Source organism: Vanessa cardui, chromosome 6, assembly GCF_905220365.1.
Source record: "Vanessa cardui chromosome 6, ilVanCard2.1, whole genome shotgun sequence".
Classification (NCBI taxonomy): domain Eukaryota; kingdom Metazoa; phylum Arthropoda; class Insecta; order Lepidoptera; family Nymphalidae; genus Vanessa; species Vanessa cardui.
In genome coordinates this window covers 12482735-12615300 of record NC_061128.1, presented here as the reverse complement: position 1 = coordinate 12615300, position 132566 = coordinate 12482735, and the positions used below count along the sequence as shown (strand labels likewise).

Below are 132566 nucleotides of genomic sequence, written 5' to 3'. Positions count from 1 at the left end.
TTATATAAATTATTGTAATAGTTGTCTCAGTGGAAAGAATACTGAAGTCTTAAGTGACGATGATTTCTCAATAAATTGGATTCAAATAAGCCCTGATAATTATTGGTGTACGTTGCTAATATTTATATGAAATAAAGTCTAAAAATATCGTTGGGAAATTATGAAAAGCTAATCTAGATGACCTCAGCCAAGATCGTTACAGACTTTCACTAAATACTTTTCTTCGGCAGTATACCCCATTTGAAGCATTATACATTGTTCAAAGATTTATTGACGATAAAATAAAGTTAAAAAGGATCTATAAATTATTATTAAAGACCAAATTCCAGACCTTTAATGCGTATCGTACAAGCAATAAAACATAATATACTGTACGCATTTACATATAATTAAAAAGGCTATAAAGAAATTGTATGTCACTATTTAGAATAAATATGGATAAATTTATATACCCTTGATAAGATGCGAGTTGAAAATCTCTTTAAGTAACGCAGCTGACATTTATTGCTTGAAAGAGATGGATTGGGAAAAACATTAGGAAAGTTCTCAGACAAATAAAATATCACATTCATTCAAAAGGAATATTTCAATGAATAAAAGAAAAAAACAATGGTTTTATTTATTAGCAAGCGATTTATTGTTTGGTATAAATTTATGAATAATTCGAATCATGTGATATTTTATAAGAGAAATCATTCGGATGGCTTCGAATCTTTTATAGTCCAGTCAAAACAGACATTTCAATTAACAGTAAAATTATTCGCATAAAGCTGACAATTTATACATGTCTAAGTAGCTAATGTAAAGATTGGCTCCGATTTTTTTTACTAATGAATAACATTCAAGGTTGAAAGTATTAGTTATCTGTTTTTTTCTCGTACTCGGTAAGTGTTATCATAAAAATAAACTAAACGTAAGTTGTATATCTTGCAATTGTCTATAAAATGGTTTCAAAACGTTTTTTCAAAAATCATAATTTCTAAAATATACGAAACATTGAAAATATTAATATGAACGCCTACATACGAAGATGTATATATTATGTGGCGTTCAATACATATACACAAAATGCGTTACTTAAGTAAAAATAATACTGTCATGAATATACAAAGGTATTTAAGATATATTATCCTATGGAAATATACCGCTATGAGAAAAGTACAAAAATTGCTTCTCAAGCACTCACATTAATCGGCACTTCTATCGACTGAGGAAAAATCAAAGTTAAGTTTCAATTACCTCATAAAAGGTCGTTTAAAAAAATATATGGTATTTTAAATTGTCTTATTTTTAAGTAAAAATGCAATGTTAAATAAAACTTTTCTGTTAATGAAATAAATAAAATGTTAAATCAACATACAATACATGCTTTAAAAATAATTAGCCGCTCAGGTTCCTATATTTTTTTTTGCAACCAGATATTCTGACTCATACTCGAACGGGCTTGAGCGTCTAATCATCCTATGTATTATTTCGGAATACAAACCAGAAAATTAACAAGTAAAGAAAAGGGTCATAAGAAATAAACTTAGCACATGAAGAAATGAAGTCAGCGACATTATTTACAACAAAATTCATCCTTGCCAACCTATTATAGTAAAATGTATGGGTCCAAAAAATAGTAACGACCAGTCAGAAAACTCGACGAAATACATGCTCGAAATAAGCCCAACGAATTTATCCTTCTTCACGCAACAATAACTCAAAATGGGATAAACCTTCGATGTATTATAAATATTTTTCTCTAACAGTAAGTCAATAAAATGCTAATTTCCAAGGTACGTAGCCTGTATGAATAAAGATGGTGCTTATAGAGAATGTTGAATAATTCAATACATGGCATGTGTACTGCAAGGTTTATTGCGTTATCACTTTATTGAAAAAAAGCAACAGCCTGTAAATATCCCACAGATGGACTAAGACTTCCTCTCCTTTAAAGAAGATGATCTGGATCTTATACATATATACATATTATGGAGAAGATTTTAATTTGACAAATGAAGTTTTCGTAACGTAATATTTTCCTTCACGTCCCAGGGCGAGAGAGAGAAGAAAAAAGGAAAAGAGAAAAATTCTGTGGCTATCAATTCGAAGAAGTGTAGTGGGATAATATCTAAGACCTCAAACAGGCTGTTAATTCACAACAATATATTTCCACAATACAATAACTGATAAAATGTCCCAAAGTCTTTGAATGAATATGCTCATAACTATAAACAAGGTCAAGCTATCCGGGTGCCCAATAAATCATTCTGGCCCCGATGGCTATTGACACCGCCAAATTGCTTTCTTCCTAACTTAACTATTATACATGGAATAGGACCAATAGTTTCGATTAATACGAGGTATTCAGGCACATAAATATATTATTAGGTGTTAATTTACTTAGTTAGTTGCCATATGTATAAAGTAGTTTCCTCTTTGGATCCGTTTCATTATCTCTTACTTGTTTTGAAGGGCAATCAAGTGGAATAATGCAGTACTTATGATAGAACTGAGATGGTCTTGTGGTTAGAACGCGTGCACCTTAGCCGACGCTTTCGGGTTCAAAACCAGTCAAGCATCTCTACATATATGTTTAATTTGTGTTCATAATTCATCTCGTGCTCGGTGGTGAAGAAAAACATCGTGAGGAAACATGCATGTGTCTATTTTTTTTTTCATCGAAATTCTGCCACATGTGCATTCCATCAACCCGCATTGGAACAGCGTGATTGAATATGTTCCAAACCCTCTCCTTTGGGAGAGTACGCCTTAGCCCAGCAGTGGGAAATTTGCAGGCTGTTACTGTAAGATAGATAGAGGGTTATCACAATTGGCTTTAATCAACTGATACTTCATAAGACTTTTTATCACTACATAGTATTAAACAAAGTCGCTTCCCAACTGTCTGTCCCTGTGTATGCTTAGATTATTAAAACTAAGTTGTATTGAATAGATACAGTGATTGGAGAGGAAGGCGTGTATCATACATGCATAATATGGTAAAAAAATGGTCCTTGGTGGTAAGGCTTTGTGCAAGCCCGTCTGAGTAGGTAGGACCCACTCATCAAATATTCTACCGCCAAACAACAGTACGCAGTATTGTTGTGTTTCGGTTTTAAGGTTAATATTTCTTACAGCGTCATTGTCTATGGGTGATGGTGACCACTTACTATTAGGTGGCCCATATGCTCGTCCGCCAACCTATTCCATAAAAAAAGAAAAAAACATTAATAATTTTAAAGGTATCTAACATGATGTCGTAAATAAACACATTTGTTTGCGCTTACATTGCAAACTTTGGCTGAACGATACGAGATATATCAAAATAATGTACTACAGTATTGTACGCCTCCAAATGTTCTACATAGAAGCCCGTGATGGTATATATTCATCACTTCAGGATAGCCCACAATAATCATTTTATATTATTTACGTTTAACGATAAATAATGGGTTTTTACGAAACGATTTTAAGCAATGCAGCATAAATCCTTATCCAATTAAGTACGTTATGCATTTAATATAGATCAATTAAGTATTTCATTTAAATGAACATTTTCGAACATATTACAGATTTAAAGTGCAGGGACGTAGCGGAGTATTTAATGTTTTGTTAATTGACAAATATTGTGAACGTTGCATAAAAAGACATTCTGTACTGTACTTGTATCAGCATTGCATTCAGCAACCTATACCATAAAAAAATTTTATCAAGCTACATAATTCCCGAGTTTTATTAATAAAATTTGTATCATATATTTTCTTTATTAATAAATGAAAATTCATTGCGAAGCCGTATAAATAAGCCTGAAATAAATAAATGGAGAAGAGCGTTTTTACTTAACGTATTTTTTATACTGCTATCTTATCATTTTTGAAAACAATAATATCAGTATGCTTTGTGTGAATTGTCTTTCTCGAAAGAATTATTATTATTATTTACTAGCGACCTGCCCCGGCTTCACACGGCTGCAATACTGATACTAAATATACTACAGAATTTGTTTATTAACGACATCACATTGCAAACTTCTAAAATTATCAGTGTTTCTTTACTATAATGTTCATGTATTATATACACAAACTTTCGCCTTGAATCATACTATCTATTAAAAAAACCTTCAGCCAAGAAAACCCCATAGTATATCTATCAAAAAACAATACAATATACTTTAAGATATATGTTTTTTACAAATTACCTTTTATAAGATAATATACTCGCAAATATGCGCAAAAATGTGTCTTTTTACGACATCAAATTATAAACCTCTAAAATTATCAGTGTTTATCTACTATATTGTTCACGTATTTAATATACAAAATCATTCTCTTTAAATCACTCACTCACTCATACTATGCAGTGATAACAAATAGGTACAATATACACAGTTTTCACTCCTTAGGAAATACAAACCGCTATGTCCCTGCGTTTTAAAACTGTAATATCTTCGAAACTATTTATTTAAATTACATGCTGTAAATATTAAACGTATTTAATACGTATTGATCTGTATTGAATGCACAATTTATATAAGGTACCTAATTGGATAAGGATCAATGCTGTATTGCTTAAAATCGCTTCGAAAATAAGCCACTTTTTCTCGTTTAAATAAAAGATAAAAAAATGGTTATTGTGGGTTATCTTTAAGAGATAGACATATACCAGTGCGGACTTTTTTGTAGATATTTTTGAGATGTACAATTCTGTAGTACATTATTTTGATCTATCTAGTAAGGTTCAGCCAGCGTTTACAATGTAAGCGCAAAAAAATTAAAACATTTACGACATTACATGAGAAACTTTTAAATTATAAGTGTTACTCAACTATATTGTTTATGTATTATATATAAAAACCTTCATCTCGAATCACTCTATCTATTAAAAAAAACCGCATCAAAATCCGTTGCGTAGTTTTAAAGATTAAAGCGTACAAAGGGATATAAGGGACATAGGGACAGAAAAAGTGACTTTGTTTTATACAATGTAAAGATAAAGATTATGTATATATGTTTTTCTCAACATGAGAGCTGGTATTTTTGTAGATCATTTACGGGCATGGCCAAGTAAATGATCTTATCTGTGTATTTAATTAGGCAATACGTTCGATCAGTGGCGGCGCAAGATCAATTCTTGATGTGGGCAAGATGCAGTTTGCGAGAGGCCCTTCTTTTTTTTACAGTACTCTGATCCCAATGTTGTATGTTGTACTTTTTCAAACTTCGGGCGCGAGGCCCTTTACACGCGAGGCCGTGGGCGGTTGCCCACACCGCCCACGCCTTACGTCACTGCGTTAGATGTAGGTTCATCCTGAAGAAAACGACGGACAATACGGCATGTATTTCACGAAATCGTTGTCTTGTTACGTCGTTCTATTATTATTATTATTGTTATTAATCTTCATGTATTGGACTCGATATGTTGACTCGGATTCTTGTCTAAGATCTGGAAATCTTGGACATCAACAAATAATATAGTAGTCAGGTATCTTTAATCTGATATAAAGCGAATTGTTTTTAACACGATGACCAACGACATATGATAGGGTTTGGGAACTCAGCAATTTCTTAATCTCGGGACACGAGACAGCCTACAATCAAAGTCCCTGGAATTCCCGGAATTTCGAGGCCTTTGGGTTTTTACTTCTTTTTGTAAGAGACGATTTAAAACCGAATAGTTGCTTTATTTATTTGTTTTAATCACACCGAGATTCGCTTATGAGTTAAATCTTATAGTTTCATATTGAAATAATCTAAATATAAATAAAAACAGACTCAAATATTATAACATTACATCGACTTATAGGCTTTAAAAAAATTCTAAATCGTTGTTAAAAAAATCTGTTTATGATTTTTGTTATAATGCTACCGCACAAAAAAACACACTCGTTTCCAACAGATTTTCGTTTGGACAACAAATTCGACAATCTTGTCTGGCCTCGAGTCTCGATCAAAAGGCGAAAGTCCCGGTACGCGAGACAACTAAAAACATGAATAGTCCCGGGATCCAATCCCTACCAATCAGTGAGAGAATAATAGAATGATGATTGAGAATGATTATTTTTCTGGAAAAACCGTTTACCAATATAAACCTGGGTTCATCTGGGTAATCGGTAAAAACAAAGTCGCATACCGCTGTATGCTATATACAGAGTTATTGGTAACTCGACGTATATCCGTTAGGAGGTGATAGGGGTGACTATTTGCAAAAATTTTAACCCCCATATGCATAATCCAAAAGTGACCCATTTTTGAGTAATCATGTTTTTAATCTTTTTTCAAAATTTGTCAAAAATGCAACTTCAAAAATTTATTTAAAAAAAGTATCAATTAAAATCTATTTTTTTCTTTTGTTTTATAAAAACGATTAAACACTGACCAAGAGACCAAGTTTCATAATGATTTTTTTTAGTTTTTAAGGAGTTTTGGAGAAAAAAATCTAAAAATACTTGAAAAAAATTCATTTTTCGTCTGGCATTTTTAAATTTGGACCGGTAATTATTGTTTAAATATTGACAAATATCCAGTGTTTAATCGTTTTTATAAAACAATAGAAAAAATAGATTTTAATTGATACTTTTTTTAAATAAATTTTTGAAGTTGCATTTTTGACAAATTTTAAAAAAAGCTAAAAAACATGATAACTCAAAACTGGGTCACTTTTGGATTATGCATATGGGGGTTAAAATTATTGCAAATAGTCACCCCTGTCATCTCCTAACGGATATACGTCGAGTTACCAATAACCCTGTATATGCTCAAATCTTTAAAATCACGCAACGGATTTTGATGATTTTTTTTTATATATAGAGTGATTTGAGAGGAAGATTTGTGTGATATATAACACATGGACAATATACTGAACAAACACTGAAAATTTTAAAAGTGTCTAATGTGATGTCTTCTACTATAAATACATTTTTGTGATTGATTGGAAACTATGTTTTGTCTAATAATTGAAAAAGTGTGGAAATTCTGTAGTTTATTTAATATCAGCAGTACAACGAGTGGGTCTTTTATAAAATCGTAACCACTAAATATTAGTTATAAGTAATCCTAAGCGTATATATTTCATTTGAAAACAAAGCAACTCGTAAGCTTATACATTTACCCTTACATAACACAACTAAACATTTACAGCAACATTTCACGCGTTATTCAACTGTCAACGGTCCGCGAATAACGACCGAAAACGACCCGCTATTGCGTGCACTTTTTATTCAAAATCGAGACCGTATCCTTTTATGGACGACAATATTGTTTTTCGGGAACTAGTACATCTAAACCATTGAATTTAACGATTATTCAAATATCGAAACGAGCTTTATACATATTACAATGAATAGATTCGATTATTATTTAAATGTACATATGTACATAAGACATTCTTTCTCTGAACAAGGGTATACTCGTAACTAGAAAATAGCTAATATAAGATAATGCTAATATTTAAAAAAAAAATATTTTACAGACCAACGTGTGGTGGTTTGTCAGTGGCTATTAAGCAGTTCGTTTTGGTATACTGACCTATTTTAAATTAAATAAAAAAAAATCAATATCATGCTCGACATTGGAATTAGCCCCAAAAAGTGGCAAACGCAAAATTGCCCCAAGAATTATGGGGGCAGTCTGAGTCTTCCTGTTAAGGTGGTGTACGCCCTGAGCATGGATTTTCGAGAGAGAGGGATTTTCCAACGCAGTCGCTAATGGTACCTTAAATTCTACACAACCATTTTTTGACGGGGAAGGGGGTCATGCCTTATTATACAAGTCTTCTCCGCCATGTTGGATTGATCAACTTAGGGTCCACGCCCTTAGTCTTGTCATACATTATGTCTTGTCATATATTCGAAGACGACTGTAACTCGCATTATAATTGACATATGATAATTAGCTTAGAAGTGAAACGCGGACATGCATGTGTAAACTATTAAATCTCATTCCTATTTGATTTCCAATTCGGGATATAAATAATCGATAACAAAGAAAAATGTAGTTATTTCAAATTTAATACGATTTACATATTTAAGCGTTTACATATTCAATAGCGAAACGTGCCGCTAAGCGATGTAAAAGACGCAGGATTGATTCTGATCTCTTGGGCTATTGTCGTACCCACTCCTATCAAGTGATAAGCTTAAAAGGAAGGCTAAATAGGAATATTAATTATTCCTTAATTAATTTGGGCCATTTCTGGCAGGAGCTGGATTCGAGTAGCCGAAGAACAGTGGCGTGCAATTTGTGAGGCCTATGTCCAGCAGTGGACGAACATGGGCTGTTGATAATGATGATTGGAGCATTGCTAGAATTTATTTAAGAAAATGCGTGTGTTATCAAATATGGAGACCGAAGAAAGGGCCGACCTTCAAAGCGTCGCCCATAAATCCATGTAAATTAGGGGAATATAAGGAAAAATCCTCGAATGTATCAAAGAATATGACGATTTTCTTGCAAACTATCTCTCGGGCCTATTCGTAACACTCGCTCATTTGTCAAGGAGATTATTGAATCATTTGTATTATTTTTTTCTTATTCTTGGTATTTTTTATTCATTAAATTCTTTATTGAATTGTAAACGTTCAGTCAAAGTCAAAAATTTATAACCGGCTCGGCAATTGACACCTCGGACCTGAGCAGAACCACCGAAAACAACTCAGGAGTTTTTCTTTATAAAAAAATACTGCCGTTACTTTCACTTAATAATTGCACCCCTGCTGAACTGTTCTTGTTATATGAATTTTTAGAACCTAACAACAAGCTAATCCAATGTGTCTTATTAAGTAATTCTAGCTAACAGTTCTTTGTATATAACGTTAGTGGAATTTATATTATTAATATGTAACTCTGTCTGTGTGTCTGTTTATCTGTTGAATTCAGCGAAGCCAATGAACTGAATAAAATAAAATTATATGAAGCAAACCTGAACTCCAAGGAAAATCCAAAGTGAAGCCTCTAAAAGCCGAGTGAAGCCGCGAGCGATAACTATTTATTTAAAAAAATCAAGATAGACGTGTACAGTCAGAGTAAGAAAACCTTCGTCAGTTTTCAAATTCGTCATTCTTAAACTCCTAGTACCAATTAACATCGAATCAATGCGACGCAATATGTCATTTTCAATCGGTATAGCAGATTATCGCCCATACTGAGTATACGAAAATAGATCTAAAGGTGACGAACTTTTTCTTACCCCGGCTGTACGTAAGCCACCTGGTGATAAATGGTCATCTCCGCCCATACACAGCTCAGTAACAGGAAGAACGTTCCTATAAGTAATATAATTCCACGCGCCGTCAACGCTTCACCTATTCCTCTTTTTGTATTATATAACCACATTTGACATCAGTAAAGTAAACTATCGAAAGAAACCATATCGCATATGTCTAATTTGCGTGAAATTCTGCCACATGAGTTCCTAATCACTATTGGTGCAGCATGGTGGAATTAACTCGAAACCAAATCCTTAAAGGCATGTCCTCCTGCTAAGACCATTAGTGGCATATTTACAGGCTGTTTACTTTACAGACTTTATGGACTGTTACAATTAATATGCAATTGAAACACGTGCAAACAAACACTGTGAATTTGGATGATTCGCTGCTCCGTTCACCGATATTAGTGGGCCGTACGCAAAACTTCGTTTGTAAAGCAATGACGTCTGTCCGTACGGTCTTCATCTGTTTTTTTTTTTAGCGCCGCTATGTGGCCAGCAACATTTTTCTGCTCTCTAAAATTAATTATTTCTTAAATCATAACAATAAGCTATTTGACTAATTTTTGAAATCCATTTTATATTATTTAGGTTAATGAACCCAGTAAAAGTTGTTTTTTTTATTTCTAGTTCCTATTTGCCGAAAAATATCATATAAAAATTCCATATTTAAATAGCGCGCAAAAACGCTACTTGGACAATATGGCGCTGCAAAGGGGTCGGTGACGTCACTTTGTTGTATTTTAATCTGTGGTACATATAGTAGAAAAGCAAATTTTAAAAGAAAGTGACTTCATCATAAGCCCGGCCAATCAGGAGCGTATTGTGTCACGTGACAAACGTTTGAAAAAATGCATTTTTATTTATGGAATTTTGAATAAATTAAGTTTTATTTTCAACTTTTGTTAGTAAATAACCATTTTGAAACTCATAATACACACTGATTACAATAATTCGCAATTTATTTTTCGCATTGTCCAATAGCCTATTTAATAAAATGCCTGAATAATTTTATTTGCACATCTACGTCTGGAGTTCTTTAAAAATAGTATACAGCTATCGGTTCATAATCACTGGGATAAAAATTGGCTTACGTACATATTATGTACATAACATTTCCATTGGAAACACGTGTGACTATTTTACATTTTCATATAAAATTTTGGGCATCTTTTAAATTATTTATTATTCAGCATATTAACTAGATCTCTATCAGAATTTCTATTTAAAGAGTCAACTGTTTTTTATACATACATGATCCATGTACGAAACAAAAGGTCAAAGGACCGATCCCCAAGGGCTAGAAGGTCATTGTCGATCACATCGTAAAACGAAACGACCTAAAATATGATATAGAAAGTGTTAGAATGTTTTTATCCCTTTTTCCGTCGACAATTCTTCACATTGAGTCGATATTTTTTTTCGAACTTAATAACGTCTCAGATTTTTGCAAATGTGACAATTCTTTGAGTCGAGATGGCCCAGTGGAACGCGTCCATCTTAACCGATGATTGCGGGTTTAACCCCAGGCAAGCACCGCTGATTCATGTGCTTAATTTGTCTTTATAATTCATATCGTCCTCAGCGGTGAAGGAAAACATCGTGAGGAAACCTGCACGTGACAAATTTCATAGAAATACTGCCACATGTGTATTCCACCAACCCGCATTGGAACAGCGTGGTGGAATATGTTCCAAACCTTCTCCTCAAAGGGAGAGGAGGCCTTTAGCCCAGCAGTGGTAATTTACAGGCTGTTGTTGTTGACAATTCTTTGCAATCGGTTCAAATGTAATATATTATTAAAAAATAAGGCGACAAATTCCTCTTAAGTTAAGTGTTGCAAAACATAAAAGAAATACAATTTAGAGAACTAAAAAGCAAGTTTTACGTTTTTATATATACCTACAAAGTACTGAAATTTCACCGAAATTCCAAATTGAAAATTGTCCTAGTTCTTCTAAAAAACTTTTTTGAATTGAAAATAACTAAAAACAAAATGTTTTGTGACTATATATATAATTCATATAAATAAATTTCGAATGAGTGTTCATCTCATGCGAAAGCTAAGAAAAGTATCTTGAGCATATTTGCATATTTTGGTCAGACATTCCACATTTAAGATACAAATATTCCAACTGAAAGAAACCCTATGCCTAGCGGTAGGACATTTATAGGCAAATAATATTGATTGTTTAATAGTATTTTACGTATCTGTAGTAATTTTAATAAATATTAAACGACTAGTCCTATCAATCTGTTATTGTTGTAGGAATATAATAAATAATCTGTTATGATAGGAAGCAAATATGAGCACAGAAAAAAAAATTATAACGGTATGATCAGATAGTTATGAGTCAAACTAAGAACCTTCTTTTTTTCGAGTCAGTTAAAGCACTAAAACCTTCTGCTGCATGTAACAAATACTTTTCTGAAAACCACATCCAAATAGCTTCAGCAAAACGCGAGATAATCGCGGACAAATATACATACATATACATACTGTTAGAAATAATTCTTTATGCTAAAACATTTATATTATAATTATATATTTAATAAACTCATATTTTTTTAGTGTATCCGTTTTCGTAAGTGTAGTCGATTTTAAAACTGGTATGGCTGTATAAAATAATACAAGATGTTTTCCCGCGAAAACGAATTAAAAAAAAAAACAAGAGAAAGTCACGCATGGAACATTTTTTAGAATAATTATTGTAAAAGATTTGATTTGTAAACTTCGGGGCAATAATATAAAAATAAAACCTGAAATAAATAAATATTATACTTTCTACTGGCGTATTTAATATCAGAAGCGGGATAAATTTCGTTTCAAAAATGCCTCGTTATAAACGACCACGCTCAGGAATACGCGATGATTTTGATAAGCGAAAAAGACAATCTGTTGAAGACGATGATACTTCTCATAACAAAAGAGAAAACTCAAGAAAAAATAAAAATAACGCTAAGAAGAGACACCATGCTACAAAAAATATTAATATGCACATTAGAGGAAATAGAACTAGAACACCAAGTCCCATACAAAGAAATACAGCAAAAAAACTCGGCGACTAGACAAGATTACATGAATTTAACTGAAAACAGTTATGCGATGGGACACGAGGGCGTTACAAGAAGAAGGAGTTGTTCTGCGACCGGACGAGATATTGCGCCTTCAAGAGTTTGTTCTGCGACCGGACGAGATATTGCGCCTTCAAGGGTTTGTTCTGCGACCGGACGAGATATTGCGACTGCAAGAGAGTATTCTGCCATCAGACTAGATAGTGTGAACGGTGAAGGTGAGTTCCAGGCTGGAGATTTTCGTCCAGTTCGGGAACAAGCGATCAATGATGACACTGAGACAATTTTTTCTCCGAGATCATCGACCGTGCCAAAGCACATGCCATTTAATACATTAGGTGAGTCAGATTTAAATTCATCGAGAGCAATACTTAACTTTGGTGATTTAGCTAAATTTGTTCAAACATTAATAAGGCCTAGTTTACCGCATAATAATAATTTATTACCGGAATTTGATCCATCTGTAAAGAATCATCGTATCGATTTATGGCTCTCAAAGGTAAATGAGTGTGCAAAAATATATGGATGGAGTGAATCTCATATTGTACATTTTGCTTTACCGAAGTTGTCTGGTAATGCTAAAAAATGGTATAATAGTCAAAATACTGTTTTACATACCTGGTCAGAGTGGCAAATATTACTTCGAAAAGCTTTTCCATCCGAAACTAACTTCGGAGTCGTTTTAACAGAAATGCTTGAAAAACGAATGAGGATAGGAGATAGCTTAGATGATTATTTCTATGAGAAAAATAATTTATTAAATGCGTGTGATATATTTGGGAAAAAGGCTGTAGATTGTATTATACACGGTATAGATGATCGTACAATACGTGCAGGAGCGTCATCCGCTCGTTTTACAGAACCTGAAGATCTCTTGAAATTTCTTAAAGACGTTTGTAAAGAACATAAAGATATTTATCGTTATTCTAATTTAAATAGAAATAAGCTAAATAATCATTTATTCTGTAATAAATGTAATGAACCTGGGCATCGCACAGTACAATGTCGTGCCAAAAATTCGAAGTTAAATTTTGAACCTGATAGTTTTTCACAATTATGCTTTAATTGTAACGAAAAAGGGCATAGGGTTTACCAATGCTCTAAACCAATTTTAAAATGCGATAGGTGTAATAAATTCGGTCATATTATTGCAAACTGTTCACAAAAAACTAACAATGTATTGAACAACGAAAAACGTGTATTATTGTCAGAAAGTACGAGCGTAAAAAATTCTAAATATTATAAGCAGGCAGTAATAAATTCTTCATTTACAATTGAATGTTTTGTTGACTTGTGAAGTGATTGCACGCTTATACGACTAGAAACTACTACTGAATTTGGGTTACATATTTCAACTGATAATTTACCAATTATACGTGGGATAGCAAGTGTTGGAGTTCAACCTTTAGGGAAAACACATTTTTTATTACGTTTAGACTCTGTTGAAGCAAACATTATGGCATATGTGGTTGCTAACAATATTTTACACACGCAGATGTTAGTAGAGCAAAACTTTACTGAGTTACCTAATGTGATTATTACAAAGACAGAAAACACATTAAATATTTTGTCAAAGAATAATAATGACGATTTAACTTGCTTAGAACCAGAACCTAATCTAAAATATAGATTGTATGTGTCATTTGATTGTGAAGTAGATAAAATAAATTTAGTTAAGTGTTGTAGTAATGAAATAGTAGAGGCAACAATTTATATAAAAGGTGGTTATCGAAACGTTAATGATAAAGAATATTGTATCCAAGAGGGTTTATATACGTTAAAAGATGGTAAATGTCAAATCAGTGTAATAAATTTTTCACACTGTCCATTATACTTTACGAGCAACTTTGTTATAACCAGATTTTATTTGATAGAACAAGATAAAAATTGTAGATATTTGTCAAGTGTAAAGTGTTTTAAAATATGAGCGAATTTGACACCCATTCCTCGCGAAGAAATAACTATAAACTCTAATTTAACTCACGAACAAAAAACGAAAATATATTCACTTATAGATAGATATAGGGATTGTTTCGCTCAAGACCTCTCTGAGCTTGGTTGTACTAACGTAACAGAGTTGACCATAAAACTTACTGATGAAACTCCGGTAGTTTATCGTCCTTATCGACTGAGTCAAGCAGAAAAAGAAATAGTTAGAACGCTGGTTAGAGAGCTCGAAGAAAATGATATAATTGAAGAGTCTGATTCATCATACGCGAGTCCAATACTGCTGGTATCAAAAAAGACAGGTGGATATAGATTATGTGTGGATTATAGAGCACTGAATAGAAAAATTTTAAAGGATCACTTTCCATTGCCTAGAATAGATGACCAGATAGACCTCCTTAGTGGAAATAATTTTTATACTAGTTTAGACATGGCAAGTGGTTATTATCAGATTCCTGTTCAAAAAGACTGTAGACATCTTACAGCATTTATTACTCCTGATGGTTTATATCAATTTCGTAGAGCTCCCTTTGGATTAGTTAATTGTCCTGCAATTTTTCAACGTACAGTTAACAAAATACTTAATAAATCTCCAAATAAATGTGCAATTGCTTACATGGATGATTTATTAAGAACGGGTTTACATTTTGAAGACTGTTTTATAAAGTTACAACAAACTTTTGAACTCATTCGTGAAGCTGGGCTTACTTTAAATATTAAAAAATGTAGATTTTTTGAGACAGTAATAGATTATTTGGGATTAGAAATATCCGTTGATGGAATAAAACCTGGTAAGTCAAAAATCACAGCCGTAGAATCTTTCCCAGAACCAAAGAATGTACATGAAGTCCGTCAGTTTATAGGCTTAGCAAGTTATTTTCGAAAGTTTATCAAAAATTTTGCTATTATCGCTAAGCCATTGACAGATCTTACTAAACAAAATGTTAAATGGAAATGGGAGCAACAGCAAAAAGAATCTTTCTTAACATTAAAGCAAATGTTGGTACAACGACCAATATTAAGTATTTTCAATCCTGACTATGTTACTGAACTACATTGTGATGCATCTAAATTAGGTTTAGGTGGAATTTTATTACAAAAGGAAAATGATAATTCTAAACTCAATGTTATAGCTTATTTTAGTCGCAAGACTACAATTGACGAGGAAAAATTACATGCCTACGAGTTAGAAACCCTTGCAGTTGTTGCCTCGCTTAATCGTTTTCGTCCATACCTTATAGGTAAATCTTTTAAAATCCTTACAGACTGCAATGCCTTACGATCTACGTTCTTAAAACGAGATCTCATTCTCCGAGTTGCCCGTTGGTGGATAGCTTTTCAGGAATATGATTGCTCTATAGAGTATAGACCGGGGCATTCGATGCATCATGTTGATGCACTCAGTCGCAATCCTATTCTCAGTGAAAATGATTCACAGACTTATGATCATTTTACTAGGGTATTGCAAATCTCTCAAGATGACTGGCTTCTTAGTTTGCAATTATCAGATCCAAAAATACAACACATCAGGTCTGTTTTAGAAGATAATAGTTATAAAGACTTAGTTGATATAAAACAAAATTTTGTTATACGAAACAATCGCTTGTATCGTAAAGTAGGGGAAGATTTAAAATAGGTGGTACCCAAATGTGCAAGATGGCAAATATGCCAACGTAACCATGATGAGATAGGCCATTTTTCAGCGGAGAAAACTTTGGAAAAAATTAAACGTGATTTTTGGTTTCCACGAATGAAAAAATTTGTCTTTAAATACGTAAAGGCATGTTTACATTGCGCGTTTAGTAAGGAACCGGCGGGTCCAAAAGAGGGTTTTCTTCATAGTATTCCAAAAATTGCCATACCATTCCATACGGTCCATATAGACCATTTAGGCCCGTTTATAAAAAGTTCTAAGGGAAATCAATATCTTTTACTAATTGTAGATGGTTTTACAAAGTATTGCATTCTTAAAGCTCTTCGCAATACAAAAACAGCACCAACAGTTTTAGCACTAAAATATGTTTTTAGCTTATTTGGATACCCTGTCAGAATTATTTCTGATCGAGGTACGTGTTTTACTTCATCCGAGTTTAAAAGGTTCTGCACAGAATACGAAGTTTCTCACATACTTAACGCGGTTTCAGCTCCAAGGGCCAACGGCCAAGTGGAGCGATATAATCGGACCGTTTTAGATTCGCTTAGAACGTATAATGATGGGCTAGGAGAGAATAAGTGGGACCAAGTAGTAAATAAAATACAATGGGGATTAAATAATACGATTAATAAGGGAATAGGAAAAACTCCGGCAGAAGCACTATTTGGTAAACGTTTGTTAGGACAGGGTGAAGGTAATCTAGGTGATACAGTTTCCGATACGAGACAAAATGACAAAGGTTTAGAAACTATAACGAAGGAAATAAATAATTATATTGAAAAAGATCAAGAAAAACAAAGTTTGAGATTTAATAAGACAAGAAAGAAGGCTAAGGTTTACAAAATAGGTGATTTAGTTAAAATTTTAAAAAATAATCCATCTAATGACGGTAAAAGTAGAAAACTATTACCAAAATTTACAGGACCATTTCGTATATCAAAAGTGTTAGACCATGATCGATACGAGGTTTCTAGTATTCCAGGTTCAAATATCACTAAAGGCCGGTATAGTAATGTTTGGTCAGCTGATCGTATACAGCCTTGGATAAACATGTCTTATAATGACGATGATGATGATGATAATGAAGGTAGTTCTGGTAGTGAACTTAGTCTTAATTAAATTTATAGTTATGGCTGAACTTAATAAATATGAATTTGTATAATTTTAACGAATGTAAACTCAACACAAATTGTAACAGATTATATTTTATTTATTTGGTTTGTAAAAAATAATTTTATTTTTTTTATTTTTATATATTAATTTGAAGCGTGTAAGAACATTCATAATGTTACCGAGTTTGAAATTAATTTATATATTGAAACGACTGTAAAAAAAATTATATTTTAGAAAGATTCTAGAATATAAGGCAAAAATATATATATAAATGTATAAAAATGTTGATTAGTGAGATAATGAATTATTTGTTGTTGGGAAGTTTCACACGGTCACACAGGTGATGAGGGGTGAAGTGCTAACAACATAGAGAGAATATATTTGTTGGGAAGTTTCACACGGTCACACAGGTGATGAGGGGTGAAGTGCCAACAACATAGAGAAAATATATTTGTTGGGAAGTTTCACACGGTCACACAGGTGATGAGGGGTGAAGTTCCAACAACATAGAGAAAATATATTTGTTGGGAAGTTTCACACGGTCACACAGGTGATGAGGGGTGAAGTGCCAACTACATAGAGATAATATATTTGTTGGGAAGGTTCACACGGTCACACAGGTGATGAGGGGTGAAATGCCAACAAGATAGAAGAGAAAAGATTTTTGTTGGGAAGTCACGCACGGTTGTGACTGCGGGAGTTTGCTAGAACTGTGGTTAGGAAGTCTTACACGGTCACAATGTGTGATGAGGGGTGAGGTGCTAACCTTTGCAGTCAATACTACCGTGGTCATTAACGAGGGGCGTGGTGCCAACTTATTAGTTGAGATGAGTAAGTTTGAGGACAAACTTTATAGTCAGAATGGCCGAATGTTAGAAATAATTCTTTATGCTAAAACATTTATATTATAATTATATATTTAATAACTCATATTTTTTTAGTGTATCCGTTTTCGTAAGTGTAGTCGATTTTAAAACTGGTATGGCTGTATAAAATAATACAAGATGTTTTCCCGCGAAAACGAATTAAAAAAAAAAACAAGAGAAAGTCACGCATGGAACATTTTTTAGAATAATTATTGTAAAAGATTTGATTTGTAAACTTCGGGGCAATAATATAAAAATAAAACCTGAAATAAATAAATATTATACTTTCTACTGGCGTATTTAATAATACAAACAATCGAACTGAGAACCTCCTTTTTTGAAGTCGTTTAAAAAGTAATAATATTATGTTGACGATAAGCGTTAACATTACAACTGCTTACTGGCCTCGAATTTGTTATAATTTTCGCAATTATACACTGAGAGATTAGCTTAGCAAGAAAGAGAACGATAATAGTTTATTACACTAGCTAAACTTTTAAACGACCCACACGGTAAACCAATATCATACATGGACAATGAACAACGCTTTGATTTATACATTATTCCTGAATGCACTACAGTGATCATTTTGATACTACATTGTGTAAGCACTAGAAGTCTTAAACTTATTCAGCGAGTTTCCGACTCGGGAAGGTTAATACATCCTTCCTGGGGCAAGGTTATCGTTTCTACAATAGAATTCCGTATACACTTTTAGGTTTTAACTGCTTAATTTACAATCTTATGCAGAAATTATAAATAAATAAGATTTAACATTGTTTATAATTCTTATAACGTATAATTTTATCAAATAGTCCAAAAATGAATATTGATTTCCTAAAATTTTTCGTTTTGTAGTATATTTTTAAACCGATGATAAATTTATCTATGCTATTATTATAAGGATGTATTGTTTTATTTTGTATATTCGTTTAACCTTCGGAACTATTGACCCAATTCTAAATTATTATCACAGGTAAAAATCTACATTATTCCTGAATTTTGAAAGGTATAAATTGTGTGGTTGTAATATAATTTTATTTATGTAAATATTACACTATGACCTTATAGAGCAATTATTCAAAGTTCCCATAAAAGCCTACTAGAATTCATTATTTGTTTCATTACAAAACAAATTCTTGTTCTAAAATAACTAATTAGGTTATATATAAGTTACTGCAACCTTTTTGCTGTGAAAAAATTCATATTTTCTTTTTGTAATTCCAAAAACAATTGGTATTGTCAATTGCGTATCTTTAACGATACAAAAAAATATCTTCAAAATCATATTCAAAATGTGCGTTTAATTCAAATTTTTATTCCAACCGATAAAAAAAAATTACATAAATATGGAAACTGAATAGAATCACGTATCAATCAATGTCAGTCAATTGATAAATAAATAAATTGCAATAAAAATATAAAGATGGATAAGTTCGGTAAGAATTTTGTTTTTTAAATCTTTAATCTTATCCATCATATCATCACATCATAGTAAAAACTTCTAAACTTTATCAGTGTTTCTTTGCTAAATTGTTCATGTTTTATATATAAAAACCTTCCTCTTTAATCACTCTATCTATATATAGTAGTTTTAAGCATGCATAGGGATTTAGGGATAGAAAAAGCGACTTTATTTTATATTATGTAGTGATGACACCAGACAAAAAATCCAAAATCAATTCGACAGAGAATGCTCCAATATCTTTCCTAGGTTAAGTCCAGCAACGGGTGTGACATTTACAGATTATATTTTACGTTTAACATTACTATCTCATCTTTCAGACAAAGATCTAGATAACCTAAGTTTATCAGATACATCGTCCTCATCGAACCCTGATATTTTCGAACCCAATCAACCGTTAGTGTTAGAACTTCATGATATAATAAGAGACGAACCAAGAACGGAAACAGTACCCCAAGCTGGTAAAATTAAGAAGAAGAAGAGAAAGAGAAGTCAGCTAGATACTACTACGATAGATTCTACTTCTTCCAGTGTTCTCTCTGATTCACTACCTAGATTGACCGACACAGTTGAAAGGGATAAATTCTATGATGCTGACGAAAGTTATCACGAATTGGCAGGTTTGTTTAAAGTTGAAAGTTAATTTAATCTTATTATTCAATATTGAATTACTATACTTGCATGTAGATTGGCCAAGAATTTGACACAATCTTTAATAATATAATTTAAAATAGAACAGTAGATCTTTAAAAATTTCTTGGAGAGCATTTACGGACATAGCTTACGATAATTTATTTTTAAAAATATATTTTTGGCATAAAACCTAAATTAGATCTCGTTGAATGATGTATCATTATTAGCCTGACTTTGTCCACTACTGGACATAGGCCTCTCCAAGTGCACGCAACTGTGGTCTTTCTCTGGCTACTCGCATGATGTATATAATATGATTTAAATATTTATTTCAGATGGCGTCAGCACAGAGGCTGATATTGCCTTACCATTGGCACAAGTCCCTTCCAAACACAGTCAAGATCAAACATTACTCACAGAGCAATCCCAATCGCAGCATTCATCATCTCTTCAGGAATCGCTATCAACGCTTACGGTTAATTAACTTGATTTAAAATTACTTTAGAATTTGTCTGGAAGTTTTTAATGCCTAGGTTTACTCCCGTGAACCCTCAGGATAAATTATTTCCGTTTGTATCGGCTACCATTATCAATAATAATGATAGTAGTTAAAAGTATAGAATAGTACACTATAATTTCTCCTCTCCAGAGTCAAAAATAATCTATTATTATTCTATGTAAATATGTATAAGTCGGAAGACAAAAAGTTAGCCACTTGATGGTTAATAGTCACTACCGCCCAAAGATGGTGGCACTGTAAGAAATGACGAAAAAACGAACCCTATGTTATGGCCTGTGCATATTAAGTGTATTGTGCTCAGTTACCCTTCTAATGGAAACACGACTATACTAAGTTGCAGTTTGGTGTTAGAATATCTGATGAGAGCGTGGTACCCAACCACACAAGCTTTCACCTCACCATAGCAACTATAATTTTTTACCATAATAAAGTTAAAAACTTTTTTTTATTTTTAATAATCATTATTAGGCGAAACACATTAATCGGAAGTCAAAATACAATTAACTTGAATAAGCGCAATAAACGTACTTTTTCCTATTTTATAAATATATTTTTTTGTATTTCTTATGTAATTATTACTTATTGTTAATTCTTAAGAAACAACAATTATCCCGGACTTATATACGATTCACATAAGGCCTTGTCAATTCTACTACCATAATAACGCAGCTGAATAATCAATTGCTCCGTTTTTCATCTAATAATCAACATGAAATGGCCCTCAAATATAAAAATTAACTATTTTTGTTTTTTTTTTCAGAAACCTACCTTACCGCCCTGATAAAATAATGCAGATGATCGCTACAGAATTAATTTATACGAATAAGACTCCGAAGATTTCATAGTTTGACAAACTTTTAATAAATACAATTATTAAAAAGTAGACAGTGTACTTTTTATTTCATTAGATTACGCCTGCAGCTTTGAACAGTGTATTATGCGAGGAGGATGAGAAAAAGTGCTTATCTGTAAATCCAAGAACCCACATTGGTGCAGCGTGGTGGAATATGCTCCTAACCTTCTCCTCAAAGGGAGAGGAGGCCTTTGCCTAGCAGTGGGAAATTTACAGGCTGTTATTACTTTATATCATTATAGAAAACAGCCTTTGATAAAAATAAAACCAAAAACTATGTTTAAAAAAAAAAGTAAAATAACAGCCTGTAAATGTCCCACTGCTGGGCTAATGGCCTCTCCCATTAAGGAGAGGGCTTGGAACATATTCCATCATGCTGTTCCAATGCGCGTTGGTGGAATGCACATGTGGCAGAATTTCAATGAAATTAGACACATGCAGGTTTCCTCACGATGTTTTCCTTCACCGCCGAACACGAGATGAATTATAAACACAAAAACTATGTTTAATACTTCAAAAATAGTTCACACTTTTAGTTTCTTTTATTACAAATTTAATCCAATAAGCTACGAAGGAAGCTATTCAAAACATACTTGATATTGCTTTCAGAAATGTTAGCTGGAATTCAAATATTTCACATAGTACCGTTATTGCAATCCCCGGGTGTAAGCCTAAAGTGCTTGAGCATGTTTGAAACGCGAAGGTACAGGACAAGTGTAAAAGCCTTGCCGACTTTATTTGATCTCTAAAGCGAATTTGTCATACGTATCCGCGTATTCAGTGAAGACGTTTATAATATAATATTTGAGAATATTGTATTTCAAATTAAATTTGTCATTGGTTGAAAATATATCACACTTTTTTCGCATAGTTACTGGACAACCCTTTTCTTTTCCGACTTCGTTAAGAATCCTATACTGCTGTTAAAAAAGAGTAACTACTGAATTTCTTTCTGGTTCTTCTCGGTAGAATATACTTTCGAACCGGTGGTAGCTTCACTTGGTCGTTAAACGACGATTTATAAGTGCATGAAAAAGCCTAATTGAATAAATTTCATTTTGATTTAGAGTTTTTGATAAATAATATCCTCAAAATAAATATTTCTTTGATAATCAATATTTGATAAAAATAACTCTATCTAAGTCCACGAAGCAATATAGTGTCAATCTAGTACAATGTAAATTACTATCTTCATACAAAATCATAACAAAAATAAGACATCAACGTAACGTAGTAATTGTTAAAAAAAATCAGCAATATTAAAAGTTTTAGGATAATTTTTTTTTATTTAAAAGACAATATATTTGGCTCAACGATGTGTATTAGTATAAGAAATCGTTAAATTTATGCAAGTACTTTGGTAAGACAGAGAGAAAAACCGTTTTGTAGCAAACCATTTAAAACGCCAAAGATAACGGCTTCGTCGAAAATAAATTATCCAGGCAATCACTCGTTAAAATAAAGAATAGCAGCAAGCAGCTAAATAAATAGATATAGCAGAGACAACTATTAATTTTTATTCGATTTGGTAATGTTCCTAATGCACAAAATACTCTGCCAATATCTAATATGTTATTAAAAAATAAATTTAGAGACATTGACAACGTCATTATGATTAAAATTTGTTGTTATGGTCGTAATAACAGGAAAATTCATTAATTTTAATTATATTTAGGGAAGTCCCGTTAAGGCGGGACTTCCTGTGAAATCATTGGGGTATGTAAAACTGGAAATTTAATTAGAAATATAATCCCCACTTCGTACGTATATATAGAGATAAGATTTACAATAACGTATTTACAAGCGGAAACTTACGTTATATTATAAAACTATATTTTGTTATAGGATCAGTAGTTTGCTGACCAGACCAAACGATATATATTATATTTATATATGTATTTCGTACATTCTTTGCAAAACAAACAATGCTTGTTGTTGGTTCTGTACAAAATGGCTATTGAAAAGTAAATTTATTTGTTAATTTGGCTATTTTTACGCTCCGTTCCTAATTTGTAAAGTTTGGAATTGTCCTTAGAACTAATTACAGTTTAAAATGCTTTCAGTTTAGACCTTCTTTCTGAACACTTTCCAAATTAGTTTTGGCGACGCAACTTCTCTATAATCTAATTGAATGAAGCTTATGTTTACCTTTTTCTGTGTAGAAATATTATAATAATTAGTATTGTCTTGGATATTTCATTTTATTTTTATTATTGCCATATTCATGTAACTTTTTTGTTTAAATCTACCTAAAAGTGCCAAATTATGTGAGTGACATTTCCTCCAGTTAAGAAGAATACTAAAACAATTTTGTTTTAGTATCCTTACATATTCATACGTATTCTTACGTACATAAATGTTTAGGTAGTTTTTGTAAATTTTACTTTACGTTTTATAGTAAAATTCATCTCGTGCTCAGTAATGAAGGATAACATGAAACACATTATATTTCATTAATTACTTTACAAGTTAGATACGACTACTTTACAAGTAAGAAATGTAACAGAAATTTAGACTGAGTTAATATGTTTAGTTTTAGGGATGGAAAAATCTGCTAACTACAAATCTAAAAATAAAAAACCAGCGGCAAAACCAAAGTCTACCAAAAAAAGGAAAAGCGATGGTAAATCGTTCAATTAACTTTTAATTATTATTCTTAATCTTTACATTAAAACTGTAATTGAAATTTGGCAGTTTTTTTCATAAAATACTACGAAGTAATTGCTGTACTATTATTGTTGTTCAAATGAATGTTTATTGTGATAGCTTTTAAGATAATAATTAGTGGGTTTTAGTTAATTTCATTAAGTCTCAATAGATTGTTTCGAACAGGACCCACGTGTTCCATGTTCCTAGCTGAACTCAGAAGAAAACTTGCACATAAAGGTAAAGAAGAAGAGGAAGAAGAATCTCCAAAGAATATTATTCGTAAGTTTTTATAGAGTATAAGAATTTAGAACCAGGTTGCCTTTCTGGTGTTTTTGAGCATTCTTATTCACTAAAACCTTAGTCAATCACAAAATGGGGAACCATTGCTTATGACCGATTAAGAGAAAATATAAGACATAATAATGTTTCCCTTTATTTATAACTCGATATTAAATTATATTTGCCGAATTGTAGTTTCATCAATGATGTATCATTTTTCTCTTTTACATTTTGTTTTAGAAACAATTATCGAGAGTATCACAAATGCCTTACCAGTCAAATTCTCTAAAAAACCACCTTCGAAAAAAGATTCGCCTATGAAAATTGAAACGTTGCAAACATATGCTCCTGAACTATTACCAAATGATACCATAGAGGTTCCACACGCAGTTATTAGCAGTTCAAATATTCCTGTAATCAACGAAGATATACAACCAGCGCCACAACGTAAACAAGGCTTTAAAATTCCAAAAATGCCACTAGCTAGCAGTGATGTATTTAAAACAGCTGTGGACAAAAAACAAAACGTAGTGACAGAGGATGTAGCAGTGAACACGGGAGGTGAACACGACGTAGCAAGTGAAATAGCTAAACATGTAGGAACATTAAGAAAAATTTCATTAATAGCAGAAGAGTTTAATCAAAAAACCGGTAAGTATGTTTCTATAGTTAAAGTTAATCTTCGTATTCCTGTTTGCCTGACTTTTACCAGAACCTTGGAAATGTAGGAAATCTGTATTTTTTTTAGGACAAAAACTAAAAAGATAATTTAAACACATAACTTACTTTGATTTGGTTGGCTTGAATTTATCTTTTTTTTTGGGAAAGATACTATCAACCTTTAGTAATATCCATTTTTCGATTTGGTATTCTACTAATGTACTGACCTTAGTACTTGAAATATTTATAAATATATAAAAATAAATCAGGGTAGCAACATAGTCAATAACTTTAAGTGGTTTTCTAAGTTCTCTTAGCTGTGTTCGAAACTGTATCAATTAGGAGATGTTCTGAACTTCATACAAAATATTCCTTCAAACTAAATTTGGTTTCGTATTGTTAATAAAGTTTGCTAGCGCAGTCATTTGAGCCAATTTTAAATAACATTTACAATCAAATTAAAAAATACAACCTATTCTATTTTAGCAAAAAATTTAAAAGAAATTGTCGACAGCGTTCAAGAAGATTTACTAAAAAAGTTGGAAGAAATACAAGCTGAACAAAAAGCTTCTTCGTCAAAGTCTGAATAATATTTAAGAACTATACAATGAAAATGAAACAGACGAAAAAACTTGACAGACCTTCAATCATTTTTGACACTAAAAAATGATTACATATTTTTAAATTTTCTGTGATAAAAAATAAAATCATTTGAAATACGGAGAAAAAAATCGTTTTTGTCAGTTATTTTAATAAAGAACCACATCGTAAATAATTGCAAATAACAGTTTATAGTGACTATTAATAACAAAACAAGAGATCAGACTTCGTAGAGCAAAATTTACATTTTAGGTTTTTAAAGATACCACCATTATTGATTTCATTGTCATTTCATACATTAACACGAAAAGTTTTAAATAAATTATGAGAGATGTAACTAAATTATTTTCAATATTCCATGAAATTAAAAATCACATTTCATTTATTTTATTCATTATTTAGACAAAAAAAACATCAAAACTAATGATAAAAAACACCAAAAATCATGCAAAGTAATGTATCGTTCAAAGATGGACACTCTAGTGTATCAGGTAAATAACTAATTTAGAATATACAAAAGTTAAATGTTTGTATAAGTTGTATACTTATAATGTCGTTAGCAGAAGTAAGTAAAAAAGTTAAGAACACAAGACAAAATGAAGCTGCTCGTAAACTCAAACCATCTTTAATACCAATGCTCAAATCTAGTACACGAAAAGTACCGACCAAAGAAGTATCAAAGTCTTCAACGAAAGGTGTGTCTAAGAAATCACATTTTGAACATAATAATGTTCAAAGAGTTCAACGTTTAAATATAGATCACGGTTAGTAAATCATTCAAAACAAGCGTTCTCTACGCAATGAAGTTATCTACATAAAAAGTAACAATTAAACAGATACTTGTCCTGGGATTACGTCACCGTCAAAATTAGTAACAACAGCACGGCCGATTCCAACCTTACAACACATATACGGACAGGATTTAAGCAATGAAACATTTGCCGGTACGTGAAATTGATATTTAAATTTGAATATCCAAAACTTTATATAACATACATTCTTTATTTCTAGATTGGATGTTAGAAACAGTAAGTGAATATCAAGATGCTCCAGAACACTTAGCGGACTCAACGAGCGAGGAAGCACAAAAAGTCGTATCAGACTGTCGCATATCTATGAATAATGCTAACAATGGTAATATTTACTGCATCATTTATTCTTATTCAAAATTACCAGTTGCTTATATGTAGTTTTACATATTTTTTTTTCTTTTGTTTTCAGAAGTGAATAATTTAAGTGATAGTTTGTTTGTTGAACCAGAATTGTTAAACAATATGAGTAAACCTACAGGCAGTTTTAAAAGTACAAACGAAAATGTACAGGACTGGCTGTCTACAAAACTGGAATGCCCCACAAGAGACAACGAATGTGGTAATTTTATGTAACATATTCAATAATTTCTAACTTATTATTTTGATTTTCGTTAAGTAATTTATTTGTATTTTAGGATATCAATTTCTGAGCAGACCTAGTCAACACAATTTGTCTGTAAATTGTAAAAAATCGTGTGCCTCAAAAGTATTCGCTGACGACAAATTTTACGTATTTCATAATACATTGTTAGATTCGAATTTGAAGAAGAATATGTATAATCAAAGTAATTTTGGTAAACAGCGTTACACGCGCAAGGAGTACTATTTAATTATATTTTAATATTAAGTTTTAAATGAAGTGAAAATTGGTATTACCATCACTAAATATAATATGTCGATACTTCAAGCACTTAATTTTTTCCTCAATAATTGTGGGTTAAATGTGTTATTAAGTAAATTATTCCCTTGACTTAATTATTGAATCTTAAAAGTATCCGTCCATTTGGTAAATAGGCCAAGTTTAGCGTCTAGTACATTTTTGTTAGTTCAACTATATTTTTATTTTTTTTATAAATATGAGACAACGTCACATACATTACTCTGATCCCAATGTAAGTAGCCAAAGCACTTGTATTATTGGAAATCAGAGGTAACGACGGTACCATAAACACCCAAACCCAAGACAATGTATAAAACTAATGATAACCTACATCGACTCAGCCGGTAATCGAACCCAGGACCTCGGAGTGACGTACCCATGAAAACCGGTGTAAACACCGATCGACCACGGAGGTCGTCAAATTATTATATATAATAATATTGTATGTAGATAATACATTTGTTGTAGACGTTTTTCTTGGCGACAAACCAACAGTTGTTATTAACAGAGCTAAAGTAAAGTCTTTACCAATGAACAAAAAGAAAGCGGGGATTCCAAAATTGAATACAGAAATAAAACTCGTTACAAAACAAACAGGTAACGAAAAGATCGTGTAACTCAATAACACATTACATACTTATTTTATGAAATGATCAAAAATCATCTAATTTTCCAGATATTCAAATACCGTTTAAATATCAATCTTATTCGAATCCTTTGAGAAACATGGAATATAATGAAAGAAAAACTAGTTCGTACGTAGAGTGTCCGTCTGAAATACTTCAAAAAACCACAAATTTTGACGCTAACGGTATGCTTGATGTAAAATATACTTAGGAAATTAGTAAATTCAGGAAAACGCTGTGTTTTATGATTGACTTTAGACTTTTTTGAGAGCTGAGATGGCCCAGTGGTTAGAAGGCGTGCATCTTAACCGATGATTGCGGGTTCAAACCAAGGCAAGCACCAATATATATTATGTGCTTAATTTGTGTTTATAATTCATCTCGTGCTCGGCGGTGAAGGAAAACATCGTGAGGAAACCTGTATGTGTTTAATTTAATCGATTTTTAATGTTTGTTTATGTTTACCCAATAGTCAGGGGCCATCTGAAAATCATTGTGTGCATTAGCACAGCTTATACTGAAATGAACCCCTTGCTACCTACATTGTATTCTTTAAATTTAATTATTTTCTTCTGTATAATCTATGTAATGTATGTGTGTAGCAAAATAAATGGTTTAAATTCTGCCACATGTGCATTCCACCAACCCACATTGGAACAGCGTAGTGGAATATGTTCCAACCCTCTCCTTGATGGAAGAGGAGGCCTTATCTCAGCAGTGGGAAATGTATAGGCTGTTATTTTACTTAAACTTTAAGTCTCTAAGTCTTCCTATTTACTTGCGAGTTTAGCTACAAGTTAGGACTGACTTGTAGACCACTTGTAAGTAGGCTTCACTAACATGGACTCTAGCGTTATAAGAAGTGTTAACCATTTATTAAAACGCCATTACACCGCCAAATCCAACAGTAGACTATATAGTGGTGGTAGTCAAAAGTAATACACATATCGGCACAAACCCTACAAATGCATATTGTATAATTTACATATAATTCAATTTTTAGTCACGGATAGTTTTATCGACTGGTCGAGATTGCAAAAGTCACATGAGAATACTACAAATGGAAAATCTTCGAAAACATCACTTCTTACAAGTGAACGTTGGCAACTAAGTTTCTCTGATAATAAAGATGAGCAATATTCCATCAAATCCCCAGGTAGAAAATCTCATAATATATTAAGGAACATGTTTTTAATTGACATTAATTATAATGCTATTATTACATTGCTTGGGAAGCGAGTGCAAACGTTATGTTATTTTATAATAATTCTCATATTGTTTCAATTAGTTTAAAATCCAGTAGTAAAAGCTAACCAGACAAACATCTTCCATCCATCCATACTAAAAGTGGCTACCTTCCGTCCATTCACCTTCCCAACTACACAATTGTATAGTGAATGGAACGTCCTTAATATACGACAGAATTTTATACTGCAGACAATTCTATTACAGCACCGCCAAACCCCCTACAAAAAAATAAACATACGGCGAAAAGACAAGGTCTGTGTCGTACGTCCACGAGCACGTACTACCTTTAGTAAAAGGTTTTTCCATTACCTAGGGCCATCCCTTTACAATAGGATCAATAAGGATTGTCCAATACACGACTTATCCTACCATAATTGCAAGAAAAGTGCACGTACATTTCTTTCACACATGACCTATAACGAAACTGAGAAATACCTAACCAAGTATAATTAAAGGAAAAAGCATCCACACCAAGACCTAGACACACACACACACACCCACCCACACACACACACACTCACACACACACACACAAACACTTAAATAAATAACTGTAGAACATATAATATTGTTAATTTTTCTCTTTATTTTTTTATTTTTTTTGTAAATCTTTATAACGTGTATAATTTTATACTTTATAAATGTGTTTGCATGTTGTACAAAATGTTTATGAAACACCCAAAGAAGGGAAAGGGACTGTTACTCCTTAATACAGATTATTTTATAACCTAGCGAGGAGTACAGTACTACACCCAACTGATTGAAATTAGATACAATTGTACAAATCAATTATAAAACTATAAACCACTCTGTTCAATCTATTTTTAATGAATAAAGATTTATTATATTATTATTATCTTCCATTAGTTAACCATCATTCATTATAATCCTCCTGCCCTTATCCCAATTTACTGGGGTTTGGCGCAGTATGTCTTCTACTTTCATACTTCCCTATCCAACGTCACACAAGTAACATTCTTTCCAGCCATATCATCTTTCACACCATCCATGAATCGTTTTATTGGTCGTCCTCTTCATCTTTATCCATCCACATCCATGCCTTCCTCACAATTTGTTCCTCATTATTAGTACGAAATAAAAAAATAAAATAAATAGTAGAATTATAAAGGAATTATAAAGAATTACGAAGGAAAAAACCCTTATCGATTTTTGAGAGATATAATGTTCTATAATGAACCAAATTTATTTTGCGTTTTAAAATACAATTTCAGATAAGAACAGTTATCATGATTATTATCACCATTACTGCTGGAGAAAAGAAGTGGCAAAGAAGAGAAAAGCTATTCAAGACCTTTGGGACTGGAAAGGAAGATGTACGAAATGCCAGAGACACAGGATATCTCCGTATCAGAAGAAAAGTGAGCTATTTTATGTATCATCAACATATAAAAATACTCATTTCTAGTTCTTGCATTTCGTCAAACAAATATAAAAAGTTTTTTTATCATTGTTATTATCACAAGACAATGACTCAAGTATCATTATAATAATAAATATGAGACAATATCACATACATTACTCCGATCCCAATGTAATTAGTTAAAGCACTTGTGTTATGAAAAATCAGAAGTAACGGCGGTACCACAAACACCCAGACCCAAGACACATAGAAAACTAATGATAATCTACATTGACTCGGCCGGGAATCGAACCCGGGACCTCAGAGTGGCGTATCCATGAAAACCGGTGTATACACCACTCGACCACGGAGATCGTCATTATATATGGGTTTTAATTGAGTAAGCAATGGTTACTATTTGCATAGAATTAATTACTTGAATTCGTGTGTAATGTATAGTTTGTGATGTTAGGCGGACCCACAAATATCACCACCTGATGTAACGTAGCTACCACCGTCCATAGACATTGTAGTTCCTTTGAATATTGACCATTCCTTACAACGATAATGCGCCAACATTGGGAATGAAAATGTTAAGATCCTTGTGTCTGCTCTGGCTCTCTCATCCTTCAAACAAACAACAATGGTCTTCCTGTCTTGAGGAATAATACCTGAGCGAGTACCTTGTATCAAGTACATTAATAAATAGTTAGTCATTCGTAATATTTCCTGTAGACAGATGACTCATTCACACGTCTATGTTTTTTTGACTTTAAAGTAATATTAATAATGTAAGAAATTAAAAATATGCCCAAGTTTAATCCATGCTAAAAGAAGTACCACAAAATTGAGAAAAACAGCTGAAAAACGAGTCGATTGCATTTTTGTAGGATTATAAGAAATATCGTGTACTTAACTATATGCAAATTTGCATTTGCAGTAGCCGACACTAACGTCCAACTCATAATTCTAAGAAGTTTTACGATTTCTTCAGTGCCACGTTCGTTGAAAAATTTAAAAAGGCGTATGTCGATCGGCCGTATCGTTAGACGGCGTTGGAATTGCGTGTGGAAGAAAACTGCGGAAAGATGGTCTAACTGGTCCAAACCGCCGTATAAATTCAGAAAATGTAAGTTATGACTTCGTTTTTAAATTCAGCTATCTAATTCCCCGTATCGTTAATGTTGCAGAGATTAGAGCTTAGTCTAACCTCCAACCCATTGATATGAGCGCTATGTTGTAGTGCAAATAAATACTGGTCATTAAAATTTTTTTTTTCTTCTTAATTTACGTCTGGAGATTCGACAGCTATATTATATAAATACAATTTCTACAGCTCCTTGTAATGGCTCAAAATAATTTCATACATACGGCATGATTTTAAAAGAAACAAATACATATATTCATATATAACTAACTTTATAATAGTTAGTTAGTTCTATCATAAAATCAGATGGAAAAAGCCTTTGATTCAGAATTTGCAATATAAGGTGTCGCCTACAAAAAATAAATTCGTGAAAGCGAAATAAAATTTTCTTTTCAATTGGACCGTAAACGGGTGATTTCATTTACGTCTGAAGGACGAAAAATCAACAAAAACTTACTCGTACTTGATACAATGTTCGACCTTATTGAATTAAGGCTCTTTCTTAAACGTATACAAATTCCTTACACGTGTCATTATAAAAATATTAGATTACAACGCCGTTCTAGACTAGCTAACAAAAGTGTGCAGATCTTAAGATCTTAAACGCCAAATTGGACAAAGAAAAAATGTACTCACCTGGTTCTTTTGTTTTACTGTCCAACTTATTTGTAGCTCAAGTTCTAGAAGTAGATTGGGTTCACATATGCCTCATAAAGCAAGAAGTTCTTGCTTCAGAACTCTTGTATCTTCTTCCTAGTCGTTTCCTCACTATCGAGGGTCGACCCCTGTACACTTTGGCTCTCCTGTTCACTATGCTTTGACGATAATTCTGAATAGTCAGGTCGAATTCCCTTCCCAACATTTTATGCTTGGGCACATAGTTGTGCCCTAATTTGGCCTGATTAGTTTAATAGTCGCCCAAAAGAAAGGCTGCCATGAAAAAAAATTAAGGAAGACATTGTTATCCTCATGAATAGTGACGCTAAAGTGTTTGTCAATTTTCAAGTACGTTAATCTCATCTGATTAAGAAAACTTTTTGTTTTAAATACTCAACTGAGGAAGTTTGTGCTTTATTAAGTCACAGGCTAAGTAATAACATTTTACGCAGATTAAACAGCTAGTATTTAGTATATATTATTTGAGTATCTTTGCCTGTCTGTTTGTTATGCTTTGATGGCTTAACCGCTATACTCATTTTGATCATATCTAAAGCAAGGTGGTACCTTTCGTACCCCCGTCGAAAGTGTGCATTGCTGATTTAAGATATGGTTGATATTTCTCACAGCGACATTATAAATGTACTAAAAATATTTTACAATATTACTAATTTTAATTTCAGTCCGGTCGGTAAACTTAAAAAAAAATAGCAAATGGGACGACGCAGTACAAACGGCAATATTCGTCTACAACGAAACAGGTACTTTTAAACTTATTTTTTGTCCTTACAACTTAGCCAAAGTTGCGATTGAAGATACAGGTACAAAATGGACCAAGAGCCATAAATTTGCATCTCTTCTTTCTTCCGTCTCTGAAAAAGGATGATTTGTCCAGTCATTGCACATTTATGGAAACTGACAAAAAGGTCACACGATGATAAGTGGTCAATACTGCCCTATTCCTTATATCCACTATACGCCAGCAATCTTGGACACTAAGAAGTAATACGTCTTGTGTCTGTAATTCTTGTACACTCAAAACCAAAATAAACTTTATTCAAGTAGCCTGTTACAAGCACTTATGAATCGTAATTTGACTAAATATGTTATGTGAAGCTACCACCGGTTTGGAATGTAGATTCCACCGAGAAGAACTGGCAAGAAACTCCTTATTTACGCTTTTTCAACATTAAATTCAAATTAATGTTATTTAAATACAATTATATATGTATGTAATATGTCGTGCCTGGAAGTCAGCTAGTATTAGTTCCACGCTTTTTATCATCTATATCATCTATAGACTTCTAGGCGACTTTCTTTAAACCGGAACACAACAATACTAAGAGCTATTTAGTGTTGAATATGTGATAAATAGGAAATATAAATGGGCTACCACTTAACACAGCATCGGATACACTTCCAAAAAGCGGAAAGCAAATTTCGTCATGACATTTTTTTACATGCCATTTGACTATCTAAGAGCCCCCTTAAAAGGATACTTTGTGACTCGACAATTTTACGAGAAATTGTCATTTTCACGCACTGCTTGTTCCTGCGTATATCTGTGACAACGATACTATATCAATATACACCGCCTTGCGTCTATTGGATTTCATGATGACTCGATTTCAGCTATTTAGAAGTTTATCCCTACCACCAAGTCGAATCCTTAAAAATATTTGCAAATTCAAGTCTTTTTAAATTATTTTATGCAATAAACCTCTATGCTTTTATTGATTGTAAAATTAAATACTAGCACCGGTATGGAAAAATCTTACCCCGACCCGAAAAGAACCGGCGAAAGAAAATTAGCGGGATTTTTTGTCTATTTGTGATCATTCACATTCTTGCTATATATTCTTACTAAATCATTATTAATTTTCCTTTCATACATAAAGTCGCAACCAACTGATTAAATTAGCCTTCTAGATAACTTCTTTTTAGTAAATGCATATACAATGGGCATATACTAAAATACATCCATTTTTGTCTGTTTATCAGTTTGTTCCGGCTAATCTCAGGAACGGTAGGACCAATTTTGACGGTACTTTAACTGGCAGGAAGCTAATGTTATAAGGAGTACCTTAGGCAATACAATAACTTTGTTAAATTCAAAAACGCAAATGTCCCGGGCACAGTTAGTATTGTATAAATCTGAAAAATAACTTACACAATTAATTGCGTTATTAACTCACTTTCTGGTACTTTTTCTTTTTCATGTCTGGCACTCAGTAGAAGATAAATAATGTCATTTGTAAGCAATACGAGCGTCCTAACAGAATTGGACCTTTTAAAATTACATGAAAACTTCGTAGGCCGTCTAATGGTTTCTATACGTCACAAGACTTAATAAAATTGTAAGAAAGTATACTTATAAAATCGTTTGTACTCGCTGACTGTTAACGCACAGTCATAATTACTGAGTCTGGAAAGCTGAAATTTGTTACGAAGTTTATTTTATAATGTGAACATACCCTACGAAAGGATTTAAAGAAATTTCAAGTTTAAGGGAGTCTACCTAATTAATTTAGAGGGGTATCTTCGTATGAATTTTCGCTAGCTAGCTAGCTACTTATATAATTATCTTGTATATTAAGAATTAAATTTCATCAGTGAACATAAGAAGCCGTGAATAAACACTACACATAATATAGGGCACGGAGATAGTTCACTTGTTTACAGAACCCGTTATTAATACGCACCCGATAAGCTTTCTCAGTAACGAAAGAAAATATATAAAGACTGAACAGATAGATTTTTCTCTATAGATTTGTAAAAGTAAAGGTGTACCTTTCTTTATACAGGCTGTAGCCTGTGAATGCCTTACTGCTGGCTTCGGCCTCCTCTATCTTTCAAGATAAAGTCTTGGGCTTATATCAGTAGGTTGCTCCGATCTAGTTGGGTGCATACACGTATAGAAATTTATTCTGAAAATAGACACAATATTTTACTGCACCGTCAAGCCAGATGAATTATAAACACAAATTATAAATACCCGCAATCATCGGTTAAGATTCACAAGTTCTAACCACTTGGCCATATTGGCTCTCGCGGATTGATAAATACATATATGGGACAACATCACATATATTACTCTGATCCCAATGTAAGTAGCTAAGGCACATATTATGGAAAATCAGAAGTATCGACGGTACCACAAACACCCAGACCCAAGACAACAAAAATAATGATAATATACATTGATTCGGCCGGGACTCGAACCCGGGGCCTCGGGGTGGAGTACTCATGAAAACCGATGTACACACCACTCGACCACGGAGGTCGTATTGATAATATTCTTAAGTTTTACTAATACTTTTTTTTAGGATTGACTACAACCATCAGTTTTGCCTAAAAAAATATTATTATATACTGATGTAAACAGTTCTTAAGTTAAGTCTCGTAATACTAGGACTAAGTACACTTCAGATTCTGGATTCGAACCGTACTTTGAAATGAGAATCAACAGGTCCAGCTGTAAAAGAAAAATGCGTTTTTCTATCAAAACATATATTTGCAACACGTTATTTTATATTATTTTATAAGTTACGATCATATGTGGGTATGATAGACGGACCTGTGCCTCAGAAGGCATATAACATCGACTCTTATTATTTTGTCTTTTTCACCCTATTAGATGATGAGAGGGAGGGACAGAGGGGGCATCTTTGTAGTGACTGTAAAATATATCTTGAGATTGACAGCCGCGGTAGGTACACAACCTTGCGGAGTGTTTTTATATCAAGTACTATAGATATATCCAGAGTCTGGAACAGGGAAAAATCTAGTCATAATATACGAAAACATACATAAGCATATAAAATCTTTTAGATTTCCATTAAATCGGAAAACGTCAAGGCCGAGAATTAATTTGTGTTATTAATAAGAATATTAAACAGAAACATGAATAATAAATTTGTTGTTTCAAGTTTAAGATTGTTAATCGTGATATTAAATATGAAATGGAATTATTTCACGTCCATGAACATTAAAGGGTAATAAAGGGTTATTTAATTAAATCTTAAGCATTAACCCCAAATAAATATTTTCGCTTGATTTAACATCGCTTAGAAACACTAGCAAGTTGTTCTATATCTGTGATTGTATATTTTTAATCTTTGTTTTTAATTACCGCTACAAAATGAGATGAGATATTTTATTTTTTAAATGGCAACTTTTTAAATATGATATCTGCAAAATGTATTAAATTGTTTGTTATGCCTTTTAAAGCGTCTTTTGTTAGCATTAAATTATTCTAGGGATGTATTAGATTGAAATTTGTTTTTATAAGCTTTGATTAAAAGACTATTTAAAACTGTTTTTATTGTATCGTTTTTTGCGTGGTTATATGTTGCCTAGTATATACATATAGAGAATTAATGATAAAACACATATACTATAAAAAAACGTGGAATTAATACTTGTTGACATATATATAAGTAATTAATTAACATGACTGTTTTTTACGTGTTGAAAAGGAGTAACTACTGAGTTTCTTGCCTTTTCTTCTTGGTAGAATCTACTGCCCGAACAGGTGGTAGCTTCACTTAATATAAAAAATTTTGTTAAATGACGATTCAAAAGTGCTTGTAAAAGCCTACTTGAATAAAGTATACTTTGATTTTGATTTTGACTAGTTTTGTTTATCTATGTAAAGTTTTACATTAAAAAATCTATTTTAAACATAAATAATAGCATATTTATAAACTGTAATTTATCCTCCTAATATTGAAATATTACTTTAATTTGATAACATTCTTTTAACATACCTATTGTCCTTCTACAAGAGTTGTTATATTTGTACAATTTGATATAGACTCGTCTATGCCATACACGAAAATCTTATGGAATTTGTGGGTCAATGAAGTGTTGAATTGGTCATTTTTTCATCCAGGTTCTTCAGTGAGATCAACGTCATTTGACAAATCGTATTTGAGGCACGCAAACGTAGGTCCGTCGATGTTCAGATTCCAACAACCTTGTAAGTGTCAACTGCTAAAAGCATTCGATTTACGGATTACCCCCGAACAACGTTATAACTTGAATGTATTGCCAGACTTAAATCCATATTAGTGCTATAAAAGCTAGTCATACTCGTATATTCAGTTGTGTTCCCACGGAGACAGGTGTAGATGAATTTTCATATTCCTACCGAATGAGTTCCGTGCAAATGAAATTCGAAGTAGATTTGTATAGTTAGTGACTTAAAATTATAATTATATTAGAAAAAATAAATTAAATCTTAATATTATATTTGAGTCTTTTTAATTACGTCGGGTTGCGTGTTCAATACCAAGGGTGGATATAGATTTGTATGGGTACCTAATAATTTGTCTTCTTAATCCGAAGTTTAAATTACTGATGATCGAAAGTGAGCGAAAAACCACTGTATCATAGCCTATAACGGCGATTTATTAGTCATGGTAATACCTCGAATGTTGCCACTCCGATTATTAATAATTAATTTATTAAAAAAAACTTTAAATTTACAATTTCCATATTTTTTGTTTACAGCTAAGTTTGCTGGATATGCCCCAAGCCAATCCAAAGCGACATCATACAAGTCCATGCGAAGTTATTGCTATTCTTTTGATACCAAATCGAATGAGTGCACTTTCCCTTATAGAATACCAGGTGATGAAATCAAAGGAGGTTTTATTAAAATATATTTTTATATATGTATAATATTTCAGTTATTTTCCTCTATATATCTAAGATGTATTAAGAAATGGAATGGAATTCGATTATAGGAATGTCGATGAATATTTAATTTTAATAAGAGTATATTTTTATGTATTACAAATTGTTTATTATTCATATTTTAGTGTATAATTCTATTTCTATAGTATACATAATATATATTACAATTGTTCCGGTGAAGTATATGTGTTACGTTATAGGTTTATTTCGATAGGCATAGTTACGATTTTTATACGTATTATTACGGTTTTGTAAGCCTTCTTTTACAAAGAAGGTAACCAATAAAACACTATTGCCAATTTATAAAAATATTAATAATAAGCTACTTAATTAAATACCATGTAGGTATACTTTGGATATAAAAGATAAATAATAATTAAAGTTAATGAAGTGAAGATTACCCGTTACAGATAAATTTAAAAATGTTGAAAGTAAGAACTTGAGTGCTATTGTCGAACCAAGCTTAATAAAGTCAGTCGATGAAGAACCAAAGGATGCGTATACGCAGATGTTAATCACTTGTAACAATGCAGGTGAATACATTAAAAATATATAATTAAAAAAAAAAAAAAAAAAAAAAAAAAAAACAGATAAAAAACAAAATAGATGGTATCGCATTAATATACCTGTATGGTTAGAATTTCTCAGTAAGTATGTAATAAATGGTATACTACTTAACATAAAACTACTGATGATGTCGACCTATTTTATTTATTTTTTTTTATTTAATGGTATAGGTTGGCGGACGAGCATAAGGGCCACCTGATGGTTAGTGGTCTCCATCACCCATAGACAATGAAGCTGTAAGAAATATGAACTATTCCTTACATCGACAGTGTGCCACCAACCTTGGGAACTAAGATGTTATGTCCCTTGTGCCTGTAGTTACACTGGCTCACTCACCCTTCAAACCGGAACACAACAATACTGAGTACTGTTTTGGCGGTAGAATAACTGATGGGTACCTACCCAGACGGGCTTGCACAAAGCCCTACCACCAAGTAAACCTCACCGATTTCGGCCTTTACATGAGGAAGAATAGCCGACCACTAATATCCTGTACTAGACGTGTGTGAGTAAGCAGAGGTGATCTCTCTATTCACGCACTCTCAAAATCCCGACCAGAAAAGTTCACGCACAGGAAAAAGTCAAGAAGAGACCAAGAGACAGTCAAACTCCCAACAATAATACAAAAAGCACTAAGATTCAGTTTCTATAGATCCAGAAGAAAATCTGTGTGAAAAATTTAGCCACCAATGTCGAAATGCATTAAGCACCTCCACCTGATAGAACAAATCTTATCTATTCGAAAAATAATTATAAATGTCGTTTTTGAATTGGTTCATTTTTACCTTACAGAGACTAATGTCAAGCTGACTTCAGATATGGTTAGAGATCTTTTTAAGGTGGAGACATGTGATGACTTCGTCAGTTCGTCTGGTGTTGACGAAGGTATGGTTATTATTGTCATAACAAATAACTACAAAAACCAATATAATATATTATTTTCAGTCAGTTAGAAGTCACAATTATTTACGACGTTCTCACCAGTGATTGTGAGTTCGTGAGTTCCATTATAAGCCGAAATCTCGAAGTTCTGACCTTTGGTTTTGAGCTTCCTATTAACACAAAACAAATTAACGATTCTTATTTTAAATAATAGATATGAAGTTTCTTAATATTAATAATATCCTGTGATTATTGTAAAATATTGCTTGACAATTTTAGAAACCATTTCATGTGTAACAATTCATTTTTTTTCATCATTTAATCTTAATATGGTCTTAAAATTTCGCGATTATTACACATTGAAATAAAACTAGTTAATAACGGATTTGAATCGCGTATATTCATTATTTTTTTTTTTTAAATCCCGACGTTTCGAGCACTTTACAGCGTTCTGACCGTGACCACGAATCTTGTTTTTCTGTAAATGACACGACTTGCCTTCCATGTAGGTACAATAAATGACAGTACCTCTAGAAACATTTATAAAAGTGCCAACAATGACTGTAAATAACTTAACCACCGGATGAATAATGCGTGACCTCATGGTGCACAAACGAAAACAAGCGTTATTTATTTATACATATTCGTTATAAGGAAAACTAATATATGGTTCGCTTACAGGAATACAAACATTGATATCAAGTAAATCACAGCGATCCATTAAGACAATGACTTCTATGAATGATCTTCAAAGATTTCTACATAAAGGTAATAAAATTACAAGAAAAAAACAACATAAAACTTTATTCAAAAACATTCTAGGAATTACGAAACACGTCACATTTTTTATTTATTTAATTTTATTGTAAACTGCCAGTCGTTCATCTTGTCGCCAAATGATGAAACCTTTTTTAATTAAATTTAATATTAGTTACTTTAGTTCAGTAACAATTGGAGTTTATTGATATCAATTTCCTTCAATTTTGTTTACATTTTTCATTTTTTTTTATCATACACTGTTAAATAGTTTTACTAGTTTTATAACCGGCCAGTAACTTTTTCCGATCTCGAATGTTAAATTTTTAATCGCAACAATTCACTGAATTTCGATCAAGATTCCTCTTTATTTTTCTGCACATATATGACTGGAATTCTTCAAAATGAGTCCATAACTAATTTACTATCGCTGAATGAAGACATTTAAACATAGACAATTTTCTACTTTTTCTGATTGTTTTATTCCTTATAATAACATTTAATAAGATGCCTCAACTATATCAAAAATCAGACAATTATTTCGTGAAATTTATTTTAAGTATCTACTGTTCATGTTATCAGAGATTCAGGCGTCTCCAGTTCCATCTATCAGAAAAGTATCCACGTTTTTTGGAGACGACGAACAACTAGAAGATGCCAAGTCGAGTGTCGTCACTGGTAAGATTTAAATGAATACATTAAAATGGTACTTTAGCTTAGGTTTTTACTTCATAGCACAGACGCAGATTTTTTTTTACGATATATGTTGGCGGACGAGCAAATGGGCTACCGGTCGATAAGTGGTCACCCTGGAAATGTTAACCTATCCTTACATCGTCAAAACACTACCAACCCTATGAGCAAAGCCGTCCCTTAACTAACCTGTACTTACATTGTCATACCCATCAAACCGGAATACAATAAAATTTAGTATTGTATACGGTTTGGCGGTAAAATATAATCTCTATGAAGAATAATATGTGCTTTTTATGTTTTAGATACAAGTTTACCTTATAGAAGATTGAACAATAAGATATTGACGGCCAAAGGAACTATTTTGACTTGCACAGGTAATTAATTTTATCTATAAATATATTTGTCTGTATATTACGACTTTGAATTAATTTTGGTTTTTTATACCCCACACGTCCACGAACTTCTAAAACGCGAGCGAAGCCGCTGGCGATAACCAGTATTTAAAAAAATATTTTTATTTTTATTTCGAATATCAACAATTTTTTTTTCTTTTTAGGTACAAAGATCACATCCGTTTCATCCGTTCATATTCAAACTGCGTCAGTCATATCCAGAACCCCCAAAATTACAATGAGTACAGGTAAGAAAACTATTAGTGTTCTTATTTTAAATACAATTTTTTTTATACTTATATTTTTTACTTATTGTTTTTTTTTTTAATAATGTTTTGATCTTTTTTCAGCTGTATCAACTCATTTGAGTACAGAAAACAGAGATTGCTGGACGGCTCCATCTTTCCATTTGAGTAATGTAGAAGATGTCTCGATGGGTATTTATTAAAACTTATATTATCTGTGTCATTTTATATTCATTTCTTTTTAAAGTAAAGTTTAAAAAAAGATACCTACGATAATTCTAAATTTACTTGCATATAATACACAAACAGCGAATTGACTTACCAATTTTGTGATACTATAAATAATTATTTCTTTTACTGATTATTTTAATATTTTAATCTTTTTTCCTAGTTTGAAATATACTAAGTTTGTGCTCTGCCGTGCCCAGAAAAGCACGTAAAGTCTTTAGTCCGAATTATTTCCGTTCTGAGAATTATAGCACAGGAATAGATAGTGCACCTATATTTGCGCAACGACGCACCTATATACCCTGGATAGTTGGCTGGAATGCTTTAACATCGGCTTCTGTGGTAGAATACTTAATTTTGCTTTTTTTGCATTATCAGGCACGGATGATCCTGAAGTTAACAGAAGTGAAAAATCAACTTCATACGCCCAATTTACAGATTATATAAATGCCGGTAATTATTTTTTTAATGTAACTTTAAAATCGTGCCAGTATCTTCAACAAAAGCAAATAGTAATACTTTTTTATTTTGTTATTATTAACGGGTAAAAGGGCCACTGTAAGGCAATCAGGGTAAAGTGTCACTACCAAGATAGACATTATTGCTTTGAGAAATATTAACTATTATTAATATTCCTTCCATGCCCAATTCTCCATTGACTTTGAGAGTACAGATATAAGGCCCCTTGTTCCCTAGTTACACTGACTCACTCAAAACTTAAGCTGGAATACTATAACAGGTACTAAGTGTTGCTGTTTGCCAGAATTTCTGATAACTAGATTCTACCTTCCCAAATGGGCATGCTCACAGCAAATTTTATAAGCAAGATTGTTCAGAGCAAACTTAGTTGGCACGGTAGGATTTGAAGCAAGGGACTTTAATTGATGTTTCTTAGGATTTATTAATAGGATACTTGCATGTGGTTACCATGTAGGATGGTAAAAAATAGTTTCCTTTTCGTTAAGGGGAGCGAAGACATTCAGCAGTAGGTATTTATATATATTCAAAGTCAAAGTCAAAAACCTTTATTCAAAATGGAAGTGTTTATACTTTCTTATTGATTGTCGAAAATCTACCACCGGTTCGGAATATAATACCTCAGACCTGAGAAGAACCGGCGAAAGAAACGCAGCGGGATCATTTTTTTTATAATGTCAATTTACAGTATACAATAATAAACATATTTTGTTATTTGAAACAGCCTAGAGGCGATCATCTCATTCCCAAGGTGTGCAGTCAACTAGAAAGTCTTTAGTGCTGTAATATCATTTAGCACAAAAACGCTCTTTAACAACTCTTTTGAATGTTATAATTGAGTATTGTTTTCTGGGATCCTGTTGTAAAAACGTATACATTGCCCCAAAAAAGAGTTACTAAACTTGTGTAATCGGGTACTAGGCGTAACAAGTTTATTCTTGTTCCTAGTATTAATGGCATGTACGTCACAATTTTTGGGAAAATCATTTGTGTTTTGTCATTATTTTAATTTCTTTAAATTTACATCTTAACGAATCTTTATTAAAGCGCTACTGTAATTCCAGGTATATCTACATCGAATCTAGTGCAACGAATCTCCTTCAACGATGGACCTCATTATACGCAAGACAATTTTGAAGCAGGTAAGGAAAAATTGCTAGCAAATGAAATTTTCGTCATCTTCATCTTTCTAGTAAAAATATGCTTATTATTGAAATTGATTAATATTGAGATAAATCTAATAAAAAAAAGTGTACGCCCCTCTAAATAAATTTTATATTTATATTTATTTATTTATTGCAAAAGTTACTTACACATAGGCTACCATGTATAATGATTTTATATAATTTGATTGTAATATAACGATACATATAAAGAATCATTGCGAAGCCGGGGCGTGTCGCTAGTATAAATAAGAAAGCAACGTTTAAATATGTTTACAATATAACAGACATGTGAGGAATCCCTTTAATTCCACACAGGTAGCTTTTTCAGATTACAATGTCCACGAAATATATCCCTTCGTACATTTTGTTTATAAGAAAAAAAACAAAAAAAAGGAACATTTTTTAATTAACTAACAAATCTATCTCCGTCTGAAATGAATTAAATCTCTCGGATTTATTTTAACTTGTATCTTAATCGTATCAGCTATCTAACGTAGAGAGGATAAATTTGTCTTGTCCGACTAAATAACTTTATTTTCTTTTACTTACGTAGCCGAGTAACAAGATAATATATTTAATGGTTGAATTTATTTCCTATATAAATATGGTTTTATCTTGTTTCGAATTTAGTGTGAGCGTTTTAATTGTACGGACAATTTTTATATTAACAGAATTGAATTGGTCTTAGTCTGTTATTTGTCAGATTTTGTATGTAAGCTTAAATCTTTAAAATTACACAACGAATTTTGATGCGGTTTTCTTCAATAGGTAGAGCAATTCAAGAGGAAACATTACATCACATACGTAAAATACATGCACAATATAGAAAAGAAATACTAATAGTTTTAAAGTACTCTTTTTAACGGATAACTAACAATCGTTTACAATGATTTGATAGATAATTACAAACAAAAAAAACTAACAGCCTGTGAATTACCCACTGCTGGGCTCAGGCCTCCTCTCCCAATAAGGAGATGATTTGGAACATATTCCACCACGCTGTTCCAATGCGGATTAGTGGAATGCACATGTGATAGAATGTCAATGAAATTTGACAGATGCAGGTTTCCTCACGATGTTTTCCTTCACCGCCGAGCACGAGATGAATTATAAACACAAATTAAGCACATATATATATATATAGTGGTGCTCTCCACGCGTTATAACCACTGGGCCATCTCAGCTCTAGATAATTACAACGCTGTATATTATTGTGATGATTATCTAAAGGTACATATATGTAGAAACCAAACATTAGAAACTACATGAAGTAGCTCGGTATTACCTCCATACCAAGCTTAGGAAGAGATGAAACATTGCTCTGTATGAGCTCATAAATACCATACCAGCGATGGGCTATCAGCTGATACTGGCACCGGTTCATATGTAGATATACTCTAAGAGACAGATGCGGGAACCTTGTCGTACGCCTTCACCTTACTACTGAAAAAAATATAACTCAATAAATAGTGTATCCTTATTTTATGTTTATTCATCAGAAGCCTATCCAGAGTGTTCTTCGATATGTGTCAATACGGATGTAGAAACAAAACCAATGTCAATAGAAACGGGAAGTTCTCTTGAATTCACAAATGGAACAAGCAAAATCGACCGTTATTCTCAATATAGTGAGAGGAGCTCGAATAGAAGTAACCGTTAGTGTTTTTTTATTTTTTTATTTGATTTGAAGTAAAACTCCTTGGTGAAAATTAAATGCATAATTTCAGGGTCGTACTTGTTTCCTTGGTTATATTATATGCCAGTCTTAGTACATTCAGAACCGTTTAAAAAGTGAAGTGAAGATCAGAAATTCTTGTTCAAAATTTTTATGAACAAAGTATAATTTTATTTCTTTACGACCTGCTTGCTATTCTGAGTCGTACAAAGATATCTATCTATCTTATCTTTGAAGATAGATAGATATCTTTGTATATTTATGAATCAATTTATATTTCACTTATATAAGTAATTTTTCGAAGTCAAGACTATGAATTGGAATAAAAAATATGGTTGACTAAATTTAAGGCGAGTATTATATCCGTCTCTGTTAATACAAATCGCGCATGTGTGTGTTTGTATGTGTTGGTGTGTGTAGGTCATAATAAACCCGTATTTAATACAATGTTATATTTTTTTAGAATCCTCAAACAGTTCAGCAAATTCGGCTCGCATCGGTCAAAGTCGGCTGTTGTCGGTGCGAAATTTTGGCGAATCACTCTACATCCCACCTCAGCAGACAGTGTGCTCGTCGCTTGACAAAAGTATGTTCACTTAAAGCTATCAGTATTTTATATACTATCTTTTATTGACTTGAATGCTCCGGTGGTCTAGTTTAAGAGTCAGTAAATAAACAACAACCACAGCCCCTAAATTCTCCACTACTGGTCTACATGCTCCTCTCTCTTTGATGAGAAGGCTTTTAACATATTCCACCACGTTGTTCGAATGAGGGCTAGTGGAATACAAATGTGGCAGAATTTCTATGAAATTAAATACATGCAGGTTTCCTCACGATGTTTACCTTCACCGCCTAGCTCGAGGTTAATTATAAACACAAATTAAGCACATGAATATTCAGTGGTGCTTGCCTGGGTTTGGACCCGCAATCATCAGTTAGATGCACGCGTTCGCACAACTGGGTCATCTTGGCTCACTGGGTCATCTCGGCTCTGATCACTCGCAAGTGATTCCTATCAAGTATTGGCACTCAGAATTGTTGTGTTCTGGCGCGAGTAAACGATTGTCACTGTAGGCACAAGGAACATAACATCTAAGCTCCCAGTGGTGGTTGGCTGTCTAAATTGAATGGTTTATGTTTATTGCAATGCCGATTTCACGGTCTTTATAATTTCACGGTAATATAATATATAATCCATCTACGATTGGCGCTCGTGTGAGAAAGACGTAATAAATTTTGTCCTCCCTTTTTTGCTGATTATTAGTACTGTAGTTCATTAATTTCGGTTTTTTACAATTAAAACTGTGCGGACGAGATTGAAAGTTATAGTAAAGACTTAAATAGTGCTGAAAAACCATAATTTATAGTGAAATTAAAACAAATTTCTCAATTATAGTTTCTGTGTTCATTACTTCTACCTTCAAATATAATTAGTGAACGTGTTGTGCTTAGTGGAAAGACAAAAGACAACTGTATATAACTACTCTACGTATGATATAATACACAGAACGTTATAATACATACCGCAAATTCGATTTATTAGACAGTAACCTGTTGGTGCAGAAATTTTGCGCTTGTATTGAGCCGCATACTTAAAGTGACCAGGGTTCAAGCCCCGCTCGGATCAGAACATAAAAATTTAAAATTTATATTTATTTCCAAGATTATAATTTAATCTAAACTCAAAGATACAAAATGTCAACAGAAAACAACACCTTAAATACTTCCGACAAACTATTGTGGGGTTGCTGCATTGCCACGCTAGATGGCGAAGATTACATACGTTGTGTGACATGCAAATTAGCTTTTCACTATAATTGTTTGAACATAGACATAAACAAAGAATTAGATAATAACTGGAAGTGTCCTGCGTGTATTCGCATTAAACCCAAACGCAACAAAGATGATGATACTCCTTTAAGTTTATCAGGACGTCCCGGCGCGAATACATTGAAACAAGGTTTAGCAAAACGTTCAACTAAAAGGCAGGCCGTTTCATCACCCCCAGATCCAGCATCACTCAATACCATTACTATTGAAAGTCTACGTGAATTAATCTCTGATACAATAAATATTGAAATGCGTCAATTATCAAACGATTTCAACAATAAATTATCCTGTGTTCTAAATAAAGAGCTGAAGGTTGTACAGGATGAACTAAAAGAGGTAAAAGAGTCCATGAATTTTATGAGTTCTCAGTATGAGGATATTATTAAAAGATTTTCTGCTTGCACAGAAACTGTTAAGGAACTACAGAAGCAGAACGATAATCTCTCGTCAACAGTCAAAATTCTCACGAATAAAATAAATACTCTTGAGCAGCAAGCTAGGTCCAATAATGTACAAATCCAATGTATGCCCGAAAACAAGAATGAAAATCTTAACACGTTGATAACTAATTTGTTTAAAACTGTCAACTGTACTCTAAAAGAGGAGAATATTTTGCATTGTACGAGAATATCTAAAATAGACACTGCTAGTTCTCGTCCCCGATCGATAGTTGTGCAGTTATGTTCTCCCAAAGCTCGGGATTATTTACTATCCTCGGTGATAAAATTTAATAAAAGTAACCCAGATAATAAACTTAATACGTCGCATATCGGTCTGAGTGGAGATAAAAGTCGTAGTAACTATGATATAATCGTTTTAACAGAAACATGGCTTAATGAAAGTGTTTTCGATACGGAGCTTTTTGACAATAGATATGTGGTTTTTAGAAGAGACAGAGCATTGTCCAGAGTTCAAGGTAAAAGAGAAGGAGGAGGAGTTCTAATTGCCGTGTCTAAAAATATTGAATGTCAGCGTATGCAAGAATGGGAGAGTGTATGTGAGGATTTATGGATTACGGTAGACGTAGGTAACCCTTGTATCGCAAAGTTTGCTTTATGTGCTGTTTATCTGCCTCCTCCTGTCAATAAAAATATCCTAAATAATTTTATTGATAACTGTAATAAGATTTCAGAATTTCATAACAATAATACATGCATCGTAGGTGATTTGAATTTGGGTTGTATTGATTGGAACTTACTTAATAACTGTGCTGAATCTCCAAACTATCGCATCTCAAACTTAGGACATACACTTCTCGATTTTTGTAACCTCAATGAATTACGACAGTGCAATAACGTGTTGAATAGCATGAATAGGATTCTAGATGTTTTTCTTACAAATATTGAAAACTGTTCAGTAATGGCATCTATGCAATCATTATGTAGGGTAGATAAGTTTCACCCACCTATCATTGCATACTTTTGTGATATAAAAACAAAGGCCTTAAATAATAATTTTAATAAGATAAGATATAATTTCATTAAGGGTGATTATTTAGAAATGAACACTTATTTAAATAATATAAAATGGCATGAGTTGTTCTGTGACGATGATGACATTGATAAAATGGTTGATGTTTTCTATGAAGTTCTTAATGTAGGTATCTCAAAGTTTATTCCAACATATAAAGTAAAGAGTACTAAATATCCGCCATGGTTCACTTATAAGCTTATTAAATTAATCCGGGAAAGTAATAAGTTACATAATAGATATAAAAAGGACAAAAACCCCATGGATGAAATATCGTTGTCAATTTTGGAAGAACGTTGTGAAAATTTTGCCAATGAAAATTACTTTTCATATATTAATTATATAGAACATAGGATCAAAAAGCAACCTAAATTATATTGGACATACATGAAAGGAAAACGTAACGCTGCTAACTCATATCCCTCAAAGATGACTAATGGACAAAACACAGTGCTTGGAGGGGCAAGTATAAGTGAACTCTTTGCTGAACACTTTGCAAGTATAATCTATAAAAATGTAATTCAAGACCCTCCGAACACTGAGTTTCTAATAAACTCCGTTTTATTAAATCAATCAAGTAATAATTTATCAGATATATCAATTGACCATGAAGATGTATTACATAAACTAAAGCAAGTTAACAAAGCCAAAGGTGCAGGAACCGATGACATTCCACCAATTCTCATTGCAAATTGCGCATCTAACCTCTCAAAACCATTGTGTTTTATTTACAACAAGTCATTGAAAGTAGGAAAGTTTCCATCTAAATGGAAAATAGCTAAAGTGGTACCTATATATAAGAGCGATAACAAAACAAGCGTCCAAAATTATAGACCAATATCAATACTGACAACCTTTGCAAAGATTTTTGAATCTCTAATTCTCCCGCATGTGCAGCACTATTTTAGACCTTTGATTAGTGATCACCAACATGGTTTTATGAGGTCAAGATCAACTACAACAAATTTGGTTGACTTCACCGAAACCTTAGCTGAACAAATTGATGTAGGAAAGCAAATAGAAGTTATTTATACCGATTTTAGTAAGGCCTTTGATCTAGTTTCCCACAATATACTTATAAAAAAATTGCACTTTTACGGTTTTTCAGGTAACTTACTTAAATGGATTGAGTCATATCTAACTGATCGGAGATTTTATGTAGTTGTTAACGGCTTTGAATCTACTTTTAAAAAAGTTTACTCAGGAGTCCCACAAGGATCTCACTTGGGTCCGATACTATTCAACATCTTTGTAAACGATCTTCCATCGTGTTTTAAACATTGTACGCCGTACATGTATGCAGATGACCTTAAATTCCTTAAAACTATAGAAACAAGTTGTGATTATACAAAACTACAAGATGACATAAATAGGCTAATAAAATGGTCAGACAACAATGGAATGGTGATAAATACAAAAAAATGCTTTCAAATGACTTTCACCAGAAAAAAATCTTGTATACGGTCCAACTGTTATATAAAGTCTGAATGTTTGCAAAAATGTGAAACAATAAGTGACCTTGGTGTGATATTTGATACAAAATTAACATTTAATAACCATTTAACTAACATCATAAACAAAGTGTCACGTATGCTAGGTTTTGTTATGAGAAACTGTAAAGTTTTCATTCAGAGGAAAACTAAGATCATGCTATACAATAGTCTCGTACGAAGCTTGCTCGAATACTGTTGCGTAGTTTGGAGACCTCACTATTCTACCCACTCACTGAGACTCGAGCGTGTGCAGAAACGATTTCTTTGGCACTTAGCACAATCTGAAGGTATAGCAGAGGATGTTAAGTCATATGCTGATAGGTTAAGGTACTTTGAAATGAGCTCACTAAAAGAACGTGAGGACATTCTAGATTTAGTCTTTCTCAACAAATTACTTAACTCTCATTATAATTGTCCAAAGATCCTATCACGTCTACGATTAAGAGTGCCTTATAAATATCCGCGTAACCCTATTGCACCTTTTGTGCCACCAATCCGTCGAACTGTACTCGGTGCTAACTCACCTATTCCGCGTTTGAGTCGCTTATCTAATAAATATGCCGAACAAATAGATATCTTTTCGTGTACACCTGACAGTCTCAAAAAGAAACGACTAAGTTATCCTTAATGTCTGTGTATTTAAATTTTATTTGTCTGTATGTTATTTTTATTTTTATACTGTTTTATGTGTAATTTATCCTTACTACGGTTTTCTCTTTTTTTTCTATTAGATAAGAATCATATTTTATTGTATAACTTTATTACTCATTAGCTTCTTTCTCACTTAAATGTATATGCATGTGGTGTTTGTCTACACAAAGTTACAAATTGTTAATATTTACGTAGCTTTATTATAATTGTAAAGTATCAACCCATTTGATTCGTAACTTGACGAACCTTAAATAAATAAATAAATAAATAAGACTAGCTGTCGTCTGTGGCTTCGCCCTCGTATTGAGTTGATTATCATTTATACAGCATAATAAATAGACTGTCCTTTTTTGTAGTTCAAGGTTTATTCATCAAATTTCGTCGAATTCGGTTCAATTGTTTGACAATGAAATAGAAAGAGATAGAAGCAGTTACTTTCACATTTACAATATTTTTATAGATTTAATAATCACAGTTTGCTATAAGTGAATAAATAAATATTGGACATAATATACATTCTCTGATCCTATCGTAAGTAGCTAAAGCATTTGTGTTATGGACAATCCGAAGTAACAACGAAAGAAAACTAAGGTAAAACTCTCTATTATTTGTTCATCAATATCCGGAATCCAGGTAAGGTCTACCTGGTGCATCATGAGTGCCATAATGACAAAACGTCACCTAGTGCGTAACTTAGTAACAAGTTTAAAGCAAGCAATTGCTGCCAGTAACGGAGAGGAAGTAGGAAAAGCTGATTTAGGGCAGAAAGATCGGTGCTTGATTTTTTTGAAAATTGACTTGGTCGGAAACCGAACCCGGGACCTCGCAGTGGTTTACCCATGAAACAGGCTACTCGAAAACAGCGGTCGTCGAACGTGGACTACAACAACAATATTCAGAAAATACAAGTTAATTTTAAAATTATACAATTAATTAAATCAAAATCAACTGTAATGTGTAAATACATACGTACTCTCGAAAACACAGCATCGCTTTTACAACGGTGACGCTCGCGGACCGCATACAAAAGGAAAATATACGAACAAACAGTTGTGGCATTCGCATAGGAATGACGTATTATGTTGTATCGTAACCTTTGTTGGTGTTTGAGGGAAAATTTTGAAAATGGAACAGTTTAATGATTGAATGAACGAACTCTCTTTCAACCGACTTCCAAAAGGAGGAGGTTATCAATTCGTCTGTATTTTTCTTTTTTTTTTTTTTTTTTTTTATGTTTGTTACCTCATAACTTTTCACTGGGTGGACCGATTTTGATAATTTTTTTTTTTGTTTGAAAGGTAGTGCTTCCCGTGGGGTCCCATTTTTTTATTTTTTTTTTCCGATGATGGTATCCATGTGAAAACGACATAAGTCTTAAATTTGCGTTATGTATATGCGCGACAAATAGGTGAATAACTGAAAATCACGTTAACCAATTTTGATAATTCTTTTTTTATTATAAAATATATACTTCAAGGGTACTTTGGTGAAAGTTTGGTAAGGTTCTGAGCACAGGATCCATGACAAAGTGACGGAACGGAAGGGAACGGAACAATTCTGAGGAGCACGTTAGCGATACTCGGTCGAATCTTTTATTTATAGGTTATTTGGATATTTGAGTCACCTTCCGTAATGTGGTTATGTTTATGTAATTATCATAGTCGAATATTATAATCAACTAGCTACCCACCCCGGCTTCGCACGGGTGCAATACTGATACTAAATATACTACAGAATTTGTGTATATACGACATCACATCGCAAACTTCTAAAATTATCAGTGTTTCTTTACTATATTGTTCATGTATTATATACACAAACCTTCCCCTTGAATCACACTATATTTTAAAAAAAACCGCATCAAAATCCGTTGCGTAGATTTAAAGATATAGGGACAGAGAAAGCGACTTTGTTTTATACTATGTAGTGATGGAACTCCTATACGGCTCGCAGTTAGGGTGCGATATGGGGCAGAATTTCTTACTATCTTTAATCAAATTTTGTGTATGTGATGTGATGTCATATGATGTATGAAATATAGTTGGTCTTTTTCAAAGTTTTTTTGCTGAGTTCGATTACAGCTCTTTCGAGGGATCCTTGTAGTTCACGCCGCGTGACGTATTAAATCCGCATTTTCGAAAGTCTATTTTTGCTTTATTCGCAAGTTTCCTTTTTTAATTGTCCTCGAAGTAGTTTCTGACTCATATAAACGGAACGCTTAATCTATCCGTATTAAAAAAAATAGTTAGTCAACATCAGCTTCACTTAAAATCAAAAAATAAATAAAATTTTAACAAAAAGAAAAACCGACTTCAAACAAAACACTATAATAAAACAAATGAATATGCACGAAAAAGTAATAAAAATAATTGCGTATTCAACATATTTTTTAGAGTCTTCCTAAGTTAAATGAAATGAAAAATATTAGACTACTTAAAAGTCGATTAACGATTATATCATGTAGTTATAATTATTGTTATATTTGGAGTCGGTGTCAGCCAATAAAACCCTACAGTATATCTATCAAAAAACAATACGAGAATACTTTAACAAATATGTTTTTTACAAATTACCTTTTACACAATAATATACTGGATCAATCAAGGGGCTCGTATCGCTTCTTTCTTTTGATTGTTGGGGCAAGGGCACCGTGGCTGACACCGGCTCCAAATATACCAATAACTATAACTACATGATATAATCGTTAATCGACTTTTAAGTAGTCTAATATTTTTCATTTCATTTAACTTAGGAAGACTCTAAAAAATATGTTGAATACGCAATTATTTTTATTACTTTTTCGTGCATATTCATTTGTTTTATTATAGTGTTTTGTTTGAAGTCGGTTTTTCTTTTTGTTAAAATTTTATTTCTAAGTAATGACACGAGAGCTACGAATGTGTGCGTGGTATTTTCTAAATAATGATACAAGAGCTATGAATGTGTGCGTGAGAATAAAAAAGGCCTTATCTAAATATTTCTTATATCAACTTCATATTATTTTGAAACTTCATATTTAATTGTTTTTAAAATAAAATAAAACAAATACGGTCTTCTTTTTGTTTTGTAATTGTTCAATCATGTACGATACCCCAAAAAGATAGATATCCTTTCTTACTTTTATTTATCGATAAATTTTATACTGAAATTTCAAATATATTTTATGTAAAACGATACACTTTTTAAACTGCCGCGTAATGACGTGGAAGTTTAGATTACAGAAAGAGTTGTCGTTATTTTTTCACGTCTCCTCTATTCAACGTTTTTATCGTTATACATGTATATATATAACTATATACATGGGCAAATGGGCCACCTGATGGTAAGTTACCACCGCCACAGACTAAGAAATATTAACCATGCCTTAGATAAGATGGGGGCCAAAATTATTTGTTTATTATTATAAACACAATGCTGATATAAATATCTTATTAAATATATAGTAATTTTGAACGAAAGAAACACTGTCTGGCTGTAAATACAAGTTTGAACTCCAAAGTGATAGAACATAGGCTACTTTTCTATATGCAACGACGATATTAAAAAGTCTAATTAATTTAAGATAAGATAATTAAGATAAAAAATATTTCAGAAATGATAATGCCCCAACAACGGGATCTGTTGGCCTCACAGACGACTTCAATAGACGCGATTAGCATACACCAACCATCAAACAATATGCAAGCAAACCCGGATACAGGTAATATACTTTACAACTTTTTAACCAACAAAAAACACAACAAAATTTTAAGGTGTTTTCTGTCTCGTACAACCACTCTGTGAAAGAAAGAGACAACACATTCCTTAAAGGCCAAAACGCAGCGACAATTTCCTATTTTTTTTCCATCAGTGATATGATTTTCTGCACAAGTATTCTGCGCTCTGTGTTTATTAGCTGTGACGTAATCCCTTCAGATGTTCCCCATTAATGTTGATGGCAATTTTTTGTACAAATAGCTTAAACTTTTTTTAATTGGACTTGGAGAAATGATGTCTTTGCTTTTTTGACAGCATCAAAATGGTGCCTGTTAAATTTGTTTACGTAATTCAAAGATAAACATTTAAAAAAAATATAATCTAAATGAGCTTATGTAAACTAAAACTAAAAGAATAATGTTCGACTAGCATTACTAAAAAAAAGGTTAACATTTTACTGAGTAAATAAAAGGTTTGTGAAAAATGAGACGAATAAATTTGATATTAAAATTATTTTATTAAATATATACATTTACATGTGACAATAGGATGGCTTGTAATTGTCGTTTAATAGAAACCCTTAAAGATATCTTAAGAGAAATTTTCTTTGACATTTCATAATTTTTATTTATGATTACATTGTCTCGACAAAGGGAACATCGTCGATCACTCAAAGACTTCTTGCAACGACGCTAAGAGTATGATTGAAAGTAATTCGAACACAATACCATCGAGCACGGAGCCGATCACTGTGACGAGCAATTTGAACGCAGCTAAGTGGATGAAGGGATACGTCAATGATTCTAAGAAAGGTATGTATAGTTTTGCCTTTACTTGGCAGTCCCCGGGCCCTGGTGATACCGGGGAAATGCCACTCCTTCACTTTTTTTTTAATAAATAATGAATATGAGACAACCTCACATACATTACTCTAATCCCAATGTAAGTAGCTGAAGCACTTGTGTTATGGAGAATCAGAATTAACGACGATACCATAAACAACCAGACCCAAGACAACATAGAAAACTAAAGAACTTTTTCTACGTCGACTCGGCCGGTAATCGAACCCGGGACCTCGGAGTGGCGTACCCATGAAAACCGGTGTACCAGTGATAAATAAGCCGAAGCGGTACGTCAGCTGTTTTGTGAGCGTCAGAGCACTGAACCCCTAAACATGATGGTTGAGCAGATTTTGCTTTTAGTACCCCAGGAGGGTATCATCAGCACAATAGTTCTCTGGTCATCCATTTCCAGGACAAACTTAGTAGGTTGAGCACGTTCAACTAGCAACATTCAGTGCTGCAATTTTAAGTACGACCTGGAAACATCTGGTATGAACCGGTATCAACTGGAACTTTTGAATTTTCCTTTTGTTTCAGATGTCCAATCTGTAATTAATTTGAGTGAATCAACAGTAAATGAATCTTTAGAACGTGCCTCTTTTGCTATGAGCAATTCTGATGTTAAAAAAACACTTGATTTGAAAAAAGTATCGAATAACGTGAATCAAAAGGGCACTGTTAATAGTGGTAATCATATTTCATTTTAATTATCATTGACAAAAAATATAATGTAGTATAAGTTACTCCCTATTATATCAGTTATCTGTGAAAGCACAGTCGAAATCGGTCCAGCCGTTCCAGAGATTAGCCGGAACAGACAGACAGACAGAAAAAAATTATAAAAAAATGTTATTTTGGTATTTGTATAAATACATATACATTAAGTAAAAAAGGGCTATTTTAATATTACAAACAGATACTCCAATTTTATTAAATGTATAGATTTGTTCAAGACTCAACTCAATTCAACAACAGACTCTTGGTCATTTGAATATTCCACCATAGTGTAATAACAGTGTAAGAAAAATGATTTGACAGACTTACGATAGTTCGCTGTAATCAAACTCTCATGTGATTGACTTTCGCGGTGTTCTGCTCACCCATATTGAATGAAAAACACGTTTTCATTGATCTTTTATAATTTGTTAACTAGCAATGAATTTCTAATTCGATAAATTGATAAAGATTCATATTCCATCATGAAAATCCTGTTCACCACGCTGTTCCTATACGGGTTGGTGGAATACACATGTGGCAGAATTTCGATGAAATTAGACACATGCAGGTTTCCTCACGATGTTTTCCTTCACCGCCGAGCACGAGATTAACTATAAACACAAAATAAGCACATGACAGTTTAGTGGTAAGTAAACATCTCTCGTAGATCTTATTAATATTTTTTAATTTAATTCGGAAATGTTTTTATCTTTTGTTTTAACGATATATTTTGGTAAGCAAAATAAAAACATTGTTGTTTATTTATTGTTTTTTGTGACCTTGATTGACATCTATGATATCACTTAATACATATGTATAGTAAGACACAAATTAGATGTAGCATCGGAAAATGCAATGGAATGAAAATAAAACCGATTACTGCCGATTAACACAACCAATAGAAATAGCTCCCTATCGCGCCATTCGACGCTATTCGTCGCTATAGATTCACGCGTCAGAGAAAGCAAGTGCATGTAAATCGACGCGTCAAATTGACGAATATATTAGGTCATATGATATTACAAGTAATTATATTTATGCAAAGATGATATTCGCGTGAGAAATAAATAATGATAATTTGGGATAGCGTACTTAAACGTAGGAGCGTAGTAACGTAGTAGCGGACATCCGTAGGTGTGATCGGTTTTACGAATTTTGCCGATGCGACATCTAAGTTGTGTCGTACTATACATATTTCTTACAACAATAATTATTATTTTTAAATTAAAAAAAACACAACACGTATGTTTTATATACAGTAGTTAAAAACTGTTGGGTGAAATGGAAGTACCGTTTTCGTTTTTTTTTTCTAGTGCCCGCGAAACCCCTTGGACTGGTGTCAACGTTAAGCGTTCCCGAAATTTGTCCTACGAAAGACAGTACGAAATCAAATGAGAAACCAATAACTGCAAATAATCCTAGTGATTCTAGAAAAAATGTTGTAGATCAAATTATTTCAGGTAAATAATTGAAAAAATATAATTAATAGATAGATTACGTCTTAAATTAATATCTTTATGTCGGAGATGTCAATAATATGGAAGGTTATTTGACGAATCGCAAGCGTTGTGTGGCATAACGCTTCGACGGAGTCTAGATGGGTCATTGCGAGTCGGCGACACAACACTTCAGTGCCAGCCACCGTACAGATAACTCGTCTAGCAACTGTCTTACGACTCGTCGTTGTTATTGTGATTAAATAAAATATAAAATATATAAAAGTGTATAAAAGTAAATCGTTTGAGTGATTACGGAACTTTTATTAATTTTTTTCTTTATTTTATGGTATTGGTTGGAGGACGAGCATATGCCCATATGCTCGTCCTGATGGTAAGTGGTCACCATCACCAATAGACGATGATGCTGTAAGAAATATTAACTATTCCTTACATCGTCAATGCGCTAGCTAACACCAACCTTGGGAACTAAGATGTTATGTACCTTGTGCCTGTAGTTACACTGGATAATTAACCGGACCCGCATAGCGCCCACACATAATGTCTGATTGTGAGAACAACTCAAATCAGCCACCTCTGCCGTTATATATAATAAACTATACGTAGATTAAACTAAGATAATTTATAAGCTAATTTTGTTTTTGTTAACTGTACTCTATACAACTCACGCACACTGAGGAACATCTTTGGTAGTGAAAACGTTTAAAGCGCGTTCAATAAGATCTAATCAAATTAAATATTCGTATCTGAGATACTAATTGCAAGTTATAGTTTGATTATTAAGAAATATTTGGTGATGTATGTTTTTCGTCATAATGTTTTCCTTTTCAGGTCAAGTGTTTCCAAGTGATGTAACGGAATCCGTACAAGTACGTCCACAAGTGCATGACGCTGGTATATATATATATTTTTTTAACATATGTTAGGCTTACTAAGTACATCTCGAATTGGCACGAAATGTAAAAATTTAATTATTATTAAAATAACATACTAGACCTTCTTTACTGTATTGTATTTCAAAATCAGTACACATATGCCGCTTAAATTTTTGTTAAAAGTAATTTTCTGTACCTAAATTTTGTCTGGAAGAGTTTGCATTTTTATCAATAATAATGATAACCTTATATACAGCCAAAGTAAGAAAATCTTCGTTAGTTTTCAAATTAATTCCTTTATCAAGTCTTAAAGTCTTAGTACCTTTTGAATCGAAACATCAAATCAATGCGACGCAATATGTCATTCTCGATCGGTGAAGCAGATTATCACTCATACCGAGCACACGAAAATAGATCTTAAGGTGGCGAAGCTTTTCTTACTCCGACTGTGCGTAAACTTTTCTACTTCTTTTTATACTTCTTATTTTTTTGTGTTAATATAAAATCATAAATACCATTATCACCCGTATTCACAAATAATACCTTAAGTGTAAGCAACGCTATGTTAATGTGACATTTCTCATAGTTCGTCGCGTGCAAGCCTTATCAATCGCAAGTACTATATACTGTCCTCCGCTGTGCAAAAGTACTGCGCCGAATACCGATCTGCGATTGGTCGATTTGCGTTACTAAGTTATTTTAATTATTTTAAAACAATTGTAAAACGTCGTTACTATAAATTTACGAGCTATTGCTATTATTCATTACACTGGCAAAAAAATCTTTACATATAAGCTTTACTTGATGTAAGGTTTTGTACAATCTGGATAGGTACCACCAATTAATCAGATATTCTACTGCTAAACAGTAAGAGGTATTCCTCAGATTGGTGGTGCATTGGCGATTTAAAGAATGCCTAATAGTTTTTACAGTGACAACTGGCTTGAAATTAGGTCTACACGAGTCCAGTAGCAAGTCAGCTTGACTGGCTTACTGTACTGGCTTGTTACCGTATAAACAAGGCTTAAGCGTAGCTGTTATAAACGCAGCCCATCTCTCGATGATGCTTTATGAACGGACTAGCGATCCCGGCTTCCATATTGACACTAAATATACTACAGAATTTGTTTATTTACGACATCACATTACAAACTTCTAAAATTATCAGTGTTTCCTTACAATATTTCACATGTATTATATACGAAAACCTTCCTCTCGAATCACTCTATCAATTAAAAAAACCGCATCATCTGTTGCGTAGTTTTAAAGATTTAAGCATACATAGGGATATAGGGACAGAGAAAGCGACTTTGTTTTATACTATGTAGTGATTTTGCGCATCGTGTACATTCGGGCCTAATGTTAGATCTATTAGCGTATTATTTGTGAATACGGGCCTTAGTTTTTAAACGCGGTACGCTTTATGATAACACAATAAATTCAATTGTAATTTTCTTCAGCGCCACCATCAAAAACGTCGACCAATCGCAGTTCGAAAATCGGTATTATATTAAAATTGGATCCAAAGTACGAACGAAATTGTGTGATTACAATTAACATTGATTCTAAATCTAGAAAGAGATAGGTGAATATTTATTATAACTTCTTTTAAAGCATTTGGTGCAGAGACGACCCAATGGTTAGAACGCCTGATTGCGGGTCCAAACCCAGGCAAGAACCGCTCAATATTCATGTGCTTAATTTATGTTTATAATTCATCTCGTGCTCGGCGGTGAAGGAAAAAATCGTGAGGAAACCGGCATGTGTCTAATTTCATAGAAATTCTGCCACATGTGTATTCCACCAACTCGCATTGGAACAGCGTAGTGGAATATGTTCCAAACCTTCTCCTCAAATGGAGAGGAGGCCTTAGCCCAGCAGTGGGAAATTTACAGGCTGTTGTTGTTGTTTTTGTAAATTATTTGTTTGTTTTTCTCTCAATTTTTCCACAGTTATTATTAATTTTTTAATCTAATATTATTTATTTAGATTTTTTTTAAAGAGTGGTTATATTTTTAAATGTATTTTATTTTTAGCAACGGGCAATTATTCTTTACAAATATGCTATTCTAATTTTGCTGGAAGCTCTCATATCCTACCGAAGTTACTGCCTCACTGTGATGGCAATGTAAATACAGATGATGAAGGTAAGTGAAAACTTTTTACGTCGTATAAAGTAAGCGCAGTATTCAAAATCTGAATCTGATTTATTCTCCTATTGTCTTTGTGGATATTGATACAATTCAGTATCCAAACATTTATAAATTATTGTTTTCTTTGTCCAATAAAACCGTTCGGAAAGTTTGCACATTTCAATAGAAAGCAGACACATGAATTTATTAAATGGCTTCGAAAACTTTGTCTAAATTTTTCATTACAAAAGTACGTTAGCGTTGCGTGAATCAAATTAAATTGAACTATACGAACTGCTACATAGTTCGCGACATTTATTTTAAGGTTGATTTATTTTAGTAGATTTTTCATTGTAAAAAAAAAACAAATTATGCTTTATTCAAGTAGGCTTTTACAAGCACTTTTAAAACGTCATTTAACAACTATAACAAATGAAGCGTCCACCGGTTTCGGAAAAAAGATACTACTCAGTAGTTACTCTTTTTAAACATTTAAAAATACAGGCATGTTAGTTAATTACAATTACAATTGTGTGTACATTAAGTTTCTAATCTTAATGTTTGTTTTTACATTTCATCTCCTGTTCGGCGGTGAAGGAACACATCGTGAGGAAAATTACATATGTTGGATGAAATTGTGCCACATGTGTACTCCTATGCACCAATCATCTATGGAGCGTTTTCAACCTTTCCCTTTGGAGGAGAACGGACTTTTTCCCCGCTAAGGGACCTTGATGAGTTGTTACTTTATTTTCTTTTATATTTAGCAAGTTTAGTTTTTCTAATAGTTTGATTTTAGAACGTGTTCTTAAAACATATTGCCAATATTATGACAATTTTTAAACTTTTCTTGGTGTTAATCTTATAGTGGAATTATCAACAAAACACTTGTGATATTGAAAAATACGGTATGTTTTGAATGTTTCCTTTTGTCATTGGAATGGACTATATGTTTTTAAACAATTAACCTTTAGAAACAATTATTAATTTAAAGTGTATAGAAAGTTTAGACTGTATTACCGAAATATATTTTCTTTTTCGGCTAGTATATAATAATAGTGAGTTTGTAATATTTTGACAGGAGCCTGTATAACGGCTCATGGGTGGTAGGGCTTTGTGCTAGCCCGTCTGGGTAGGTACCACCCACTCATCAGTTATTCTACCCCCAAATAACAGTAGTCAGTATTGCTGTGTTCCGGTGTGAGTGAGCCAGTATAACTACAGGCACATGGGACATAACATCTTAGTTCCCAAGGTTGGTGGCGCATTGACGATGTAAGGTAAAACTTTATTATACAGCTTACTAATACTATTACATTGTTTATTGTTTTTCGTAAAGTTTTAAAATGTATCAGACTATTTAAATAATGAAGTCAATAAATATAAGTAATTGTTTTAGTTACAGAACTCTTAAAAGAAATGACGTCACAAATGACTTCCTGTATGCTCAGTGCCAATGCGGAATGTTGTCCAGAATGCAATCGTCCAGGTAAATTAAAGAATTAATGTAGTAATAACGTCTCCCCGGGGAATAAAAAATAATCTTCCTCTAAATAAAATTAAAAAGGTAAAATACTGAGCCGAAACAATAACGAACATTCCACACTAAACAAATGTTAAACAAGGACATTTTATAAGTTATAATTAGCCCCGACCCGCCATATTATCAACTTAGTGTTGGAGAATGTTCTGGATTTGTTACAAGTTATGTAAACACTTAACCGCCGATCTATTTTGAAAAATAAATGACTTATTTGCGTACGAGCTTTTGGGCCTGCATACATTGATTCCGTTTTCTTCCAAGAAATTCCAAAAAGAATGAAGTTAATAAGTTTAGGTTCTGTACTGAACAAAAATCGTGGGGCTTGCACTTAATTTCTCACTAATCGAATCGCATTTTCGGCGGGTAATTTGTGTGGAAATATAGATTGTGAAAACAATTGTACATTATAATGTTAGGCAAATGTGGTCGTTACGATCCAACATTGTTCACAAAAATATTTACAAGTGGACCTCACTGTATAAGTAGTTTGCCGTATTTAAACCTCTTTAATATAACAAGATACTTTTTTTTTCTGTAGCCACTACAGATATATCCATCCAAGCTGTCGTTGAATATCTTAATTGTCCAAAATGTACATCAAGGATTGCTGATACACTGGTGAATAATCAGGGTACGTTTATTGTCTTATTTTTTTATGTTTATTATTTTAAATCATTCCACATAAAACCTCTTTATTTATTTTTTTAATTGTTTTCCAGATACAATCGGTGGTCAAAATTGGCACGTGGCAGCGGATAGCCGTTATTTCAGTAACTTGCTGGCAATGAAGATAGCTGTGTTTAAAGATTATTGTAAGTGATTTTTTTTATGGTATAGGTTGGCGGACGAGCATATGGGCCACTTGTGATGGTAAGTGGTCACCATCACCCATAGACAATGACGCAGTAAGAAATATTAACTAGTTCTACTACTAACTACTTCGTCAATATGCCACCAACCTTGGGAACTAAGATGTTGTGTCCCTTGTGCCTGTAGTTACACTGGCTCACTCACCCTTTAAACACCTACTCAGACGGGCTTGCACAAAGCCCTACCACCAAGTAAAATAACAAATATATCATATTAAGTTATAAAGATGTGTTTTAAGAATATAACAATTAAAAAGTAAAAATCCAAATGTCTTTAATAATTTGACATTACTCCTGAAGTCTATGGTTGAGTAGAATTAATCATCCGAGTAGTCTGTAATAATCGTCTAATTACTTAGTAGTTAACAAGATAATAACTTAATAGTGATAATAATACAATTATAGGCAAATATAACATTATACATTAGTAATCTGTGTTACCCTGAGTTAATATTAAATCTCCGTACAGAAAAACTTGCAAATAATATTTAATAGTCATTGATTTTATAAATATGACGAAGGGTCCAATATTTATCAGTTTTTTTTTTAATTTAACATAATTAGGAATTTAAAAACCAATTTCAGTTCAAAGATGCATAGCGCCATCTTATGATGCAACCGTGTACCAAAAACCGACAACGCCGAATATGTACACTGAAGCGTGCACAATGAAACCCAGTGGAAGACAAGACGAATACTGCCAAACAAAAATCTCAGGGATAAACACTAAAAAAAAAGTTAAACGATCTTGTTATATTTCACCGACGTGTAGTTTGATCGATATAAGAGGAAAACAAGAAACAGATGATTTGAGAGCTGTTTATAATATCCTGACAGCTATCGAAGGAAGAGTCCGCAGAATAAAAAACTATATGCATACTTAGTTTGCTGATAAACAGATAGATGGCGCTGATAGTCAAAACAAAAATGGTGGGAAATTAACGTTAAAAACGAAAATTTAATTGTATTCAATGTTTTACTTTATTTGTATTATATTGTTAGTAAAAAATATTTGAAAAGTATTACAGTTTAATAAATGATACTAAGTTAATTTAAAGTTTTAGTTTTATTTTAGTATATGAAATAAAATGCCTTTCGATTTGGTAACGTTTATGATATTATATAGGCAGGTATAGTACGACACAACTTAGATGTAGCGTCCGCAAAATTCGTAAAACCGATCACATCCGAATTAGGTACCTACTATACCTACTCGGAATTGTAGATGGGCAGAAGGGGATGCAGTGAGGTGAAGTCAACAAAGACAGTAAAGGAGTAGTTATATACATAGATTTGACGCCTGAATAAATATTTTTAAAATTAATATCTTGTCAATGGATTTGACGATTGCGTAATAATAAAAATATTCCATCACGCTGTTCCAATGCGGGTTGGTGGAATGCACTTGTGGCAGAATTTCGATGTAATTAGACACATGCAGGTTTCCTCGCGATGTTTTCCTTCACCACCGAGCACGAGATGAATAATAAACACAAATTAAGCACATATACTCGTATATAGTGGTGCTTGCCTGGGTTCGAACCCGCAATCATCGGTTAAGATGCACGCGTTCTAACCACTGGGCCATCTCAGCTCTCATTTCTGGTATAGACATCTACCATAGTCGTGCTCAGGTGGCGTTGGAATCGTATTGGATATATTTCAAGTCATTACAACGCAAGCTGTATGAACTACTGAAACATGACATTTTTAACTTTGCCGTTTCGTAAATTCAAACCTTTTATAAAAAATACATTGGTAAAAAAGGCGTATTACTCGATACATGGTTTTATAGATGATAAAAAAAGTGTGGAATTAATTAATACCTGTTGACTTCCAAGCAGAATATATTAATGTAAATAATTGTATTAAATAACATGACATTGTATTTTTTAAATGTTGCAAAAGAGTAACTATTGTTTTTCTTTCTGGTTCTTCTCGGTAGAATTTTCTTTCCGAAGCGATGGTAGCTTCACGTAATTGTTAATTGACGATTCAAAAGTGCTTGTAAAAGCCCACTTGAATAAAGTTTATTTTGATTTTGATGTGTATAAGCTCGTTTAATTTCATTTGAGTTTGAATTTACGTATCCAACCCGAAAATATTAATTAATATTTATAAATATTTATTTATAAATATTAATAATAATTGATTAATAAAAATTAAAACACACATTAGGGATCTTACAAATATATTTACATTTAACAAATATTCAATAACAACAATATAAGCTTTTCATAATAATTCTTTAAGTTACATAGATATGGGTTTCACAATGTTTAAGTACATTATTTACAAAGCAATTATTCGCTTAATATTAGATTACTTATAAATATTTTTATGGCATAAATCAGAGGCTGTTTTGACTACATTCGACATTTAAACCGGAAAGAGTGCAAGAGGGAGGTAACAATATTTAAATAAGATTTACATTTTTTTTATACACAGGCTGAGTAGTAATCAAATTACATCATTTGTTAACACTTTAAGAGACACACATATAGTACGACACAACTTAGATGTAGCATCGGCAAATTCAATAAAATCGATTACTGGCGATTTACACAACCAATAGAAATAGCTCCCTATCGCGCCATTTGACGCTATTTGTCGCTATAGATTCTCGCGTCAGTTCAACCCGAGAAAGGAAATGAATTTAATCGACGTATCAAATTGACGAATATATTGAGTCATATGATATTACGTTTGTGTAAAGATCATATTCACGTGAGAAATAAATATTGATAATTTGGGATAGCATACTTGATTCGGATGTGATCGGTTTTACCAATTCTACCGATGCTTCATCTAGTTGTGTCATACTATAAGTAATTATTATGACGTCATAGTTTCCAAAGAATGTCAAAAATGAATTCAACTTATACTGTGAAAAGATAAAAATAACAATTACATAATATATAATTTAAAGAAAACAAGGACAGTTATGTGGGTCATTTAAAGAATGCTATTTAATTATAGCATTATTCCGCACTCAACCTGTATATAAAATAAAGCTAAGTATTATTAATTGCTTATAATATTTTAATAAAAAAACAGATTTATTGTGCGCAGTATCTTGCTATAATAACATCAATGCAGAAATATGTTTATATTACAAACTTATTACTAACAGTTTAGTTATTTTTTTAATATGACAACACCATATACAATACATTCCTTCTACCATAAGACTAGATTATAAAAAAAATGCCTGTCATTCAAATTCGATTATAAAATTTAAAAATTATTACGATTAATTCATTCTTATTACATATATAGGATTTTAAAAGCCGAATTAATTTATATTTTAATTGTAAATGCTTGAAATATCAATACTATATAAATGTTAAAAAAATGCAAATCAGATTTTATTTTTCAAGTATGCAACACTTCTATTCTGACAAAAAAGGTTTTACTTGTCTATAGTGTACTGTCATGCATGCTTTTTTTTTTGAATGAGTCATGCGATTATTCAAATGCATTTAGTTACAAGCTATTCATTACAAGCCGCATATAATACCATCAGTCTAGCCATCTAAGCCTACATATTCCCTGTTATACGAAATTTACAAAATCCAGTCCATCTTCGATTTGCGCCCGCATTGGATCAACATAGTAAAACTCCAAGTTTTCCCCTTAAAATAAAGGCCTTACCCCAGCAGTTGGCATTGATATACTTTACTTTTTTTTACTTTATTCAGTTATAAAGTAAGACTAGACATCTGACAACACCACCCCCCACCCCTCGAACCATCTGTCATTCCTAAGACATTAACATCATACGGACCTAAAACGTGGTTACCACACTTTTAAATGACACGAAATATAAACGAACAAGAAAATCCTTGATAAAAAGCTGCAAACTTTATCGATTAACAAAGTACACTTTAAATTTATACCCAAGCAAATATTTCACATGACTTATAACATTAAAATCTACTGTAATAATTAACTTTGACAGATCTGTCATTCATATGTCTATGGTATTACCAGAGGTTACAAACATTCGACACTATCTTCGGTTAACAGATCTAGATGGCCGTTCTATCTATTTTAACCTTTTTTTCTCGTAGGATTAATAATCACAAAACGAATAATAAATGTATTAATTTGACTATGTTGAGTTGAAATATTCCAAACACAGTGATACCAATAATTTATTAAGATTTTAAAGTGAAATAAAAAAAACATGAAATGTCATTTAAATAATATACATAACATTATGTAAAAAGCATTACATAAATAGCTTTAAACATTAATTTATTTTTTTTGAAATTAAAAGCTTTTGTTAGTGTTACTGTGATTTGAAAGATTTATGTACAACACGGTACAGTCAACATAATAAAAAATATGATATTTTAATTTTTCTGATTGCAAATATTTGCTTGTCCTTTCACACTTATAAACACACGGAATGGTTGTTAATCCTACTACGTCTGTTGAACTATGAAATAGTTATAGATATACGTTCTGTCATTGTAAAAATCGCCCTACGTTTTTTTAGAACTTTTGGTCGATTTTTAACAATCAATACGTAAGTGTCATACATTGTTATTGTATAAAGGTTAAACTAGATTTTACTAACTATGGCATTTGTCAAAAGAAAACAGCACAGTATCATTTGAAAATGCGGAAACCATACGATGACCAATAAAAAAGAAATAGCCAAATTGACCTTTCAAATTAAATTTCAAATAAAGAATTATTTTGTATCTATGGTATAATAAACTTTTTTAAATAAAAAAAAAATTAACAAACGTTTCTTATGTTAACTAACACAACATAATACTCCACATACATAATTATATACCCTTGACTCACATACTATAATCACAATGGAATGTTTACTTGCAACGGTCATTTCTGTTGGCACTCTATAGACCTGGTCGCTTATAGATGACTTTTCAGCTCAAATTCCACGAACCTGATGAAGAAAAAAGACTAATTTTAATACATGCAAATATAATCCATCTGAGCCGAGATGGCCCAGTGGTTAGAACGCGTGCATCTTAACCGATGATTGCGGGTTCAAACCCAGGCAAGCACCACTATATATATGTGCATAATTTGTGTTTATAATTCATCTCGTGCTCGGCGGTGAAGGAAAACATAGTGAGGAAACCTGCATGTGTCTAATTTCATCGAAATTCTACCACATGTGCATTCCACCAACCCGCATTGGAACAGCGTGGTGGAATATGTTTCAAGCCCTCTCCTTAATGGAAGAGGAGGCCTTATCCCAGCGACGGGAAATCTTGGCTTTACTTTACTATACTTTTTAAATATAATTCTGTTAAATTGAGAAGATATAGATGATAAAAAAGCGTCGAGTTAATACCTGTTGACTTCCAAACAGGATATATTAATTTAAATAATGGAATTAACTAACATGACTTTGTATTTTTTAAATGTTGAAAAAGAGTAACTACTGAGTTTCATGCCGGTTGTTTTCGGTAGAATCTACTTTCCGAACCGGTGGTAGCTTCACTTAATTGTAGAATGACGATTCATAAGTGCTTGTAAAAGCCTACTTGAATAAAGATTATTTTGATTTTTGTTCATTGGTATTTTTACTACCTTTCAATTAGTTTACAATAATCGTTTTGAATATAATTAATGACAGAAAAATGAAAGATAAAGTGAAAGAAAAACACAGATTTAATGTAGGCTAGATCGATAGAGTCGCTCGACCAAGATCTTCTGAAGTTTGTGCCTTTACATACTTTAATAATTCTTCTAAGGTAGCAAATTGAATCGTGATAGCTCAACTTAATTTAGTTGTTAAATGACTATTTAGAAGTGCTTGTTAAACTCTACTTGAATTAAGTATACCTTGATTTTGAATCAATGGGAGCATTACAATAAATAAATAAATATGAGACAACATCACATACATTACTCTGATCCCAATATAAGTAGCTATAGCACTTGTGTTATAGGAAATCAGAAGTAACGACGGTACCACAAACACCCAGACCCAAGACAACATAGATAACTAATGATAATCTACATCGATTCGGCCGGGAATCGAACCCGGGACCCCGAAGTGGCGTGCGTACCCATGAAAACCGGTGTACTCACCACTCGACCACAAAGGTCGTCATTACAAACTCACTACACTACCATTTGTAAGTAGTTTTATAACAAAAAGCTGTAATTAATATTTTAAATTATTTATTGTTATATTTAAATATAACTAGAGTGACTTTATCGTTGTATAAAGATACACTCGTTGTTCCAAACTATCTAATGAATATGCTGTAACTTAGCTAGTCTTAATCTGTCAATGTTGTATCAATTTTTGCTGTGAATATATTATAATATCTTAAATAAACACCTAGTATGTATAGTATGACACAACTTAGATGTAGCATCGGTAAAATTCGTAAAACCGATCACATCCGAATTGAGTACGCCATCACAAATTTTCAATATTTATTTCTCATGTGAATATGATCTTTAGGCAAACGTAATATCATATGACCTAATATATTCGCCAGTTTGACACGTCGATTTACATGCACTTGTTTTTTTCGGATTGAACTGACGCGTGAATCTATAGCGACGAATAGCGTCGAATGGCGCGATAGGGAGCTATATCTATTGGTCGTGTAAATCGGCAGTAATCGGTTTTATTTTCATTTCCTTGCATTTTCCGATGCTAATTCTAATATGTGCCATACTATACTTCGCTCATCCAGAACGACATCGTCACAATTGCAAAAATCTCTAAAATGACTTTTTCATTCAAAATCTCTAAAATGACTTTTTCATTCAAAATCTCTAAAAGGACTTTTTCATTCCAAACGATCTCATTTCGTACATACTTTCTAGTGTAATATTGTCAGAATTATTGTTTCAATAGTTTTTGATTGTCATCTATATAACAATAGTTCTGACAATATTACACTAGAAAGTATGTACGAAATGAGATCGTTTGGAATGAAAAAGTCATTTTAGATATTTATGCAATTGTGACGATGTCGTCCTGGATGAGCGACTTCATTATTTATTCACTTATACGATGTATAATAATGTTGTATTATTATTATTATTTGTTGTATACATACCAATCTTTCAAACGAGCGACCTCGGAGTGAAGACGTGTACCAACGAATCCCAACCACAGTCCGCTATCTGATGGGGCCTTAGTGCGTTCCAATCTAGACCGTACGTGAACTCTGAATGATGTCTGATGGTTTCCAGGGGATCACAGCCTCGCTTTAGATCCCATATCCTGGAAAAAAAGATATAAATCGAATATAAAATAAAAAATTTAGTGCTCAGTATTGCTGTGTTTCGGTTTGAAGGGTGAGTAAGTCAGTGTAACAAGAACACAAGGGGCATAAAATCTTAGTTCCCAAGTTTGGTGGCGAATTGGCGATGTAAGGAATGGTCAGTATTTCTTACAGCGATACATACATTCATACAAGTGGTCATGGTAAGTACCATCGGTAGCTAATTTGATCGTCTGTTTACATATATCATATATAAAAAAAATATTATATATATAAAAACTAAATCAGACCGAAGTTGTACCTATCTCTTTATCACACTAGGAATCGCCATCGTATTTTAATAAATGATTAGTTGGTATAAAAAATCGTTAATATTCAAAAGAACAACACTAGCCACCGATGATATTCTAATAAACAGATTTGTTAATATGGGTACTAAACAACAGAAAAATGTGTGCCGCGCCGGGGACCGTTTATTTTACATTTCGTTACAAGTAAAAAGGATAGCTTAATAAAAACAATAAGTAAAAGGGATAACTAGATGTTTTAATTACGCAAAACGTATTACTACGTAATTATGATGTATTATAACGTATTACTGCGTAAAACGACTAAAGGCAAACGTTCCAATTAGGACGTTTTCTAGTCTTCACTTTTTGCACGTTAATAACATATCTGTTTACTAGAACATTATGCTAGCCACAATTAAAAATAAAAAAAATAAACAGCGAAGTTTTTGATTAACAAATATACGGCCGAATTAAATATAAAAACTCATTTTAAATTTAAGTTGTCTGAAAAAGTCATAAATTAAAAATACTACAAAATAAGACATGCCTTCCGCTTCGACCTTCAGTCTACTATGAAATATTGTGTACATAAATAGAATACATAAGTCATTATATAAGTAATATACAGTTGGTGTACGGTATGGCTTCAAATCCCACTCGTTATATAAGCACAATGACTTATATAAATCGTCCGTATTACATAACGCGCAAGTATATAATCTGATTAAAGATCTCGTTCTTACGGTTACCATGTCTGCGAATACTTATTTACAGAGTCGATTTAAACTTCTGGAGGCCCTGGGGCCACAAAGCAGTGGAGGCCCTGATAATTATATTATGAATTAATTCGTCTTTTTCTTATTTCAATTAGTAAGCTATGATTCATTTACTCATCCGTAACTTTTAAAACAGTAAGTAATACCATTAATATCAAGTAAAGTAAAAGATTGTAAATTTCCCACTACTGGGCCAATGGCCTCCTCTACCATTAAGGACAGCGCTTGGCTCGGTTTGGTGGAATGATCAAATTTCATTGAAATTCTGCTATATATATAGTGGTGCTTGCCTGGGTTAGATCCCGAAATCATCGGTTAAAATGCACGTGTTCTAACCACTGGGCCATCTCGGCTCTACCATTAATATAATTTGACTATATCTACGTATTTTCTTAACTCGTTGGAATCTATATTGGGTGTCCCCTCTCATGTGCGAGCCCCAGGGCTGATACCCCGGTTGCCCTTCCCTAAATTCGACCCTGCTTATTTACGCACTTGTACATAACCTATTCCAATGGAAATAGGAAAAAACATTATATTTACGAATTTTATGGGACTTGCTAATAGCTTTGTTATGTTGTGCATTATTAAGAATTTATGATTATATATATTTATTAATAACACAACACTATTGCACTTAACCATTTATTTTCCACTTTAATTTTACTTCAAAGATTTCGATGACGGTTTCAACGTTCAAATTTTTTCGCAAATCCATAGCGAATATCATAGACTAATAAAGCTCTCGACCAATGATAACGCTTCAATTTGCTGTCAAATCTTGCTATGATTGGAAAATAATATATATTTATATTAAAAACGCACATATAGCTATGTATATTTTGAAGTATTACAGATTACGATGAAACTTGATCGTATTCGCGACTTGCTAATCATTTGGATATATAAGAATAAAATTTCAAGGTCATAATTACGTTCCGTTATATTCCGTTATAACGTTTTATAACGAATACCTCACTAGTTTAAAGGCAGTCTATGAATAAATCTTAATATCTTTGATGAGATTTTTTTAGATTAACAGTATTCATAAATAATTAATACCTGTTGACTTCCAGGCTGGATATATTAATTTAATAATTGTATTAACTAACATGACTGTATTTTTTTAAATGTTGAAAAAGAGTAACCACTGAGTTTCTTGCCGGTTCTTCCCGGTAGAATCTACTTTCCGAACCGGTGGTAGCTTCACCTAATTGTTAAATGACGATTCAAAAGTGCTTGTAAAAGCTCACTTGAATAAAGTATACTTTGATTTTGATTTTTGATTTTGAATAATTCACGTATTCAATAACAAAAAATATAGGTTGGAAAATAAAAAAAAAACTACAGTTGAACTCCGATTCGATAATAACTAATTATGTTCTAGTTCAGATCTCTAAAACTTTGAAACGAGAGCAAATAAAAGCAATTTTTTTCACATAAAAACATTGTAGTCTATTGAAATTAGACAAACAATTAAAAATTGCTATATTTATATTACCTACTTAAAAAAAATCGTATTTTTTTTATTGAAGAGCGGCTGCAAGGCCCCAACATTCGGATAATTATGAGTTCGAATAAACTAAATACACGTTCGGATAATTTAGGGATCCGATAATCGATATAATTAATCGAATAATTTAAGAAGGTCCTTTTCGACAATATATCGAGTAATTTAAGGAGGTAATTACGATAATACGGTGGTCTTTTAGATTGGATCGCGTAATAATTATCATACCTATAAAACTATGATTGGGTTTAAAACCTTACCTAGTCGTGAAGTCGTACGACACAGCAGCTAAGACCGAAGGCGCGTGCGGTGAGAACTGCACCCGTCGTACTGCACATTCGCATCCTAAAAGAAATGTAATATTTGTTATCTGTATTAATATAATAAATGTAAAAGTAACTTTGTCTGTCTGTCTGAACCGAATTTCATGAAATTTGGTATGAAGCAAACATTACCTCCAAGAAAGGACATAGGCAATTTTTTGCTTAACACATTAAAACTGTTGTAAATAAGTAAATTTATAACATTATTGTATTGGTTACAAGTAGCGCCATCTATTTGCTGTCGGGATGCAAAGTTCTATAATTATTTCTCTCAGGTTCTATGGTTTTTTTTAATCTCTAGTTGTTAATAATTTAGTGCGTCACAGGAAGAATCAAAAATGTATCACTTAAGCAAATAAAATTAAAGTTCATTAAAATGTATTCTTTTTTATTTTGATTCAATCATCTCAACAGCAACCAACACTGCAAGCAAAGCCTACTACTAGTATAATAATAAAATAATCAAAACACAAGTTGGATTTTAATAGTTAAACATTTGGAAATAATTTTATAATGAAATATACGTGTTTATATCCTCAGTTTTTTCGATTTTTTAATTAATTATAACAATTCTGTGGTTATGCTTGAATGAGTGAATGAATGTTTTACTATGAACGCGATGTTTAGGTGTGTGAGTATAGTATTAGATTAGATTAATAATTATAAATCTATTTTTCAACTTTAATATTGTACATAACCTCAATATAAATATATTTTGGAAGAATGCACCCTGCATTTAAAATAATTATGAAAACAAAGGTGAATGAAAAACATATTTAACATTATCTTTGTTAATAATATTCTTTGAGACAGAAATAACTATTTTATTAGCAATATATATCAGTATTCTTCTAAACAATATCAAAAAACTAAAACACATAGTCAATAATTGTCACCAATATTGCTTTCCTAAAACTTCCGTCATAAATTATTTATTTAAATAATTTCTAATAAATTCATTTAATAATTCTGTCCGAACTGTTGGTAGTTTTATTTCACATTAATTAAAAATTTTGAATTTGAAGAAATTTTAATTGTATTTATATGCACTGATTACTATAATAATGCTTAACTTGTAAAGCATGAATTAAAAAATAATAATATTTTTTTAATAACTTTCAGACATCGCGTTACAACAGAAAAGAAAATTAAATACATGGAATTTATCTAAAGCAAATAAAATTTGGAAAACCAGATTGTATTGTTGCCAACACACAAAAAAATTATCCTCAAGAAATGTTATAAATTTAAAAACACAATTAAATTTTGACTCACACACTAACTTTACCTAAGTTAAATAAAAGCTTATAAAAACAAACAAAACAATACACATATGCCGTTTTTGATATAAGGCAATAAATATTAAGAAAAACAAACTTACCTTTAAGAGTAAACATAGGTGATGTGAGTCGTCTAAGATCCCACCCTCTAACGAGTCCGTCGGATCCAGCGGTGGCTAGCGCATGCGTCTCTAGTCTGCTCCAATCACAAGACAGCACCTACGAACAAAATTAAACCTTTAAGTGATAAATACAAAGTCGATTTTCATAATCATATTCATGAAGGTTTATATTATAATATGCTGTATATAAGGAATTCGATTTAATTGTTAATGAGTAGCTGGCATTATCAATAGTGTGATCATTTATTTAATTAACTAAGATGTTATGTCCTTTATGTACACTGGCTCACTCACCCTGTAAGCCAAAACAGTAATAGATCATATTGCTGTTTAGAAACAGGATAATTGACAGATTTGAAACAAAACCCGTCAAAAATAAATCTGTCTTTTAATAGTCATTAAATTTATATTTATAAATACTAAGAATATTAGGTGCAAGCCATAGACAAGAAAACTAACCTCAAATTTTCAACATAATCATATATAATAAATTATAAAATAAAATTATTGCTAATTAGATCAATAACATTAATTCTTGTTTATTTTAATATTGCATTGAGTAAAAATATTGTATTATTTAGAATAGAGACCCAAGACGGCCCAGTGGATAGAACTTAGGATATAAATTCATTATAGCTGATAGCTAGTTTGGTTCAAATCCAGACAAATTCTTATTGATTTTTCACATATTTAAATTGTATTTGCATTTTTTTTCCATAGCAAAGAAAAAAATCTCCAAGGAAACTTGCATGTATAACATAACTATGACAAGAAAGAATGTGATGATGAAAATATGAAAAACATTGACTATGACTATGACTATGAAAAACAGTTCTAAATGTACAGAACATTATTATAGAAATTTGTTCAGCAGATGATATATAACTATAATACATTACCTCAGCATCATGTGCTTTTATCACAGCAGCCGGTCTACTGGGTTCCGTACACGTCCACAGTTTGAGATGACCGTCACCAGACACAGAAGCAAAGGTGGCTGGCGAGTGTGGGGAAAACGTCGCCGTGTAAACCAGCTCAGAATGACCCGAAAATGTACTGAGACACACCTCAGATTCGGGGTCCCACTGAAAAGGTTAAAATTAATTTAAAATCAAAGTCTATCTCGATTCGGTACTTGGACTTATTACATGTGAATTCTTTTCTGGCTTCCTCTACAATAATGAAATGCTATTTAGGATTAATAACTTCATGGTGTGGTATGAATTCAGCACAATTAAAATTATAATTTAAAAAAGAACTAAATGGGACAGCCACCTATTTTGACAGTACATGAGTGTATTTTATACCATAATTTGGTTTAAAAACATTTATTTCTCATAAAGAACACAAAAGTTCACTTATAATAAGAAATTACAATAATTTTGCCTGAGGGTACATTTAAAAGTCTGCCTTATGAATTATATACAGTGAGAAAAAATGTTGCGGGTGGTTATAATTGCTTCCTGTGAACTAAAACATATCTGACGCCTGTAATATTATCCGGCTTTTTGAGCATTTCATTATAAGCAAAATATCATCTTTGCTCAGACAGGATTATACAAAGCCCAACATACTACTTTAGACTATAAAAAAATATAGATATTATAGAACAGACATAATTCATAAAACACTTAAAATACATAGTGCAAGTAATATTTCAATGTTCTAAAATGTTATAATATTTTCCTAACTAATGTGAACTAAGTACACATTCTTACTGTAATAGATCAGTGACTTCCTTTTAGCAGTCAACCATAACATTCTACTAATACCATATTTTTTCCAAACAATTATTCAAAAGTGCTTGTAAAAGGCTACTTGAATAAAGTATATTTTGATTTGATTTCCTCAAACATGTTTTAGTATTGTGACATCAAAAGTACAGTTCAGTTGCCTTAAATGCCAAATCAATGTGTATGCCTATTTTAGTACAATTTATAGTATATATTATGAACTGGGTTTATTCACAAACATAATTCATTGGATATTGTTATTACAATTTGTTGTGCAATAAATTGTATCTATAAAAATAAAATATTACTTAATAATACACTTTTAATCTCAGCTTATATGATAACTAACCTAATAAAAAATAAAGTAAAATTATCCCTAATCTTTACTTATGAATTTCTTACCAATTTAACTGTAGTATCCCAACTAGCACTTAGTAAATGTGCTCGAGGCCAATCCACCGAGCACACTTCGCTATGATGGGCCCTTAAGACCCTCAAAGGGGCTGCACATCCTCCTCTCCATACTATCACAGCACCATCACCTGCCCCACAAGCGGCAACACCATCTGCTGTACCTGACCAAGTCTGGAAAATATAATATTATATTAAGACCTTGAAACCTTTTTAGACTACATGAATTTAAAGACAATAGAAATCCAATTGAATACTAGTGACAGATAAAAAATATTTTTGCAATCAAAAATAGAAAACTAACAAATATAATTTTCTTATGAGGCAAGTTAGTTTAGTTTGTAGTATAGTTTCTAATGACATAAAATGATAATCAAAAAATAATAATAAGATACAAATTTGAAATTATGACATTTCAGATTTATAATTCACTAAAGCATTTTGATTCATTGATTCTCAAAAACAAAGCAAAATATTATTGACTCAGGTTAAACTATAAATACCAAGTAACAAAATTGTAAGCCGGTTTAGTGCTTTCGTCAGAATGTGCGTTCACATAACAACACTTGTGAGGCTTCAATATGCCAGTCTCATATGGAAAATATACAAGTTTATGGGATTATATTAAAGATGTAAGGAGATTGAACTGTAGTCTAGATTTAAAAGCCTATTAAAATAAATATTGATTCTTGACACACCCACCACCATTTTATAATAAGTGGCACTTTATAATTTTTAAATACATATCCAATTAGCTAAATAGAAAAATGATTACAATACAATATTTGTCAAATTACGATAAGGGAATGTCCATAATTACTTTGAGTTTAGTTTAAAAATCTTTGTTCTTATTCAAAAGAAAGCACCTTGTGTTTTAAATAAAACATTCAGTATTATAATATGGATTGAATCTGTTCGTTGAAATCATATAAGTCAAGGTTAAAGGTTGAATGTTACCACATCAAATAGTCCATCGCTCCATTCTAATTTCTGTAGTTCGACTATCGTTGTTCCTTCCGGTGATAATTCTAAGAAGAATAATGTACCACCACCAGCGAGACCATAATACTGACTGGTGGCGACAGCCAATGAGTCTGGTCGTGTTCTTGAAAACCGAACACTGTAGCCATGTCGGCCTGGTGTTAGAAATGTTGGCATACTGATGGTGTAACTGAAAATAAAATAAAACACTTTATTTTACTTACTCAAAATTGAAATAGAAAGTGAAATAGAAAATAGTTAAGTTTGTTCTCTTAAATTCTATATTTGTCTTTCAAAAAGCCCGTAACACTTATAAACATAGCTATCATCAAATAACTCTAACAATAAAGATTTTGTTTGATTGTTTCATCAAGATTCAAAGTTGTTTACTATGTATGAATTTCATAACTGTGACGTTTATAAGAAACGAAAATACAATTATTTTAAAATAAAACTTATAATATTAAATTGCTAGGTGTATAATGCCGAAAATCATAAAAGACTTACTGAATCTACATCAGACAATTTACATTATTTTCTCGCCCTTGACCTATGGTTTTATAAAACGTATGAATACAAATCTAATTAGATTCTTATATGACTAGAATACATTTTATTTTAAGTACAAAAAGGAAAACAAAAACAAGGCGATTAAATCGAACTTAACCCTTTAATAACTGTCAAAACATAGCTTGACATTTCCTTGACCGGATTTAAAAACATCAAATAGTGTTGTACATCATAGTATCGATTTATTCAGAAGTTACCGTCACACGATTTTAATCCAATTTGTACTCCTACGAACTAAATCCAATTAGATCTTACTGAAGGAAACCTCACAGGGAAAGTATATATATATACAGAGAACCTTCCAACCATTGTCATTTCTGGTGAGTGCTTCACAACTCACACAATCCTAAACTATATTCCATAAAATTATTTTACATCCTTTAACTTCTAATTCAATCTTTAGTCCTGACCAACTCAAACAAGCAAAATGCTTGACTACCTAGCCCTGGCTTTTGTGGTCGCGGTAAAAGTTTTCAAGAAAACTACCCCCAATGGCAAAGTTACGGTTTACCTTGGCAAGCGCGACTTCATTGATCATGTAGATTATTGCGATCCCGTCGATGGCGTTGTGGTCGTCGACACCGATTACCTGAAAGGACGAAAAGTTTACAGCCAGGTATAAAAGTGACAAGTGCATTGTGTAAAGTGAATTCGAGTTACACGAAAGTGCTTCAATTTCTAATCATTTATTCTTATTTCTAAACAGCTCGTTACGACATACCGCTTCGGTAGGGAGGAAGATGAGGTCATGGGAGTCAAATTCTCAAAGGAAATGGTCATTGGCCAAGACCAAGTTGTACCAATGGTCAACGCTAAAATGGAATTAACACCTGTCCAGGAGAAGCTCCTGAAGAAGCTTGGACCAAATGCCTTTCCTTTCACATTCACCTTCCCCGAGATGTCTCCTAGCTCGGTAATGCCTCTTAACATTTCATAATTATACACCATTTCCTGATACTCCTAAATCTACAATGCGATTATTTTGTTCAGGTAACTCTTCAACCATCCGAAGAGGACCAGGGAAAGCCCATGGGCGTAGACTACTGCGTGCGAACTTACGTCGCCGACAATGAAGATGACAAGGGCCACAAGAGGAGCTCCGTTACTCTTGCTATCAAGAAGGTATACTTAACAAATATTCAAAACACAATTTTGTCTATACCTACAAGACAATTACTACTAAAAATATATATTTTCGTCCTTCTAGTTGCAACATGCTCCAGCTGCCCGTGGGCGACGCCTTCCTAGCTCCCTGGTGAGCAAGGGCTTCACATTCAGCAACGGCAAGATTAGCCTAGAGGTCACTCTCGACAAGGAGATCTACTACCACGGAGAAAAGGTCGCCGCTAACATCATCGTATCGAACAACTCCAGGAAATCCGTCCGCAACATTCGCTGCATGGTTGTACAGCATGTCGAAATTACCATGATCAACTCTCAATTCAGCCGCCACGTTGCATCTTTGGAAAGCCGTGAGGGATGCCCAATTACTCCTGGTGCCAGCCTTTCTAAGACCTTCTACTTGGTGCCTCTGGCTCGCAGCAACAAGGATATCCGCGGTTAGCAATTTATTGCAGCTTAAAAATATAGCTTAATATTTTATGATAGACATTCAAAAGATTATAAATATCAAAACGATAAATATTTTGTTCAACAGGTGTCGCTTTGGATGGACACTTAAAGGAAGACGATGTCAACCTCGCTAGCTCTACTCTGGTCTCCGAAGGCAAATGCCCTGCTGAGGCCATTGGTATTGTGGTATCCTACTCGGTACGCGTCAAGCTTAACTGCGGAACCCTTGGTGGAGAGCTCGTCACTGACGTACCCTTCAAACTGCTTCACCCAGCTGAAGGTATGTAAAGCTTATAACTGTGAATACAATTTTCAATGAATACAAATATCATCGCTTTACAAATTTTCCTCAAATATAATTATATTTATCTATCTATTTCCTATCTACACAGGCACCGTCGAACGTCAACGTTTCAACGCCATGAAGAAGATGCAATCCATTGAGAGACATCGCTATGAGAACTCGATGTATGCCAACGAGGAGGAAGACAACATTGTCTTCGAGGACTTCGCTCGTCTCAGGATGAACGAACCCGAATAAGCAGTTGAAAACTTGAAGTCGAACAACAACAAAAAAAAGGGAAAAAAATTATAAAAATACAAAAAAAATGTAATCAAGCAAGTTAGACAACACCTTGACCACGGAACCGTGCCGCTCATTAACCTTATAATCAATTCATTTTCATCCATCAAATACCTATTTATTTGGATTTTAACCTGTATAATTTTACCTGATTTAAAAATTTAATCAGTTATGGATAGTGTGAGTTAAATCATAGCTAAATCAATTGAAACACATGTAATATCGATAATTTTAAAAAAATGTCCAAAAAAATATCATTATCATCTAATTGTAACCTTACCTTATTTGTGCCTTTATAAAATTTAATAAATAGCTATCACCAGACACTTTATTTTTATTTACACTGCTTCTACCTATTTACGACAATTCTTATAAAATATTTCGAAAAAGTCAATATTCATTAATTTTGATGTGGCCACACTGACAACTTATGCATTACTGACATAACACTAAAATCGTATGCAAAGTAAACTATGATCTCTTTTGCATATCTATTGTATTCTATTATAATTCAAAGGGGTACATTTATCCCTACTCTTAACGATTGCACTTTTTTATCGCTCCTTGATTATCCAAAGGTGTAAGTGTTGTGTACACACTGACCTGCGCCAACATTTAATATGCAATATTTTTGAACTCTTTCCATAGTAGTTTTGTTTAATATACAAGAATCATTGAATTTTGGAAAAATTATAACTTTGCAATGAAGTTTTCAAATTTAATTGTCATAGTATTATCTTTTTTTATTAAGACACCGGTTATAAAAACTAAAAATTATCAAAACGTAGCCTATAAATGGTTACTTAAAAAAAAAAAAAAAAATAATCGACTATTCACTAAACCAAATAGGTTTGATATAATTGCAAATGCAACAGACGATATTTTTTAAAGCCATTATTAATAATATTGTTTTAACGATATAAAATTAATTGAACACTGCAATTAATGCAAATTATAATAAATTATCAACATAACAAACAATTTACCACTCAAGGTAAAAAGAACGATCGCTTGAAATTTCTACAATATTACATTGTTCTTTTCTTCCCATTTGCTCTTCTAATTTTAAGAGCAAAATATAAACCAGCCGTCATTGACTTTTTCACGTACTAATTACTAAGAGATAAACATGCTTAAACATTCTCCACGGTCAAAAAGTAGTAAAGATTATAAGGAACAAAATTATATCAAATACCAATTTTTTTACAAAAAAGTTTTTAGATAATACGCTTTTATATGTACTCAGAACATCTCGCAATATTTAAAACGACAATAATACAAACTTTCATTTTTATTTATTTATACATTTAAAATCTAACGACTTTCAAATATGCCACCCTGGAAACAAATTGCTGTAAACACCCAAACTAATCAAAAAAAAAAAAATTTATTCAAGTAGGCTTTTACAAGCACTTTTGAATCGTCATTTTACAATGAAATAAAGCTACCATCGGTTCGGAAAGTAGATTCTACCGAGAAGAACCGGCAAGAAACTCACTAGTTACTCTGTTTTAACTTTTAAATTTAATGCAAAAGGTACTATTTAACTATGACCTTAATAAAAATTTTGATAATATTCATCACCTCCCCTTAACCGATTTAGTCACGGTGACCATTTTCAACAAATACTGGTGTATCACTCATAATCCGATTGGACGGCATTCCGACGTGACCGGAGAGAGTTGTGATGCCAAACACCGCTGAGAAATTCTTAACAAAAAACCTACTTACTTTTTATTTGGTAAACGCTAGATTTAGATTCCAAGACCACAGGTTCGACAGCCTAGTAAGGTACGCTAACGACGTTTTTAATTCAAAAATGGAACAATTTTTAAGCACAAGTTATTTAAAATTATTTTAATTTTTTTTTTACAAAGTCATTAAATATCCGTATAAATATTATCTCGTATCATCTTATGTATTATAAATTCTTCCTGACATTATATGGTATATACATAGTATGTGGCATCACAATTTTTAGAAAGGTCTTTTATTTTTACTAAAATACATCGAATTAGCAAATATTTTCGAAAATAATATTACAAAAAAAAAACTATTGAAACTCATTAATTAGATTAATTTTTACGTCTCCCAAAATAATATCACATATAAATACTGGCAAATGTACTGTTCAATAATTTAAAAAAAAAATGCATAGAAATCCTAAGACAATTTTCTCATGCCCGAACTGGTCAAACTAGTTACGGACAAAAGATATGGACAAGGAAGATCCACGTAAGGACACATATTGTTATAGTGAAAAGGGTTCGTCCAAAAACCTGTTCGAAGACTTCCCTGTGGGAAAGGACATTAAATGACCCCTTTATTTGCATGCGCAATACACAATACACTTTCTGACACACATACCCTACGTATACAAGTTATTTCGCGGTATTCAATTATATTTACCAATCGTACTTATGCACTTGGATTAGATATACTTTCAATTCTTAATTGCAACGGAAATGATAATAAACCGTTTTTAATTGTTGTGTCAGTGTGTAATAAAAAAATGGAATTGACCTAAAATCAAAGGCACGAATACTTAGTCTTAGTATATTACTTATACTTAGACATCATTTTTATTGATTATAATATATGGTAACATTTTGGTGCCTTGATTATGACATAAATACTACTTATTTGGCACTGAATACTGAATATTTCGTAATATAAACCGTCAAAGCTACCAAACGAAGACTGTGTGTCACGTAGACTAAATTATACAATGCACCCTCGAACGGACAAGTGTAACCCAAACGACACATTGGCGATTCAAAATAGCGCCAACAGGAAATAATGAAAATATACATAACAGCATAGCAAAATGAACTTTATAAGATTGCAATAGAGTTGAATTTCGTTAGAACGAATAGCAAATTGTACAATATAGTGGACAATATTCCCACGTCTTAAACTGGTCAAACGGGTTTGTTGGAAAGTGTAAGGGTGGACATCCTTTGACCGTCTTCGAGGGACGTGATAACGGTCGCTTGTAAAGGATTACTTGTACATTTCGCAATGTGGGAAATTATACGTCTATTTAATAATATTTGCGTATTGGTATTCTGAATTATTTTATTTATTATTATTAACGACTCTATGGTTTTTGTTGAACTAGTAACAACAATTATTATCGATAATTATATATATTTTTATTTAAGAATGTTGGTATAAATAACCTATGTGCTTTATGAAAGCTCATCGTAATAGGTTGCACCCACTCATCATATATTATATCGCGAAATACAAGTAGCTTAATTTATAATATAGTTTTGTAAAATGACATTTGAATGATTTTGTATTTTGAGTACTTTATATTTAATTGTTTAGTTCACGGTGTCGAGATAACATCTCAGTTCCAAAGATGGTACATTAAAATTTCCTATGGTGCCATTATCTATGGGCAGTGGTAATCATTAAGCGGCTCATTTGCCAGTTACGCATCTTATACTATAAAAATAGTAATAATAAAGTTATTAACCGAATAGAATTACTCCTATTTGGATTTTATATTATTACTAATGACTTTTTTATACATAAAAACCTACCTAATAATATGCTCACACCTAAAGTTGTATCAAATAGGATATTTAAAATTTCTTCCAATTTTTTTCACACTTAATTATTTCAATAGGTTCTAATAAATGTATTTAAGAAATCGCTTACCATTATGAAGATTAAATTGCACAAATTACATCGTAGTAATCTTGTCTTCCTCCAAAAAGTCTTCTTACAAATGTTTCATTAGAAATATTCAGCATCGAAAATCATTTTCAATTCCATCACGAAAATTCGTGAATTGCGTAGCTGCAATCTTTATCATTATGTAGAGGTGGTGAAACATTTATAAAGTATAATAATAGACGCGCAATACGCTTCATCTTTCTTGTGCTTTTTTTATCTCGACGCGTGCTAGCGTTTACATAAAAGGTCTCACAGGGAGATGTTATGGGACCCCTTTTCTTTATGGTCCAGAGCAATAAAAAATCTGACGTTAATACAATAAAGAAATGTATTGAATGGATTGTTACAAACATCCAAGTTAACTGTTTATTTTGTAATATAACGTTATAATGAATTATATAATAGGTTTATTTTTGTAACGTAAGTAAAGGCGGAATTATTGTACGTTACTTAGTTACAAACAAGGTTAGTGCTGTTTTTAAATTAATGTATTAATAACATAATTATTTAATATTTTTTCCTCATACAAGCAAAAACTGCACATCTTGCATTTTTATTATTTATACTTTTACTGTTATAATATCTACGATAGCATAAAAATTATATAATATAATCGTATTAGTACATACTTAACAGAACGCTCACACATTTCAAAACAGATATTATTCAATCTTCTGAAATTACTGAAATGAAATTTTTAGAATTGTTCTAGATCAGATTTATTTTACCTTGATATATGTACAGTCAGAGTAAGAAAACCTTCGTCAGTTTTCAAATTCATTCCTTTATCAAGTCTCAAACTCTAAGTACCTTTTGAATCTCAACATCGAATCATTGCGACGCAATGTCATTCTCTATCGGTAAAGCAATCGCTCATACTCAGCCCTCGAAAATAGATCTTAAGGTGACGACCCCGACTGTACATAATAATTATTTATACGAAAACTTTAATTATGTACAAATGAAAATTATAAATAATCATTGTATAAATCACAGCCACCAGGCAGTAATCGGTTTTATTTTCATTCCATTGCATTTTCCGATGCTACATCTAATTTGTGTCTTACTATAGAATGATAGCAAGTACCATTTCGAAGGTCTTAGTAAAAAATAGAAATAAATTACACTTTGATTTTGACATAAATAAATAAATGAACAGATTTAAGAAACAAATTAAAAGTTACCTGATGGCAACCGTAACTATTAAATTGCTAAAAACGATTTGTACCCTTCATAAAGTTTTAGGAGTATCTTAATGAAAAGATCTGATAGTGCAGTAGATGTTTATGAAGATAGCAAGATACCCACATGTAACGGTAAGTTACTATTGTTATTATACAAATTGACCGTTAGATACAGAAAGGATATAAATGTAGTGTATTGTTTTTATCCTGTCTGATCTGATAAAAACGTTTACTGTGGGAAGGTTTTTCGTAAGCTATCACTAATTGTTTGGTGCTGTAAAGATAATAAATAGAAAACCTATACCTACTGATGCTAGAGCATATTCATATTTTGATGATATTATTATATTCCAAGCAAACGAATATTTTTAAAATGATGTTAACAAAATATCACAATTAAAAAGATATTCAATTAACACAGATTTAGTGACCTAATACAAGTTTGTGTAATCCTTGAAACAAATTCATGCAATCAATATATTTTTGAGACCTAACGAAATAGCTTAACTTGCTCAAATTTACGCGGAAGTATGTCTATAGTTTAGTTTAGACAAAGATAAACGTATTTTTAAGAAATGAGCTGAATTTGAGATGTTTTGAAAGAAGCGAGTTTAACGAACTTTCGAAGTGCGTTCCCTTGACATATTTGTCTTAGAACTAATAACGACAGCGTGGTACGGTGAATTACAGAGTTTCGCAATGTAATTGTATTGAAGATAGTGTATGACTAACTACTAAAACATCGGAAAGCTTTTGTATGTTATGTTAATGGGTAATAACTAACAATTATACGCAAGTAAGATTAATAGTAGCGTAATCTCATTTGTCATTATTTTGAATTATTAAGACCAAGACAAATGTCTGTTCTAAATCTAAATGCTTTTGAAAATAAACGTAAATTGTAATATATTAATATGAAACAAAATTGTGATGGCAAAGAGCACGACTAAACTTGTAGTTGTAAGGAAGTTAAATGTAAGATATTGTAGGCAAAATAATACATGAAAATTCAGTCAAACTTTTATTTAATAAATAATAACAAAATGTAACTTATTATGCTAAACTTATTAAATTTAAATATTTATTTAACTATAGCGAATGTTACGAGGTATTGGTTGCAGCATAAACGCTTGTCCTGTTGATCGGTCAATCACATAACCGCTAGATTGGTCTAGAAATAGTCTAGGTATCGAAGCAGACGCAACAAGTTCAGGAGGAACGGGTTGTCTAACCCCAGCTCCGCCTTCATAGGGCACAAAATGTTTTGGTTCCGATTGTTTAGGAAGATCTACTTTATCATCTTTCTCATTCTCTTTATGCTTAATCACCAATACAATGTTATTTTTCTCTTTGTTTTGAGGAGCTTCTGTGACGTATTGTTGACGAAGGCGTCTTTTAGGTTTGATTTTAAACGGTCTATTAGTTACTTCTTCTTCATTGACATTTTCTTCGAGTTTTTCTTCATCATTTCTTTGCATTTTTTCCTTTGGATGTTGTTCCTGTTCATTGTCAACTTTATCGCGATTACTTTGATTGGATTTTAGTTTTTCATGTGCCCTCTTAGCTCTTCCGGTTTCATCGTAATTATTATTAGTGTCATCTGGATTGTACTCGTCTATTTCATAGTTTTGCGATCGTTCATGAGATTCATCACTTATGTCCCGAGGATCTTCATGATATGATCCGTCATCTGAATCACTGTCGTAACCATCATCGTTACCTCCATGGCCTGCATGATTTAAATCCCAGTAATGCTCGCCATATCCACCTTTCTTATCTCCCCATCGTACCTATTTAAAAATAAAACTTTTAAAGATACATTTTTATAAGAGAAATATATTTAAAGGTTAGTAAAATGAAATAAGAAGAAGAAACTAAGAACAGAAAGGAAAAGAGCAGCATATAGTTAAAATCAATAAAGTCTGTCAAGTCTGAGTCAAGTCCTGTGTTGTGTTAAGTTTTTTAGTCACAGATACAATCGAACGCACATTTGTTATTCATGATAACTGTCATGAGGATACCTATATAAAATATTATGTAACGAACTCAGTATTGTAAGTAATAAGATAAAAATCAAAAGCAGAAGCAGCGTACTTTAGCAGAAAACAGTCCTGTGGCGGGTCTGGATCTCTCATGTCTCTCAACGAAGTGACGTTCACTCCCCAGCCGATGTCCCTGATCGAAGTCTTCAGAAGTAGGCAAATGCCTATACCTTCAGTCAAGCCAAGCCAAGCGCGACAGAGAAAGAAACATAGAAAAGTTAGGAAACAAAGCGAGATAGTTATAAAACTGTTGATACTTTTCCCATATCCCTGTGGTTCTTAAAGTCTTTCTTCTCGTACCGCTGCTCCCAATTGTTCGGGTCTTCACAAACATGACCAAATTCAATCTTGTAAGGACTCAACTGTACTGAGAAAAAATCCCTATAAAGCAAATTGCACCTCACTTAAAATAAATATTATATCTTATAAAAATTTGCTCTGTAGTCTTACAAATAATATAACATATGATAAGATTTCATATACCTGCATACATAATCGAATCCAATCTGAGTAAAAATACCTTTATGGAAATATTTAAAACTCATCAAAGAAGCTGTTAATTGTAATTGTGTTGCTGTTGTTTGTTTTTATATTGACTTCGTTTATATGTATTAGTACCTACTGATTTGATCTCTATAAAAATATATAGATATATAACTAGATTCGATTTTGATAATTCAAAATCCAAAATGATTAAGCACACAAACAAACTTGCTCACTGTTATCATATGAAATAGTAATTATTTGTCTTATATGATTTATCCATTCCTATTTATTCCAATAAAATGAAATTAAATTATGTGTAAAAGTAAAACTAATTAAAATCTTACTGGAAGAATTTCGCTTGAGCTTCTATAGCGGATGGTGTGTTTTGTTTCGGAACAGACACAGCGTTAGCTGATCCCCATGGACCCCATGTTGATCCGGCACTGATAATGACGATACACCATATCCATTTCTGAAACATTAATGATATTCCGATCACCAATAATAATCACTAAAACACTTATACGCACTTACTAATACACGCAAAAATGTAGTCATTTAAAATGCCGACAATATCGTTGAAATTCAATACACGAATAAACTAGATCGATTTTGTTTTTGCGTCAACTGATTCACTTTCTCTTCTATCACTATAGTAAATAATTTAACTGCGATTTGTTCGGTTGTACGTAAAAAACTAAAAGTACCGTAGAATTGAACAGACGTTGTAACATCTTGAGGTGTTGATAGTCGGTGAGGTTGACTGGTATCTGTAACATTATTTATAGAGACAGTTACCATCGATACTCAGATACTTTTTTCACAAAACAATAGTTCGATTTTTAATCGATTGTTTTATTAGTTACTCTTTGTTTTTGTAACTTTTTATTTAATTGTTGATCGTATTTTGTAATATTGTTGTTGTCTTCTGTAGTGCGTTGAAACTTTTTAAGTATTTATAAAAACAAAAAGAAATTACCTAACGCTTACTTTGTTTCCAATTTGAATCGGTAGCATTCTAAACGGAAGTGTTTATTAAAACATTTTTTTTAGTTTAGTCTAGTTACTGCTTTACTAAAATTACTAAATAGCTGTCAGTGATTAATTATTTACGTTGATAATTTTAATTGCATAAATATTGTACGTAAATTATAAATAAAATTGAAAATATTAATTGCGCGTAAGATTATTCGTATGTATTAAACTACTTATACCTTACTTAGTATTATTGTGTTCCAGTTGGAAGGTGAGCCAGTGTAACAAGCACGAGGAACATAACATCTGAGTTCCCAAGATAGATGTTTCCGATGGAACGAATGGTAAATATTTATAGCGCTAACGTCTGTGATCGTTGGTGATCACTTACAATAAGATGGACATATGTCGGTCTACAGCAGCACCCTGGACCTTAGCCCAGCTGTGGGAAATGTATAACTCCAAACTTTGAGGAAGTTTGGAGTTTATTCCACTACTGCTCTATTGCGTTTACATATGTGACAGAGTTTCTTTGAAATTAGACACGCATTCCTCTCGATGTATTTCTTCATTATCGAGCATGATATGAATTATAAACACAAATAAATCATTTGAAAATATCATCTCTGTCTATTGTCTATCTACGAAATTGGAAATAAAATTACTTATCCGACTAACAATAACTTAAACGTACAAGAAACATACCTAATATTCCCCATATGTTTGAAAAAATATTACTGTAATGTTTAATTACGTGCATAATGATAGCTTTCACGTTGACTGTGACGCAAATTAACTCATAAGTAATTGGATAATCCATTCATTAGGTATACAGACAAATATAATTATGTATTGCTGAATTTCAAGTAGTTAGTGAGTCAGTGTTACAGTTATATCAGATGGACTGTTAGGAGTCGTTCGTAAAATTCGTCGTTTCTATTTTGGGGTATAATAATGAAATAAACATTGAAGATTCTTACATAAATCCACTCGATATAATATACCTAGCGACACGCCCTTTATTATATTTTCCATGTATTATATACAAAAACCTTACCCTAGAATCACTCTATCTTGTAACAAAAAAGTAAAAAAGTAAAGTAACAGCCTGTAAATTTCCCACTGCTGGGATAAGGCCCCTTCTTCCATTAAGGAGAGGGTTTGGAACATATTCCACCACGCTGTTCCACATGAATGCACATGTGGCAGAATTTCGATGAAATTAGACACATGCAGGATTCCTAACGATGTTTTCCTTCACCGCCGAGCACGAGATGAATTATAAACACAAATTAAGCACATATATGTATATAGCGGTGCTTGCCTGGGTTTGAACCCGCAATCATCGGTTAAGATGCACGCGTTCTAACCACTGGGCCATCTCAGCTCTGCTTGCATGTGTCAAGACAAGGACTAAATTGAACCACGCTGTATAAAATTATAGGCTGTTACTTTTTTTAGTGTATACAATAAGATAATGAAATAAATTTCCCTTTTTATAGGTTTCTAATTAAAAATTAAGCAGCAACAACAATTTATATAACAAATTTTCTAATTACTGGGAGTAAACTACTGGCTGTGAAATTGCTTCTTATGTAATGTTAAATGAAAACAATAGAATCGCTCCTGTTTTCGAAAGCTATTAAAAAACAATGAATCCAATTATAGGCTGTTTCCGTTTAAATAATTATGGTGCTTACCTAATTTTTTACTTCCATTTACAAGTTGTGCAACTTAAGATGTATATAAACACAAGAAATTAAAAAAAAAACGTAAACATAAAAAAACCTTTTTCGTTTAGAATAACAACTCTTTACTCACGTTTAAAGTAAAAAAAAGTAAGTAAAAAAATTAAAGTGACAGCTGAGTGAACTCAGTATGTTGACTTTGTTTCAGATCATTGCTTTTTTCTCGGTAGGTAATCGTTACCGGTGTAGGTAAACACATAAAGAAATGCACTAGTATACAGACTATTTTTCAATTATTTGTTTAATAATATTATTAACCTTATGATCTTGAATTTAAAATAATATCAAATTGACAAAAATCTCGTATTCACATTACATGAATGACCGTTATTTTATATTTCTAATTTTACGCGGGAAAACATCATGTTTTATTTTTTAAAGCCAATATAAATGACGTTCTGAAATCGATTGCATTTATTTTTATGAAATTGGATACAATAACAAAATATGAATTTATAGTTAGTGTGTTAGTGTATAAATATAATTGTAGAAATAAGTAATTCTAACTAATATCATAACATAGTCATTTACCTAAAATAAACATAGTATTTCATCTCCTCTAAAAAAACTAAAAATAAGAGTAATGATGCATGCAACAAATATACAAAGTACACAACACATGTAATAAATATGCAAAGCACCCTCTAAAAATATTATTAGGTGTTTTTCCAAGTAAAACGTACAGAAACATAGTTGTTATTTTTTAATGTACATAATACAAACATATCACAGAAAAGTACTTTATTATGGGACGGATAGATCGTTTGTTTACATTATATAAAATATATTATACAGCTTATACAAGGCTACTTATATTAATTCACTAGTTTCCCTCGCGGCGTTGCCCGCGTGTTAGGGGTTGCGTAATGCGGGTTGCGAACATTTATTTCCTTAATTGGGGTGCAAACTTCCTTCATACCAAATTGCATCAAATTCTGTTCAGTGGTTTAGCCGTGAAAGCGTAACAAACAGATAGATAGATTACTTTCACGTTTATAATATTAGTAGGTATAGACTCACAAATAAATATATAATATAAAATTAATTTGAAACTAAAATGTGAGACCAAATTTATATATACATATATATATATAATATATATATATATATATATATATATATATATACGAAAAAATAGGGAGAGTATATTATATATATATATATATATATATATATATATACATCCTACAACCTTTTTGGCGTCATGCACGTGGTGCATCATTACCACGTCCCCAAGTTCCCCTTAATTTACTTAACATGTCTTAATGAATACTGCTTAATTTTTTGATTTCCAGGTCCTTGGGATACGTTGTTTTCCGATATAAAAAAATTCCACGATATTCGTCTTTCAGTCAGGCCCAAACACTTTTGAACCCCTAACCATGATGATACATTTAAGGTATCCTAGATATATTGATCATAATTTACCTATGGTATCGATTATTTAGCGTCCTCACAGGATGGACTGTATTTGGAAGTGCGACGTTGCCAGCTTTAGGTTTGTTGTCTCTTTCTTTTCCTATCGCTGTTCTGTTCAAACAGTTCAACGTTTATTTTGTTCCAATATTCGTAAGGCTTATACATATACGGATGTCCGATATGTTATAATGTGTAAATACGAATCTTTTACTTTAACTTAACCCATGATTACGCCGACGACTGTTATCCAGATCTCACGGAGGATCAGCGAAAAACTTGAGCGATTTCAAATTTTTTATATTAGATTCATATTTAGTTTGCGCAAATATGATCTCGATGTCTCTCATTTTCACTCTTAGCATAAGTGGCTCTGCCCATAAAACTTCATCGGAATAATTTTGACTTCTCTATCATATTACTTTGTTGTTGCATTTGTTATCGCCTGTGTTTTATTTTTCCTGTATGTCATAAAAATCTACCTACCAAATTTTATATTTACGATAATAAAATGATAGTATTTATAATAAAATGAAATTACTGGGAACAGTGCTTTCATTTTAAAGTTGGTAGCATACAGCCACATAGTACCACCTAAAATAGTACTGTATGCTTCAAGATCACGATCTATCGGCTATTGTACAAGGTTCAATTTTGGGTCCCTTTCTATTTCTGGTATATATAAATGATCCTTTTTATGTTAAAGGTATTTGTGATATAGTGTTGTTTGCTGACGATACTTCACTGATTTTTAGGGTTGACAAAAAAAACTGACTATGACGATGTGAACGGTGCATTATCACAGATACACAATTGGTTTACAGTAAATAATTTAGTTTTGATTGCTCAAAAAACAAAATGTGTAGCTTTTACCCTACCCAATGTTAGAAAGCATAATTATAAGATATCTATAAACGGTGACCGTCTTGATGTAGCCGATACTACGGTGTTCTCAGGAATAGAATTGGATTCCAAACTTTAGTGGAGTCCTCATTTATCATCCCTAACAGGAAGACTCAGCTCTGCAACATACGCGTTTAGAAAAGTTAGACAACTAACTGAGGTTGATACCGCTCGTCTAGTATATTTTGGTTTTTTTCACAGTATTTGTCATATGGCATATTACTTTGAGGTAACGCTGTAGGTATTTAATCTGTCTTTATTTTACGAAAGAGAGCAATCCGGTTTATTTATAATCTTGGACCTAGATACTCTCTTCGGGATGTTTTTAAAAAAGTAGGAATACTCACTGTTGCGTCTCAGTATATTTACAACGATATTATGTATATTCACAGTAACATTGATCACTTTGATAAAATCAGTGATCATCATTGTTTGTGCACTAAAAGTAAGGATAAGCTTATAACACCAAGTTTCCTACTCCGCAAAGTCAATATATCCTTCTTGGGGCAAGGTATCCGATTCTATAATAAAATTCGGCAGAAATTTTTAACTTTGCCATTTCGTATTTTGGTAAAAAAGGCATATTATTCGAAACAAGATTGAATAGATGATAAAAAAGCGTGGAGGTATCTGTTGACTTCCAAGCTGAATATATTCATTTAAATAATTGTATTTAATTAACATGACTTTGTATTTTTTAAGTGTTGAAAAAGAGTAACTACTGAGTTTTTTTCCGGTTCTTCTCCGTAGAATCTACTTTCCGAACCGGTGGTAGTTTCACTTAATTGTAAAATGACGATTCAAAAGTGCTTGTTAAAGCCTATTTGAATAAATTTTATTTTGATTTCTGTTTTTTTTTTTTGATTGAGCGTCCGTATGCAGCTATTAGGCGTCCGTATAAAGCTATTGGGCGTCCGTATACAGCTATTGGGCGTCCGTATACAGCTATTGGGCGTCCGTATACAGCTATTGGGCGTCCGTATACAGCTATTGGGCGTCCGTATACAGCTATTGGGCGTCCGTATATGGCTATTTGGCCTCTGTACCAAGTTACTAAGCTTTACGCCGGTTTGTTTACACCGAATAATAAAAACTACCAATCACAGATAACAGAAGATTTAACAGTACAAATACCAATCACGATTGATATAGATGTTGTACAAACTTTCACCCCCTTTTATACCCTTAGAGGATGATTTCGTGGATGGAAACTATCCTATCTTCACACTAAATTTAATTTAAATCAGTTTATCGGATATAGACTCCCTGTACAAACTTCTACTTTACTTTTTTATCTCGTTAGGGTATAATTTTGGAGACAAAATTATCCTATGTTCTTTTCTACAAAGTCCCCATACTAAATTTCATCTAAATCGGTTCAGCAGCTTAAGCGTATAAAAAAAGATAACAGACAGACAGACATACTTTTTATTATTATTATGAATAATTAATATAAATATTAATTATTGTAATATTTTTAAAAAAAACTTCCACGAAGTCCTCGGAGATTCATATATTCATTATTAATATATTTTATAAACATTAAATGACTGATGTAAAACAAACAATAATCAAGCACCGAATAGGTATTATGTAACGCGTAAGTAATGAGCGAGATGGCAACGTCGCAATTTTGGACGCCAAATACGCGAATCCGTAGTCAGGAATTCCCCTCGATATACAGTGTGCGATATACGCGCTGCGGCAGCGCCTCACCTGCGCGGTGATTTCTTCGGGAACTTTTCAATATTTTATTGCAACTATTTAGAGTGATTTTTAGCTTCCGTCGATTTTTGTACTACGGCTAGCTAGGATGAATAGGACCTCAATGCCACCGGCTAAAAAAGTGGCGTCCGGTATACGGACGCCAAAAGCAGGTGGACGCCAGTTTAAATGCATTTTCGCCTTCAGTGGACGGCCAATTGTTTGCGGGATAAATATATATATATATATATATATATATATAATTGCATTTTTTCATACATTATAATTACGAAAAAATAGGGAGAGTATATTATATATATATATATATAATATACTCTCCCTATTTTTTCGTAATTATAATGTATGAAAAAATGCAATTATATAAGAAAATATATGGATACCAATGATGTTGTAGTAAACAGATATGTTATTAACGCGCAAAAAGTGAAGACTAGAAAACGTCCTAATTGGGACGTTTGCCTTTAGTCGTTTTAGGTAGTAATACGTTATAATACATCATAATTATGTAGTAATACGTTTTGCGTAATTAAAACATCTAGTTATCCCTTTTAATTGTTGTTTTTATCTAGCTATCCTTTTTACTCGTAACGAAATGTAAAATAAACGGTCCCCGGCGCGGCACACTTTTTTCGGTTGTTTATTATGGGTATAACATATCTGTTTATTAGAATATCATTGATGGATGCTGTATACTTGTAAAATATAACTTTAACTCAAAAATATCACTAACTCATTGCAAGCTTTTTCACACAATATTTTAGAGTTGGGACACGGTGAGAATCGAGGGAAGCCACTGGATGAACACAAGACAGCTTCTGTACAGAACTTTGGAAAAAATTTTTGTCCAGCAGTTGACGTCTTCCAGCTGAGATGATACTGATGATAAATCACCTTCATTGCGAAATCATCACCAAATTAAAATTACACATATATGTAATACTAGTTGCAGCCCGCGGCTTCGCTTGGTGTTTAAGTTTAAGGGTCGTTTGTAATGTGGTATGCAAAAAAGAGCTGAGATGGCCCAGTGGTTAGAACGCTTGCATCTTAACCCATGATTTCGGGTTCAAACAAAGGCAAGCACCGCTTTATATATTCGCTTGATTTGTTTTTATAATTCTCGTGCTCGGCGGTGAAAGAAAACTTCGTGAGGAAACCTGCATGTGTCTAATTTCATCGAAATTCTGCCACATATGCATTCCACCCACCCACATTGGAACAGCGTGGTGGAATGTATTCAAAATCCTGTCCTTAATGGAAGAGGAGGCCTTAGCCCTGCGGTGAGAAATGTATCCATCCGCACATAGCTTTAAATGAATTATATATATTATAAACAGATGAAAGTAATTTACATAAAATAGGCCCAACATAAATAGGAATCGGTAACAGAAAGTTTGTCATTATTTTGTTGCATTACACATTACAATGTAACAACTTTTCTGCCTCAACAGCTGCAAAATGACATTTATATGTATAGACATAAAGCTTAAATTAAAATGCAAACATTACAATTGATACGATGACGAAGTGAAAAGGCAAGAATATCAGAAATCTTAACGAAATTATTGCAATGAAATACATTAATTAAATGGAAAGTATGCCAGTTTTAGATTCAAGGTTAGACAAATAATTAAATTGAAATCTACAATATTAAGTATATTAAGCAATAAAATTAACAAAGGGTCGACTCCCAATAGTTTGATTACACACACACATAAACAAACTGTGTGTTTGTTTAACAATATAAACAACACAACAACACGTCAGTAACATTGGTATTCTTTGTGTACATATTGTTATTGACGATTGCACCAGAATTCGGCCTTGGAATATAAATATATATAAATAAATATGAGACAACCTTACAAACATTACTTTGATCCCAATGTTAGTAGCTAAAGCACTTGTGTTATAGAAAATGAGAAGTAACGATGGTACCACAAACATCAATACCCAAGACAACATAGAAAACCAATGATCATCTATATCGGCTGGGAATTGACCCCGGGACCTCGGAGTGGAGTACCCATGAAAACCGGTGTACACACCACTCGACCAAAAAGTTGGTCCTATATCTATATCTAAGTATTCTATATTTAAGAATATCACAGTGCACAAGTGTGTTCAAGCACGTGCACTCTCAATACCCTCAAAATCAGATGATATTAAATACCAACACGACTAGATACAGAGATTATAATTAATTCCCACAAATAAACTACGGAATACATACAAAATATTCAAACAGGGTTTGGTCTCGATTCCTAGATCTAGATAATTAAATATATTTGTTAAGCTAACTTGGGATTTATTCCACATAATGTCTTGTAGAAATACTAAATACTTAATCGTTTCGATGATATCAAATAATGTTCATGAGCTAAATACGTATATGTCTATGTGACGAATAACAATTTCAATAATCCATGTCAATTTATGCTATAAAATTAATAAATTCCAGTAAAGAAAGTTCCTCCTCAATGCTAATGGCTGTTCCCAAGATCCTGCATCTAAAGTCAAGAAATCTAACATCGGGTACAAAAAATGATTGCGGTTTCAAACCCAGGCAAGCACCACTGAATATTTATGTGCTTAATTTGTGATGTGCATCTCGTGCTCGGCGTTGTAGGAAAACATCGTGAGGAAACCTACATTTGTCTAATTTCGTAGAAATTCTGCCACATATGTGTATTCCACGAAACCGCATTGGAACAGCGTGGTGGCATATATTTCAATCCTTCTCCTCGAAGGAAGAGGAGGCCTTAGCCCAGCAATGGGAAAATTTAGGTTGTTGGCAGTCTTGCACTTGATTTCGTTTCAATTACGACATAACACCTGCCCTAAACATGTGGACAACCCCGCGGGTGAAACTAGACGATAAAACAACTCACTACGCAAGAAATGTTGTTATTTAGTAACTTTAACATTATAATTTAAGCTAATTATATGTATATGTTATTAACAGTGTTGCAATTTAAAACGGGTGTCGATTATAAAAGTTAAATTCGCTCACTTGACCTTTTCAGACTGATATTGTCAATGGACTGACATTAAAATATCAGATCATACCATTTGATTTTTAGACACGATTTCGATTACGCTTAATATAAATTGTAAAATGGTCAATTATATCACGAACGCAATCATAACGCTTAACCTAAAGTATAATTTGTCTAAGTTGATAAAATACGTTATTTTAAGCGAAGACTGCGTGTTCAAATCTGAAAATTCTACTCTATTTATCTTCTCTATTTATGTGTTTATAATTTATATTGTGTCCTGAAAGAAAACTTCGTAAGTAAATCTACATGAGTCAAATGCTATTATGCCAAATATGCTTCGAGATATCCGCACTAGAGATTGATAGAATTGGCTCCAATGGCCCACACTATGGTAGTATGTCTCACTGTATGTATTCAGCCTTATGAAGTATCTATTTAACATAGAACTATCGTTTTTCTGTTAAAAATTGAATAACCCAGCTTAACTACAAACAAAAGGGACATCTTAGCTACTAACGCTGGTGCCGATGAATACTTTTTAAAATACCAATGTATATGGGCAGTGGTGACCATTTACTATTAGATGACCTGTTTACCAGTCCGCCCCTTATTATAATGCAACACAGAAAAAGAGCAACAAAAAACAGGAAATTTCTCTCTGTTTAAATTGAGCCGAAGATTTATGCATTTAGTATTTTATACAAGGAACTACAACTGTTGTTATAACGGGAAAGCATGATTATTAAAGACTATATAAAACTGATATTATCGACAATTCTTCGGGTACAACGATTTCAATATTGAACTAATACAAGTTTAAAGTTATGGAGGTCAAAGTCAGTGCTGAAACAGCATCCAACGTTCTATTGTAAAACAATCTTTTGTTACTGTAACTGTTTATCAATGTTTTATTACATTGTTTTTCATTCCGAATTTTAAACCATGCTGTTTCATTAATTATTATTCGTTACAACATTAAAATGAAAAGAGGTTTTATTTTATTATTAATTTTCTCATAAAACTGTTTCTATTTCATTGACGTAGTAGTTTCAGTTATGTATTTAGTTCATACTTCGGAATTCACAATATAAAACCGTGAAGAACAAAAGCAATATTTCAAAGATTCAAAGAAACCATTAAATAATCGTCATTTTAGTTCAAATTTAAATTAAGAATCGAATCAATTAACCAACAAATAAACTATCAATAAGCACATTAATTACTTAAATATAAATGTACAGTAACGTAGCAGTAGCATATATTCCCCTCCAAAAATCTTTTTATCTTCTTAAGGAGAAGACTTTGAACATATCGACTATGCTTAACGGGTGGAAGCAGGTTCAAGATTCAGCTTCATTCAAGGCTTCCTCACGTTTTCTCTTGTTCAGCCCACACGGGATGAATTATAAACCCACATACCGGTTACAAATTTCTAACATGATTATTTTACATACTACTTACCTTGACCCTCTAGATTTGAAAATACTTAAAATTGATTTAGTAATTAAATCAAAATTATTCGTAATTTATTTCGATACATTCTAACAGGTTTGAACAATGTATCCTTTCTCTGACAAAATGTCGAACAACTCGAGCCCGATCGCTATGACGCAAGAAAATTAACGTCGATCGTAAATAATAAGGAGTAGGTAGGCCCCGCGACTTACAAATATAGAGAGGAGACATTATACGATACATGCCGACAAGAAATAATTAACACAGTTGAAATTAAACGTTATAGAGAAATATAATTATAATCATAGGCATTAATTATTGTTATAACTCCTCGCCTCATTGCCTCCACAGGAGGGCTGGCTCGATTTTAGCCCTGAGGATTGGGATTGCGATTCAACGGGAATATGCTGCAAGCATTCTAGTCATCATTCCATGCGGTCAAGATTTAGACTGTAACTATTTTAGTTCATATTTTAATAAATATTTGAAATATGTTTATATTTGATTTAGTTTAAGTATCAGCTCACCTGCTATCAAAAACATTGATGACATATTTATGACAAATGATACTGAACTGTATAGTCCTTCGCTTATGATAAAGATACTACTCTTTTTTTTTTTTTTTTATTACGCTGGAAAAACGCTTTGCGCGCTTCCCCCACGTGATGGAAAGTGGGGGGGTGTGTGGGACTCCCCGGAGCCCTGAACGCCGAGTGCGCCCAAGCACACCGGGTTTACCCACTAAAAAACCAGCGGTACCCTCTCCGTCTTTCGGCGGACGCCACGGGATCGCTTACGCATGCTACCGTGACGCCCTGACGGTCGGCCCGCTTATACGGGCCTTCAACAGCTAGGGGGGATTCCCAGGGTACTGGGACCCCCCCTGGTCCCTACGGCGCCTATTGAGGCGGAGGGAGAAGATGCGCGTAGCGCCTTTTCCTTCTCCCCGGTCGTCTTCTGCGGAGCGAGTCAGCGGCGGCATTTTTTTCCCGCTCCCGCTCCGCTGCTTCCTTCTGCGACATGACACTTTCGCAGAAGGAGCGCATCTCTGACCAGCACACTCGCTACCGAGCATGGTGATGATAACGCTCGGTAGCGAGAGGTCTCCGCCCATAGTCGCCGCAAGGATGTGCCTCTGGGGCCCCCACGCAGCACACTCGTACAGGGTGTGGTACGCCGTGTCCACTGGCGCACCACACTCGTGGCAGGAGGGTGACTCCTCCCGCCGCGCTATCCCGTGCAGGTACTTACCGAAGCATCCGTGTCCGGTAAGTACCTGCGTCATTCTATACGACAGTGTGCCGTGCTTCCAAGTGGGGACCCAGCGACTCAAGTGGGGACGGATCGCCTCCACTGTCGCTAGGCCCGCCGTGGGAGTCCCCAGATCCTCCTGCCATCGGGCGATCAGGGCTTGCTGGGCTAGAGCCCTGATCCGCCCGATCTCCGCCGACCCTGGACGGTCGCCGCGGTCCCTCGCCTCGACCCGGAACCGGTACACTTCCGCGAGCACCTCCGCCTGGAGCTCCCAGGGCGGATCGCCCGCGAGAAGTGTCGCCGCAGTCCACGACACCGTACGGTACCCTCTGATGCCTCTCACCGCTATGACCCTCTGCGGCTTTCGCAGCAGAGCCCGATTTTAAGCGGTGAGGGCGTCTATCCAGATCGGGGCACCGTACATCGCCATCGACCTCACTACGCCGGAATAAAGACGCCGGCATAGCGACCCCGGCCCTCCCACATTCGGAAGGAGGCGACCAAGAGCGGCAGCGGCGTTGATGAGCCTTGGGCCGAGATGAACAAAATGCTGCCCGAAGCTCCATCGTCCGTCCAGAATCAGGACCAGATACTTCATCTGGGCCTGCACCTTGATAACCGTCCCCTGGACGGTGATACTCGCCCCTCGTGGGGGTCCTTTTCGTGGACCGTGAAAGAGGAGGGCCTCCGTTTTGGATATGGAGACCCTCAAGCCCAGCATTCCCATGCGGTCCACGGTGAGAGCCGTTCCGACTTCGGCAAGGCGAGCCGCCTCCCGGAAGTCCCGTCCAATCGCCGTGACGAGAGTGTCGTCAGCATAACACAACACCCCCATCCCGGGAAGGACGGGAGCCCGCAGGAGCCAGTCGAAACCGACGTTCCATAGAATTGGGCCGAGGACCGACCCCTGTGGAACGCCGCAGCCCACTCGATGCTGGACGATCCTCCCATCGACCCCCGCCCAGAGGATCTCCCTGTCCTGGAGGTACGCCTCCAGCAGTCTCCTCAGATAGGTCGGCACCCCATGGTATCGGAGTGCCTCCCGTATCGTCTCGAAAGGGAGACTGTTGAAGGCGTTCGCCACGTCAAGCGACACAGCCAGGACGACCTGCCCCCGGGCCACCGCTTCCGTCGTCCGAGTCTTCAGGGCATTCAGGGCGTCGACTGTCGATCGGCCCGCCCTGAATCCGTACTGCGCCTCCGAGAGACCCGGACCGACCTCCTCGAGGTGCTGAACGAGACGGGCTGCGAGGACCTTCTCGAAGAGTTTTCCCGTCTCGTTCAGCAGCACAATTGGCCTGTATGCCGAAGGGGAATCCAACGGCCGACCTTCCTTCGGCAACAGGACCAACTTCCCTTCTTTCCAAGGCTTCGGAAACTGCCCGCTGCACAGACACTCGTCGAATAGCTCCCGAAGCCTTGCACCTAGGTATTCCAGGTCGTCGCACAGAATACGCCCTGGAACCCCGTCCGGACCCGGCGCCGTCTTCCTGGCCCTCAAGCGACCGAGGGCCATCTCCATCTCCCGCTCCGTAATCACTGAAACCACTGGGTCTTCGGTCACGGAGCGGGGCGCCATCTGCGGAGGGACGTGCTCGCCTGGATGGGGGAAGAGTTCCCCAACCAGGCGAAGGAGGAGTTCCGGTGGCATCGTCTCGATGACGGGGGCGCCTTGGGTGCGGAACTTCCCGCGTACACCGCGGTACGGGCGCCCCCACGGGTCTCGATTGAGGCCCGCCAGAAGTTCCTCCCTGGCCTTCTCCTTGGCCTTGCGTATCGCCAGCTGCAGCTCTTTTTTCAGCTGGCGATAGGCGTCCAGCAACTGTCCCTCCAAATCCGTGTCGAGGCCGTTGCGTCTTCGACAGCGGACGTAGGCCCTCCGTGCCCGACAGCACGTCGCCCGAAGGTCGGCGATTTCGGGCGACCACCAGTATACGTGTCGGCGCGGAACTCTGCGCCGGGTCCGAGGCATGGCCGCATCGCAGACTTCCTTGAGTGAACTGCGCATCCGGCCTGCCAGCTCCTCTGCGCTGGCGCCCTCCCTCCTCGCTGCGGAACCCCACCGCTGCACGATTGCGGCCTCCTTGACCAGCTCTCGATCGACCTGGCCGAGAGACCACCTTGGCAACGTGGTCGGCACCCTCTGGGGTTCCGCCGGTCTGCGAGAAGTGGAGATCTCAAATCGGATGTACCGGTGATCCGATAGAGTCTCCACCTCCTCCTCCACTCTCCAATCAACCACTCTGCGTGCTACGACAGCAGTGGCGAACGAAACGTCGACCACGGAACCCCCGTGATGGCGAACGCAGGTGTGAACCTGTCCCCTGTTGAGAAGGGACAGGTTGGAGAGCAGAGCCCACACCTGGACGGCCCTCCCTCGCGGATTCGTGACAGGGTTACCCCAGGCACGCGACTTCGCGTTTAAGTCGCCGAGAACCATTATCGGTTTCGGCGACTGCCTGGCCACCGCAGCTCTGACCAAGCCGAGATAGGTCTCGAACTCAGCCAGGCTGCGGTTAGGGGAGAAGTACGTCCCGACGACGACGTACTCCCCCCACCCCATGACTACGTAGCCCGAACCCCTTTCGATGAGTGAGAAGGGGGGGGCCGTTCCGCTCCTCGTGAGGACCGCTACGGTGTCGTCCAAGTCTCCCAGCCAGTGAGGTAGGGAAGGGACATAGTAGGGTTCACAGGCCACCACCAGGTCTACCTGCCACTCCGCCATGGACTGCAGTAGAAGATCCTGAGCCCCGGCGCAGTGGTTGATATTCGTCTGGAGAAAGCTGAAGTCTGTGCTCATGTTGACATTGCAGCTTCCTCCTCAGCCTGGCGTCGTCCGACGTTATTGGTAGTCTGAGTAGCGAGGGCCACCTTACCTTTCGTAAAGGGGGGGCTACATTCTTTAGACCCCATCACGTGCCCGGAGGGCTTGCCGGCGTCTGCGCATACTACGCAGCGCAGCTTCCCGGTACATGTAGACGATTTGTGTCCATCAACGCCGCACCGGTAGCAAAGGCTTCCTCGTTCCGCACTGAATGGGCAGAGCAACCTTGTATGGCCTAGACCCATGCACTTGTAGCAGCGCAGAGGGCGCTGCTCCATCACGTACACTCTGGCCGAGCTCCACCCAACCAAAAGACGATCGGTGTCAGCCAGCTTTTTTGCCGCAGTTATTGGACAAGACACGAAGACCATACCCATGGAACCAGGTCCTCGTGAAATATCCCCGCACCTTACCGTTTCAGCGGGGCAACTCCCCTCGCGAACGACTGCGGCAATAATTTTATCTTTAGTGACGGAGTCGTCTAACCCTGTCACCTTGATGTCCACCTTTCTTATGGGGCGAGCAACGTTGGCCACTCCATCCAGCACCGTACGGAGCTTGTCGGCTAGTTTCTCTGCCTGTTCCGTCTGTGCTTTCGGCAGCTCCAACACTCTGGCCCCCGTCGCTGAGCGTCGTACTTTGAGCCCACCATTGATCCCAAGGTCTTGGAGTTTCACGCTCTGCTCAGCGCGCTCCAAGACCTGAGCATACGTGATGCCTTTCTTCTCCGCTTCCGGCTGCAGAGTTAATACCACTGTAGCTGTACGAGGCGCGGACAGCTTAGGCAAAAATTAAGTTACATTTACTGGGACTCGGGGTTTGAACTCAGTACCCGCCAAGTGTTTAAGTTTATTGCACTAATCAGCACCGCTGCGCCAATATAATAAACTAAAGATACTACTCTAGATTAACATACTCAATGATCTATAATGTTTATTTTTTTCTTTTTTATATGAGACAACGTCACATACATTACTCTGATCCCGATGTAAGTAGCTAAAGCACTTGTTTTATGGAATTTCAGAAGTAAAAATGGTACCACAAACACCCATACCCAAGACGACATAGAAAACTAATGGCATTCTACATCGACTCGGCTTTATTATTATTAATTTGTTAATGTATATATAGCAATCATCAATAAAATAATCGTTTGGTTGTTTGACATAAAATGTTACAACCATTATCTTGTTTAGAAGGTTTTAAACATTATCTATACATAAATTAAAATTGGAGTGTCTGTTTGTAATATTAAAATAGCCCTTTTTTACTCAATGCATATGTATGTACACACGGTACATATACCAAAATAACATTTTTTACAATTTTTGTCTATTATCTGTTTGACGGGACTTTCACTGGGACAGATAACTGATGTAATAAAAAACTTAGGCTATTTTTTTTTGTGGAATTCAAACGCGTACAAGGTCGCGGCTAGTCATACAGTATAATTGAACTTATAAAGTAACTCACAGCATCTCGTGGCTGTCTCCAAGCATCACACTCGCCAATAATTACACTAGCTTGCTCACCATTAAAACAAGAAAGCTACAATGCAATTTTAATTAACACCCTTTCCAAAAATAGGAGTAAATAAAACGAATAAAAATATAGCTTTTGCACATTTTTATTATACTACTCAAAATTGAGCAAGATATTTTATTACTCTGGTTTTATACTTTTATAATTTTTTTTAGTGATTGCAACACTTTTTAATAAGTACAAATTTTATTACTCTGATATAATATAATTAATCTTAATACTTATTTGGATATCTATCTATAAGGCTTGAGGGCAAGGTAATAAAATTACTGCATAGTAAGTCAACTACAGGCCTCTTAGGCCGGCCCTTGTGACAAAATATATTATATAAGCTTTATATTCGCAGCAGTTTTAAATATTTAGTAATTATCTTTTAAAATATAGGCAAAATATTATAACGGATGAGAAATTAAATTGCGAGGCTCGGCACACGCACTGTGTGAAGCTTAATATATTATGTTGTATTACATATGTATGTATATCATGTTTTGGATGAAACTTCATTTTAATAGATTGTGTACGAGATTACTGTTTTGTTCACTTCGGACATTTTAGGTACATGCAATAGGCATTTTTATTGAATGACTACAAAAACAATATTTCTGACATAAAAACTCAAATAAAATAATATTTTACTGTTTTATACGTCAACAACTTATCGCTTTGATGCCCAAAAGATATCTTCTATAAGATATAAATTAAGAGCACTTATAGAAAATACATTTTATTTATATTAAAAATACATTGTAATTAAATATTAAGTTATCTTAACCGATGATTTCGGGTTCAAACCCAGGCAAGCACCACTATATTATATGTGCTTAATTTGTGTTTATTATTCATCTCGTGCTCGGCAGTGAAGGAAAACATGATGAGCAAACCTGCATGTGTCTAATTTCATTGAAATTCTGCCACATGTGCATTCCACCAACCCGCAATGGAACAGCGTGGTGGAATATGTTCCAAACCCTCTCCTTAATGGGAGAGGAGGCCATTAGCCCAGCAGTGAGAAATTTACTAAATATTAGGCTTAATAATTAAGATGAAATTAAAAATTCGTTCAATATTTAGAACTGTGACGCAAAATGTACTCAAAAATGCATATACAACCTTAATCATGAGAGTTACTTATTAAAAAAAAAAATTCTAAAATCGAATCTGATCTTTCTGCACTCAATCTCGCTATAATTGAGCCGTCCCCGAGTTTATTTACAAAATCAAATTAACGTTACAATAATGTAACAATTAATACGATTATAAAACATTACATAAACCTCTGGAACAATTGAATAATTGAACACTTCAAGCCGATTTATTAAAGTTTCAAATATTCATTGGATGTTAATAATGATTTATTTATAAAATCTTTTGAACCGAATCGTCGAGCGTCAAAGCGTTAAATCGCTAGAAAGTTTTCGATTCGTTTTCTTTCTAGTTTAAAAGAGGCTGTTTGGCACCGTGGCCGGCATTGCCAATTCGAATGCAGTTGATATGGATTGCTACATTTTGGTGAGTGTTTTTCTTTTATGTAATGCTTTCGTAAAAATCCAAACCGGTTCCGAACTAGGACCCTGCGTGGGAATCCAGTCCGTTCGATGTTTATTGAGACAAGGAATCGTTTATTAAACGTATGTAATATTTACGTACCGTCGACATAAAAAAATATATTTTTTTTTTATTTGACGCATAACATTTTAAGCTTAATATATAATATTTATAACTAGAATAAGCCGCGGCTTTACATGCGTTTAATTGCTAAAATTTACAGCTAATAAATCTTCGAATCCCGTTTAAAAAAGTAGCCCATGTTTTTTTCTTGTGCTTAAGCTTAGACCTTACTAAATATCATCAAAATCTATTCAGTGGTTTAGTCTTTTTATTATTAGTATATTAGTATAGATATATTTAAAAAAAATAACTTATTTATTTATTATTAATAAAAAAAATGGAAATTAAATGATAATATTTTATCTGATCGAATATAGCGATTTGTTAATTATATTTAACGACGTAAAATTTATAAAAGCTATCGAATGCTAAATCTATTGTACTGACTGTACATTTCATAAGTTATGAAGGGTAAATAACTTCCGTGGAGCGTTTGTGGCGGAAAATTATAGACAAATTACAGTGCACCTAACGGCATTACGGACATGACTGTGTGATATAATACAAAGAGAGGAACTAAAAACAAAATATGTATTCGAAATTTAAATTTGAATTTTTGCGGTTAATTTGGCATAGATTCCAAATTTAAATTAGAATTGAAAATATCTTATCCCGTTATTGAGGAAGGGTTATTACGGAATGAAAGAATAAGATTTTATTTGAGAAATTGAGTTAGAAATTTTACTGGAGTTTTTTTTAATATCATAATTTTTGAGAGTTTACAAAAATTAAAAAAAAAATACGTCACTAGTGTAATTTTTTTTATATGTCTGATAGTTATTTTTTTCAATGGTCACACTTACCGTTGATAAACCAAATAAGAAGAATAAATCATAGTATAAAAATGTCCTTTCTATTCTTTCTTTCTCATAATACATATACTTGGTGGCAGGGCTTTCTCCCTTTGTACAAGTTCATTTCTTTCTCTCTCATAAGATCGACTGGGTAGGTACCAACCATTCATCAGATATTATTTATTACGGTTTGATAAGCCAGTGTAACTACTGGAAAGGGACATAACATCACAGTTCCCTAGGTTGGTGGTATATTGGCGTTGTTGGTAATGCAACATTTCTATCAGCGCCAATAATAAAGAACCGCCGTCTTGCAATCCACGTGCTGCTACTGATATTTCTTATAAACCATCGAGGCATTAAATAAGTGGTGTGAAACAGTTTCATACCCTTTTTAAACACGAGTTTAATGCCCTAGTTATTATGTATACACATAACATTTACCAGAATGTCAACCGGCGACTCGCTCTGTATTCGATAATACAAAAAACGTAATATACGACCTAGTTTCTATGAGAATAAAAAATTTAATATAATAAAAACTACTTCGAATGAAATTTGACGTTTTGAGTAAAGTGAACTGGCTGAAATCGTCGAATAAGGAAAAAGCGTTAGAGTACTTTAGGCGATCTTCTTTCTCTTTTTCTCTTTTTGTATATACGGCTTAGTATAAAAAAAAATGTTATTAATCCAATTTACACGGCATTTTTAATGAAAAGCTATTTCTGTGAACCACGCTCATCTTTTTTATGTAACAATAATTATAATAGTTTATTTCTTGTCACAATTTTTCAAATGTAGTGTACACAAATCTATAATAACATATTAATGAATATTCGATTTACATTTTATATAAATATATATTATCTGTGTATTATGCATCTGTCATCTCGATTGACACATATCGCAAAAGCGCGGGAAATAGAATATATAAATACGGGCGCGCGTTGACGGCATGTGTGCACAGCGAGCTTAAATATATTATCTATTAAATCTGATTTGTAAATCGACTTTTCACGTGAACATTATATTTTGATATTTGAAAATACCATAACTAAAAATATAGCTATTATTATCTACAAATGAAGTTAAATAAATAAAGTGTTTGACGACCTCTTTGGTCGAGTATTCTGTATGCTGGTTTCGAATGGTACGCCACTCCGAGGACCCGGGTTGAGTCTGGGTGTTAGTGGTACCGTTGTTACTTCTGATTTTCGATACCACAAGTACTTTACCTCCTGAACTTTGAATCAGAGTATGTGATGATGTCCAATATTTATTTATTATTTAGTGGAGATTTAGTGGAGTGTCCTTATCTCATCACAAATAATAAAATTGGAGTGTCTGTTTCTAATATTAAAATAGCCCTTTTTTAGTCAATGCATATGTATGCATACACAGTACATATACCAAAATAACATTTTTTACAATTTTTGTCTCTCTGTTTGTTCCGGCTAATCTCTGGAATGGCTGGTCGGATTTTAACGGGACTTTAACGATAAGTGATGTAATAAGGAGTAACTTAGGCTACAATAATATATTTTTTTAAACAACGCTTACAAGGTCGCGGGTACAGCTTGTTAATTATATAAAATTAACGAAACCGTACATTGCGCGCCGTGACATAAATGTGACAGTGACGTAACGAAAGTAAAATTACACACGGCGTGCATAGCAATGAACTCCATGCATTGAGAAAGATTCAGTAGTTGCGGACTTTTTAGGACAAAATGAGTCAAAAAAGTTATGTAGATAGTGTACTTCTAATAAACGAAGGTCGGGCTTATACCTTATTCTACGCTTTGATTTATAAAATTAAACGTTAAGTACTTTATACTAAGAGTTAAAATTGGAAGACAAAAGTATACTTTGAAATTGTTGGCCAGATGTATGAGCTTTCTCTACCATCTCGAATAGGTCATCGAGTTATCGCGAAAAATAAAATTTGCCCCGAAATTAATCATTCTATTCTCCGTCATGATACGAGAATTGTGATTTTACTATTATAATAGTAGTATTAAACCTTCCTTTTGCTTTCATTACGTTTATATTATTTATGTCATATAAATATTCAACTATATTTGACCCATATAGATATTGGATGATGGATAAAAAAAGTCAATGTGATCGCTGTTTTTAATAGTGGTTACATACAGTGTATTTTATCATCATCATCAACAGCCTGTAAATTTCCCACGGCTGGGCTAAGGCCTCCTCTCCGTTTGAAGAGAAGGATTGGAACGTATTACACATGTGGTAGAATTTCGTTGAAATTAGTCACATTCAGGTTTCCTCTGAATTTTTTCCTTCACCGCCGAACACGAGATGAGTGACAAATTAAGCACATTAAAATTCAGTGGTGCTTACCTGGGTTCGAACCCGTAATCATCGATTAAGATGCACGCGTTCTTACCACTGGGCCATCTCGGGTCATAATGTGTCAAAATGATATTATCTATGTGTGCATGGTTATCATTATTGTGGAACCCATATTCTATTTATTATGTGTCACCATAATTTATATTAAAATTAATAAAAAAAAAAGAAGCCGCGGGCATCAACTAGTATAATATAGTATAATGTCTACATAAGGCTAGCATAACCAAACAGAAAAACGCGTATATCTGGACGTAACATTAATTTCAAAGTTTACCAAAGCTTTATATTAAAATGACATAATTTACATTTCAGGTTTTATTAGCGTGCATGGCAGTCACCACGTCCGCGTGGTCGATGCCTTTCTACCCAGTGCACAGGGCACCACCGCCGCGCGTAACGAGATACGCGCCTCTACCACACCGGCATATGATACCGAGTATGTATGACGTGTTCACTCACTGTTCTTATATATAAATTTTATATTTTTTATACAAGTATATTTTATTATTATACTAGCGACCCGCCGCGGCTCGCACTGGTACTAAATATTCTACAGAATTTGTTTATGACGAGTGGTGTGTACACCGGTTTTCATGGGTACGCCACTCTGAGGTCCCGGGTTCGATTCCCAGCCAAGTCGATGTAGATTACCATTAGTTTTCTATGTTGTCTTGGGTCTGGGTGTTTGTGGTACCGTCGTTACTTCTGATTTTCATAACACAAGTGCTTCAGCTACTTACATTGGGATCAGAGTGTTATGTATGTGATGTTGTCTCATATTTATTATTATTTATTTATTTACGACATCACATCAGAAACATCTAATGTTACCAGTGTTTCTTTAATATATTGTCCATGTATTATATGCCAAAACCTTCCTCTCATATCACTCTATTAAAAAAAACGCATCAAAATCCGTTGCGTAATTTGAAAAATATAGACAGCGGTAAGCGACTTTGTTAAGGTATGTAATGAAGCTATGTGTGCTGTTATATGTATATAAGTGTGTCTGAAGAATGCTATATATATCTTCAGATAATACACTCACTTTTAAATGGGACACCATCATATTCCAAATTTAACTTCTTTGAAATATCATCAGTAAAAAACACCTAAGTAACGATTGAGCCTTTTGATTTGTTTTTGATTTAAGATAGATTGATGTATGCGTAAATGGGCCACCTGATGGCAAGTGCTCACAACCTTTTAAATCGCCAACAAATTGTGATGGCCTTAAAAATACGTTCTGGTCACGTTCCCCTAAACAAGTTTGGATCCATGATGAAAAAGGTTAACTCATCTAATTGTGACATTTGTGGTAAAGAAGAATATATGATATATCCAACACTTTTTGGTGGAATGTGTTCGGAATAGGGAAAACAGACAAGAACTAGTGAGAAAGTTTAATTTAAATGTAAGTGCTGTTGGAATCTTTCAAAGCTTCTCCTACGTCTGAAGTAGCCATGATACTTTATAGTTTTAAATTTAAATCAGATGCAGTAATTTTATTAATATGTCTGAATTCAGATTAGGGCACAATGGGACTGACATCTCCCTAAAAATCCCTAAATAAAATTAGAAAAAAAAAGTGGTCACAACCGCCCATAGATGTTCGCGCTGTAAGAAATATAAACTATCCCTCATTTCCATATGCATTGGGAACTAAGATGCTACTTTACTTGGTGGTAGGGTTTTGCGCAACCCCGTCTGAGTAGATACCACCCACTCATCAGATATTCTACCGCTAAAATAACAGTGCTCAGTATTATTGTGTTCCGGTTTGAAGGTTGAGAGAGCCAGTGTAACTGTAGAAACAAGGGACATAACATTTTAGTTCCCGAAGTTGGTACCACTTTGTGTGTGCACAGTGGCTTTGTAAGGAATTGTTAATGTTTCTAACAGCGCCGTTGTTTATAGGTGTTGGTGATCACTTACCATCAGGTAGCCCGTATTCAGATCCGCCAAATTTTAGCATAAAAATGTCCCTTTTGACTGTAGTCACAGTGGTTCACCCTTCAAGCTGGAACACAACAATACCAAGTTCATTACTCTACATTCGTACTTAGAAATAGAAATGACAATAAAGCATCACTGCATATGATGATAATGAAATTTTATTTCAAGGATACGCAATAAATATTAAACGCAAAACAAAAGGTATACAATCGACCTAGTAATGTTTTTTATTTGTATTCCAGTTCGTCAGCTCCAACCGAAATTCGAACAGCCAGAACCAACGAAATTTGATCGTCCAAAGCGTGAACACTATGATTATGATGACATCGACAACAAAGGTACCAGTGGAGTGACAGGCCCCGTCCACACGTTCGTCAAAACTGATAAGAACGCCAACTATAAGTGGGGAGTCCGACATCATGTCGGAAATAAATACGCGTCCTAGCGAAGCGTCTCTGAATATTCTTTTTTAATTTATTTTATTATATCCTTAGACTTTGTTGTTATGTTTCTTTTATATTAAACTGTGAAACGAATAAAATAATTTAAATATTTATCGAACATTTATTTAAATATCGAACGTCGTATGCTTTTACTGTAATGATTAGTTATTTCTATGTGTGTACGACGCACACACGCGCCGTTATATTTGATCTTGCAAGCTTTCTTTGAATTTAGACTGCTTACCTACGTTTAAGAATCTAGGCACATCTTAACTTTTACCAAAAATACTCTAAGTCTAGGTCTTATAAAACCTATTTTATTGCTTCAACAGAGAATACAAATGATACATTTGCATCATACGTTTAAGGAAACGGTTAAACGGTTAATTGGGCATAAAAAGGCGTATACAATATGTAATTGTAATCGTTGCTTGTAACCCTTAGTGCCATAATAATAAGAGTTATTTTCTAACATAAGTTCCTGGAAATAAGAAACAGACAAAGATCTCACATTTCTTGTCGTAATAATATAATAATGAGGGGTGCGGTTGGTAATGTTCACAGAGTATAGTAATACAGTATGTTGATCAGCTGTTTGCTTTTGCCGTTGTTAAAAAAAAAAAAAAAAAAAAAAAACGATTCCGTCACATAACTACTAGAAAACTTATCTAGAATTCTATAAATCATTCGAGTAGGATTAAATAACAAAGATACAAAACATATTATTACTCTATTATGAAGTTTATAATTAAAATAAATAAATAATTTCTTAATTTATTAATGATTTTGTCAACGCAAGAACTAATCAATACAAAACCTTTCATTACTATTCATAATGATGTTTCTTAAGTATATCTTGACAGACATTTTTTCACATGTTTATAAGTGTAAGCTACACGGTCAGCTCCTTTTAAATAATGACATAAAGATGAACGCACAAAAACCGCCCTTTGCTTTGCTCGAGGTATGAGTTTTTAGAAATACTAAAAAAAATAGAGCAGGGATACAATTTGCTGTCGTATCACTGCGTCTATAGTCTGTTTTTGTGGTTTTTTTTTGGTGCAATAAACACAATGCATAAAAAAATCATTTAAATTAAAATTAAAAAAGTACTAAAACAAACGTGCCAACTATATTATAATGGTGTGCGTGACAAATACGCTTGACACATGCGAAACGTCATACTGTTTTACTTGTGTGTGTACTTAGTAACCAATCATTAACCACTTTTTTTCTACACGCTTTTCGCTTAGACAGTATACCACATCAAAAGACTGTAAATTGCCCACTGCTGGGCTAAGACTTCCTCTCCATATAAGGAGAAGAATCGGAACAAATTTGGATTATACGTAGACATAAATAATCAAAGCGTAAATCATGTAAATAAAAAAAAAATCTTGCAACTATTTTATCTATTAAAAATCAAATTAAAAAGTGACAGTAATTATTTCCCAAATAATTTACTAAATAAGTGCGTTACAAATTAGAATTAATGTAATTTTGTTAACCTCTATTTCTGTGTCACCGGTTTAGATGCCTAATCTTGCATCACACACGAGCCCGTGTGTAACGCCGGCGGCAGTCGGTTGACATAAATACTGTTATACATAATACTTATCAAATTATCACGAGAACTAGATCCGGCTCGAAAGGAGGTTTTATATAATAAGCTTTCAATTTTAATTACTGTCCATTATTAGCGTAGAGAGCACAGATAAAAAAAAATGTGACACTGACGTATTTCAACGAATTCTTTTAAATCCATACAATGGGGCAGAAAGTTTCTGTAATGTTATGGACGTCTTCGTGTTACTCAATGACATGTTACGAGCGAAATTCTTTTCTAATTTGGGTCAGTACTAAGAAAAAAGTTATGAACATATTTTTTTTTGTACGCAAATAAATAAATAAATATGAGACAACATCACATACATTACTCTGATCCCAATGTAAGTAGCTAAAGCACTTGTGTTATGGAAAATCAGAAGTAACGAAGGTACCACAAACACCCAGATCCAAGACAACATAGAAAACGTAATATAATCTATATCGACTCGGCCGGGAATCGAACCCGGGACCTCGGAGTGGCGTACCCTTGAAAACCGGTGTACACACCACTCGACCACGGAGGTCGCCGAAATATACATACTAATATACACTTACCGAAATTAAGCAGCAAATGCAAATGTATATCCGAATAATATCTTAGAAAGATATCTTCATAATTACATATTATAAAACAAAGTCGCTTACCGCTGCTGTGTCCCTATATGTGCATAGATCTTTAATTTTTTTTTAAAGATAGATTGATTCAAGACGAAAGTTTAACTATGTAATACATGGACAATGTAGAGAATGACTGAAAAACGGGGAGGGTCGCTAATATCTTATAAAACTATCAATAGTATATGCAATAGAACTACTAACGTAACATTTAATTATGCCAGTATGTTAATTAATCAATTGATACGATATTAAGTATCCACTTTTTATATTTAAATTAACTAATCTTCACCACGATTCTCACAACACCGTTCCCCTTTTTTCGATTCCACGTTCCAAATCAATCCTCTTTTGTTTTTCTCGTGCCAGGCAGTACCAGTCACACCACGAGAGGAAGTGCCGGGAGTCTACTATACGGTGTCGATAACCGAATCAATAATGATACTAATAAATGTTATTTCAATGAAAAACAACGTATTTAAAAATCAAAGCAGTACTAAATATTATTATTTCAATTAGAATTATATTAGTATATTTAAAAATCATGACAGATATGTCTACTTTATACAAGAATCGACGAGAAAAAAATACTTTGAAGAAAAATGGAAAAGATTATTGCAAAATATTAAGTCGCCAAAAACTAAGCAATTAGGCAAACTGTTCACTTAGCAACCTGAATTTGGAAATATCAATAAAAGGCAATGAACTAATATTTCTGTAAGCCAATAGACGGGCCAGGGTCCACTCAGGGCTGACACAGATACAGTCAGACTCGAATTACATTTGAACACATGAATGCAACTTATCGAGTTACTTGCACTGCAAATGTGTCATTTATTAGGGCTCGTTTTCATTTGGCGCGTTGAATAAAGTCGTGTCTACACTGTTCAAATACCAAAAACGTTTTTTTTATTTAAATTAAATCATTCTAATTCTTTTATTCGTTGATTGACCCCCTTTGTTAAATATTAGGTATAATATATGTTTTAAAATTATGATATAATTTTCGTTTTTAATTTCAAATAAATATTGATGTAACATTTATAATATGATTTTGTAATGTATGTAATGAATAATATGCATATTACATGAAAGATTTGTAAGTAGATCTCCAGATCACTTATTGCCGACGAAATAGTACAGTTCTATTAAATGAAAAAGGCCCGCCCTCACACTTTAATTTAATTCTTTTTTAAAATAATATCTTTAACAAATATAATGTTGTAATTTTTTATTGTCTGTACTTTTGATCGTGACACGCACACTAAGACATATTTTAAATACGAACTCATTCACTCACACTAATTAACGCTGTTTTTAATTTTACACAGAGGGGCGCGCCTTCTTGAGTGAATAGATCTATAATCATTTTTAATTTAATTATTATTTTAATATACAGCAACCCATATATAAATATATTTTATGTGTAGCTGTGTTGTACTAATAGGATATCGTACAACTCACCTTAAAAACGTCATAAAAATTCCAACCTTGTTTTCAGCGTTTGTTGAGAACCAAGAAAACACAGGTTTATCTATGAAATATTACAAAAAAATCTACGTATATGGAATGTATGGGCGAAGCTGAATCGAACGTAGACAAGTCTGTCGGTATGAGATTGATGAAAGTGAAGTACGAGTCAATTCGCAATAGACGACGCCTTTCACGATATGATCTAGAATTTAGTTCTTTTTTGAATATCGAATCTTACTAACAAAAGAGGTTAGTTTTGTTATATATTTTTTTGTAAAAAGTCTCGACAACATTCAAATTTTGACAGACGCACAAAAGGTATATCATAACTTTATATTTTATTGTTACAATAGCTGAAATTGCGGCTTTACTTGCACGAAATTTATAAAATTTTCCCTATTAGATATGAAGTATCACCTCACATTTTACGACCTCTGGGATGAATAAAACAAAGTAGGCTATGTCCGTCCCCGGGAATCAAACTATCTAAATACCAAATTTAATCTAAATGTGTTCAGTTATTTGAAGGTAACAGACAGAGTTACTGACGTATAATATTAGTAAAGATAGTACAGATATAAAAGACTTTATCACAAAATGATTGTTTTCTAAGCGAACAATGGACAAGCTTAGGAACTTTACGTACCATAATTTTTCGAGAATATTTTTCGAAATAACACTATTCTCGATAAATTGGCGTATAGTATGACACCACTTAGATAAAGCATCGGCAATTCAAATTCAATAAAACCGATTACTCAAAAAATCTAAAATCAAAATCAAAATAAACTTTATTCAAGTAGGCTAGGTTTGTAGGACAAGCACTTTTGAATCGTCATTTAACAATTAAATGAAGCTACTTGCGGTTCCGAAAGTAGACTCTACCGAGAAGAACCGTCAAGAAAGTCAGTAGTTAATCTTTTTCAACATTTAAAAAAATACTGTCATGTTAGTTGATACAATTATTAAAATTAATATATCCTGCCTGGAAGTCAACAGGCCGATTTACAACCAATGGATATAGCTCCCTATCGCGCCATTCGACGCTATTCGTCGCTATAGATACTTGCGTCAGTTCAACCCGAGAAAGCAAGTGCATGTAAATCGACTTATCAAAATGATGAATATATGAGGTCATATGATGTTGCAAGTTATTTCGTTTGTGTAAAGACCATATTCACATAAGAAATATATATTGATAATTTGGGATGGCGTACTTAATTCGGATTTGGTCGGTTTTACGAATTTTGCCGATGCTACATCTAAGTTGTGTCGTACTATACATCTTATTAATTTAAAACAGTATTATGAAACCAGAGCAGGGCGTGTCTGTTATAAACATTATATAATACACTTTAAAAGTAATCATAATTGATTTATTTTTACTTGATGGTAAGGCTTTGCGCAAGGCCGTCTGGGTAGGGCCCACCTACTCTTCATATATTTTACGGTCAAACCTCAATACTTATTCTTTTTCTATTCCGGATTGAAGAGTGAATGATACACTGCTTCATTCAGACATATGGGACATATCATTCGTTCCTCAGGTTGTTGTTCATTAGTTATTTACCGTCCACTTAGGTATACATAAAGAAAAAAATGAATTGAGTTAATTATTATAAATCTGTAAATGGTGTGCTAATTTCTTATCATTATTATGTACATAGAGTCGAGATGGCCCAGTGGTTAGAGCTCGTGCATCTTAACCAATGATTGCGGGTTCAAACCCAGGCAAGCACCGCTGATTCATGTGCTTAATTTGTCTTTATAATTCATCTCGTACTCAGCGGTGAAGAAAAACATCGTGAGGAAACCTGCATGTGACAAATTTCATAGAAATTCTGCCACATGTGTATTCCACCAACCCGCATTGGAATAGCGTGGTGGAATATGTTCCAAACCTTCTCCTCAAAGGGAGAGGAGGCCTTTAGCCCAGCACTGGGAATTTACAGACTGTTGTTGTTGTTGTTGTATGTAAATGAGACATTGTTGGGAAAAAACATTCTTCATATTAGAAGCAAATACCTACTGTAAGGTCGGCAACGCACCTGCAAGCCCCCTGGTGTTGCAGATGTCCTTGGGTAGTCACTTTCCATCAGGTGAGCCTCCTGCTCACTTGCCCCCTATGTCATAAAAAAAATACTATACTGTTCCAATGACTAGTAACCACCATCCAGCATTTTAAGGGTTGGTGTTAACATATGTCAAAGATTTTCATCTGACACATGCAGGTTTCCTCACGATTCGTTCCAAAATGGGCTATAATCACAAAGTGGAACAGTCTATTCACTAGGTCATCTCAGCGCACATAATATATTACTATCTCCAGTCGTCGTAACTAATTATAAAATCCAACAATTTCATTTGTATGCGATTACGACTGACTGTAATACATCGGAAATATGCAGCAGAAAGTTAGTGCTTGTTACTTCATAATGAAATTAATCTCTTGTGAGTAATATAATGGTCGGAACACACTTGTGAAAGAATGCGAAGCGTACGCGTTAAAAACAGCTATACGTATACACGATAAAGCGTCGTAACTTTAATATCTATAAGATTTAAAATATCAAATAATTTAAATTTATTTCTTACTAGCGACCGGCTCCAACTTTTTTTACACTTTTGGTTCTAAATATACTACAGATTTTTTCTTGTTTCTGTATTATATTTTCTATGTATTATATACAAAAACCTTCCTCCCAAAACGCTCTATCTATTAAAAAAACCGCATCAAAATCCGTTGCGTAATTTAAAGAACTATGCATACATAGGCATAAACGGATTTTGTTTTATATTATGAAATGATAATAATGGTCGATTCGTTGCTCTATATTATGTAATATTTGTATATAAGTATATTGTATTTTATTGTAACGATAAAACAAAAATTATGATCACTGTAAATATGATAAAGATATATATTGATATTTTTTGGGATAGATAAAGTTATGTGATCATGAGATCAAGCGCACTGCACTGGACTCACAGAATTACATGCCTTTTGCGGAACGAGATTGTAACTTCTGCCTACTCTCAATGTCTACGCTGCAACCATTACTATATTTATTATACGGGGCCCCTATTGTAAAGGGGCCCCGAAAGGACTATAGTGTAATTTTTTTTTTTGTAATATTATCGTCGATTGGGTTCACATAGTAACCCCAAACAACAATATATAAAAAGTCAGTTAGATCTACAATAGTATTTTTAAATAGACGACCTCCGTGGTTGAGTGGTGTGCACACCGGTTTTCATTAGATCTACAATAGTATTTTTAAATAGACGACCTCCGTGGTTCATTGGTGTGCATACCGTTCATGGGTACGCCATTCCGAGGTCCTGGGTTCGATTCCTGGCTGAGTCGATGTAAAGTGCTTCAGCTCCAAGTGCTTTGGCTACTTACATTGGGATCAGAGTAATGTATGTAATGTCGTCTCAAAAAAAAAAGTAAACAAAGATTATTCGCGAGGGTCTCATACCCCGGGTATCAACAGATGTCATAGGAAACCACCCAAATGTTTTTAATGCACCAATCTTCGCTTATATGATTCGTATCCTAAGGATTTAGAGACCGGATCAACCAGCAGTCACTTGGATCACTTGGAGCGCGTTTATTAAACGTATTTATGAAGCTTATCTTTAATATACAGCAGGTAGTCTAGATATCGCTTTCGCCTCGCTTTATAGTACATGCCGTGTTTTACTTCTTAAGTGCGGTGAACTGATTTAATAAACACGAATATAATAATCAGGATTAAATTGAACATTAAAAAATTTTGGTGCACATATCTGATAAAAGTTAGATATATATCTGATGAATAGGTATTTTAAATGTGTCATATGCTTTATGAGTCGAGATGGCCCAGTGGTTAGAATACGTGCATCTTAATGTGCTTAATTTGTCTTTATAATTCTTCTCGTGCTCAGCGGTGAAGGAAAACTTCGTGAGGAAACCTGCATGTGACAAATTTCATAGAAATTCTGCCACATGTGTATTCCACCAACCCGCATTGGAACAGCGTGGTGGAATATGTTTCAAACCTTTCCCCTCAAAGGGAGAGGAGGCCTTTAGCCCAGCTGTGGGAATTTACAGGTTGTTGTTGTACATGCTTTGTTATTTAGTGCTGTTTCCTAACTTAGAAATTTCAAAAGATTTTTTATACTTTTGCCACTATTGAGTCTTTCCCCTAACAACATATCTTTCGAATCTTTCGAATATTTTATAGTTACGACTCCAAAGCTTGAGTCTTGAATCGTCTTTACAAGTACCTTATCCTTTAGATTACTCTATATTAAAATTATAAATACGAAAATAACTCTGCTACTCTTTCGACTGAACCGAATTTGATGAAATTTAATATGAATTATTCTGGAGCTCCATTGAATGGCGCCTGATAAACAATCTTAAATGCATCTAAATCTGCGGGTGATAACTCGCGATATTGTTTTACATAATTGAAAATGCTTGCACTATACCTGCCTTTCTAAACATTTTTTCAATCATAGTTAAACATCGTTCAACAATATGTTAACAGTTGAAGTTATAGTTTAGAAAGTTGAATGAGATAGATTTGAATGACTAAGTCATAACGCCATCTACAATAATCCTATGTATATACAGAGTGTATGAAATTTAATAAATCAAGCATATTTGAAGACACATCCTGCATACATATATAGAACAATAACAAATAAAGCTTAACAGATTTGTCATAATTAATGCTTTGTTTGGTTGTTTGGCTTTATGTTAGCCTCTCTGGGTAGGTAGTAGGTACCACCCACTCGTGGCATAGATATTCTACCACCAAACAACAATAACTTATTATTGTTGTGTTACGATTTACATTGTGTAACTAAAGTGGCAAGCGACATGAACTCTTTGCTCCCATAAGTGTATTTGTTTAATTAGGAGTGATTAATATTTCTCAAGGTACCAAGGCTACATAATAGTAGGCAGTAATAGCCATTTACCATCATTTGACAGTCGGCAGCTCATAAAAGTAACAATCTGTAAATTTCCCACTGCTGGGCTAAAGCCAGGGGAGGCTTCCTTTGAGCAGATTGTTAGGACCACATTCCACCACGCTGTTCCAATCCTGGTGGTTGGATTCATATTTGTTGAAATTAGACACATGCAGGTTTCCTTACGATATTTGCCTTCAACGCCGAGCTTTATATGAATTATAAACACAAATTAAGCAAACGAAAATTCAGTGGCGCCTGGGTTCAAACCCATGGAATTTTCATTGATGATTGCGGGTATCAACCCGGTTCGGATTGGTTAAGATGTTCGTGCCCTACCAGTGGGTCATCTCGAGTCTTTTTTGAAGCTAAAGGGCTTTAACAGATAGGTATATGATTGTAATTTAAGATAACTGGTGAATAACATAAAAAACACATAGTCTTGACCTCTTTATTTTAGCTATGTATACCATATATAATTACGTTCAAGATCACTTCAATATATTAAACGGCCATTTAAACGGTCTGAATTTAGGGCGGTCACGATATATTCAATAACTTGACAACAGCGACACGTGCATACATGTCATGTAACTATTACTAATTGAAGACTGGTTTTACATGTAACGTGTAATTAAAAAATGTAAATAAATGCAGCTTGCTATATAAACCAGCATACTTTTTTCATTACATGTCGCCTGTAGTACTGGAAAGTGTATAAAAATTGAAACACTTATTTGGTGATAGGGCTCCTTGCTAGACTCAGAAGATACCACCCATTGATCAATTATGCTACCATCAACAGCAATATTTGAATCGTTGTTCCGGTTTGAAGGTTAAGCCAGTGAGATTATAGGTACAAGAGACATAACATCTTTGTTGGGTGGTGAAACGTTGGCGATGTAAGGAATGGTTAATATTTGGTCTTATGAACTTATTATCAGGTCCAGTTGCAAAAAAATATATCAATAATCTCTGTGAAATTTTGATTGATTAATTAAAGAAATGTATCTTTGTTTGTGTTGTATAAGTTTATACGCTTATCCGATTGAGTTAAAAAGGATCATTAAGATGGTTATAGTTCGCTTAAAACTAAAGAATTAATTAATTACATATGTCGAGGTTGAATGATATAAGAGTAAGACTCAAAATTATTAAAGATATACTTTGTACTTATAAATATAATTTTTAATAAACAATAATTTATATATGAATACTGATTTGAGATTTACACATACTCTAGTTTTAGGTATATGTGTTATCTGTAGCACGTATGTTGGCAAATACTTTTTTCATCTCACTTATTTTGAGGACAATTTTATATCGAATCGTTTTTCTCATATTTTTGTTATCTTCTATTATACAAAGAAGGACTGATAATCTAATTTGAATAATACTTGTACAATACATTCTGTAAAAAGAAAATTAAGGCTATATGCCATTGCCCTATAAAGAGTGGTACAGTTACAGTGGGCATGTATAGTCCAACAGAATTTTCCTCCTGACCATCCGAAGGTTTAGAGTTGATCTCAGTTTTAGTGAGTTGTTCGACAACATTTTTTGAAATTTCATCCACATAATTCAGATTACACGACATTTTTCTCTATCTCTGAACTCGAAATTAACTTAAAAAGACAAAATAAGTACATGGATGTTTGTGGTCGCCCAGTTTGAATCTTAGATCGCTTTACTTCTAATAGTTGTCTAAAGTCTGTTTGAATAAAGTATATTTGAAAATTAAATCCATTTTCCGTAATCCTTTTCCTTTCCTTTTTATTTAGAACAATAATTGTCGATCATATAAAATTAAAAATAAGTTAGTTGTAACTAACTATGTTATGTGGACCAATATCGCACATGGACCATTAAGTTTTATATGGCTATCTAGTCGACCTTTATCCTATTGTATGTTAAACAGTATTTGGAAACAGTAGACATATGTTATTACTTAGTCTAAAATCCGTTACTTAATATTGTTCATAAAAATATTATCTTAAATATTATTCATAAGCGAATTTCTATTTTGGAAAGAGATTTAAAAACGACCACTAAAGATGTTATAATAAATAATACTTACTGCAATATTTTGCAGTTAATTCTAATTAATTAAATTATTTCGTTACGCAAACATTATAACTTTTTTTAATGATATAAGAACTTTTTAGTATTTAAGAAATTTAAAAATTACGTATTTAAAAAAAAACTATCGAACAATTCAAAAATTTAAATACTTACCGACCAGTGCGAAACACTAAATGCTCTAGTTTTTGAATTGCACTCACGGAGCAGTACTCCCGCCCTCACTACTTAGAAGGGGTGTCTCTATATAAAGTGAGAGTCACCTACACGCAACATACAATACGTTGTGCTCCCGCGTGTGTGGTGTACCTTGTTTATAATTTTATAGGTTCTTTATAGTGTGTGCAATGTTTCGTAAGTGCATCACGTTAGCGATTTTAGGGTGTGTGGTGGCGGCGCCTCAGTATCAAATTCACCAACAGGTTAGTAAAAGTAGTCTTACCTTTTTTATTATATATATTAACATAAAAATATTAGTTCCTTTTTTAAATATTTTGATTTGAATCGTTCCATTAATTTTATTTTACTCTTTTACCCAATTTTGACATATTAGTGTATTGCCATAAGTAAATACTCTTTTAATGTTTTATTTTAAATAATTAATCTGTTCGATTTACAAACGTGTAACATGGTTTGTTTTAATTCATATAAATAAACATAAAAACCGATTCCATATTTGCATAATCTAAGTAATGATTGAAATATCGTTACTAAATATTGTACTGTAATCTTTGAAACTGATATATTTGCTATAATTTATGTTCAGGATACATTTTTTTAACTATTCGACTTCCATAAAATTAAACAAGATCAATATAGACAATCTAAAATTACATCCTATTTAAATTATTATAAATGAAATCATACAATTTAGAATCGAGATCATAACAGTTATGTTGTGTTATGTAGTGTTACTTCTGTCATTAACTGTAAAAATAAATAGTTAATATTTCAATCTATGCATAATATGTATAATAAAATTGAAGTGTCTGTTTTTAATATTAAAATAACCACTGTTTACTAAATGCATATGTATGTGCACACGGTATATATGCCAAAACGCCATCTTTCAATGTTTTTGTGTCTGTCTGTTCCGGTTGATCTCTAAAACGTCTGAACCAATTTCGATGGGACCTTCACTGGCAGAAATCTGATATTATAAGAAGACTGCAACAAAGACACACATCTAGTTACATATATATTTAATGATTTAGATTGCCTTATTGATCTAGAGGCTAGATAATATAATATCGCAAATCCCTAGCCCCTGGTTTCAATCCTCCGGTCTTACTGATAAATGTACTGCTATGATTAATTTTAATATCATACTTCTTATTGAAAAATTGTATTAAGAAAACTACTATATTCATATTAACAAATAAGAAGCCTCTTTTGTACTATCTAACTCAAAAGAGTTCTTAATTAATATACACAAGACGTATGCACCCAAAAATGCAGCGCAATCCGGAGTACCTGTTCAAAAAGTTCTACGGTTTTGCTGGAAATATTAAATATACATAAGTTTTGATCAATTCTTTAAAATATTACGTATTTATAACATAGAAAAAATACAAAAATATGTACTGACAGATCAGAAAATATATAATCATAAGCATTAAGAGTTATAACTCATTTTAAATCCACAAATAACGTTAGTTGAGAAATGAAAAATGTGTAATAAATTAAAGAATAAAATTACATTAAGCTTGATTCATACAACTTGCACCTTTCCGATACACTTCATTACCGCAAGGCTTCGAGTGTTACGCAACGGCACGTAACATGAAAATTGCATACGAATGCATGAAATAGTAAAAATTCAACCACAAATACATGTAATTTTGCACAACGCGTGTAACATTTAAAAAGCGAGTCAAATCGCTACGTAACCAGACGTATTGTTACAGTTGTGTAACGAACGACCCAGAATCGAGATAATCATTTATTTCGGACCATTAACATCGATATCTCGTTCGAATCGAGTCGAATTCATCGATATCAACAAGTTGTACTGACATGTCGAATTAATTGCTAATAAATGAGCATATGCAATAAAAAAGAGCGAATTTATGCGTTCGTTGATTTTTATACAGGATGAATAATAATCAAGTTGTTTTTAATAAACATGCATACTACTTTTGTGTTTTAATTGAGGAAAAGTAACTATCGAGTTTTTTACATACAAACGACTAGGTTTAAGTTAATTGTCATGTTTAAAAATTGCTGTTCAGTAGTTCTTAGATGGGTTATATTTTGATTTGATTTCAATCCTGCCCTGTCCTTTCTAGGAGTTCAAGTTTGCTTCATAACAAATTTCATCAAATTCGGTTCAGCGGTTTGGTCATGAAAGAGCGACAGAAAGACAGGCATACAGAGTTATAAATATAGATAATATCATTACAGCTCACTTTATTTAATTTACTCTGACAAATATAAAACTGGCCTTATTTATGCTTTATTTCGCACTTCATTCCTTTTCCAAGAAAATGAATTTGATTTTCGAATTTCATTTTTGATTGATAGTTGCATATGTGTTTATTATTACTAAATAGCAATTAAACAATCAGCAGGATGAAGGCATTCCTCCACATCTATTGAGGCAGTATATCGGCGGACAACAACAAGCCCAACACATACCGCGACCTGTCCAGCAGCCAGCACCAGCGCCTGCTCGACTCGTAAGTTTAATAAAACTACTGATCGCCCGAGTCTCATACCCTTATACCCTTCTTGTTCCAAACAGCAACAGACAGAGTTACTTTCGCATTTATAACATACTTTGCAAGCCCGTCTGGGTAGATACCACCCACTCATCAGTTATTCTACCGCCAAACAACAGTACTCAGTATTGTTGTGTTCTGGTTTGGAGGGTGAGTGAGCCAGTGCAACTACAGGCACAAGGGACATAATATCTTAGTTCCCAAGGTTGGTGGCGCATTGACGATTTATGGAATAGCTAATATTTCTTAGAGCGTCATTGTACTTATGGTGACCACTAACCATCAAGTGGCCCATATGCTCGTCCGTCAATCTATACCATTAAAAAAAATTAAATAAACTTATTGTCGATTAATTACCAGCTACTGAAACTCTGTTCAAAGTCAGATCAACTGACTTAAGTTTAATCGCGATCTCATTGGTCAATGGCACTTAATGACGTCATAAACGACCAATGGGCGTTCGTTGTTCAATCAGATTAGTGACAGAATGTATACAATAAAGCAACATACATATTTACAATCAGATCAGTCACAGATACATAAAAGAGTATGTGTAGATGAAGATTTGTATCACTAAACCCCTTTTAGTTTTGTAGTTGATTCTTATGGAAACATAGATTTCGAGTTTCATAACCTTGGTACTGCTATTCTATATCCGGTCATAACCGGAGAGTTCAATATATAAAAGATGCACTAGCTTTTGAGACATGAGAACCAAACTCAAATGAGATACTGAGAATTTCTTGAGACGTGAACCTATTTTATAACCCAGTTTTAATATCTTGACTTCTTTTACGTCTTATGAGTAACTAACTCTTGGTAAACTCATTATGACCGACTATTGCTATATGTTAATGTTTCGTTTTCAGCCATACAACGTACAAGCCGAGGAACAGTACCAACAAAGGCCTCAATACCAGCCTCAGCCTCAGCCTCAGCCACAACAACAGTACAGGCCCCAACAACAACGGGAACCTGAGGACTTTGACGTGAGTACACAAAGACTACATCTACAGAAAATAGAGCCTAGTAGAAAAACACCTGACTATAATAATGGTTAGTGAGCCGAGATGGCCCAGTGCTTAGAACGCGTGCATCTTAACTGATGATTGCGGATTCAAACACAAGCAAGCACCACTGAATATCCATGTGCTTAATTTGTCTGTAATTCTTCTCGTGTTTGGGGTGAAGGCAAACATCGTGAGGAAACCTGCATGTGATTAATTTAATTCTGCCACATGTGTATTCCACCAACCCGCTACTTACAGCGTGGAATACCTTCTAAACCTTCTCCTCAAAGAGGCCTTATTTAGGCCTTAGCTCAGCAGTGGGAAATTGACAGGTTGTTGTTGTAGGTCTCATTTTTAATTTAAAAAAAGAACACGATGTACAGATTATACATAATCTCTTAAATAAAACATACAAAGAGAAATCTCAAAGGAGTCAAAGGTAAAAAGAAATGAATGTAATATGAGTTTTAATTAAGACATTAACTGATATTATGACGATTATATGTCAACAAATGTCCATTACATAATATATTTTTAAATTAGAGATATATAAAATAATTATTAATCTAAATAAATACTTTATAATTAATTATTTATTTATTCAAAACAAAGAAAACAATAAAAACAAATTAATTAAACTAATTATAATTCCACATTCGTTTCAGTTCGACTGAATATTTTTCAAAGTAAACGTAATAGGTTGTATAATGGCTATTAGCCATAATTAATTATGGCTGAGAATATTAATTAGGAAATAAGGAAACGATATTGAATAATAACTAAAACGTGTATTGAACTTTAATCTAATACGCGACTTGGGTATTTTAATTGCCTCCATTAACATTTACTTTCTCATAAAAAGATATACAGGGATTATACACATCATTTATATAAGTTTTTTTCACCATCACCCATAGACAATGACGCTGTAAGAAATATTAACTATTACTTACATTTTCAATGCGCCACCAACCTTGGGAAATAAGATGTTATGTCCCTTGTGCCTGTAGTTACACTGGCTTACTCACCCTTCAAACCGGAACACAACAAGTTATAACATAACTTACTCTTTTTATAGAAAGAGTGTTATATTTTCAGACTTTAATATATGATAATATTTTGTTTGTTACTATAAATTAATTAACTGTGGAGGTTTTATTTAAAATTATTGTACCTCGTTCATCCTAGATTTTAACAGGAGATAAGAAATCTTAAATACCTCTAAACTGAATACATATTAAATTTATTCTAAAAATTGTATCGTTTTTACCAATATGTAATACTAGTTGTTGCCCACGGTTTCGCCCGCATTTTAGGGAGTTTGATGTCATATGTTAGGCAAAAAAGTCCTTTATTGTTCAAGTCTTCATAACAAATTTCGTCCAATTCGGTTCAGTAGTTTAGCAGTGACAAAGCGACAGTCAGACAGACAGAGTTACTTTCATATTTCTAATATTAATTTGCGTTTATAATACATATGTCTAAGTAAGAAGTTTATGAAGAATGATTACTAGTAGTAATGTTATTTACCATTTATAAAATGGAAGTAGATGTCATTGACCTTTCAAAGATCGACAACCTGTGTCTTTTGTCTTTGTTAGAGTTCGTTTCTTAGTAAACAAAATTATGTTTAACTTTTTACTTCCTTGATTTTTTACACTGGCTGGCACAAATTTGGTCATCGCTTTTGTTTCCCGTTTTAAAAAAATGTGTATAATATGAAAAATATCAACTGTTCTTTTTTTAAATACATTTGTTTTTCATTTTAATAAAGGAAAATATTAATAGGAAAAAATTGTTATTATAAATTTAAGAACCAGCATTACGTAATTCATAAAATTCACAATCATATCAGGGAAATTAAAAACAGGAAAATATTAACAAGACAGCTTGGATAGCTCAAATAGATACGATTTTATGCTATTTATAGTCATGCTTAAGTAAATTAAGCTACTTTCACAGCACTGATTAGATGTTTCCGTATAACATATAGTGTAAAAGATATAACTAAGTGCGGATCGGCTATCGTAGGATCGTAAGCGGTCGTGTTTGACTTTCACTCGAAACTGGATAGTCTCGTTCGTGTAATGTTTGATAGAGCAATTGAACCACTTCAGCTAACCAGTATCAAAACCTAGTAACAGCCAATTTTATTCTATAACAGCTTTAAAAAAAGTCGTGACCAAAATTACAAGGAACGTAAACATTAAATCGTTTACATTCTCTTTAACTTTAATTGAATTACTTTAATGTTTTAAACGTTCGTTTGTTAATTTTGAATTTGTTATTACAAGTATAATTGCAGCCACAAAGCTATATAGTACTCTAGCGACCCTACCCGGCTTCACACAGGTGCAATGCTGATACTAAATATACTACATAGTTTACTTTTTTCTTTACTATATTGTCCATGTATTATATACAAAAACCTTCCTCTCGAATCACTGTATATGTTAAAGAAAAACCTCATCAAAATCCGTTGTGTAATTTGAAAGATCTAAGCATACATAGGGTCAGACAGCGGTAAGCGAGTTTGTTTTACACTATGTAATAATGATAATGACTCTAAGCCATATGCTAGTTTAGTACCTACAACAATTGTGAATGTTAAAGTTTTATAATTAGTGATATATCCAAAATGTAACAGATAATAAATCGGTGTTTAGAGTAAATAAGGCTCTTACAATGTTTTAAATATTAGACAAAGCTTTTATAGAACAAAACTCATTCTATTGTGAACTTATCCATGTAGGTACAAAAGAAAATAAGCGACTACATAAGATGCTATCAGTAGTAGATTGGATTAAATTGGAATACTTGTAACTGAATTTTAAAAACAAAAGAAAGTTAAAAATTCGTGATCAAAATATATTCTTCTTTTATAAGTTTGTTCCTAGATACACTTTTCTAAGCCTATTGTCATTATCATATGTTAACGTAAGAGAAATAGTCTGTGAATGTTTTACTGGGCATAGACCTTATTTCTTGTGGATGGAGGTTGAAGGTTTTTCCAAAACGCTGCACTGATGTGCGTTAGTAAGCTATGTATAGTTCATCCAAAACATCCTATAGAAACAAATATATGCTATATGCATTATATTTATAAAGTTCATTATTGTATTCGTCTACAGGACACACGCTCCTGTCATTCACTGATAAACTGTCAATTATAGACAAAACAGCGGCAAAACTATTAACGCGATTGCATATTCTTTTTTTAAAATTGACTTTTCTGTTTTCAGCATAATCCTTCCTACCAGTTCGGTTTCGATGTAAACGACGACCAGTACACCAACTACCAAAACCGCAAAGAACAGAGAGACGGTGACGTCATCAAGGGCTCTTACTCAGTTGTTGACAGCGATGGATTCATCAGGACCGTTACTTACACCGCTGATCCTAAAGAGGGTTTCAAGGCTGAGGTAAGGAGGATATTATCTGTTATAATTAGTAAAAAGTAGATTTATTTGTATTGGACGTAACGTCCAAAGATGTTACACAATTTTGAACCAAGTTGACATATTATGTAAGTTCAATTTTATATGCAGTTGTCTGTAATGCTTTAGTTTCAAGATGTAACAAGAGTTTACGACTTGATAAAGGGAATGAATTTAAAAACTGACGAACGTTTTCTCTTAGTATTAGAGCCAAAGAAAGTAAGTGGTAATAATGACATTTGTTTTTTAGGTTTCCCGCCAACCAACCGACATCGTTGTAAAAATCCCAACACCTAAACCACAACTTCAAGCTCAGGCACCACAGCAAATCCCCCACCAGCAACAACTTGCTCACCAACAACAACAACAACAGCAGAGACAACAGGCCCCTCAACAACAATACTACCGTTACGAATAATAAATTAAAAAAAAATCAAATACCACACAACGATGAACAGGACACGTTTACTAATACCGGAGAAGATGTCCCCCACGTGTGGAGTCAGCGTTATTGTCTATGATTTTTATCTACGATTTTGACAAGCAACGAGCAACTGTGACAGTTTATACTAGGCTTTTGTTGAATGGGATATATTTTATATTTGATCTCAAAGTCAAATCAAACAATTTTACTCAGCTTTGTATAATATTATTAAAACTATTAGCCATTTCTCTAATGAAAACACAATACAGGAATCGTAGATATTTGTTCAATTGTAGATAAACTTTATTGTTAAGCTTAATGTAGTATTTTTAGTCTAGAAATGTAATTGCGAACTATTAGAATAGGATTTATGAATTCTAAGTCCCACTGAGAAATTAAAATGTTAAATAAATTTATATAATTTTTTAAATTTTTATTTCAATCAAAACCTTTCACTTACAAAACGAATGTTTACTATAGTTATTAAGGAAAAAAAATTCCCAGTAAAACAAAACGTATTTTTTTTTCTGAATCATTTATTTTATCGTTCGTATAATGAGGTCAGTGAACCTTTCAAAATTAAAAAAAAAAAAACAAATTTAAAAAGTAAAATATTTAAAGACAATAGTTATTATACAGCCCGATGTTTATTACGCGGGTTCCGTATTAATTTTATATTTAATAGGCTATTTGACAATGCGAAAAATAAATTGGGAATTATTGTAATCGGTGTATATTATAAGTTTAAAAATGGTTATTTACAAACGAAAGTTGAAAATAATACTTAATTTATTCAAAAATCCATAAATAAAAATGCATTTTATCAAAAGTTTGTCACATGACACAAAACGCTCCTGATTGGCCAGGCTTATGATGAAGTCACTTTCTTGTTAACCTTGCTTTTCTACTATATGTACCACAGATTAAAATACTGGAAAGTGACGTCACCGACCCCATTGCAGTGCCATATTGTCCAAGTAGCGTTTTCGCGCGCTATTTAAATATGGAATTTTTAATATGATATTTTTCGGCAAATATGTACTAGAAATAAAAAAACACCTTTTACTGGGTTTCTCAACTTCTACTAAATAATATAAAATTGATTTTAAAAACCAGTCAAATAGCCTATTATATCTATTTAATAACGAAGGCGCGCGAAGATGAATGTGTTACGAAACTCGTACATCAGAGGCAGTCTCGGGGTCAGTGACGTAGCGGATAAGCTCCAAGAGCGTTGTCTGAGGTGGTATGGTCATGTCGCGCGGCGACCTAAGGACTATGTCGGGAGAAAGTGCCTTGATATATTTGTACCTGGAACTAGGCCTCCCGGGCGCCCAAGGAAGCGATGGCTGGATGTCGTGAAGCAAGACATGATAGCCAATGGACTCACAAAGAATGCTATTAAAGACCGTGCAAAGTGGAGTAGATTTAGTCGGAAGGCAGACCTTGGATATAGCCGGGATTAGTAAATGCCAGGCAGAAGAAGAAGAATAACGAAGCGCGCGCCCCTCCACTTCAAATTCTATCGACTTACTTTTTTTAGACTTTACTTTAATTTTCGCTTGTACTTACAAGATGTCTTAATTTTATTTGATTAAAAATTCCTTTATGACATATTGCCCCAAAAACAAAATCAAAACTGCGCAGTAACATTACAATTTGAAATAAAACTACATCAATAAAAGTGTGTGGATTATTTTAATTTACTATTTTTGTTTTCACGTCTTACTCATATGACGTCAGTAATATAAACTAGATGATTAAATCAAGATTTGAAGAATAAGAAGTCTTTTTTTAATATGTATGATAATAAATTGAATAACATACAAACAGAGGTTCGTTTTGAGGTAATTCAAGTTAGGTTTTCGACATCTCTTTTAGAGGGGATCGCATGAGACTTTGTGCTAGAACTTCTGGTTAGATAATATTGCCGCTTTACTTATTGTTATTCAAGGCATCTATTTTATATCATCAATCATAACATCTTTGCTCCCAAGTTAAGGAATAGTGGTCACCATTTTCCATCAGTTTAATTTACCCACCAGCGTAACATTAGCATTAAAGAAATACAATAAACTAACATCATTTATCTCCTGTGGATTTAAGGTAAAGAAGCCCAATATAATATACATATATATCACGTGATTGTAACTTGAAAAAAGTAAAGAATATAGTATTTGACATCAAAAATTAAATAATGTTACAGAATGTTTGCAAAATTTTAGAGACTTCTTCATTTGGTAGCTTTATATATTAGTTTTTTAAAATAACTGTAATATGTGTAATTAATCGAAATTAAAAATATTTTTTAGATATGGAACCCTAAAAAGGGATGTTCGCATGATAAAAAAAGTCGTTAACCGCTTAGTAATTATGATTCATACGGTATCATGGAACAGTAAAATATTTGCTTACACATTTCTCAAGCAATATTTAATTAATATTCTTTATCGGCTATTTATTCTGTTTTTTTTTTTTGCTATGAGAAGCAGCTTGGGGAATGCTCCTTTCAAAAATCTTGCCGTGGGACAATTACTGTTACCTTATATCATTTATCAGTACTGGCTGAATCGTAACCGAAGAATTAAAAAAAAAAGCAAAAATCTATATTTTATTATTTTATTTGTTGTTCTTTAAAATCACAATATATTAGATATATTTAATAATACAAACGTACTAAGACGTCTCAAAATAAATTATAAATTAATTCGTTAACAAATAGTTATTCAGTCTGAAAACATCAATAAAAAAAAAACATATAAAAACCGTAA

General features: G+C 33.4%; 9 protein-coding genes and 1 long non-coding RNA gene across 11 annotated transcripts; 8 read left to right on the top strand and 2 right to left on the bottom strand.

Annotated features, from left to right (window-relative positions):
• Positions 1 to 19091: 19091 nt before the first annotated feature.
• LOC124530732 lies at positions 19092 to 21343 on the top strand. Its single transcript, XM_047104992.1, has 4 exons — positions 19092 to 19283; positions 19630 to 19929; positions 20278 to 20417; positions 21223 to 21343. The coding sequence occupies exons 1-4, from the start codon at positions 19271 to 19273 to the stop codon at positions 21241 to 21243; spliced, it is 474 nt and encodes a 157-aa protein (XP_046960948.1). The 5' UTR covers positions 19092 to 19270; the 3' UTR covers positions 21244 to 21343.
• A 2513-nt stretch (positions 21344 to 23856) lies between these two features.
• LOC124530539 lies at positions 23857 to 25619 on the top strand. The gene is made up of 4 exons (XM_047104733.1): positions 23857 to 23938; positions 24148 to 24243; positions 24484 to 24894; positions 25390 to 25619. The coding sequence occupies exons 1-4, from the start codon at positions 23857 to 23859 to the stop codon at positions 25491 to 25493; spliced, it is 693 nt and encodes a 230-aa protein (XP_046960689.1). The 3' UTR covers positions 25494 to 25619.
• A 136-nt stretch (positions 25620 to 25755) lies between these two features.
• On the top strand, positions 25756 to 45002 carry LOC124530500. The gene is made up of 23 exons (XM_047104685.1): positions 25756 to 26267; positions 26340 to 26447; positions 26515 to 26637; positions 26725 to 26874; positions 26951 to 27109; positions 27664 to 27792; positions 27872 to 28006; positions 28825 to 28977; positions 30302 to 30448; positions 31424 to 31558; positions 32917 to 32994; positions 37128 to 37214; positions 37748 to 37867; positions 38344 to 38466; positions 39293 to 39385; positions 40064 to 40150; positions 40721 to 40816; positions 41137 to 41208; positions 41391 to 41474; positions 41577 to 41663; positions 42078 to 42152; positions 43241 to 43318; positions 44842 to 45002. The coding sequence occupies exons 1-23, from the start codon at positions 26054 to 26056 to the stop codon at positions 45000 to 45002; spliced, it is 2694 nt and encodes an 897-aa protein (XP_046960641.1). The 5' UTR covers positions 25756 to 26053.
• A 478-nt stretch (positions 45003 to 45480) lies between these two features.
• Positions 45481 to 54963, top strand: LOC124530578. Its single transcript, XR_006966474.1, has 3 exons — positions 45481 to 45603; positions 54057 to 54164; positions 54814 to 54963. It is a non-coding gene; the product is annotated as an uncharacterized LOC124530578 (long non-coding RNA).
• Positions 54964 to 55543: 580 nt separating this feature from the next.
• On the top strand, positions 55544 to 63641 carry LOC124530552. The gene is made up of 8 exons (XM_047104754.1): positions 55544 to 55689; positions 57033 to 57179; positions 58008 to 58070; positions 60088 to 60198; positions 61583 to 61672; positions 62265 to 62357; positions 62446 to 62538; positions 63181 to 63641. The coding sequence occupies exons 1-8, from the start codon at positions 55608 to 55610 to the stop codon at positions 63477 to 63479; spliced, it is 978 nt and encodes a 325-aa protein (XP_046960710.1). The 5' UTR covers positions 55544 to 55607; the 3' UTR covers positions 63480 to 63641.
• Positions 63642 to 69664: 6023 nt separating this feature from the next.
• LOC124530662 (peroxisomal targeting signal 2 receptor) lies at positions 69665 to 77960 on the bottom strand. Its single transcript, XM_047104911.1, has 7 exons — positions 77767 to 77960; positions 77236 to 77449; positions 76270 to 76452; positions 75034 to 75219; positions 74114 to 74231; positions 72670 to 72754; positions 69665 to 69832 (listed from the first exon to the last, which is right to left on the bottom strand). Exons 2-7 carry the CDS (start codon positions 77434 to 77436, stop codon positions 69673 to 69675), a joined length of 933 nt encoding a protein of 310 aa, XP_046960867.1. The 5' UTR covers positions 77437 to 77449; positions 77767 to 77960; the 3' UTR covers positions 69665 to 69672.
• A 169-nt stretch (positions 77961 to 78129) lies between these two features.
• Positions 78130 to 80308, top strand: LOC124530661 (arrestin homolog). The gene is made up of 6 exons (XM_047104910.1): positions 78130 to 78445; positions 78536 to 78742; positions 78820 to 78951; positions 79037 to 79388; positions 79487 to 79681; positions 79794 to 80308. The coding sequence occupies exons 1-6, from the start codon at positions 78257 to 78259 to the stop codon at positions 79940 to 79942; spliced, it is 1224 nt and encodes a 407-aa protein (XP_046960866.1). The 5' UTR covers positions 78130 to 78256; the 3' UTR covers positions 79943 to 80308.
• A 5555-nt stretch (positions 80309 to 85863) lies between these two features.
• Positions 85864 to 122493, bottom strand: LOC124530604. The gene is made up of 5 exons (XM_047104833.1): positions 122361 to 122493; positions 88091 to 88153; positions 87728 to 87855; positions 87155 to 87278; positions 85864 to 86645 (listed from the first exon to the last, which is right to left on the bottom strand). The coding sequence occupies exons 2-5, from the start codon at positions 88115 to 88117 to the stop codon at positions 85941 to 85943; spliced, it is 984 nt and encodes a 327-aa protein (XP_046960789.1). The 5' UTR covers positions 88118 to 88153; positions 122361 to 122493; the 3' UTR covers positions 85864 to 85940.
• LOC124530499 lies at positions 105665 to 111552 on the top strand. Its single transcript, XM_047104683.1, has 3 exons — positions 105665 to 105733; positions 109378 to 109501; positions 111264 to 111552. Exons 1-3 carry the CDS (start codon positions 105716 to 105718, stop codon positions 111464 to 111466), a joined length of 345 nt encoding a protein of 114 aa, XP_046960639.1. The 5' UTR covers positions 105665 to 105715; the 3' UTR covers positions 111467 to 111552.
• On the top strand, positions 122468 to 130225 carry LOC124530605 (cuticle protein 19.8). 2 transcript variants are annotated; one of them, XM_047104834.1, is made up of 5 exons: positions 122468 to 122626; positions 124772 to 124882; positions 125794 to 125913; positions 129177 to 129356; positions 129622 to 130225. In XM_047104834.1, exons 1-5 carry the CDS (start codon positions 122552 to 122554, stop codon positions 129787 to 129789), a joined length of 654 nt encoding a protein of 217 aa, XP_046960790.1. In that variant the 5' UTR covers positions 122468 to 122551; the 3' UTR covers positions 129790 to 130225. The 2 variants fall into 2 exon arrangements, with proteins under 2 accessions (XP_046960790.1, XP_046960791.1); XM_047104835.1 differs by having other exon boundaries at positions 122472 to 122626; positions 124775 to 124882.
• The last annotated feature ends 2341 nt before the right edge of the window (positions 130226 to 132566 follow it).

Excerpts from the sequence above, each read along its gene's own strand:
- LOC124530539 (XM_047104733.1), top strand. The coding sequence starts at position 23,857 with ATGGAAAAATCTGCTAACTACAAATCTAAAAATAAAAAACCAGCGGCA. Across the intron at positions 24,244-24,483 it reads ATCTCCAAAGAATATTATTC|AAACAATTATCGAGAGTATC; the intron begins GTAAGTTTTTAT and ends ATTTTGTTTTAG. Across the intron at positions 24,895-25,389 it reads AGAGTTTAATCAAAAAACCG|CAAAAAATTTAAAAGAAATT; the intron begins GTAAGTATGTTT and ends ATTCTATTTTAG.
- LOC124530605 (XM_047104834.1), top strand. The coding sequence starts at position 122,552 with ATGTTTCGTAAGTGCATCACGTTAGCGATTTTAGGGTGTGTGGTGGCG. Across the intron at positions 122,627-124,771 it reads AGTATCAAATTCACCAACAG|CAGGATGAAGGCATTCCTCC; the intron begins GTTAGTAAAAGT and ends TTAAACAATCAG. Across the intron at positions 129,357-129,621 it reads AAGAGGGTTTCAAGGCTGAG|GTTTCCCGCCAACCAACCGA; the intron begins GTAAGGAGGATA and ends TTTGTTTTTTAG.
- LOC124530662 (XM_047104911.1), bottom strand. The coding sequence starts at position 77,436 with ATGCCAACATTTCTAACACCAGGCCGACATGGCTACAGTGTTCGGTTT. Across the intron at positions 75,220-76,269 it reads GGGATACTACAGTTAAATTG|TGGGACCCCGAATCTGAGGT; the intron begins GTAAGAAATTCA and ends TAACCTTTTCAG. Across the intron at positions 74,232-75,033 it reads TAAAAGCACATGATGCTGAG|GTGCTGTCTTGTGATTGGAG; the intron begins GTAATGTATTAT and ends TTTTGTTCGTAG.
- LOC124530661 (XM_047104910.1), top strand. The coding sequence starts at position 78,257 with ATGCTTGACTACCTAGCCCTGGCTTTTGTGGTCGCGGTAAAAGTTTTC. Across the intron at positions 78,446-78,535 it reads GACGAAAAGTTTACAGCCAG|CTCGTTACGACATACCGCTT; the intron begins GTATAAAAGTGA and ends ATTTCTAAACAG. Across the intron at positions 78,743-78,819 it reads CCGAGATGTCTCCTAGCTCG|GTAACTCTTCAACCATCCGA; the intron begins GTAATGCCTCTT and ends TATTTTGTTCAG.
- LOC124530552 (XM_047104754.1), top strand. The coding sequence starts at position 55,608 with ATGAGCAATTCTGATGTTAAAAAAACACTTGATTTGAAAAAAGTATCG. Across the intron at positions 62,358-62,445 it reads TACACTGGTGAATAATCAGG|ATACAATCGGTGGTCAAAAT; the intron begins GTACGTTTATTG and ends ATTGTTTTCCAG. Across the intron at positions 62,539-63,180 it reads AGCTGTGTTTAAAGATTATT|TTCAAAGATGCATAGCGCCA; the intron begins GTAAGTGATTTT and ends AACCAATTTCAG.
- LOC124530604 (XM_047104833.1), bottom strand. The coding sequence starts at position 88,117 with ATGTTACAACGTCTGTTCAATTCTACG. Across the intron at positions 87,856-88,090 it reads AACGTCTGTTCAATTCTACG|AAATGGATATGGTGTATCGT; the intron begins GTACTTTTAGTT and ends TTAATGTTTCAG. Across the intron at positions 87,279-87,727 it reads GCTCAAGCGAAATTCTTCCA|GGATTTTTTCTCAGTACAGT; the intron begins GTAAGATTTTAA and ends TTTGCTTTATAG.
- LOC124530732 (XM_047104992.1), top strand. Across the intron at positions 19,930-20,277 it reads AAGTTATCACGAATTGGCAG|ATGGCGTCAGCACAGAGGCT; the intron begins GTTTGTTTAAAG and ends TATTTATTTCAG. Across the intron at positions 20,418-21,222 it reads AATCGCTATCAACGCTTACG|AAACCTACCTTACCGCCCTG; the intron begins GTTAATTAACTT and ends TTTTTTTTTCAG.
- LOC124530500 (XM_047104685.1), top strand. The coding sequence starts at position 26,054 with ATGTCGTTAGCAGAAGTAAGTAAAAAAGTTAAGAACACAAGACAAAAT. Across the intron at positions 26,448-26,514 it reads AAGCAATGAAACATTTGCCG|ATTGGATGTTAGAAACAGTA; the intron begins GTACGTGAAATT and ends CTTTATTTCTAG. Across the intron at positions 26,638-26,724 it reads TATGAATAATGCTAACAATG|AAGTGAATAATTTAAGTGAT; the intron begins GTAATATTTACT and ends TTTTGTTTTCAG.
- LOC124530499 (XM_047104683.1), top strand. Across the intron at positions 109,502-111,263 it reads ACACCGGCATATGATACCGA|TTCGTCAGCTCCAACCGAAA; the intron begins GTATGTATGACG and ends TTTGTATTCCAG.